Raw genomic sequence first — 144,179 nt, 5'->3', positions numbered from 1 at the left:
ATTTAAAAACAGAGCGTGATGTTGTCCAAATAATTACTGCCTTACATTTGTTTAGCACAAGCACTTATTGAGATTAGCTTCGGAACAACATAAGTGAACATAAGTACATCCACCAGTTGTGTCAGCTGCATTCTCAGAGCAGCGAGTTGATGTGCAACATCATTATAGTACTAAATGTAAGTTATACCACCCTAGAGCCATATTACAAATACAAATAATAAAACAAATATAAAATCCAAATCAAATGCATAAAGTAAATAACACATTTGCACATCTAACGTCCGCATGAAGCCATAAAGCACATCATAAAAAATATTTAACTACATAAGAAAAGGGGTTGGGATGGGAATTACTTTGAAACAAGCCCTTCCTGACTTAAAGACTTTACTGAGTATGCAATGGGCTTGCACTGAGAGATATTAGCGGTATTTGAACTGACAGGGGAGTTCGCTTGACGGTTCCTGCTGTATGTCATGACCCCGCCCACAATAATTGTAGAGGTGGTCATTAATAACTGCTATGACAACCCGACTCTTTCCCTTCTCCCTAGACACCAAGCCCTGCCACTGGAACGGTCGCTTGCAAAGAGGAATCGGCATTTGCTTGGCGGCCATTCAAAGCCACAGGAGATCTGACAAACTAAACATCACTTATGCGCCCTTCAGGCTACACAGCCACTCAGGGATGAAAGAGTGTGCCACTGCAGGTGCGTTTTGCAGGAATAATTGTGCCTGTGTGATCACATTCTGTCTTCCTGCAGGTGTCAGGTGCTAGGAGGAAGTGGACACGCTTGATAAGGCTGTCTGTTTCCTAGGAGACCCACAGCATCAGTAGCTTTGGGCACTATAGGGGTGGGGGCTGACCAGATGGAACAGAGCGACAGGGACACATACAAGGGTAAGTATGTCAAGCTATATAGCATCACTACACTGTATAGCACTCATTTTTGTGTCACTTATCCTTTAAGACATGCATATTAATGATGAGCTGGTACTCTATAGACTGGCTCTTATTGTAATAAGGTCAGAGTGGAATTGTCTGGGTTGTGAAGATGTGACAGTATGTGGTGTGCTATTCTTGCTTTTGTTCCGCTTTTTGTGGTCATTTACTTGCACAAACTCCTGAATGAGGTCAGCAGTGTTGTGTGAGCTGACTACAATATGTTCTCTTAAGTATTTTGAGTATGGAAATGATCATGGGCATCGTTTGTATTCTTTTGGCCAGAAGTGGGCCAAGCAAAAATGTTAGAACTGCACAGATAGAAAACTGCTAGTTCCCAGCATCCCTTTTGATCTGGGCAGAGATAGCAATAGTACTGAAAATTCCCACTTTAGTAAGAGCTATGCTACTGCTGGAAAAATTCAATTCAGTAAGAACAGAAGGATTGATACAGAAAACTACTCAGGTAAGAGTAAATAAATTGTTTTCTGAAAAATTATATTAGTAATTACTTTTGTTTTTTGCTCATCAACAAAAACGTATCCCTGCTAATCTGTGACAATAATATACTTACTATTCTCGGAAGGAACCAAGACAAACATACTGTATGAATGAACCAAATTCTGGCTATTTAAATCTCCAAAAACACCATGTGTCGGTCACACTTATGAAGTGTTCAAACAAATAATTTTTCCATTGGTGCATACAGTTCCTCAAAAGGGTCTAACCAGTGCCAATATAATTCAAGCACAAATTTTTATATAAGATTTTGGTTGGAAACAAAGGTACAAATGGGGCCAGATATGTTTATCTTCCGGTCTGTGCTGACTTTCCTCCGCCTCTCACATGTTGGTATAGTAACAAACTAACTAACTATTCCCTGCATTGATAAGACTGAACAGCAGCAGATAGATACAGTCAGCGAGATAGGGCGCCCTGACAAAAACATCATAACCCCTCTGAGAGGGATAACTTGGTGACCAAAATTAGGTCTACATATCTAATAATTGCTATATTCAGGATATCAAAAACCTGCAGTGTGGGTTATTGCACAGCAACTAAATCTAAAAACCCGGATTTGCACTTTTGTTCATTGGCAAATGGAGAAACAGCAATATGTTAGCCTACCCTCAAGAAAATTGGTTAGCTCACCCGCTCCCAAAGACTTGAGTGTAAGCTAACTAAAGTCGCAAGCTTGTTACAGGGCTTGTAATGCACAATTGTTACCTTGAAAATAACCATGTCAAATAGTCATATCTATGATGCATTGGCAATCTTTGTGTTTGTGCATATTTGCTCAATCTGTGCTCTTCTGCCTGTATTTCTTCCGTTTCTGGACATGAAACCCTTTTCTGTGTGGGGAGGGGTGGGGGTGGCTACAGAGCTTGTGGGTGGGATTCAGGTTTCAGCAAGCAATTGTAGCTAGCTAGCTTCTGCATTCAAGGTGTAGGTGAAGAAGCACAAATACAGAAAAAGCAAAATGACCTGCTGAAAGGGCTTGTTCAAAAACCACAGTTAAACTTGGAATTGGTTTTCATCAATGGTGACATCTATCAAAAATGTAGATATAAAAATTTAAATTTATATTTAAATTTAAAATATAAAAACGGTGGTGAATCTTTGATTGTGATCACAGTAGTATGCTTGTAAATGCTGTAACAAAAGTAGTTGTCATTACTTTCCACCTCTAGATCTAGGTACCTCTGTTTCTATAGTACATAAGATGTCTCATTCAGTAGCTAATGTGATTAAATAAATCCTTACATTTGGAGAGTTAATTTTCAATAAAAACAAAAGATAAATTAAGGAGAGTTCCGAGAAGCAGCTTGAGGGGCCTAATCCAACTTAAACCTCTGACTCACCAGTGAGAGGGTTTGTAAATAAGGACAGAGCTTAACGTGGACTACCCTTGGGGGAGGACTTGGCATCAGGGTTAGTTTATCAATTCCATTTGTGGGGGGAGGAGGGGAAGAAAAAAACCTTTCATGATGGCAGGACTTTCAAGGGGAGCAAACAAACAATCCATATTTCTGTCAGGTGGATTTCATTTTAAAGTTTTAGTGAGAGAAAAGTGTATTTTTCTTGCGTTACTCCCTTTTCTGAGAGGGCGATGGGACTCAGGTGCCTGTCTCCATAGGCAGTTGATCGACAGGTGCAGGGCTGTGTGAACTACAGAAGCAGGGGTGGGAGGGGTAAGAACTTCTGTTAAAAAAAATGGATTCGGTCTGTGGATATTATATTGCCTTGGACTGTCCAAGTATCGGCTAATTTTACACTAGTTGTCACAAACATTATTATGTTTTATTTTAGGTATTTAAAATATCCATGCAGGTTTTTAATTACCAACATTTCGGCTGCAAGCTGCCTTTATCAGGGCTGTAACACATCAATTATCTCAAAAATATATAAAGGTAACTTGAAGTTAATTCACCTGACACACACAGACAATCAAGATCATGTGATGTTATACGCAAGTATAGGTGTACACATCAAATGTTGAAAAAGGACGCACAAATACAAAATGTTATTTACAATCTATGGAAATAGATATTTTTCCATAAAGATTGGTCCATATGTGGGCACCACTGTATAGTATACTAAAAAGAACACAATAATATGACAATAGACAGAGCAGGCACTGCATGTTAAATTTGGAAATATCTTCTTTTAGGAAATTAAAAAAGATAAAATGAATAGCTTACAATAGTTTTTTGTAAACTTTTGTCAAAGTTTACAATACATTAATCTAACAGTAGTATTACCTACAATATACAGTATAAAACAAATGATATAGGTAGTAAAGAGAAACAAACTAGATTGGAAAACTGATCCAAATCCAAGACCTAAAGGTGTTATTTAACAAAACTATTTCCAAGATCAATTGAATATATATCAATAAAAAAGCCTAAGGGTCAAAGTCCAAGTGGGGGACCGAGAAAAGATTATGTAAACTCTTATCTGATGTTAAAATATACCAATGCTTACAAAGCATACTCTTTATATGTACCGAACATTTCAAATATTTGGTCATACAATTAGAGGAATACTTTGCTTTGCATTGTTTCTTTTGGAAACGATCAGGGCAGAACATCTTGTATTTGAAAGTTTGTCAACAGCAGCATTAAATTGTACATTATTATATCCTCAGGCAGTAAATTTTTCATATCAGCCATGGTTCTCTCCATATCCAATGTTTGCTTACAAATTCTTTGTAACTCTATAGAAATGTCTAAATGGCAACTATCAGCTCTTAAATGTTTATTGCGATTTGAAGGTTTTTTTTGTTGTTGTAAAGATCAGCATACAACGCGTTGTCTTCTTGAATAATAAATAGATTTTAAGTTTTACTTTAAAGTTCCTTAGTCTGCACCTCACCAAACAAAGGGTGCATTTCCTATTCTTTTTCACTTTGCATTTAGGTATTTAGCACTCAAGTGACTTGCACAGTTTATATTCTTGCACATACAAACCATTCATGTAGCTGAAAATGTTTAGTGAAGCTATTCAACTTAGTATCATGCTCGAGCACACAACAGCACTGCCCCACTTGGGAATAAAACTTACAGAATTTCAAGCCCATTTCCCTAACCATTGTGTTACACTGCTACCCATCAGTGTCCACAACAGCTCTCTCCTCGAATGAAATCAATAATGTTAAGGCACATCCACATTATATACAATAGTGTCCCATCCAAAATCCAAGAAGAGATCTCATAGTTGTTTCTTCCATTTCTCCTAAACACAAATGAGCTATTTTTAATACTAGGGTGAGACCAAAGGCTTTTTCTCCTACTTCTCAAATTCAACTTAGGAGAAACAATCACATATAATCTCATTTATGTCTTACTCTGATCAAAACAAGAGATCTCTAAATGATCTTAAATAAGTCTAATTTAAGTCTCCTGAACATGGGACCATAAGATCAGAGAAAGAGCTCAAAGAAAATTCAGCTATGACTCCTAGGATCACATGATTCTTCTCAAATATGTCTCAGTTTTCTCATAGTGGCCTCATGAGAAACAACCGCATCTCAATTCAATATCCTTTCGTCTTACTGAAGTCTCAAATTCATCCTCTCATTATCTCATCTTTTCTCCTAAGGGGGTTTTAGGAGCAACAATTCAAATTGAAGTGATCTCAAAAACATGTACAATTGAGACCTTACTACTTTCTTAAAAAGTTAAAGAAAAGACTATCCTGAGCAAAAGATTTTTCCTCTGGGGTGATGTTCAGTTGAGCAGAAAGTTGTAATAATCTCTGCCACTTCTACTGGTGGAGTGAGCACAAACACCTGGGCTGTGTTAAAGAATCTACCAAGGTGCTTAAAGGTGTGCTCCTCTCCAGGGTAAGGGGCTGAGACTGGTAGCATGCACACTGAGAGAGAAAGAGTCTGTTTGTCAGAGAGACAAAAAGAAACTAACTGCTGAAAATCTCAGCAGCTAGTCAACTGAAAGGCTGGCCAGCTAAAAAGCGGGGCGCAGGGATGGACTTAACGGTGGGGGGGGGGGGGGGGGGCAGGGGAGGCAATACATTACCCCCCCCCCCCTCCAAAAAAATAAAATTGAATTTGAATATTCACTTTTATTAATCAATTATGTTTACCCACCCTGAGAAAAAAAAATACTACATCTTTTTTCTAGTTTTAATATTTCTTACTTTGTTTTCTACTGATTCTCTGCTCAGGTCATCATGAGCCTGAACAATCAGAATAAATGAAACACACCCAAATAAACAGTTTGATACATTGTTAAGCATTATTAAGCTCAGCAGTAGCAAGCAACCTGGTAGACCACAGAAGACCACTGTAGTGGATGACAGAATACTTTCAGTTGTGAAGAAAAAACCCTTTTCACCTGTCAAACAGATCAAGAACACTCTCTAGGATGTCGGCATAGATGTGTCAAAGTCTACCATAAAGAGAAGGCCACACCAGCATAACCTCAGAGGGTGGACCGCAAGAGGCAAACCACTGGTAAGACTCAATAACAGAATGGCCAGATTAGAATTTGCTATAAAAAAAAAATGAAATAAATTGTAGCCTGGAAAAAAAGGTCTTATGGGCAGAAGAGATTATTAACCTGTACCAAAGTGATGAAAAAAAAAAGTATGGAGAAAGAAAGCGCTGAATTCTGAACTGTACAGAAACATCTACCAAGTACTACATATTCTGACTTTATTCAAGATTATGCACTGACGATGGGCTGTGAGCAGCACCAACTGGGCAGCTAGTGTGTGGGTCTTCTTCACACCGAGGTGGCGGCAGATCTCGGTGATGCACCATCACCAACGCTTCTTGTGAGGGAACCACGTTTGCCTCTGGCCACTTCCTATGTGCCTGACTGCCACATATTTTGTGACAGGCACGTAGGAAAAGCCTTCTTCAAACAGTGCCATGAGCCAGCCATCTTCACCTCTCTTTTCCCACGCAGTGTCTGACCTCCACTGACCTCCCCCCACCTTATTTCACTATTATTATTTTTTTAAAGATGAGTTTCATCTGACCGATTTTTCCACCTGGCTTATTTCACTTTCGGCGACCAGGCCTCCGAAGACACACACTTTCTGGTTTATTTGAGTTGCCATTTTTCTGGTCCTCTGTCATCAATCATGGCCTCTCTCCCGCTAGGTGGACTCCACTTTGCTTCAATTCCGGCACCTGTAAATCCAGCACAGTGCCGCAAGCAAAAAACCCCTCCTCAAACAACCCCATCGCCTCTGAAAAGCTGCTTGCTAAATTCCTTGGAGGGGCAAGGGGAATAGCTCTCATTTTCCCCCTCTAGCACCTCCTCACTGTTTAGCTTCAGTCAAAGCACTACAGTAAACAGGGAGAATTGGTTCTCTATTCTCTCTCTGTCTTTTTCTCACTTTCTCGCTTGCTGACTCCATCTTTCTAGCTGTTTCTCAGGCTGTCTTCCTCACTCGTTCTGACCTTGTCTTTCTCTGTCTTTTTCACTCTTTGTCTTCCTCTCTTTCTCTCTCTCTACCCTCCTCAGTACTTTTATTTTATACCGCATTGACTTTCTGCGCCCGCCACATTCTTGTTGTAACAGCTAAAAGGAGGTACTTGCTCTGTAACTATGGGAATGCGGAAGTGGATGCGTGATGTAAAAGCAGTGTAGTTATCCTACCTACCTGCCCAGTTGCTGAGTGGTAAAACCTTAGACACACTGATCCTCCATTAACTCATAGCCCCACAGCTCACCGCTCTACATGTGGGAGATAATGGTGTGACAGTACAAGGGCCATTCTCTGTGTGGGTATATCGGAAACCAGAGCAGTGCTTTTAGTGGTCATCCTTTATTACCAGGGTGGAATACAAAACAGTTCAGCAGTTCTTTCCTGCTTGTAGTCGTTAAGTGCTTTAATGAAGTAAACGTCTGACTTGGGTTTTTTTTTGTCTTTTTTTTCTTTCAGGGCTTGTACAATTCACCATACAATCGTGAATCATTGTCTGTACTGAACAGAAACATGTAGGTGGTCTTCCCCTACTCTCTGTATAAATTATGTATACATGTTCTGCTCCTGGCTACGATTTCCCCTCTGGAGATCAATACATTATAGCAGTACACTGTATTATCCGGGGTTACTAATACAGAGCTTTTAAGGACATCTCTCTGCAAACACAAAGTACCAAAATGCAGGTGGCTTTAAGGGTGAGGTGGTAATTAATGCAGTTCAGATTAAAATATTTATATATGCACACAGTACTTAAGAAACCCATTATTAGCACATTTGGCTTGTACTGCAGATTTAGTTTCAAATGGAACCTGGCCAGTACTGGGACTGTCTTCCTTTCAGAGTTCTTGGTCCCTTTCAAATTTCACAGGGTTACGAAATGTCCCCTGCTCTTCACCTCTGTGTGCGTGTGTGTGTGTGTGAGTGCATGAGTGTGTGAGTGTGAATAAAAATAAAGGTAAGAAAATGCACAGAAAGTTTCCATTATTTCAGAGTAAGGATTAGGATAGTATCTCTCTCTCTCTCTCTCTATCTCTCTCTCTCTCTCTCTCTCTCTCTCTCTCTCTCTCTCTCTCTCTCTCTCTCTCTCTCTCTCTCTCTCTCTCTCTCTCTCTCCCTCTCCCTCTCTCTCTCTCTCAGCAGGACCCTCGACGATGCTGTCTCAGGGAGCCTGCTAGCATCCTTATTGCCTCAACATCGCCAGACCCTGACTCCCGAGAGCTCCCCTGGAGCGTGGCACCGAGACAGCCCTGCTGGACTGCTCACTGTACCCTGCCATGGCAACGCAGCAGGACCGAACATATCCGCCGCCGTCATTATTTTTCCAGAACATGTCTCCAGAGGGGGTGCCAGAACCCCTCCGAAGACACACGTCAGAGAATCTGCTTGCGGTTTGCTTTTTGGTTGCTGAATGGTATCCATTCTCCTCATTTATTTACTCCAGAGCGCTTTGTTAGATACATTCCCTTCCCTGGGGCGTGTCAGACCTGACTCCCCTCTCTTCTGCACCCAAATAGGGCGCCGTGCGGCTGCTTAATGCATCAAGCCAATGTTCTCTCAAATTTCTGTAGTTAATTAGGCGCAGTGGTTCCTTTTTCTCCAACATTAGCCTCAATAAGCTAACAGAAAGGACTGTTGTGCTCTAATATGACCGAGGACTTTACATGCTGCACGCGTGTCCAGTTTGCCGGTTTTTGGTGGAAAGACACGTTGCGAGACTCCCCCCGGCGCGACGGCCTTCATTATTTCCACCAGCACCTCCACAAGAAAGGGGCGCCCTGACAGGTCTGTTCATCACCTGGGAAATGTGGTTTATGGCACCGAGCTTCACCTTGACTGATGTCTGCGTGACCCTGATGGCCATCTGGTTTAAATAGGGGCTGACTCACGGCTAGGATTTAGTGCAGAAGGGGCAGCCATCTCACTTCAGACCTCATTTTGCAGAAATATAATTTAAAAACTTCACTTTGAATGCCAACATATGTGCAGCGCAAATCACGTCTTAGTAGAAGGTAAAAGGAGATTATGAAGAAAAAAAAATCACCTAGGTGACTTTTAAAAGTATTACTGCACCCGCTCTATCAAAAAACTTTTCAATCTATACTCAGTGCACCTATTTTTATGATTGGACAACCGGAGCAATAGATTTGGTTTTATCAGGTTTTAAGGACTGTTCCAAACAGACCTAATTTGTGGTGCACTTAATTGAATATGACATCACTCCTGACAGAGAGAAAAATGAAATAGCCTACCTTCGCGTGATTAAGCCAGTTAGAATGTCAAGCACTCAGAGCACCTCTATAATAATTTCACACAGAATTTTTTTATTTATTAATTTTTTTTTTTTTTTGAAATGTCATGGATGGAATGAATTTGTGGAGGAACAGGATGATTATGAAAATTACAGCCTTTTAGATTACGGAACGCGTCGGCCATTAACTCGTGCTGTCGGCCGCAGCCAGGTAATGCGAAAACAGTTTTTTTTCCCGCCATGGGCTCTGTGTGTGTTACGCAATCAGTCGCAGCCGTCGCCGAGTCTCAATTAAAATAAAGCCAAACAGCGCAATGAGCGTTCAGATCACCTCAGTTCCAATTCGCCGCCGTTAAGGTGATGAGCCTCGCTATTAACTCGCATTAGCATCTCTCTCAGAAAGATATTCTCGCATCTTTGCTGCTTTCCCCTCCTATTCAGTAATTCCGAGGTATTTACTGCGGTCCTCGGTGAGTAAATGTGCTTGGCTGTGCTCTTCCGCAGTTCCTCCGGATGAGTCGGGCTGAGCAGAGTTCAGTAAGACGTCCCGTAATCGGCTGTCACTTCGCCAAGTGCGTTATTTGCGGCTCGTGCGAACGCGCTCTCTCTCTCTCTCTCTCGTCCTCATTGTGTGTCATTGCGCCCGGGCGGTAGGAACAAGATATACATGCAGATGATGCTATATGTCACCTTCCCAGCTCCCCGGTCTGTAAATCTGCTCGGCGTCTGAGGGATTCATGCTGACCTTGTCGAAACGAGACAAAAAAATAAATAAATTAAGAAATCACGGGCAATAACCCTCGAAACGTGCAATCACGAGGCCTGTAAATCTCTTTTTAATAAAAGACAGCTGCCAGGCTGTTGCCTCTCTGGGAACAGACTTTCTTTTCTCTAGCCATTATCAAACAGTGTGTATGTGTGTGTGCGTGTGTGTGTGTGTTGTCTTCTCATAAGTGCCCCTTCACATTGCAAGCACAGTAATTACTACACTACAGAGCCTACACCTGTTTATTAGGAAAATTGATTCAGAATTGCAGTGTGCATGCTTTAATTCGACATTAATTCAGTTCATAGCCTCTGGAATCATTTGCCACAGGAAGAACATACAGGCCAGCTCATCTTTTCAGGTGCCTGTTTAATGCAGTCGGGAACAAGGAGGATGGAGCAACTGGGCTGACCGTTTCTTTTGACAGCCTTCCAAACAATGTAAAATAACGTCAGCATGTCTTCATGTGACGGACAACCCCATCTAACCACCCCACCCCCCATTTTTTTCGCTAATGGGGCAATTTGCCTGATCTCTCTCCCTCTCCTGTTCAGGGCGGGTCGATAAGATAGGGATCTTTGGCCTGGATGGGGATGCTGAACCAGCGAGATCCTGGGTAGAGGTCATGCCGTAGGTGATGAAGCCACACGGTTGGAGTCCTGATCCCCCCCCCCCCCCACCCGACCACCCACACCTCCACCCCCTTTGCCACGGCAGCAGCTAACCTTCATTCTGCCTCAATCACTCTCATCAGAGCTTTCATTCAGACTCTGCTTAATTAACTCCTGCAAAACAAAAGTGCTTAGAAGAGCAAGATGCATTTTTTTTCAGTGATTATATTGGTAGGATGGAATGTCATAAAGTGCCATGCACAGGCATGTACATTACATAAATTTAAGAGTCCCAATTTTAATTAAAGTCATTCGGCAATTACCAGCCACAGTAGTAATTTTTTTATGTGTCTGTGGCATGTATAATTCATATTCTGTATGTAGAAGTGCAAGCTATTTAAATGCACGGGAAATAAGGGAATTTGAAATATGTACATTTGCAATTCATATTCAAGTGAACAGTAGGATAAATAGTAACTGAAAAGCAAAAGAAAAACAACAACGGCAGGTGTAGAATTGAGGATTTGTCTGCTTTGCCTCAAAGTTGCGATGGAATTCCTTGGTGTCCAAAAGCACAACCTTAGTTGTGATTCCCTCTTTGTCTGAACTGAGAACTAATTGTACAGGCGAGGAAGACCTCAGCTTTAAACTCTGCACCTGAAAGGAGAAGAGCTTTCTCTCCACATAGCTTCTAATGTATCTCCGCATAAGGAAAGTTATACATTTATACATGAAGCACTCAGGCTTTCTCTGGATAAAGACCTCAACATAGAGAGACAAGAGTAAGATCGGCACTCCAGGCTGATTGACATTCCATGTTTCACCGCAGGCGTCATTTATGCATCTGCAAATCTTGACTAATTAAGAGAAAAGAGAAGCTGTAATCCCAAGAAGAGGCAGGCCCTTGATACGCTTAATAAGAGCGCTCTTCCTACCTTGCGTGAGCTCATTCAAGCAGATATTTGTTCTTCTTCTTCCCCTACATCTGACAATTAAAGTGTCTTACACAGTGCTGCAGCTTTGTTAGGATATACAGGATGAATATATGATGTAGCACGTTTGAAACAAACAACAAAAAAAGCATTCCCGATGAACATTACCCTTTTTGGTATTTGTAGATTTGGTGGGATCTACCAAATGGCTTCATGCTTCAGCTGAGAGACTGCCTGTACTCCTATATCTAAATCCACAGGGCAGACACTGACATGATGAAGCCACACTACCAAGATGTCACTATTTTATTTCAAGATTCTGGGAACAGGAAAATTTCCAATGTTTTATTCAAAGGGGAGAGAGCATCTGTCTCAGTTTCCTTCTCTCTCTCCTCCAGTTATGGTACAATTATGCCAATCTGAAAGCACCAGGAATACACGCTGTACCAGATTTAATATGCATTCAATCTTAGACAAGACACAAGTTCTTTTATTTATTTATTTGTTTTCTCAAGTCAATGCTATTTTCCTCTGTAAAAACCTATTCCAGTTTGTATACTCGGTTATGATACCACGGGTCAGCAATGAGAATTCCAATATTAATCCTGGGTCTGTCTGTTTGTTCTTTCTAAGATGTTTGCACAAATGCTGCATGTGTTCATCAGTCTAATAAAATTCTAAAATCACTTGTAGGAGAGCCAACTGTGGCTCTTCTTCACTTGCATGAGCACCACTGTAATGTTACGTTGATGCGATGTTTTCAAAACAAAATCATATCACATCATGTACAATCCTAAAAAAAAACACTGCTGAAGCTCAGCCAAATTCCAGCTCCTTCATTTGCTGCAGATGCTCTACCCCGCATTTGAAAGTTAACTTCAATTTAACTTTTAATTGGCTCGTTGGTAGGTGCTCTCCACTGCGAGATGTTTGTGTATTCTTAGCGTGAATCTTCTCCGCGCTCGCATCGCGCTCGGCCGCGCAGCAGCGAGGAGCGATAAATCAGAGCTTTCTGGTTGGCTGGCGCGTCGCTGTCAGATCGTGTCCAGCGCCTCCCCCCCCCCCCAACCCCGCCCCCGTTTCGATGCGCGTGGCCGCACCTCGCCGAACCGACGTCGCCTCTTTTAAATGACTGCGGCTATGGATCGGAACGAGACGAGGATTTCGCCGAGATGAAGGCCTCGCCGCACGGCGGGTTCGCGGGTCTCCTCCTGCTCTCTGTTAAAAGTGACAGCAACCGATTCTATGCTTTATGAGCCATGTTCAGTTTCAAAGCGAGATTCGAAAGCGAGGAACAGGACGTGCTGGAATCTGGAGGGGATCTGACCCTTCTGCGGTTTCATTTTGGAAAAAGAGGACACCGCATTCTGTCTTCATCAGAAGAGGTCGTCATCATCAAATGAACGTGTTGTATTATATGGTGTATTTTCTGCGTTGGTCACCTTCCAGCTCCCTTGCTGAAGCTATATACATTTCTACCTGTCATAGAGGATTCCTCAGCACTGATCGCCTGTCCCCCCCCCAGAGCAGGAAAAGTGGTGTCTCTCACAACGAAGACACACAGGGATGTCACATTTCTCAGCTGTCACATGATTTGAGAAACATTTTCTGTCGAAAAATCCACCTCCATTCATTATAGGCCCCTATTTTCGGTCACTCCGGTAACATCGGCCTCACTACCCTTGAGCTGATGGCCAGCGTGATGGCAGCCTCCCTGGTGATTGGTTGGTGTCTTATCAAAGCTCAGCCGTCCCACAACCCCATCTCTGCCCACTTGTTCGGTTCAGATAGTCATCGTTAACACATCTAGCTCCTGATAGCTAGTGAGGAAGATCAGCAATGTCCCCTATAGTCAGGTACAAGGAACTGTGCCCCCCCCCCACCACCAACCCAATAAATGCTAAATTCTGCACCCTGTCTCACTATGAACTGCAAAGTACAGGAAATGTTTTAAATGGTGTGCAAAGTTTTAGCAGTGACAGAGGGGGAGACAGAGAGAGTAGGAGGACGGGGTTGAAGATCAGTACATTCCATTTTAATTGCTGCATATTGCGGCTTGTTTTGTGCAGGCGAGAGCAGGTAGCCGTGTGGGAGGGACGTGTATGAATCAGGGTACACAGGCCACAACTGTCTCCGGGCTAGCGTGCACTCGCTAATTCCGCAGCGGCATCCTCATCCTCCCCGTGCCTTATTATCCGCAACCGAGAGGCAGGTATCATAGGTCCAATGTGCGATGCGATGAACCCTCGATGCGTTTAGCGGTCCGAAGTCCAGAGCCGACAGAGCGGAAGCAGGCGTTTCGCTCTGACGCGCGCAACCGCACTGGCGGCCGCTGCTGCGAGGGGATGAATGCAGCCGTTTTGCCCGAATGGAGAAGCAGCACCTGCATGAGCAAGACCTGTGCCTTTACGCGACGCCTTCTGCGAAAAGGCAGAACTGTGAGTGCGGGTGGAGGTGAATCAAAGCTGTTGAGACGGAGAGAGACGGAGTTTATTTCAGTAGCGGCCGCGTAGGTGGGTGTGACAAAGCCGCTGAAGCTCGGTGACATTCGCCCTTAATGATGCCCGCAGCCCTCACTGATGCACAGAATTAATTCCATTCTGTCACCAAGAACCTGACACCAAGCGGATCTGTTGCGCAGTGCTTGGAAACTGAACTGGTCATCTGAGAGTTGTATGAGCTCTCGGTGTTGTATTTGTTAACAGGTACTGAGTAGGCTGAGTAAACATGAGTGTGTGAACGGGTACAAATTCCGAGCCTTATGTATTGCTGTGGATATGCAAATTTTTAAAGTGTAGTTCAGTGTTTGATCTCAGTCATATTACAGACTTTTTACACTGCGGGATTTTACCGGGAACGAGTTCTATAAATGTGTAGTGAGAGGTGGTGGTTTGAGACATTTGGATGCCTGTTAAAAACCCCTGTCCTGAGTCTTAAACCCTCTCAGAACAGAGAGCTTTGGTTTAGACAGATGTTTTGATCTGCACAGGTTCACAGCATGAAGGTGTGAGACCACAAAATTTGAAATATATTTCCCATAATACAGCAGTGCTACAGGGGTGCCTTTCAACCAGCCTCTGATTGACACCTGGAAGAACAGGATTCAAAATTCACATCCAATCAATGGGTCCAGTTATGTGTAAAATTCACATGACCTGTTCTCGTAGGTGTTCTCAGACCGGCTGATTCATACGATGTGAACAATCGCAAGAACGCCGCAGAGGTCTCAGACCAACAAACCTGCGGCGAATGCTACAGAGGGAGAGCCATCACGGCTGTTGACTTCCTCCACTGCAGGTGTGCTGTTTCCTCTCGCTTTTGTTGTTGTTCTGCAGTTTTTTGCGATATCTCAACAGGAGCATGCGCATATCTCCCTAACAAATGCAGAAGGGCCTGTTATTCCCCTCCTTGGAGACGGGTGAGGCCAGGGGATGCTCCTTTGGGAACAGTTGTCGCGGTTACGCCCGCGATGAAGGGATCCATGTGTGGCATCCATCTGTGGTGCTCGTCGTTAGTTGTGAGGCTTGTCACGCACCCCCCACATACCTCCCACGGGTGTGTCTATTACCAGAAATCTTTCATTCTCTGTGCGCCGTCATGCAAGTCGGTGTCCCAGAATCATCTTTGATGACACCCCCCCCACCACCCCAACCCCCCTCCCCCCTTGTGTGCCATTGCCACATATAGTTTACTTCCCACAGCTGTTCCCAACAGTGTCTGTTCATGATTAGACTGTTAAGTCCACAGTCTCCAGTCTGCTATAGAGCATTGTAGGGTTGAATGCAAAGAACCCAACATATTCAGCTCCATTACTCAACCCCCCCCCACCCCCCTTTTGATTAATGCAGAGCCGGAAGGCAGTGTGATGGCGTCCTGTTTGGCAGTCCGATGATTCCGTCACCTTAAAAAAGTAGGGGAAGAATCAAAAGAATATTGCCTCGATCGACGGGCCTTAGTTGAGATGCGTTTGATCTGCAAAAATCCATCAGGTGCCCGGCATGTCTCCAACGTGTCCAATCACAAAGGGATTACTCTAAGTAACTCTTCAGAATGCAGTCTTTTTCTCCCAATCCATCGCTCCTGGAAGCCAGCCGTCTCTGTGGGAAACGCTATTATATATCAATCACAGGGTCCACCGCCATGGCCACTGCTTCAATCTAGCGCCCATGGAGACCGCCCTGCTCCGTGATTGTTTTAAAGCAGGCTGCGACCCCCCCCCGTCTCTACCCACAGCAACCCCCTACATCTGTGTGCATGCGGTCTGTGTTCATCCGGATGGCAACATCACTGGGGCGGGGGCAGCGTATTCAGGTACCATGGAAAGTGTGAGTAGAGCCACGCCCAGTCATGGATGATCAAGGATCATCATTAGTCATCATCGTTACTACTACCCTTTAAAAGCTGTGCACACCTGTGCAGGAATGTCCGTGCACTTGTGTTTAACTAGAGGATGCTGTGTTTTCTTCAATCTGTTCCAAGTACACACCATATTGTGGCATAAAATGAGCCATATGGATGGAAGAGGTAGTATATGGATAGCGGATCCCAGGGAACAGCGGCTGTTTCCCTGCATAAAGTTGTATGCAGTGAAAGTAAATGGGAAGGTATCGGAGCTGAGGCTAAGGATTTCCATTCAGTAATAATGAATAGTGGTGTTTACAAGGGGTTTTAAATCGAAGAGGCACAGTTCAGTGATTGTAATGCACTGGCTTGAATTATTCAGTCTACATATTTCCTGCTTTTGCAGCTTCTGATTCATTCATCTATTCTCTGAACACAATTGGAAAATTTGCATGTTCTTCATAAACCCGCTAGGTGAATTATGTCATGGCCGCCTCTTTATTGCATCCATTACATTTGATGCACTTTTATACGAGAATAAAAGTTTAAACATATATTACTAATAGTTATTAGTTAATGTGCACCATACACCCACCCCTTTGTGTAATTCAGGGGTTAGCATGTGTGTGAGAGTGAGTGTGTGTACAGCATGTCATTACTATTATTTAGTATTGAATGTTTCTGGAGAGAATATGTTATTATTATTATTATTATTATTATTATTATTATTATTATTAATAATAATAATAATAGTAGTAGTAGTAGTAGTAGCAGCAGCAGCAGCAGCAGCAGTAGTAGTAGTAACAGGTCTGCAACTCCCATTGAGGATACCAAGGTCATGTCCTTGGTATTTTTTAATGTCCATTTCCAAAGCCTATATTTAATTTCATTATTTTCCAGGATAGTACATCACTCCATTTTCTGTTGTGGCAGTAAGGTCAGTAGTATGCCTACCTGTCCAGTTGCCCTAAGCTGCAGTTCTCTCTTGAGCAGTTCATCAGAAACAATTGCTTTATTGGAGGCTTCTTCCCCCTTCGATTTGGGAATTGTTCAAAATGAGTAGGTTATGTAATATTATTTTACATCACTTTTTTAATTTTTTATTGGACCTGAATAACATCCAAGGTGTCATTCATTTTAAAAAATCACTGTCTAATAATTTAATTTTCCTGCTCTTTTGGTGTATTGAAGTGTGGGTGTTTGTATGGTTTGACTTCCACTGGTTTTAAGTTGACATTGAATGCTAAGCACTTTGCACATCTGCCTTAAAGAACTAAGGAACGCATCAAGAATTCATAATTGTGGAAATATCCGTCCTATGTTATTAGGGAGCTGTTCCAGTGCTTTGCTCCAAGTTAAATTTGTGATTGGCCATAAAGAGGATTTATTGCCTTTATTTATTTCAAAGTTCCGTGCCACCATTTATTAGAGTCTATTATACCAGTAATGGCCATTAGTAAATCTCCAAGCATGTGCAGCCATCAAATCTTAATTTAGCACAAGAAGAAAATAAAAATTTGCATGGGAATATTTAGAGTCTACTCTGCATATAATAAAGCTATTTTTCATTAGGCTCGTGATTATATTAAGCCTGTGATTGTAATAACTGACCTGAGGTTGATGGGATAATTATATTAACAGCAGTGCACTCTGGCCTCATGTTGGCTCTGGAGATCACTGATCCATGCCCAGGCTCTTAAAATTAATGAAAAATTCAAAATGTTCCAAAATTTTTCTATCTGGAATAGCAGTGAGACACATTTATTCTTTGTTGCAGTTGCAAAAATGGTTTTTAATTTCCTTGAAATTGTAGAAGAGCAAAGTGGAACCGCTTTATTTTGTAGTCGTCTTTAGAGCACATTTTGTCTCATGTAAAATTAATTTGCAAGTTGCTTAGACTTCAGGAAAAACAGTTGCAGGGATATCAGTGCCATCATTCAGTCATAAATGGTTTTTAAAACAAACTGTTTCCATGTGGCTCATAAGTACCTCCTGGAAGCTCTGTAGCAGTAAGCATTTAAAAGAGCATATCATCAGAAATTAGATTTAGTAATCCAAGCAATAGTTGCCCTAGTATACATATTTTATACATGATAAGTTTTCAATTGTAGAAAGCAAGCTGAGCTTAAAGCACAAAGCAAAGAGAGAACTGACTCTGCAGTCTCTTATACACTGACTTTTGTCAAATAGCAAGAACTTGCCAATTAATATGACTCCTTCAGCCAGTCCAGGATTCCCAGTGTTAACTAGCAATTTAAAAGGCACCTTGGGTGATTCCATTTGGATGAAAAAAGATACGCAAATGGTCGAGCATGCAGATCATATCACAAGGGCTAAAATGTACAGTATGTGCTTTTGTGTGCGGCAGATCAAAGTAAATATTTTACCTGGGATTCATAATTTCAATTGTTCCTCAACCCCAAGCTCATTAGAAACTGCAAAAATACAGTTGTGGATAGGCCATTTAGTTGAACAAATCCTGGATTTCCTACTGAACCACCAGGTTTGCATTAAGACTGCTGTCTCCCCATTGCCTCTTCGGGGAGACTTACTGTTTATAATGAATTATGATTCAATGGGCTTAATTAAGTCTGTTAGAGAGCCTACAGCAATTTATCAATTGAACAGATGATCAATATTAATCACTTATGGGGAATTGGAATATGTCAAATGAATGCATTTAAGTAGCATAAATCAGCATCAGCAAGTTGTAGAAACACCTCTAATTTTGTCTTCTCCTTGGCAAAAAAACCCACCTCTAGCTACTCATTTCTTCCTGCGTGAACTTAGCAGACAACAGTCAAATCCAGAACAGCACTCAATTAACAGTTCAGTCCAACCTGCAGTGATTAAGACATCACTTGACAGGGTTGTCCTCTGGGGCCAGGAGAGGGAAGTGGTGGGTAAAGACAAGACGCTTTCTTCCGCTTCCTCATTACACGAGCAGAACCGCAGTGACCTGGGCGCTAACAGCCTTGTGCGCCATTAACCCGTGACCAAGCGGATATGCTTAGGTAAGACCGAGTCACCTTCCACTTTCTCTGCATTTGAGAGAAGGTTTGAATCCTCAGAAATGAACCACACGGGCCTGCTGAGCCTCGTGCACATTTTGTCTGAAATTAAGCCGCGTATGGTACAGCTCAATTTTGAAAAGCAGAGTGTGTTGTAAAGCACTGTTGTGACATGGGTAAAAAAAAAAAAAAACTGATGTGGTACTTTCACTTGAATATACCTCCATTATTCAACATTGTGTGCCTGTGATATCATTTTTATTCCTTTTTTGGCCACAAATTCCAGTCTAAATTATTATTTTCTTATATACAGTTGATTTGACTGCATGTGATGTGCTCATTTCCTTTGCATTATTTATATTTAATGCCATTTGATTAGATTTTTATAGCACAGCTTATGAATTCTACATATTGGTTGATATTATAATTTCTATATAAAATGAAAAAAACTACATACACCTTAAACCAAAGTGTGAAGGAGCATTATCGCACTGAATAAATCCTTTTTCCCAATAGGTGGCTTTCTACCAACTTTTCACTCGCACTCAGTGGAAAACCTCGCTCTGTTATGTGATGATTTCATAGGGTTTCCTTAAAAGAAAGCAGATAAACATGCTGTTTGTCTATGCTCCACTGAGCAATTCTATTTCCTAGACTGAGTTTTTGAAGGGTTGGACTGTTGCTTTCCATAAATATCAACAGGAATCCTTCCTGTTATAGAAAACACATTTGGAGCTATTAACTTTCCCAATAAATGTCATTATTGGGTTACCCTCAGAAAATTGTTTTTGAGATCCAATGAAGTATACCAAATATTCCAGCTGTTTACAGATTGCATTAAGCACAGAAATAATCTATTTCCAAATAATGTTATGTTGTTGTGCTACATACTTTGAATTGTAATTCAATGTAAGTTACTTTTTGCTGTTCTTTCATACAAAATGCATCTTTTGTTTACCAATTAAAATCAATGTTTAAGTGCAAATGTGACAATTGCTGTTTTCTAAAAGACAAAGCAACTTTTCTCCAGTTAATCTTCCTTTTGTCTCACAAATCCAAAGATCCTATGTGAAAAGACTTTATCTGTAAAATGACCCAATTCCTTTTTTTCATGATGCAAGATATGCTGCAACAAAATAATAAAACAATTTAATAATAAAAATTTTATTTAAAAATAAACTTCAAATGAAAATTCACAATACTCTCAGAATAGTGGAATGTGCAGTTGGTTAGCAGTCTTTGCATTTGTTTGATAATAACATGCTCCAATGGCATCACACTCATTTGTTCACATTATTTAAACAAAAAAAAAAAAAAAAAAAACACTGGAACTGCTTAATATTTGGGTGGTGAAATATACGCATTCATTCCATGAACCTCCCTTAAATAATTTTCTTTTTTGAGGAGGTTAAAAAAATGTTCTGGCATCCCCTGAGCGTATGGCATATAATGTGAGTCATATCCTAATGGTGTTCACAGTATTTTTAAAAGATCCTTTCTGTGTTGTTCTGCCCCAGTGTTATATAGACATTAAATCAGACTTTGGGGGGTCCATTTTAAAATATTCTGATGAACGGAAGTGTGGGATTTCATTTGTAGATTATCAGGATGCTCTATCAGAGCAAACGGTCCCGCAGCAGTCTTTAATGACTGATGCATCTGGGGGGATTTGATGGAAATATATCTGAATAATTTCTCCGTGGCAGCATAACTCCTGCCCCTTCCTGTGAGGAATGTTTTGTGGTATCAACAAGAATTTGAAGAAAATAGAATCCATAGAAAGTGGTTGGCTGGATGTGCCAAGGGACATCCAGTTCCTAGAGATCTACCGTCTACCTCTATTTTCTTAAGAATGTGATTGGTATGTCTATGAGGGCTTACACTCTTACATTTAGTAAGTCTATAGTGCATATTGACTTATATATACGTATATATAACGCAATTTGTCAAACGTAGCTGCTTTTGAACAGGTTATGTCGTAATTAATGCATTTGTTATATAGAAAAAAATCATTACAAATGTCTTCAAACACATTCTTGTAATTTATTTCACCATGGTTGTTGAAAAATATGATTTTCACACATTTATTTGTCAACATGAGGACCAGAGTTGTGCCAATAAATGTCAAGGAAACCATTATGAGGCAGAGAATAATTTATAAACAATCGCCAGATACATAGGCCAAACCTTAGGCTAACCAAATCAACTGGCTGGAATGTCATTGAGAAGAAGGAGAGTGCTGGTGAGTTCAGTGATGGCAAAGGGCCTGGTAGGCCAAAGGAAGATCTCTACAGTTAATGACCAATGAATTCTCACCATAATGAAGACAACAATCATTTTATAGTGAAATATATACAGTGATGAGTAGCTATATTCAGATGCATAATATTTTTTCATTCCGAATGTAATTATTCCGATTAAAGATTCCAAATAAACTGTTTACATGAACGCAGAAAACAGTGATCACAGTGAGCATGTGTTTACATGCCTTAGATGTAATCAGAATAGATTTTCTGATTTGCATAAATATCATTATATGCATTCTACGTCAATCTTTTCCATTATGGTACTTAGCCCATTTCTGCTCATGAAGCAACTGTTGCAGCTCAACCTCATCTTCTTACAAAAATGGAGCAAGCAAATACGTGTTTGGCACAATTTGTTGTTTTGAGCCTTTTTGACCATCTAGCCATTAAACAATCCTGAAATTTCTGAACAATAAAGTTTTGTCAGCAACAGAAAATCTCTGTTTGGCACTTTCCTGTGCCATGTTTCTGAAGCTCCTGGAAACTCAGCCACATCACTTATCCCATGGGAGGTACATGCGCATAATATAAAATCATAGAAAGTAATACAAATGAGCATTTACATGGTCAATATATACATTATATAAAAAATTGTATAGCCTCCTCTCAAACCAAAACAATTTCAATCCGATTGGAACAGTATATTCTGATTGAGGTGCTCACACAAGACATTTATATTCTGATTAAGCTATTATTCTGATTGATAATGGAATATTAGGCTCCGTGCCACCTACTGACAATTTATTTTTATTTCACCGTTGTTGTAGACATTTTGCATATTTTCACTCTTTAGACATGAAAATGTCTGAAAAGTGCTCCAACCCTAACCTACATTTTTACTGTAAACCTGCTCTAGAAGTCATCTTACATCATAAATGAGATGGAATAAATGCAAGAAAATGTGATAATAAAAAAGTCATTTGAAAAAAAATATATTTTCACTGAAAAATAAGAAAATGCATAATGCCATTGTCTTACCAATCAAAAGTGAAATCATTTGGGTCATCCAAGATTAAAAATAACCCTTGCACAATCATGTACCCTACTTCTAAAACATAATCTCTTTCTTGTATTTTTTTAAAAAGAACCCTAACAAAACCAATAGAGTTGCAAAAGGAAAAAGTCTGCAGCACGCAGATGCAAAATAAAACTGACGTGTCAACTTATTTTGCATCTGTGTGCTACAGACCTTTTCCTTTTGCAATCTTATTTTGTCTTTTATCTGAGAAGCACCGGATTGGCCTTTTGATTGGCTGATGCACAGTGACCTCCTTTTTGAAAAGCAATCGGGTTTCAGCACCTGTTGTGTTTAGAGCCCAAACAAAAGTAAACATATCACAGGTTTTTTCGACAGAAAAAAAAACCTCTTTGGTAAATAAAAACCCTCTGCACACATCTTCCTTGACTTGCAGCCAACTTCAGTAGAGTGCCTTTGAGTTCTTTTGATGTTACTGCTCCGTAACACTTGCAGTGGATTTTATTTCTTTCGCTTTGTTGTCTTTGCCCTCTTCTACCAGCTCATTACAATCAAAGTGAACATGGCCTTTGGGGTCTCTGTTGGGGAATATGTGTTGAGACTGAGGCATTAATTATACCACAACCTCCAGGACAGCAGGATTTATGGGCAGTTTGGCATGCCTTTGGCTTGGCACAGAAAACGATGACCTGGGGTACCTTTAATCTCTGTGACATCTTCCACAACCCACAAAACATTTTCCACCCCCCCCCCCCCCCTTCTGTCTCTCTCTTTCTCTGTTCCTGGAGATCTACAGTTTTCATTTCAACCCAAATTTGGCATACCTGATTCTGCTAATTAGCAGCTCAACAAGATCTCTAACTGTTAAATGAGGTGTGCTTGTTCGGGTAGAAGTGAAAACCTACAGGATGATGGATCTACAGGAACAGGATTGGCCAGCCCTGCACTAAGGGTTAGCAACAAAGTCGCTATCAGTATCTGTGTCTGTTCAACCAACAAAATTTGGATAAACTAGAAGTGGTTGTGTCCTAAATGGGAAGTGGCTGGAATATAATAGACAAATACACAGTAAAATGTCCAGTATTAATTAGACTTTAACAGAGCACATGTGGTCCCTCTCTGGACCATAGTGGGACAAAAGGTACTCTATTGTACTCTGTTAGAGTTGGATTAATACTGGACATTTCCCAACATAGTGTCACTCAGATTTCAATCAGAATGCAATTGTCGGCCTTTAAAAGATTCAACATGAAGCTTCAACCCTCATCCTAATCCTAATTGTAATCCTACCCCTAACCCTAATTGCAATCTTTATGCTAATTCTCACCTAGGCCCTAGCTGTAATTGCAATCCTAACCCAATTTATAGGCCTGAGAGTAATCTAAAATATTAACCAAAGAAAGCTGTTTGAAGTCATGCACTTAAAAAGGTGCATTCACTGAATATAGCATAAAAATACATAAGGTTATGTGTTAAGTCCCCAAAATGGAAAAAGAATAAATAATAATGGCTTGGTCTAGGGTCAGACCGTAACAGGAAGTATGATAAGGGAAATGAGTGAGGAATGGGTTAGGAAAATGAAACTGCAGACTGACGTGTAACTCCAGTCCCTATCTGCCTATTCAAAAACAAACTAAATCCTGGTTAGCCATCGAAGGCTTGCTGGGCACGGAGCAGTTTTGAACGCTGAGCTTCAGGCCAATTAGTCTGCAGTCTGAAACAAAGAGTCTGAATAGTGTACCCCCTACGGAGAGATAAAATTGCACCTAGACTACCTTCAAAAATAATAAAGGAAAAATAACAAAGCATAATAACAAAATAGTGTCCCGATGGAAGGATCTGTAGTCCAGCTGGGAACATTCTACCTAACCGGAGTCACTATACGGCGAGCAGAGGGCAAAACAACAGTCGGGGCTGAGAACAAGCGAATGGTCAAACACAAAATCCACACGGCAAACAAACTAGAAGGACAAGAGTCGAATGGGACGAGTCATTGGCCAAACATGAGATCAAATCACTTAACAAACCAGAAGGGCTAAAGGAGAATCGGAATTGAACAAAATAATCTCAAACATGCAAGTCAAACAAAGCAATCACTATCCACAAAACACCAAACACAAGTTCAAAGAGCTAGTCCCCATTGGTAAGTGGCAAATGTTGGCTTTTTCAGACTGTAACAGGAGTCAGAAACTCTAACCTTAAGCCTAATAATAGGCCAGGGAATCATCTCAAATACTGGACGGTCTATTAAAATGTATGAAAAACAAGCAAAACATATCTGACAATCAGTAATTACAAATACAATATACATGTAAAAGAAAAACAATCTTTGCATGAATATTTTCATTTTATGTAGAAAAATCCTGGCGCTGTGTAGTGTCTGTTCTGAACTGATAAACACGTAAAAGTGAGCACCATTTACAAAGGGTCTGACTACTTTGCTGGCCATGAAGGACAGGGCGAAGGACAAGACGCCATTGCAACAGGAACCACTCACAGTTGGTCACTCAGTGAAAGATGTCGCCATTTCTGAAGTCGTTTGCTTCCAGAGAGAGCCACAAACATTTGAGGACAAATTCCTAACACGTTGGCTGCAGTTGCAATTCATAAATTCCCTCCAGCATTCCGAGGGAGTCTGAAAGTAGACTAATCCCATCCAATCCCACATAGCACAGGAGAGTCGGAGGGGGGTTGGGGGGGCGGGGGGGTGGGGGAGGGTGGGTGCTTGGAGAGAATCAGAATGCACAGAGTATTGGAAACACTTTCAAATACTGTCTTTTCAGAGGCAATGTCCATCAAGTACGGCTGAAAATGACTACCTTGTAGACCCAGGCATTTGCTGATGGTTTTAAAAGAGACACATAAACCCCTGTTTATGCAGACCGTCCCTCTTCTTTGAGAAGCCCCTTTATCTGCCCAAACCCACTGTATGTGCTTCATTCCATCGGGATGGTAGTTTTCTGGAAGGAGCGTGGCTTACAGTTTCAATGCATGCAGATTAATCAGAAACAGAGAAATTCTTTTTTGCTTCCTTTCTTCCCCCTGAGGTAAAGTACTTGGGTCTCCAAGTTCCTCTTAAACCCACCTACTGTGCTAATAAGAGCCTGTTTTGACGTACCTGCAGTTGCAAACACCAGTAAACGGGCCCCCAAAATTCAGTGCGTCTAAGCCATTGTTCCAAACCACAATCTGGTAATTGGATCAGTTGGGAATTTGCTAATGACAGGTGGAGGAGGCCTGCCCTGAATAAGAAGGTCTTGGGTTGTGAATAAACGTAGGACTGTAGAGCTGAGTCCAATTACTCACCCTTGTGAATTGGTTCTTTCTCTGCTGTAGACTGAACAGGCTGTGTTCAACACAAAATCTTGGCTGAAGTTCTTTATATGTGCTACAAAGCCAAAGCTTTATTAAATCATCCATAAAAGAGGCAGGACTTTTTTTCTCTTTCTTAATCCAACCTTGAAATATTTTCTAGACAGCAACATAATTTCAGCAAATTGACTTTCACGCTGTGCATGAACATTTTTAAAAAGAATATTTGGGATGCTCAAAGGAGAAAATGCACTAGCTCTCAGTGCAAGAAAGCTACCCCATGGTCCAGAATTGAATCACAACTGCACAAGCACTGACTGTGACCAGATGGCAGTGCAAAATACGCATTAGAGATGCCCAGGGAGAGAGGGAATCGGTCAACAAGACACTGTGCATCCACATGCATGAACAACTCCACTGCTTAGTTGGCCCCATACAAACTGTCAAAGAAATGCAGTCCTCCAGCACAGTACTTAACTCCAGAGGGTACAGAAACTGGCAGCACATGTTTATATTCATATAGCCGACAGAAAGTAGCTACAGACTAATAAATTGTCTGCTTTGTGTGTCTAAGTTTATTGAAAAATAAGGTGGCAAGCCAAGGTGCTGCTTGGACTGTTGATCGCAATGCTTAACATTTCAATGAGAGATGTGGATATTTAAACCCTTCTGTAGCACCCTCTATTTTTACACATGCCTGAAAATGACATACCCAAAATAAAATGGTTACTGTTCTTGACTACAGGCATAATCCCGGTCTCTTCTGAAAGGTAACCCTTGGGAATTTGTTTTTTAAGAGTCCAAATTTCTCTAAATAATACTGAAACAAAGTAATAGAAGCTCAAACACAGTGGAAGTGGACGTTTTTGTCTCACCAAAAAGATTTTTCAGTGGATACAGATGCTTGTAGATGTGCCTGGTGGGCTTAGAAACACAATGGAGCCACAGTCTAAGGCATTTGTGATTTGAGATGCAGTGTTTTTTTAAGGGGTGGGGGGGGGGGGAGGGTGGTTGTTTTTACAGTGGGGTCTGGAAGAGCTGTCCTAGGAAGTCAGATTGACTTTAAAAGCTTTGTCAGTTCCACTGATTGCAGAACTAACGTAAATTGATTTTCCTCGTTATGTCGCTCAGGAGACTCACACTTCAGACAGATATGTTCAGTGAACTGATGGGATCCTGCCTCCCACTGTTTTTCTAAGGAGAAAACTCTCTGATTCCACTAGCTGGCAAATGGTTTTTCTGCATTGCTTTAGTAATGTTTGCAATCAAAACATGCAAACTGGCGAGTAAAGTCATGCTAAAAACTCAATGACATTGCTCTGAACGGGCAGCCTTAGCATTTCATACTGATGAACATGTATTGTTGATTCTAAAAGCAGTTCTGTTTGCTCCAGATCGGGGACAAAATAAAACAAATCTGAGACTTTGCAAGATTTTGGCTGTGTTCAAAACACAACTGCCTGCTTATTCTTTTGCTAGAGTTTATAGCAATGGAAGGACCAGAGAGCTGCGAGGTGCTGGCACTCCTCAGTGTCTATACCTTTTCTCCAATGTCAGATTGACATGTCATGCTCTGAGAAAGTCTAATGGTTGCTAAAACCACCGGCCCCTCTCGGTGCATATGATACCTTAGGAGCTGAGCGCTAAGCGTGTTTGTATCCGCTGGGGAAGGGCAGGGGAGGCGCTCCCTCCAGCTGTAAACCAAGGGTGCTGAATGCTCCAAAAGCAACGGTTAGGGGAGGCCGCAGGCGCCGGCTTTGCAGTTTTATCGGACAATTAAGCGAGAGAAAGCCGGAGACGGAAATTTAACGAGAGAGAAAGCTGGTTTGTTAAGGTGGAATGAGGCAGGCGTTCCTGCATGTAGGATGGGCATACAGGATGCTGTGCAAGCTATTCTGTGGCACACCTTTGGTTTCCTGTCCTGGGAACCTGGTTCTGCACCATTGAATTGTACTGCAAATGTCCCTCTTCAAATCCCATATTGCCAGAGCCAAAGCAGCAATTGAATATTGTTCCTAAAGAAAGTGTCTCCTCGTTTCCGATGATACACTCAGACATGCTTTCTGATTTCCCTTTCTCTGCCACCAAAGGGTGCTTGTGAGAGCCAGGTGGTCTTTATTATTTTTATTAAATCACACCCTAGACTCCAATAGAACAGGAATTCCTTATTTGGTCCTGCGAAAGCTTCTCTCGTTCCCCGATTGGTTTCAGTGCGTCAGTGACTGCATTCATTTCAGGGTCACGTCAGAGTAGTGGTGAAAGGAAATGGTGACTTGCACTTTTGCCTCCTGTCAGTGCTGGGTAATGTGAATATTCAAAGGGAATGTCAGCTAAACCCCCTACATACGGAGCAGATCTCCCAAGAGGGGCACAGGGGTTCTTTAGCTTCTCTTACAGTGCAAACAGAGCACATCGCAACAACTGCACTTCGTTGGATTCGCCGATACAGTGAAGCAAGAACAAGCACTCTGGATGGCAGCAAAGCAATTAACCTGCCGTCACTGTCTCATTATAAAAACAAATGTAAAACAAATGTTTAAATATAAATTTCCCCTTGCTTTTGTGCAGACACACGCATTTAGGCATCTGGCAGATACTCTCATTCACAGCGATAAGTCCATATACCGAGACAGAAAAGTCCTTATACCATTTAACATTGACCTTGAAAATAAATTAAGTCACAGATATATCCAAGTCAATTGTGGAGGCTATTGCAAGAACTAGAGACCGGTATAATAGCAATCAGAGGGAAGGGACAGCAGTGATGAGCAGTTAATATTATTTCTGCTCATTTCTGGATAATGAATGATGAAATCCCTCCCTACTCATCACCTTCTCAGGCACAATGACCTCAAATTATACACAATTTACATCTTTCTCCCCTGATTGAATTAATGGTTAAATGTATAGTTCAATTTCTGGAGAGGTTTGATATTATTTCAATTTTATAATGAGTTTTATGTTTGTGTGCGGATAAGGTTATAATAGCCACTTTGAGAAGTTTCTGATGACCTGCCAGCTTTAAAATGGAGGGTATCCGGACATCCAGGGTTTGTGGTCTAAAGCAAGAAAATATATTTTAAATAACTCCACACCAGATTGCATAGCATTGTTGTGCCTCCACAATAATAATGTCCTTGTGTATGGCTTATTATTATTCAAAACACAACATTATCATTATAATTATTTTTCTTGTTTGGAACTAATTTGGATGGCCATTCAACCTACACTCAAGGAAATTGTAGAGTGGCTTTCAATACAAAGCATTATTACATGGCAGGGGCGTGTCCAATGGCCAGGGTGGCCACCACTGGAATTTGATTGGCCACCCCAGGTGCCACCCCTATTTTTACTCCTAGCTCATTATCATTGACTAATGTCACTGTTGCCAATAGTCTGACCCTGCTGGCCACCTCTTGAAGAAAATCCTGGTAACTACCCTGTTACATGGGTCTTTGGCAGGGAAGAGCTTGTGTGGCTTGAGAACTGAAAAAGAGAAGTTCCAGCACAATATAAAAACTGATTTTTATGTTTATTATCGATAAAAATTGCTAACAAATTAAACTGTTTATATGTATAGCCTCTGGATGCATAACACCACATCAGCTAATATCTTGTAGCTTTCCTTTGTGGCACACTTGACATGATTGCCTGAATGCCCTATATTAGATATTGTAAAGTTGTCAGCTTGTCAGAAATTCTATGTGTAAAATATCTGTCAATGTACACAAAAATTATTTGGATGAATCAAAAACATACACTGAAACTTAAATAATAGAAAGGGGGAAAAAAACTCCCAAAAGTGAAGTATCCTCTAAAAGAGTCATAACTGATGGCTTACAGATGTGACCAATCATCGACGGCTCACTTAGATGCGTAGTGGATAGAATCAGGAGGGCTCAACTCTTTGAGAGATATTTCTCTGGGAACATAACCATCCTTGATTTTATGGCTGAGCTTTTGTCTGTGTGAACCACAAGGTCAATGAGATCACACTAATGGGAAGATCCAATCAGGAGGCAATTAAGAAAATACTTCTTAATAAAACCTCTATTCTCCTCCAGCATCGCTTTGCTCGCAAGGTGCTGATTAATTGAAAATGGCAAGTATTACAATGGCGGACAGAGCCTTCTTTGACAGAGCTCCTGTCTGATGTAATAACCTCCCTTTGCATGTTCAGCTTCAGACATGCTCTCTCTCTCTCTCCTTAAAGTATAGGCTCAAAACTTACCTCTTTAGGCAATCCTTTTGTTAAAGATGTCCGGGAAGGACATCCAGGACCATAGGGCTGTTACGTGAACTGAGCTGACTGTGCTGTTGCCCTGGCAAGGGAAAATACGAACGCTCAAGTCTGCTGTTCTTTGTCTTGTGGAGTTCTGCCTGTTCAGGATCACAGGTCATGGTTGTGTATACCTCCTTCCCTCATATCTTTTAGATATGCTGCCATAGCATGGCACACTGGGGCTTTTTCATATTACACTCAGTTCTCTACATATGTAGCAGTCAATTTCATAATTATAGAGTGCCTAATCATTCTTCCCTTCACTATGTACTTTCCAGAGGCTTCTGCCGTTTGCCCCGCCCTAAGTTGGCAGAGTGCTCTAGTCTCGTCCCTCTCCTGGTGCAAGCCCACGCCATGACACAACCTGAGGGCCTAGATACATCACCACGCTCCTCTGAATCGCATATTACTACACATCTCTGTTTGGACTACCTATTTTACCAGCTAATTCGACTACGTCTGATTGTTTCCTGTCCAACCCATTTTTATTGTTTGCTTTGTTAGATCCCTCATTACATTTCTGTTTCCATTCATTCCATCTTAACTATTACACCAGGCCAACAGAGGATGGGTTCCCCCTCCATAGCCAGGTTCCTCCTGAGATCTCCTCCTCGTCACTGTTTGCGTGTTTTTCTTCCCACTGTGGAGTTTTCTTTATCTCAATTGCTCACTTTTTTTGGTCCAATTGTATTTTGTATTTCCACTGTAAAAAGCACTATAGAGATAAAATTGAAATGAAACAAACTGAAAATTGCAAAATAACATCCGTTATTTTGGTTCGTCAGCATGCGGCAAACATATTTGCGCATTATATTACAACCGTGTCTAAAAAGCCAGAGTTGCCCCTTCAGCGTGTGCAATCAGAGTACAAACGTTTGAACGAAATCCAAACATTTAGAAAAGCTCTTTAGCGATAACTGCCTCGCATAAGCACAGATACACAGCCGTGATACGTTTCACAGGCTTGGTGTCACGCGTCACTCCACCTTGTTAGGGTGTAAATCGCCACGGCGAAGAGCGCACGGGAGAACACCAGCTGTGTGATGGCTTACAGGAAACTCGCCGGTGACAGGCGCGTGACAGGTGAGGTTGACAACAGCAGACTTGTGAAGCGCAGAAATCGCAGATCGAGGGGGGGAGCGGCTCTCTCCCCTGTTACTATACAGGAGCCTGGCTCTTCTCCTAATGATGTCCTCTGTGTGTGCCGTGGAGTTGTTTTGTGAAAAGCCAGTTTGTGGCACACCACGCGATCCATGGAGAAATGTGTGAGAGGACTCAAGATCTGAATGTCTACAGAGAGTAAGATAGAGTGTGTTCAGTAGCTTGTGTATTGTGCATCGATGTGCACTTCTGTTAAAACTACTTTCAGTCTCAACTAACTGCACAGAGAGAAACAGTCACCAAGCAAACAACATAATGCTGTAGCAGCACTCAAGTTATAAAAGTCTGACCCACAACACGCCTATCTATCCATCTATACATGTGTATTAATGATACATGTGCATTTGTACGTTTAATGGACAAAAGATGGACTTCGGTAAATGAAGAACAACCAGCATATGCAGAGCAGAGGCTACTGCAAAGAATGGCTCATCCACTTAAGAACCAAACGGTATCCCTGCATTCATAGGGCCATGTCTTAAAAATGGCACACAGGTCCGGTTGCCAATAATTACGGCTGGAATGGCTGTAAGATGAGGTCTGGATGACTTCGGAAGTGGCGGCACATTTAACAGGAGTGTTAGTGACCAGGACGACTCGACTTGCAAATGTTTTATGAGCAACTAAGGTGATGTAAGCTCAGAACTCAGAGGGAATGAGACATTCTGCAAAGAGCAGCAGTGGGTGAAAGAGCACAGCCCAGGATTGTGATATCCGCTCAGGAATTCAAAGTACAAGGCAAAATGGGCAATCGACCGCAGAGCAGCTGACCGGAAAACTCAACAAATGTATGAACGCATACTTGGTGCCAACCGAGAGCTGGTGGTTCGGTAATTATGTGGCTCACGTTATTCCCAGTCTAGTTTTCGTAAACTTATCCATGGAGCACAAGCAGACAGACAAAGGACACGAGGCAGACACGGCTGACGTCGTTCATACAGTGTAGGCTTCTTGGGCACCGTATTCATGCAATATCCTGGAAAGAGGCCTGCAACAGCATTTTTCATTAGCAACAACTAAGCATGAGAGAAATGCTACCAGGATATCCCATAAATACGGTGACCGAGAAGCCTGTATTGGCCATACGTGGTGGCCTAACACCATGTTAAGTGACTTTATGCAGGTGTTTCCATCTTGTCCATTATATATGTACAAAAAACATTCATACAAATCCCATAAACTGGTAAAACAAGGCACTTCATGACTGCACATACAGGCTTTTGTATGAGAGCTCCTGTGGAACATTTGTGTCGACCATTTGAGAAGAGGGCACAGACAGATCCGTACCCCTCAGGGGATTTCATGCAAGATAAACCAATACCATTGCTTTAAAGTTTAACAGTAAGATTCTCTTGTCCATTTGTCACTACCTGTCAGCTGTGTGTTAGACAGCTCAGAAGACTTAACTTTCTGATTTTGAAAGGCGTGCTATTTGACAGCATATCATCTTGTATTGGAGGTGCTTTTGTGTAAATAAAATTTGTATGAATAAATAAAAATGTTTAAGAAGTATGTAAGGTATGTGTACTTGTAATGTATGGAACATATCAAAACTGCAAAAAAGAAACAATTTTTATTGTTCCATCTGAAGGTCAAATTTCACCACACAATATATATATATATATATGAAGCCATGAAAACCTACACACACACACACACACACACACACACACACACACATATATGTGTGTGTGTATAGGTTTTCATGGCTGCGATCAAAAATATATGTTTCATTAGTATCTTACTGCCATCTAGTGGCTACTCACTCTGGGTATTATTCAGAAATGGCAGACGTGTAACAAATCAATCAAAAATCATCACTTTACTGGAATGAAATGTCTCTTATCAGCAAAGTGTTGCCAGTAAGGACTCACCTTCTACTCACCTATTTGAACTGAAGTGTGACCTAAACTGTAGAATTTTACAGTTACTTGTCATGTACAGTGAAGACATCTAATGTAGAGATGTTCCAGTTATGTAATGCCGAAGGTATTCACCATTTATTTGCTCTTCTGACTTGACTTCTATTCTCGCCCCTCGTTCTCTCTGTCATTTTCAGTTTTGCATTACTGTTATGATGAATAACAATGCGTTTCCCAAGATTAATGTGCACAACATGTAAATAAGTAACACATTTAGGACACACACACACCTTTTTGCACTAAATACAGTGGAACGTATGTGTTTGATTTGATTTATTACTCTAGCCATTGTGCATAGGGGCCGATCATGAGCAACCAGTTAAAAGTTTATTTATCAAAGGTTTGATGAAATATATGAATAAAACTTGTGGCAATGGATCCCCTAATAGACTGCTTGTGTATTACAGGCTTTTTATTGGTCCTAAGAGTTGGCTGGAAACTCATTAAGAGAATCAAGCAAACAGCCATTTAAGGTAAAGGATAACACTCGACAAGTTCGTTTGAAGTGGCTGTTCTAGTCTGGACGTTGTTTATCCGTGGGGGGTGCTTTTTCAGTGTTTGCTATTTTATGTGTGGTGCTTTGTCTGTGTTGGTTATCCGTGTGACACTTTGTTTTATAATCATAATGATGAAGTTGTGGTGCTCCAAAACAGTGTGTGGAATCCATATTCCATAAGGATCACTGCAGAAGTAGCATATTTCATTGGCCCAAATACTGGTACTATAATACACAGGCCCCTAAATACCATGCTAGGCTGAATGTTCTGTTATTTAATGTGCTTGTCAATACATTGCATCCAATAAAACTCAGTACTTGCCTTGTGTAACATAATTCTAGCTGGGAATACCAGGGGACTAACTGGCGTATCCACAAGTGGATCATACCGGATGGACCCACTGCCATTTTTCACGAAACAATCAAAGTGTCTGCCTTCAGTGCTGTTCACAACCGCGGTGCGCAACTCTGAGTGGCATATGTGCATGCTGGGACATCAGCTAGTGCTGCAGCACCATCCCGTAATAAAGCCAAAACAGATTCCCACACCTCATTTTGCACCAAAGTGACAGATCAGAAGGCAGTGGGTAAGAAATCCAATAAAAAGGAGGTCTCAGCAAACAAAACCATAGTAAATGCTATATTTTTTTGTGTAAGGTGCTCGTGTCAATGTATTAACAAGGGTAGAGGAGCTTCTGCAGGCTTTATAGAGGAAAACTGAACAGAAAAAATCAAGAGCTCTCAGCTCACCCTGTCCTCTATCAGTTGTAGAGAGCACACTGGGAAATGTATGCCCTCTAAAATGCATGCAACCAACAGGCACTCCTTTTTTTTCTACAATCCATCAGCTCTCATACCTAGATGGAAAGCACAGGCAGGGGGGCAAGCATCTAATGGACAAGAGTCTCTGGGTTAGGCAGGGAATACTTGATTCACTTCTTTGTTAAAAGTAGCTTTATTCAACCAGATAGGTCAACAACAACTGAGGACTCTTCTGCAGTGAATGCTGGGATGTGGGCAAGGATTACATGGGTTTGTTTAGCCAGTTGGATGTAGGGGGTGATTAGGTGGCCAGATGCAGAGAGCCAGTGTCATGGGAATTTAACTAGGACACTGGGGTTAAAACCCATACTATTTCAAGAAGTGCCATGGGATCCTTAATGACCAGAGTCAGGACCTTGGTTTAATGTCCAACCCGATGGGATGCTTTGGCATTTCAATGCCGGATTTCTAGCTGGTCCCACCCCCTACTGGCCCACTAAAACCTCTTCGAATAGTAATGCTTTCTCCACAATTTATGTCTCATCTAATAACAAAGCCCAGCCCTGCTTAGACTCAGTGCTATTCAAGCCCAGCCCCGCTCAAATTCAGTACTACACAAGTCAGTGCTAAACAAGCCACATTCCACTTAGCTTCAGTACTAATTAAGTCCCACCCTGTTTAGAATCAATTACTGACCAAGCCCAGCCCTGCTTAGCTTCAGTACAAACCAAGCCCAACCCTGTCTAGCTTCAGTACCACCCAAACCCAGCCCTGCTTAGCCTCAGTACAAACCACGTCAGCCCAGCCCTATGATAAACTGAAACTTTCCTTCTATCCCCCGGCAATGCTATGACTAACACATCAGCCTGCTGGAACTAGTTCACAGCATCACAATGCTATTTTTATAGCACACATTTCCGATAAACATTTTGACAAGAGGGCTTTCTTTAAGAAGACATGCTGGTGAGGTTGCAAATATCAAAAAATATGAAAACATGTACTTTTTACTGCTAATAATATGAGAACTATCTACTGAATTCCAGATCTGCCTGGTTTAAAAAAAAAAAAGAAAGAAAGAAAGAAAAAACAGTTTCCCCCGAGTTAACTGTGTGGTCTGGCTCTAGCTTAATGGGCCCTCAGGAAATTCATTTTCAAAATTCTTAGCATGTTTATTAGAAAGAACTGGGTTAGAAGACTGTAGGTTTAATTCCCATGCAGGACATGGCTGCTACACCCTTGAGAACCGTGCATAACCTACATTGCTGCAGTAAAATCTCTAGGTATATAAACGGGTAATACATAAAATCTTCAATGTGGGCTGCCCTGGAAAAGTACATCAGCTAAGCACTGATAATGATGATGCTCAGAGCATGCTGGTTAAGCACCGTGTTGAATTTTAGAACAGCACAGCTCCACCTGGAATTGGAACTTGCATATTTCTGGGTCCAAACCCAGCCGCGTTACAGTAAATCAATATTTAAATGAGAATACCGCATTGTAGATGATGGCGTGGGTAATGGTCTGCTATAAAGAAACAATGCTGAAATCAATCCAAATGTCCCTCCGATACTTGACTTTTGGGGCGATTCATCTATGTTATTACCTCAACGGCTCTTTATTAATAATATAATACCAATATCCCTGCAGTAAAATATATGTAATGCAATGAATTCTAATGAGATCATAAGCCTGTCTCAATTTTTATTAGATATATGTGGAAATGCAATTTCCCACAGACAAAGTATGTGGACTTTAACATCCATAATGAACCTGGAAATCCTGAAATCCAGGAAACATGCTGTGTCTTCCATCACAATGATCAACACACACGCACAAGCAATATTAAATAAAGTTGAAACGGGGTATAGACCCAGCACATCTAAATTGAAACGTCATACCTCGGCAAATGCATTATGCATGTTTGTAACTGAATATCGGGAAATGAGTGTTGCGTATGAAATTGTGTGCACGGCTGTCTTTTATAAAATAGGCCTTTACCTTTGTACTGAATTGCAGTACAGCTTGCCCAAAGGGGAAAACATGACACGAATGAAATGAGCACTACTGAGCGCAGAAAAGGAATGTGGGGAAAAAGGAGAAACACAACCAACGTGTCACCAACAGGGGGCGGAGGGTTACAGACGGACGTACTAATGGACCCGACTGTGAAATGAAGGAGGTCAAAGGTCACGCGTCTGAGTCCCCACAAGGTCTCGGCGGAGGGTGGTGCATTTAGACCGTGGGCGTCAGAATCAAGTCCTCGCAGGCAGTCTCTGTGGGTTTTTTTCTTCTTTTTTTTTTTTTTTGTCAGTTTCAGCAGTGGCGACTCATTCAAGCTGCTTGACTGAGGAATCCACACACCTTGTTCTGAAGGCCTTAATTGGCAGCCAGAAAAACCTGAAGGCACAGCTGCCTTCCAGGGTGAGTTTGTATCCTCCTTGATTTAGACCTCTAAAGACTCCAAAAGCCATTCCTGATGTGGAAGATGTTCAGTGAGGGGAGTGGCATCACTCAGGACAGCACAAATAAGCCCTCTGCCAATGACAGAGAGGACCAGAAGTACTGACAGCACAACACTTCCTGTGCCAACCAGCGTGTGTGATGTGCACACTAAACGCATGGGTGACCCCAGTGAGAACAAAATGAATCAGCATCAGTTCAGCCTGTGTTTTGGTACACGGTTTTATAGTCAATGCATACAGCTTTAAAATAAAGGCAGAACACTTTATCCGAAATGTCCGCCGAATCTTTCTGTATGCTGTGTATTAAATTGTGTGTAAATATTCGGTAACAAAATGCATTTCCCCAGAAAAGAAAGATGGATCAGGCTCAATTTTACATATCTTCTCAACCCAAAGGAAACATTCACAAAGATTGATTATATTAGCTATATGTGATGAGACCCTAATTTAACCTTATGTAACGGCGATGCAGAAAAACCTAATTGGTTGAGAACAACGAGCAGATGAGTGGTCTGATGCAAGCTTGCAAGGTTCTGCTAGTTTCCAGGACACTTAACAGGCTTGTGCAAATTGTTTCAGAGGCCTGCTATTGGCTGAGGAAACACAACCTTTCCTAAATTCCTAATTTAAAGAAAAACCCCTCTGCTATGTTGACTTGAGCAGTGAAGTGCCTCTCACGCACTTATCACAGCTCACAGACAGCTTTGTGGAACAGTTCTGGGAATAGACACCATTTTTTCCTTTTCCATCTTATTAGTACAGTTAATTAAAAAAAAATTAAGATGCTTGTATGAAATAACAAATTACAGCTAAAGCAAGAAAGGCATTCCACCTGGGCCCAAAGTTAGGCGCACAGCAGGAGTTCCAATTTCTCCAGTCGATAGCCTAACATTAACCAGCGTAAGTTAAAGGGCAAAACTGACCCTCGATCAGTACTCCATACACTACTCTGCAAAGTCTTATGACAGAGTATTGATTAGCATCCAGGGCTGCACCAAAAGAAACAGCAACTCTGAGATGATTAACCCATGGGTGTCAATTACATTACAACCGCAAATGCAATAAGACACAGGATTTGCATACAAAACACCAGCCAGTTAATATATCCCTATTGAAGTAAATTCAATCCATTCAGAGCAAGATGGTTCACAAATCATGCTTTTGTTAGTTTCACACAAAATAATTTGACAGATGATTTTCTCAGGTGTGCAACAGGAACATCTGTTGCACACCTGTACAAAAACAAAACAATACAGGAGACATCTAGTGGATATTCTTGGCACAGCGGCCAATTTTCAGAGCCATTAAGTAGTTCCTACACACTTTCACACCAAATCAATCCACAGGCCAACGCACTGTAAACCTTCACCTCAACCCTTGAGGAGCAACAGCCACAACCTCCGCATCTGGCTCAAACTTTTTTATAATTGCTAATTCCACACTCTGGCCATAATAACTCTAATACTTAATAATAATACATCATAAGCATTTCTACATGCAACACCAGGGACTGAGTGGATAGAATATATGCACTGACATGCACTCAAAACTTTACACCAGCATGAGTGGACTTCTGGCTATTTCCTCAAACAGACCAAAGATTTCCAGAATATCAGCAGGCAATTATCACTGCATTAACAAAAACCATTAAACACTGCCTTCAATTCTTTAAAAATGCATTTTGCCAGAACTGCTAGACAACCACGTTCCAATCCATGAGTAGAACACCGGTTCAGCCCAAATAAGACTTCTACCACACGGTGGCGACAAATATCTTTCAGGTCAACTGCAGCCATTATAGTTTAAGGAATACACTGTAATGTCAAAATAGACTGGACAGCCAGCCTTCTTACAGCTCTGTGTAAACTGAAAGTTAGGTCTGAGTATGTATGTTTGAAGTTCTAAAATAGTATGTGAAGTCCCCAGGAAAATAAGAGTTCCCATAAAAGAATTTCCAAAATATTTCATTCAAAGAATACATTCTAGTGCCACAGAGCAGACTACTAGATATGCTGTTAAATACTGGTCAGGTAACAATTTGTGGGGGGGGGGGGAGAGAAAAAATTACATTTGGGATTGAGATGTTCATTTTGAAAATTAACTACTTCAAATAAAACCCAAACAGGAATATGCAATGGATACACACTACTGCACTGACTGCCTAAAGACCCTGACATTTCAAATGGGCACAGGAACCACTTTACCAATTTAATCTATTGTGTCCAAAAGAAACAGACAAAGCAGAACCAAGTACTTTGATTCTCTTTATTTTCTTAAAAAGTCAAATTGATATTAGGGTAAAGGGGGGGGGGGGGGAGAAAAAAAAAAAAAAAAAACAATTAACCAGTGAGCTAGCACTGCATGTTAAGAAACTCATCAAAATCACATCTCCCCCAAAGCCGCTCACCAGCAGTGCCTTGATAAACTGCCGCATTATTTTTTGTACAGTTGTCAAAATGGGGGACGAGAGCAATACCTAATACTGGGTAAAAAGAAAATAAAGCAGGGCTTACTCCTTTGGCAAAAAAAGGCAATTACATTACAAAAAACATATGATAAAGTGCCTCGCTTTAACATTTGAAGAAGGCATACTCAAATCACTTGAACACCCAAGCGAACCCCAACGCATTAGAAACAGTAATTCTGAGGGTGCCAGTGGGGTTGGAATTCACATGGAATGTTTTTTTTTTTTTTTTTTTTTTGAGGGGGGTGTGAGAATAAAAAAATTAAAAAAAAAAAAAAACATTGGCCAGGGTCAATCTGTCAGGATTTCCAAATGTGAATTCATAGTCATTGGGTTCACCCACTGATGCCATTTGAAGTGTAAACTTTATTAGCTTAGAAAACGGAGTTAAAAATCACTGGGATGACCAAGCCCTTAAATTACATCTAAATGTTACGGCTGAAAATATAGGAGGTAGAATAGAAAAAAAAAAAAAGGAAAAAAAAAAAAAAATAGAAAGACAAGCACTTCTGTAACAAAACGTTCTACTGCTCCTGCTGCTACTTTATTTTAAAACACACATATTCATTTCAGCCTTCAGTCCGCTTCTTCTTCCTCAGACTCGGACTCTGAAAAACAGACACAGATGTTCAGCTCACCCACCTTTGCATCACAGACCACACCCCCCCCCCCCCCCCCCATTCATACGGAATGCTTTTGCCAACGGCATCAACGCTCAACTTAACGAAACCCTTTTGAAAATCCTTGAAAAGCATTATTTATGTGGAACTTAAAAAGCATTTTGAAAGTGAATATCTGAAGAACAAAAGGTTCGACCACACACACACACCTAAAGGCAAGCTATTCAGGGTACCCCCCAAGTAAAAACTGTCCAAAGATACGCGATTGAACTAAAGGTACTTTTAAAAACCAGCTAGATCATGGCAACGCATGCATACTAGAGAAAATCTGTAGTTTAATAGTTTAACTTGGCTTGAACACCTGACAAAGCATGAAATCAGACTGAAGAGCAGTTACCTGAATCCCTGACAGAGGGCATGCATGTCTGTCTGTGTGTGTGTGTGTGTGTGTGTGTGTGTGTGTGTGTGTGTGGGGGGGGTGGGGCTCACCTTCCTCGGCGTTTTTGAGCCACTCGACAAACTTCTTCATCTGCTCCAGGAACACACTCTTTCCCTTTGCCACATGAGCTTCGCTGTACCACTTCAGAATGGCCTCCTCGCTCAAAACGTCCGCTGCGTAAGGAGAGGAGAGTTACTCAGGGAAACAGGGCCGAGTATCTCAGTCCACACACTAAAACGTATAAAACACCGAATATCCATACAAACAGAGATCTTTCACAGGAAACTTGGGTTGCAGGCAAAAGATAATGAAGTTGGAACATTAGCCTTTTCAAGGACAATGCATGGGTGGGTGCACACTGAACCACATGCATGCAACCAGATTTATACCCCCTTCACACCATTTTCCTGGAACGGGAACACACCCTAATCACAGCTAACTACAGTTCAGCTGGCAGAAGGTCCAAATGGCTTCAAACCAAAAACAGCCAATCCACATACAGAGGTCAAGGACTTCTCAATGTTTTTAAAAAAGGAAAAATATCAATAAGCGCAACTTTAAAAAAAACAGCATGTTCCAATTTGCAGAACACATTTTAAAGTCAGTACTAGTTATGCACATTTTAGGACAGCAGTTTATGACAGTTACATTCTGAAAGTTGTTTGCAGAGGACCGTCAATTTCTGTCAAAAAAAAAGACCGTACACATCTGTACATTTCAGTTTCATTCAATAATCATTTCGCTCTCCAGTGTTTCTGTTCAGGGTTCTTTAGACCACGTGAAGAACTTCAACCCTCCGGAGCAGAAATTTCAGTTCTGGAATTTATTAACACAGGCAGAACTACTAAAACCGTTAGCGCTTGGCTTCACTGCAGTGACTTTAAACCCAGTCTCAAATGAAATCAGGATGTCAGGAGTTTGGCTTCTTACTGGACCCAACAGGTCCCTCCTCCTCTGCTGCCACTCATGACCAGGTAAGAGCACACTTCACAAGAGAACGTACCTTTATAGAGAAGCACCACGATCTTCTGGAAAGCTTTCATGAAGTGGATGTTGTCATAGCAGTATTCCTGGATTTTGAGCAGGAGGGTGAGTTCTGAGAGGCCCTGGGAGGTGAAGGCCTTCAGGAGAGGGCTGTATTGCTGAAACACAAGAAGGGCGGAGTCAGTGACACAGGAAAAACATCACAACGAAACTAATAAATGGCTGTTCACACTGTCCCAGTCAAAGAGCTTTAAAAAGCAACTTCAGATCCAGGTAAAGGATAACCAGCCTTTTACAAGGGCATTTTTTCCAAAACTTTTTCAGTTACAGCCAAACCCAAAACGATAAATGCATTACACGCCAAATTAAAACAATTATGTCATAACGCATCCCCCAAGAAAGAAATTCTCTTCATGAAGATACTCTTCACATCCAACTTGTTGCATTGTAATAGTTATTTAACCCCAAGCCCAGTCTCAAATAGCCAGTCATTAAGTCAAAGTCTCTAATGGTCAAATACAAGTTGCACAAATAGTAAGTAAGTCCTGGACAAAGCACTCAAACATGGCCAACCTTATGCTTTACCTTGGGCTCAAGATTTACAGACTCGTATTTCAAATGAAGCCAAGGCTGCAGCTCACCTTCAAATGTTTGATGGCTTGTTCAGTTACCAGTTCCTCTTTTTTATTCCACTCTACGGAGCTCATCACGCTGGTCCACACGATGCCGATCATCGTCTGCTCCGAGATGCTGGTCTTCTTCATCTCCTCCTTCACGTAGGCAATGATCTGTGGGGAGAGAGCAGAACCAACAACATAAGTTAAATCAATTTCACCTTAATTTAGGAAAACTAAGGGCATTGTTGAAGTCAAGTTTTACCAAAAGGAAGGCAACGGTTCAGACAAACTCATAATTGCCGTCACTTTACAGTGACCTCTTTACAGTCAAATGTCCACAAACATGGCCGCACTAAACAAAGGGATTTCAGTAGCTCGTGCGCATGCCGAGCTACGCTATGGCGGTGGGGCTCACGTCTTTAAACGGGTCCCCGCGTGACATCTGCTCCTGGAGCTCCTTTTGAAGCTCCTTGCGAGCGCCAATGGACTGCTGGTTCCGGGCGAAGTCAGACAACTCCTTAAGCCCGGCGTCCGTGAAGTACTTTGAGAAGTGCTCACAGCTCCGCTTGTTGGCTGGGAACAGCTCCTATAAGACAAGGACAGAAAGACAGGAACGGTTCAGTGGAACCTCAAAGAAAATTTTGAAGAACACAAAAAATGAAGTAAAAGAAAGTACATTGTCTCGATGTTATGAGGTGCACAAGCATTTGTACTACATCTAGTAAACCAAAATGTATCCATTTGGATAAACATAAAAATGTAATTGCCAACTGTGAGGTAAACAATTCAAAAAGGCACAAAAGAGGAGAGAGAGAGAGACACCCTTTGAAAGAGATGAGATCAATGTGAAATGGAAGCAGCCATTACCATCAGCCTGTTGTCCATGCCAACTTTGCGCAGACTGGCAGCGACGGAGTTAATGTCCTTCTCGTTGATCCATGATTTGAACAGCTTCACAGCAAAGGCGGCCGAAACGCCTGGAGAGGCAGAGGAGGAAGAGATATAATTCTGTTCACGAGCACATCAGGGTAACGGCAGAGACCTGAACTTGTGTATGATATGAACTGCACAACAGGCCAGGTTTGAGGACGACTGCCTACACAAGCCTGAGGACACTGTACGTTATACAAGGCTACGTTCAAAAAGTATAAGCTTGGTAGACGTGAGCTCATTCAAAGACAGATTGATTTTTTGTTCAATGAAGACTCCCCAAAATTAAATTACACCAAGATCCAGTATAAAGGCTTTCCATTCAGACTTCCATATTCATGGCACAACTGGAGTGACTACTGTGATCTACAACCAAGGGAGCAAAAACTGCTAAAGTTGGCTTGAAATGTGAACTTACTGTTCTCTTTACGGTTCACACCCTGAAGGCGGCGACAATGTTAATTCTTGCAAGTTATTTACTGGAGCCAGTTCACAGAGCAAGCAGCACTTCGACACATTTAAATAAGGGAATTAGTCTTTTTATTCCATTTTGGCTTTTTCAAGCCAACTTAGTTTGTCCTCAGACTTTTCTTTCTAGTCACCAAATTATTCATACTTGCATCTGCCTGTCGCGGGTATGCCATCGTCCCCTTTAGCTCTTCAAATATTACATTTTTGAGCCAGACTTCATACTGTTAACACCGATAGCAGAAAGGCTGGACCCAGGGAGAAACTGACCAGAACCAGAATTATGAGTCAGCCTGGTTTCAGCTCTACAGTGGAAGTGCAGAATTTAAGTGTATGCATTTTCACCTTGACGTATTAATTGTCAATCAATACTCACTTCCAAGCAACATAAATCAGACCTAAAAATTTGCATCCCTCCCCACCAAAGTCACTAGAAGCGGTGGTCACCTTCTTTGACAAGGTTCTCGTTGAAGAGACTGCTCAGAATGGAGGCAGATATGTTTCCATTGGCCAAGAGGATGCCTGTTAGCATCGCCAACTTGTTGCGCTCCGACTCAGTGAAACCCTTTAAAAACAGCAGCAACTGCAGCAAGAAGAGGGGGGGGGGGGGGGGGGGAAGACCATTAGCAGAATTAACAATTATACTACATAATTACTAAATTAATTATCCTTCTCCAGGACAGTTTATAGTGTAAACTGAAAGCAGACTCACCTTCTTGATCTCCTCTTCGAACCCTTTCTCCAGGTACTTGTAACGCCTGATTAGTTTGTTAAAAACCTACAAGGTCGAAAAATATGGGTAAGACAGTGAGTTCACAGTTCGCTGGTACAACAGAGCACTTCATCTAGATCTGGCAGACCTGAAATACTGGGGGAAAACTTAATTCATTCAGACAAATTAAAACATTTGCTATTCAAGCACATTTGAATAGAAAATATTTCTCATCTCTCAAGTTTGGTTTTAGTGAATGTCCTGAGAAGGATTTCTATTAGGCAATCACTCAAAGCGTTTAAACCAAAGTTGTGCATTTGAGCACATATTGCTACATCCATGTTCTAGAACAAAATGTTCTAAAGGGTAAATATCTTCCCAATCTTTAGCTGCCCAAGTGGACATCTGGTTGCCCTAAAAATAAGTGGACTCAAATTCCCTCGTGGAAGGTCTCACTAATAGAAGCCCACCTGAGCATACGCTTGCATGGTCTCCAGGTCCTCTTGTGCAGTGAAGAGACAGAACTCCGTTCGGGTCATGTCATCAGACAGAGTACCACCCGGGGCTACAAGAATAAAGAGCTTGCGTTAGACTTGTGAACGGACGCCTGAAAACGAAAAAACGCACGCATCGGGGGCCTCACTCACCCAGCATTCCGCCAGCCACCAGGATGTCGAAGAGGGTCTCTGCATAGCGACGGTAGTCAAGTTTGGCGCCAGAGGCATCAAGGAACTTCGCAACTGCTTCCAAATCAGTGCCAGTTTGATTCAGACCTTGAACAATACTTTCCTGAAACTGAGTAGGGTCAAATCTCTCCTTTTCATCTACAGAAGAAAGATTTACAGGACAAAAATGGGCCGTCACAAACACACTTTCTAAAATGTGACTGGATAAAACTAAATGCAACATGGTAAAAGAAAATCATAACTAATAACTTACCTCTTTTCCTAGTTTTAAAACGCTGGCCGGTTAGCGTTGGCTTTTGCTGCTTTTGATTATTCATAAAAGACACCCTGCAAACAAAAAACACAGATTAAAATAGTACAGCATGATGATACAAAGTAAATCCTTTCGGCCATCTGGATTAAATTTCAAAATGCCCCAAATATACACAGCAGAGTCTCCTTGTTAACTTAGCTAGACCGTTGAGGAATGTAATCCTCTTATCTTGGAAGAAACCAGACGACATAAAAATAAATAAAACAAAACAGATAAATAAACAGGAAGTTTTAGGAACCTCAGATCACAAATGTCGAGAGCTAGCTAGTGTGCTACCATTAAGCAGGGTGTGCTCTTTGGACTACGTTTCCCAGAAACCCATCGCTTCCGGTCGGTCACGCTCATCTACTTACGGGAAAGAAAAGAAAAGGGGGGGGGGGAAAATCAATGCTTAGCTATACTTAGTCGATGTTTAAAATTAAAGCCCTTAAGTGAATCTTGGTCATTCTTGTCCAAATCGCTGGAAATATTCTAACCAAGACATCCTGTTGGAACACACCAACACACAGAATTCGACGGTGTCGCCACGACTGCGCAGCCTCAGAGCAGGACGACTCACGGCATTGTTTCAACACGCTTCGCAGTAATGGAGTTTCGGTAAATACAACTGGAACTTTATAAGATAAGTCCCCAAAAAGCAAATGTCACAAAGCCACACATTTACGAAATTGGTGTCTACCAAGGCACCCTAGTCCAATCCCAATTTCAACAGGTTTCCCTCAGAAAAATAAAAAAATGAATCTAGCTAGCGTCATCCAATTTAATTGGGTCATATTAATGTTAGAGACTGGATAACTTGTAAACAAACTTAGCAAAAAAAATGCCCAACAATGGTCACCCTCGCCGGGTATTTAAATGACAAATACGTAATTCATAACTCACGACTGACTCCAGCTTCCAAGTTAGCCAACAAGCTAGCACACTGCTTCCGTACTTTCCTGGTCAGCATGCAAACTCCTCAAACCAGATCAGCCGAGAAGAGCAGACTATCTACCCTGCTAGCCGGCATCAGGGTGTCAAATCCCGGACACACCAAATTGAGCGCCAAGTAGCCTATTAGCTACATTAGTTGTCGGCTAACATGCGCTCCATAGGCCCATCATTACCAGGGTAACTGGTAACGTTAGCTCACGCAGAAAGACCAACGTTAAAAGCCGAAAATATTAACGTTAAAAATGCAGTAATTCGATTGGGATATTATATCCAAACGTTAGACCAAAAATAATGTTGTATGGAATGATAACGCCCCGACTACAGTCCCACGACCGGCTTTTAAATTGCCTCGTTGGCTCGCTAGGCCATAAAGTTAGCCATACATTTCCATTGGGTTGGTAGGGTGGACCTGCCGCCGGGACTAACATGGCAGTGAAGGAAAACTCAGACAAAAATTAGCAATCTCATATAAATAACCAAAAGCAAAATGCGAGAAAAATAACAAGGGACTTACCGAAATTAATTCAGATCACAAACAGTTGGAGAACCAGAAATTACTGCGACACGATTCTAAACCTCTGCTCCAACAAAAAAAATCACCTACAATAAAATATTACTTAGTGCGGCGGCGCAAGCCTGATAAAATGTGGATCCTTACACTTGCACGGGGGCACTGTGATTTTAAGAAAGACGCATGGTTAGATTTAAATGCATACATCGCAATATGGAAATGAACGTTCACAAAAATGTACTTATTTAATTCAATTGAACATTAAGATATGTGATTAAAACACTTATATTATTATCTAATAAAATCATTTTAAATAAACCCCCCCTCCTTTTTTCCCCATAGTTGCCATGTTCTCAACTGGATCTGTTTGGCTGAGGCCATTGTTCGAGGTGTGTATTGTCGAGTTTCAATCTCTACGCCTGTGTAGTTGGTATTTTTAATACACATATGAGGTTATTCTAAAATTTTCCGAATTTTGTAATAGCTTTATATTCATATCATATCATACTTTAGACTTGGGAATATAAGTAGACATGATGTCTTTTAACCCCCCTCCGATGCTTAATTTCCCCCCTGTGTTCGACACATTTTTACACGGGCTTTGATCTGTTAAAATGTTTTATAAACACTCTTCTGTGTTCACAGGTTTAGGCATCCCTGTTCAATCGGAAACGTTAGCTAACTACCGCCTGCTGTCACGTGCTTTCGCAATCCTACGCATGCGGTAGTTTACGATATCAGCCGATAATACAGAGAATGGAGACGGTAACGTTATTTATTTATTTATTGTCTGCCAGCTAGATCATTGAGACGGCGTGTGTATCCGTAAACTCACGGAAATTATTAAATTTGTCAAGAAGGTAGCAAAACAGAAAATAAAACGTGTTTTTTCCCCTTCGTTTTGGAATTGGAGGGGTCAGAACAGTATTGTTTGACTAAGTCTTCAAATATTAAAAACGTATTTGTATTATTGAATTTGTAGGTATGAATATGAAATAAATAAGTAGCCTATAACAAGGTTGGTTACTGGGTCCTCAAGAATTATTGCCATTGTCAATAGCAAAAATGCTGGATAGCATTCAACTTTTTGTTTATCAAAAGTTTTCTCTGCTCAATAATATGAGAATTATTTAACACTGAATCTTAAAATCTTTAATGAGGTGGGAGAACGCATAGGGATCTGAGACCATTTCTCCATACAAAACTTCTCCAGATCCTTCTTGGTCCTCCCTTGTGGACTCTACTCGTCGGCTTACCCCACAGGTTTTCAACGGGGTTTAGGTCAGGCGACTGGGATGACCATTATAAAAGCTCTATGGTCAGTGATCCATTTTGGTGTGGATTTGATGGTATGCTTTGGCTCATTGTCTCACTGGAAGATCCAGCCGTAACCCCGGTTTAGCCTCAAGGCAGAGGCAGCCAGATTCTTTATTTAAAATCTCCTGGTGTTTGTTGGTGCAATGTATCCTAACAAGGTTCCCAGGGCCTTTTGAAGTAAACCAGCCCCACAACATCACAGATCCACTATTGTACTTCACAGTGGAGATAAGGGTCTAATAAGGGTTTCTTTTTACACCAGACCCACCTCTGGTGTTTGTTGCCAAAAAGCTCTACTTTGTCTTATCTGAGTCTAATCACAGAACCTGGTTCGACGCAAAGTTCCCGTGACATTTAGCAGACTCCATGTGCTTACATTAGTGATTTTATGACAGCAGAGGCTTTCTTCTGGCTAGCCTTCCAACTAGCTTGTAGGCTTGGACGTGGCATCTAATCGTACTTTTGGAGATTCGGTGATCCCAGGATGCAATCATCTTCTGCAATTCTCTGAATGTTATCTGAGGAGAAAATGTTGCCTCTTGAACCATCCTCCTCACTGTGACTCCTGGCAAAATGTCAATGCATCTGTCCAGGGACTACAGTTGAAAATTGGCCACTTTGACTAAACTGGCACATTTACTAATATGTTTATCAATGTGTATTGTCTCTGTAAAATTAAACCGAATAAAGTAAAATACACTCGCGTCCTCTTCCTGGCATCACCGCTCCAGTTGTTTTTAACTTAATTATTGCCTTAACAGTGGCCATGGGTTTTTTCCAGACATTTAGCTTTTATTTATTTATGTATTTATTTATTTATGTATAGCCATTGCCTGATTTATGAAGGCCAATAAGCTTTTGTCTCATTTCAACTGTGTGTTCTCTGATCTTTCCCATGTTGTTGAATGACTAAAGGAGTGTGCCCTGCATGCCACCTCTTATTTATACCCCAGTGAAACAAGATGCCATGGATGGTTAATAGTTCATATATATATATATATATATATATATATATTTATTTATTTTAAAAACAATTTAACCTCAAAAAAGGTTTGATTTTCTCATTTTTTGAGTCTAAGCTGATAAACAACAAAACCATTTTTTCATTTTTGTTCATCTTTACTAAGGGTGTCAGTACTTATGGATGCCATGCACTGTATGTAGTAATACAGTTTTTTCTTCTTCTACTTCTTGCTGACTACATCATCAGTCCTCCTCCCATTATTATTATTATTATTGTTGGTGTTGCTATCATTCATAGCATCCATCTGCATGACAAACATACAAAAAATGACTAGTGCCCATTTCTGCCAACATAATGTTTTTTTTAAACAGTATGAATGAACATTGTTTTTCTTTTCTCCATAAAACAGCTTGTTCGCAAGCTAATAATATGAAAATTTGTCTTAATAATCCAAGTCTGGCCCCTTTCTTTATGTGAGGCTCACTAAACAAGCTGTTTTTGAATATCTAGTGGGCCATTACTTCCTCATTGCATTTATTGTTCAGATAATTTAAGGTCAGTTGGGAGGGAAGTCAGAAACACAACTTTTTGCCTGTGAGCCAGTGGGAAGGTGATACGCTTGTCAATTTGTCCTTCAAGACATTTTTTTCTGATGCTTCTTCTGTGAAACCAATTGACGAGCGCCAATTGACAAGCTTCTAGCATGTGATGAAAATCCAGCTGAGTGTTACTGTAGGAAGGTCTCAGGAATAAAGCTCTGCAAAGCCGCGAACTGTCATTAGTTTGAGATTTTTTTCCGTAATGTCCTCTCCCATCAAGTGCAGTGAGCTGATTTTCTTCGTAAATGGGAAGAAGGTAAGGGTCTTTCCTCATTTTCCAGACTGGCATAGGTCATGGCATTCACTGCAAAATTTATGTTGATGCTAAGCACAATGGGCACAAGTAGGAGCTCTGTCAGATCCCTCAAACCCTGTCACAGGACTGAATCTTACATTTGGCTGGTAGCTTTCCACTCAAATGTATGGGTTTGTCTGTGATCAGACATCTTGCTGTGTATGATTTAAATGTGACATAAATTGCTATCACTTTCACTTACTGTGTGTTTTGGAGTACAATATTTTAACACTGATTTATTTCTACATAACAGATGAACTGTTCACTCCAAGCTGTCTGCTTTTTGTTCTGGCTGTGATATACATACTAGTAACAAATGAATTTAGATGCACATTTTGATAATGCTATATATATATATATATATATATATGTGTGTGTGTGTGTGTATATAAGGTATATTAAACCCATGGGATGTAATCTTCTAATTAGCATGAAAATGTGCCAAAGGCTCTTTTTGATTTGTACAGGTTTTTAATGTCAGTGATTTAATAATGAATGGTTTTATTATTAACTAATTTAATTAACTCTTTTTGTCAGTGTTATTTGAAGCATAATGGAGAGTGAGGATTGAGACCAGGTACAGCTATGGTGACTCATAGACAAGATTCTAACTCACATAAGCTATTAGAGTCCGACTGAGGATGCAAATTATGATGCTTGCACCAATATCAAAGTACAGTATCCGACACCGACATCACGTTGTGAGACCACGTGTTTCATTGCTTGTTTTACCCATGTCATTCAGAAGTTGTTTCATGGTTTCTAGATTCAAAGTGAGGATTTAAATCTGTCACTATTATAGATAGTCTAACAAGGCATGGATAGGTAATCATTTACTAATTAAACAGAAGGGATAAAGGGAGACAAATAACCAATTAATGCAACTCAAAAAAAGGTAATACACATTTTAGTTTCTATTCACATATAATGCTCTGGCTTGTTTCCAGGGAAACCATGGTTTCCTATGAAGCAAAGCATTATGTGAGTACTGTAGCCTGGATATTGCCCGGTCTTTTGAACGGTCTAATTTTCATGTCTATTTCACTGACAACTGTGGATTTTTTCCCATACCTTAAAACAACTGTAAAATATCACAGCTTCAGGGGAATGCATGAAGGACATGCCACAGGGCAGTCTACGGAGGGATTTTAAAACTACGGGGCCACATATTTGACCTTCTTCAGCAATGGCTTCTTCATGGCCACAGTTTTTTTACACACAGCAGTCAGCTGATCACTGTTCTACACTTCTTCTCTGTAGACCTGCATTTGTCCAACAGCCCTGATCTGTCATGCATCATGCTCTGAATTGGACACGGACACAATTTTAAGGCACTGTCCTCCCCCATATTAAACATGACATAAAGCCCCTCCCCATCTTTAATGTCTCCTGATGTGCACATGCCTGTGGTTACGGTCTCCTGGAACAAAGAGGCTGTTTAACTGTTGGAAATGAACCAGTGAGTCAAGTCAGCTCCACAGACACAACCAGGTTCAGGAGACAGTTGTCACTTAAGTGCTTTATTCAAGTACAGTGAGAGACAGAGTTTTCATTTTTGTGCTTTATAAAAATGCGCAAGGAGACAAATTCTTTAGCTTTCTCCTCGCTTTCCTGAAGTCTAAGACCCATAAAAGACAGACGATAAGGTCTCAATCCTGGGAGGTCAAAAAACTTTAAATAAATGTGTGATAATTGATTCAAGAGCATTTGGCACCTGCATACACTATATGACCAAAAGTATCTGGACACCCCTTGATCTGGGGCTGTTTTTCATGGTTTGGGCTAGGGCCCTTAGTTTCATTGAAGGCAAATCTTAATGCTATAGTATACAATTCTAGACAATTCTGTGCTTCCCCAACAGTTTTGTGAAGGCCCTTTCCTGTTTCAGCATGACAATGCCCTTGGGCACACAGCAATGTCTATATAGAAATGATTGTGTCTAGAAAAGTGTGGAAGAACTTCACTGGCCTGCACAGAGCCCTGACCTCAACCCCATCCAACACCTTTGGGATCAACTGGAATGGCAACTGTGAGCCAGGCCTTATTGCCCAATCAGTGCCTGACCTTACTAGCACTCTTCTGGCTGAATGAAAGAAAATACTTGCTGCAATTCTTCAGAATTTTGGATGAGATTTTGAATGTCAGGTGTCCACAAATTTTTGGCCATGAAGTTTATATGTGTATACATAGGCACATATAGGTAAATATAGGTAAGACATACACAGCTCTGCATTAGACTCCTCTGCGTTCCTGTCTCCAGGGGGCTTCCTAGCAACCAAGCTGTGAGCTTGGGCAGTACCAATATAAATCTTCAAAGATAGTGCTTGCTTCACCCCAACATTTGCTGAAGGTTAATGCTAGCTGTTAAGAACATCAACAAATAACGGATAATAAATAATAAGAACTTTGCCGATAACAGATTTATTTTGTATTAATTATTATTTTCATAAGTGCAGACTGTTAGTTGTAGCAACATCTTTCAGCAACCATCTAGGCTCATTAAAATATGATCACTTTTTTTTTTTTTTTTAAAGTACAACTCCTTCGCAGGTAACAAGTGACTGCTATCTAGGTTTGTGACCAAAAAATAAAATAAAATTGTCTTGATTGTTTTTGAAAGAATATGTGAAACAATATTGCAACTTAATGATGACCAAATGAAAAATTGACATTAACAGCTCATTAACAATGGCCGCATTGTTAACAGTGGTCGCCAACACCAGAATATGAATTGGTTGGGTGTCTTCAAACACAGCAACACAATTCTGGTAAATGGAGCCAGTGTCTGATACAGTAACACAGCAAGCTGTGAGTAAATGATATGGCTTGTGGAAAGCAGCGGAATGCAGAACACTAGTTGTATAACCAATCGGGAGACTAATATTTCTGTGGAACATTTTTGCAGACGTGATCTTGGATGCTTCCTCTTTAATTTACAGTTAGGCCAAAGCTGTATGACACCAGCTGCACAGTTATGAATGTGGACTCTCTCGAAGGACTCAGGTCTATTTTTAGCACATTATGCAACAATCCTCACTTAAACGCGTGTACCTAACAAGGCCATGAAATTAATCTAACATTTTTCATGGGAAAGGTCAACAAATATGTAAAGGTTAACCACACTAGGAAAATGTTTGGCTTGGTACCTTACCAAGCACATACCAGGTTGCTGGCCTGACAAAACTGATTTACACATGCTAGGCATGTCCACCTAAAGACTTTCCATTTTATTGTCTGACAGGACCCCAGATAGTTTAAATGGTGAATGTTTTTGCTTTGCAGATCACTGAGAAAAATGCAGACCCTGAGGAAATGCTACTCAACTACCTCAGGAAGAAAGGTATTTACCAATAAGAAAAAAATTGCTGTCAACAGGGTTGGGATCTATTCACTCATTCAGTTCCAGTGCATTCCCCATCCTTTTGAATTTTTGAATGCAATCAATTCAGTTTCTTTAAATTCACAAGATTATGTTCCAATTCATTCATTTTCCTGAGTTAATTTCATTTTAATCCCTCACCCCAGTCAATTGAATTCTGAGGCATTTTGGAATCAATAATGATATTTATATCATATATGATCAAAAATATTGAATCAATCTATTTTTTTACACACAAAACCCTATTCAGCAATTCAATGTCTTTAAATTCCAATTAATTTGCTTATTTCCTGTTACAGGGGAATAATTAAAATTGTAAATAATGTTGAACGCGGCAGTCTTTTGTTGTTTTTATTTGTATTATCTTCAAAAGAGTTATGATATACAGAGCAGATATAAATACATTTTTCAAATTATTGTTGTGTTCCAGTGTAAAAGTAATAAATTATGGTAAAGTTAAGTGCTGTCAGAGTCCCTTACGGCAGTGTGTTTTCCTTTTTAGCCCCACCTAGTTAATGTCAGTTAGTGAGAATCCCATGGTGTAAGGTCACCAGCATGCATGGGCACATGTTTTCTTTGTACATTTTAAAGTAATATATGAAAATAATGAAATATTTTACCTTTCCTTTTATACAGAGTCACATAGAAATATTGCATTGTTTAAATTGGTGACTGTCATTACTCCCTTTAGAACAGTGCTGTCAAAAGTGTTGTTGCCAAAATATATTGCAGGTATGGAGAATCGGTAATAAATATAAAAACAGCCAAAATTAACTTCTCTTTTTAAGTGCTTGTGAATGCTGCATGCTCCAACACTGATGAAGGTCTGAATGAGATCGAAGTGTATTTGAATTTTGTCTATTTTATTTTGTTCACCCAGGCACTGTTTGTCTCTGCATTTGTTTGTTAGTTATGTGAGCTCAATACACTAATATGTATTCAGAGAAATTACATAGGTAATGTTACGGTTTATACATATCAAATAGGGTCAAAATATTTTAATAGTAATAATATAACAAATAACAGACTTATAGCAGGGTATTTTCATTTTCTTTTACATATCTGATTCACTGCATAAATGTAGCAGTAAGTACGCTGCTGCTGCATTCACGTAAAATTAAATGTATATGTTTAGTGTGGGGCCAGGTTGGCCATCAGGCCACATAAGTAAAAGAAACCTCATTAAACTGATTGGTTACAAGTGAGGAGTGTGAACCTTGGGACTTGTGTAAACATATATCTTTCAGTTACTGCAGACAAGAGATCATAAGACTTTTTATTAGGGCGTGACGAATGACGTTACGGCACATTTGAGCTGGGCGGTCTTGGCCCGTTCACATAAACGTTGGGAAACCTGTCCGTGTTGGAAATTGATTATTGGCTAGCTAATATCTGCTAATCCTTGCAGAATTGTGCACTTGGGGTGTATTGTGCTTAGAGGTGGTTAGTATGCATTCTCACACTGAAGAGACGCAAAAGGCGGGGCTGCTGGGTGGCTCGCCCTGTTAGGCACAGTTCTATTGCACGGATTGGCCCTACAGTCTGGTTCCTGGTAAGGCACTGTTCGAGTGCATGGTTTGATCCCCATGTTCTGGTATTTGTTAAGGCACTGTTCACATGCATGGATGGGGCTGCACAGTCTGCTATCTGTTAAGGTACTGTTCTAATGCAAGGATGGGCCCCATGGGTTAGTAATAAATCCGGTATGACAGCATCTCATCTTATTGCACACCCCCTTCTGGTCAGTTGGGTACCTGCAAGTCAACTTGCGAAGCTGCATGTAATGCATCTTCCTACAACTCATGTCTGTGTGACCCCGACTTGCAAAATACTGTGCAATAAGAATCAGAGGCTGACATCTCTTGCTCTGGAGGAGAGCATGTGCTTGTCGGCACTCTACCAAATCGATGGCAATGATGAGGCTGCGGAAATTAGCTCTGATGACTACGTTTTGGCATTCAACATTGGGAGAGAAAGGGGGAAATCTTTTTTTTTAAAGTTGTGATTCTGTCCCATGTCGATATTTGCAGTGCGCCTCAGTGGTACTAAGTACGGCTGTGGAAGTGGCGGTTGTGGAGCCTGCACTGTTATGGTGTCCCGGTATGACCCGATCCAGCACACGGTTCTGTATCCTCTTTCTGTTTGGCACTGGTCTTTACGGGGTTAATTCCCTGAAGCTTCATTTAAGAGGGAGCACAGATGTTTTATTCTTTCAGAACTAGTTAACATGTTAAAATAAGTATTGCTTGTATTATTAGTCCTTATTATACCTCTTCAGTGTAATTTTCTGAAGAGGAATAATAACAGAGGAGAGAGAGAGATAATTTGGGTATTGTGTTTACATTTCCGTCCCCACCACTGCAAATTGCTGCCACAGTTTAAAGTTAAACATTTTCATTTTCACATTTTCTCTGTATGAAAGATCCACTGTGAAAGGTGTATTTGAGCAATGTGAACAGAGACAGGGACACACTGTGCTTCCTTAACCAAGAGCCCAAGGCACTTCACTGTAAATGCCTGCCTCCTGCCAATCTGCTCCCTGCACGGGGCAGCTGTAGTGACGGTGGAGGGGATTGGCAGCACCAAGACCAAGCTGCATCCTGTACAGGTGAGGTGGGTTAATGTGGGGGTGTGGGCATGACTTTGCACTCTGTATAGGTGAGGTGGGTTAATGTGGGGGGTGAGCATGGCTTTGCACCCTGTACAGGTGAAGTGGGTTAATGTGAGGGTGTGGGCGTGGCTTTGCATCATGTACAGGTAAGGTGGGTTAGTGTAAGGGTGTGGGCATGGATCTGTACCCTGTACAGGTGAGGTGGGTTATTGTAAGGGTGTGGGCATGGCTCTGTACCTTGTATAGGTGAAGTGGGTTAGTGTAAGGGTGTAGGCATGGCTCTGTACCCTGTACAGGTGATGTGGGTTAGTGTGAGGGTGTGGGCGTGGCTCTGCATCCTGTGCAGGTGAGGTGGACTAAGGTGGGGGGTGTGGGTGTGACTCTGTACCCTGTACAGGTGAGGTGGAGTAAGGTGGGGCGTATGAGCATTTTGTTATGGGTGTTTCCTTGCCCCACCAGCCTCTCTTCATCTGGGACTGAAGCTTGTGTGTCTCTGTAGGAGCGCATCGCCAAGGCTCACGGGTCTCAGTGTGGGTTCTGCACCCCAGGGATGGTGATGTCCATGTACACCCTGCTGAGGAACAAGCCTCAGCCCACCCTGGAGGAAATCCGGGAGGCACTGGGTGGTACGTGTCACCCCTTCACCCACTGACGATGAGCACCAAAGCAATCCAATCACAGTACTTTACATTACATTGCATTCATTTAGCAGTTGCTGTTATATGGAGCAACCTATAGCATATGTGCATTTTAAATAATTAACAGTATAACAGAAAAAAGATGACTAACACTCTTACAATCAGTAACAGGGTAGAAGGAAGTGCCACCATCAGCAGTACTGCTAAAACAGTCCGTTATCTTGACACATTCATCTAATTGCACAGCAAATGTAGAATTAATTGTAAATGTGCTGAGATATATATATATGTATAAAAAAAGTGCTCGAAAAGGGGTTTGTGTTCGAAGAAGCCCAGCTAAATATAATAGCATGATGAGCTTTCATCCCTCCAGAAGTAAAAACATCTCACTTCACAATTCTTAAGGCTCAAACAAACAAACATTAAGAGGGTACAGGATAATTACCATAATATAATATTTAGTAAAGTTCCAGATATTTTATGATACTTCTAAATAGCTTAAAACACCCTTTAGCCAAGCCACTGTTAGTTTCCATTTCATATATTATTGGAGTCATTTCCTGTACTCACAGATGCTGTCAACTTCACTGTCAGTCTGGGAAGAGTGCCCAAATATGTGCATCTGCTGTAAAATTGACATTCTGTTTGTGGAAACTCCCATCTCCTCCTCTTGTTCCCCAAGGGAACCTTTGCCGATGCACTGGTTACCGGCCCATCGTTGATGGATTCAAGACATTCTGTGCTGTAAGTTCTCTTAAACTTTATTGTATAGTACTGATGAAAATCACATGTCTGATTTTGTGAGTATGTACAGTATTTTGGCGTGTATGTACAGTATCTCCACCCTGAATGGTCTTCCCACAGGCCTCACAGTGTTGCCAGAATGGGCAGGTAGGAAACGAGGGCTGTGTGGAGAATGGTTCCACACATCAGGATGAAGAAACTGACGTGAGTCAGTCTTTTTCAAATTTCTCAAGCTATAACGTGTAAATGAAAAGGGAAAATAGACTCTTTATGGGGTTAAATTGCTGATTTCCCCAAGACTGTCCTTCACAAAACATTCGCAAATTGTTGCATGAAGCCTGATTGACTGATTGATCGATTCTGTCATTTCCTTTCACTTAATAAAAGTGTACTGTGTCCTTGTGAACTCTTTGTTACTGTACTGTAATTAGGCCTCTCATACTCCTCGTAGATATCAGACAAGTTATTCAGAATGGACGATGTCTTGTCCCTTGACCCCTCCCAAGACCTCATCTTCCCCCCAGAGTTGATGGTGAGTGATATTCCGGAAACTTCCAATTGTGAGAGTTTTCTGAATGTCAGCTTTGTCTTGGTGACATAGTCAGAAATGTCAAAGATACCCCTCCCCCAGCATTGAGAGAACCTGACCACTATATCTATCGCTCCTCACCAGCTTATGGCACAGAAGCATGATGGCGGTCGCCTGTGTTTCCAAAGCAGTAGGACCACCTGGATCTCACCCAGGGACCTTTCTGACCTATTGGAGCTCAAAGCAGCGTACCCAGATGCACCCCTGTTGGTGGGAAACACAACTTTGGGTGGGTGAACAGTCCATAAAGTTCAGCCCAGCAGGTTATAAATCACAAATGTCTCAGCCAAATGAGTCTTTCTTTTATATAAGATGCTCAGTTTCTCCGTTGTCGCTGACTGTCATTTCAAAACTTCACACCCAAATTTGGAACCCACACTTGCAGATGAATGCAGTTGAAACTTATAATGTTATTTCATAAATCAGTTGCAATGGAGTTTCTAGAGTATTCTTAACTCTGGCAATTCTTAGTCCTGGCAAAATTCCCTAAACTGACTATCTCATTCTGGCCACTATATCATCCCCCACTTTAATTCTCTCAACAATTTACTCCTGCTCCATCTAAGCTAATGCGTGGGGGAATTATGGTAGAAAATGGCTACCATGCCCTTTGAGATCATGAGACTAAACAGAACTATTTCAGTGCAATCCATTATTATCACAACACATATATGCATGTCTATAGGCCATGGCATGCTGTGAAGTTGATTGTGACAAGTGCTTTGTAAAATGTAGGATATAAATACATTTCAATTTCATATCATGTCTGTACCCAAGGGCCTAACGTGATGCTGAAGGGTGCCTATCACCCAGTTGTCATCTCACCTGGACAAGTTTCAGAGCTGCGTGCAGTAAAGAGGGGAAAGAACGGTAGGTTTCGTGCATCATGTTATTTATATCACATACAGGTAATATAAACATTTAGAGCACATTACATAGAAGATACTACTTATAGTACATACAAGAGATCCAGACTGGATAATCAATACTCAAGAGTTGCTTTACCTACCTCTTGTCTCAAAATGTTGTAATGTTTTTTCTACATAGCCCAGTAAAGTAACTGTTTGATAAATGAACAAAACCTAAATTGATTCGGAATATATCCATCTATATAAATGGTTTGAATATAAAAAGCTACTATATGTGAGTTACAGGGGAGGTGAATCTGTTTAGTGAAAGAGTAATAAAAATATATAATAAAATAATGAAGTAATGAACATTGTGTGCCGGCAACAACTCATCAGTTCTTGCCTGCAGCTTTTCCTGGTTTGGTCTGTGAGTGAGGTTGGTTTGTACATTGCTTTGTTGACCAAGTTTTTATGCTGACGTCATTAACCCCCCACCCCCCACCCACCATCATTTATCACTGCTGTAACTTGTCCAGGTTGTGTAGGTGGAATGTGTTGGCACAGACTTCAGCCTGCTTGTTAAATGCCTGTTACACAATGTGTTTCCCCGTCTCCCCCTGCTTCTCTCTCTCTCTCTCTCTCTCTCTCTCTCTCTCTCTCACATTCTCTCTCTCTCTCTCTCTTTCTCTCTCACTTTCACTCTCACTCTCTGGCATAAATGACTTACAAACTGTTTCAGTAAAAGGAACAATAATGATGTCATTGAGAACTCACATTTCCAAGTGCATTTGCTTCGATAAACCCACAATTTAGATACTGTATTTGCCTTGTAAAGCTTATCTGATTTCAATGTAAAGAGCATACACAATGAGCAAAGGATCACAATTTAAATAATCTTGTCTGCTCATCAAATTATTGATATCAAATAGATACAACCAAACTTTCCCCAATACAAAAAAAAGGCTTGAACCCAATGTACTGTTACATAATTTATCCACAGCGATTACATTTTGTTGCATCATATTATGTTACATTACAGAACATCACATTCATTTAGCAGACACTCATCCAGAGCGACTACACTTCAATGGTTAGCTGGCTAGTCAGCTAACTCACCCCATGTTCATTGTTAGAATAGGTTAAAATCTCAGTTGACAGGTTTCATGTGAATGCACAGCTAGAAATGGCTGTAATAGCATTCATTCATAGCTACACTGAATTGGAATGTGACCGATTTGGTTTTTTGAACATGTTTGAACATGCATTGGCTTATACAGCATAAACACATTAACATCACATTAACATGTAAAATGTATATTTTATACCTGAGATGAATTGAGGTTGGCATCCAACAAACGTGACCAACAATAGTGAACTCACATTCAGTGACACTGTTCTGCCCTGTGACCTCACTGTCCCCCGATATATTGTAGGGTTGATCGTGGGTGCGGCGTGCACCATTTCCACTGTGAAGGAGGAACTAGAGAAGGCAGTGCAGGAACTGGATCAAGGGAAGAGCAAAGTATACCAGGCCCTCCTGCAGACCCTTCGCTGTCTGGCTGGGAAGCAGATTCGCAATATGGCCGTGAGTCACCATCAAACTTCCATTTCCTGTTTTACAGCTGAAAGAGCACCAACATCCTGTGTGAGGAACAGTATGAGATGTATCACAGCGGAAAAGGAAATTAGCGCTAAACAAAGCATTGCATTACTAAGGGGGACTACTGCTGTACCCTTGAGGAAAGTACTTAACCTCAATTGATGCGGTCAATATTCAGCTGTACAAAGGGATAACATGCTGAACACAAGCTAGATAAGTCACCCTGGATAAAAGGAATTTACTGAATAAATAAAGTGATGCAATTCTGTCTTGCAAACCAAATCAGTGAGTCAGGTTAATATGCATTGCCTAATGATTTCAAAATAATAGAATCTGTAAAGTTTATCAGTGTACCCTCTTGTGTGAAAAAAGGGGACAAATCTCTATCCAAGAAAAAATCAGTGTGTCAAAGAGACTGGGCCAATCGGGTCTCCACTTCAGAAATCCGATTCCTACAGCTAACCTTACTTAGTAACCAGCATCTGAGTGCTGGACATGCAATGGTTGAAAAATTCATCAGGGTGGGAGAAGACCTCATGAAATAATCATAATAACCCCATTAGTCTCATAAGTAGTTGATACCTCTCACACTGTCTTTACCAGACAATTGGAGGCAACATCCTGAGTGCCAACCCCAAGTATGATCTCAACTGCATCCTAGCCGCAGCGGACTGTAGTCTGCTGGTCATTTCCAAAGGTATCAGCCTCAGCATCGAACACACATACATTGATTCCATCTTAGTTGGGGAGTCACCCATACCCATTATACTCTTGTGTGGTCCATCACAAAAATGGTATAGTATAATGGTTAAGGACCTGGGCTTGTAACAGCTTGTTGTAGGTTCGATTCCCAGTTGGGATACTGATGTGGATACATTGCTTACACTAGCTCTGTTGGTTTGTACCACAGGTAATGTCATTGTTCAAATTTTAATAACCTCTCACAGCTTGTATGGTAATTAACTTGAGTTGCCATTTAGAAATCTACTTTGCCTCTTTGCACAGTGCTCTGAATTTCTGTATTGTTTTAACTTGTGTGTTTCGAGAAGACAGCATTCCATAGCTGTGTGCCTTGCCAGGAGCTCGTCTAAACAGGGATGGTGTCTACTGTTCTCCTTTTCCAGATGGGACAAGAGAAATCCCTCTGAATGAGGAATTCTTTACAGGCTTTGGGAAGACATCTCTCAGACCAGATGAAGTCCTTTTTTCCGTACACATCCCATACTCCAGACCAGTAAGACTAACATCATTTTAACGTTCCAAAGGTTAGGCAGTACAGTGTACCACCATCACTCATCCTACCCAGAATCCTCTCCTCACCATTCATCCTATCAGGCCAGCAATATATAGTGTGCCAGAGCACACAGTCGTCTTTAGTAACCTTTCTCATGCCGTCATGAGCTTGAACAGGATGCCTTGTAATTACCCCAAATCCCTAAAGAGGAAACCATTAATTCAAACTGTGACAAATCATTTTAAACAGTGATACTACAAAAAGAACCCTGGAGATGTTCACTAGGATAATTGTTACATTTTTATATGTATACTGTATGTAGGAGTTCAGAGATGTTAGTGCATGAACAAACAGTATAGAACATGATGTCATCCCTGGAGAAGCAGTCTGTATGATTAGTTCTCTTGCAACACACCATGGTCTTTATCTCAGTGGGCTAACTGCGTCTCTTGTTGAGCAGATTGGCTCACAACAGACCTATCCACCAGTGCTTTTTAAACACTTGAAACCAAGGACAGCTTCCTTTTGAAAGGGAAATATGTGAAATTAATTTAACAACATCTTTTTTCTTTCATGTTTCTGCAGTGGGAGTTCATTTCTGCCTTCCGTCAGGCACAGCGGCGAGAGTTTGCCTTCTCCATCGTCAACGCAGGGATGAAGGTGGTCTTTTCTGAAGACACAGACTTGGTGCAGTCTCTGAACATCTATTACGGGGGTGTGGGCCCCACACTGGTCAGAGCTGGACACACGTGTGAGGAGCTCACCGGCCGGTAAGGGCCTAGGGAATGCTCTCCATGAACATTGCTTCAGAAGGTTCTACTCCAAACATTCTCCACACACGTCACTTCGTAAACTATGCTGATTTCTAATCTGTGCATTTTCCAAATATTCTCCACACATCACTTCATGCACTATGCTGCATTCTAGACTATTCTATCCATGCTCCACGCACATCACTTCATAAACTATGACACATGATAATCCATGCATTTTCCAAATATTCCCCGCGTGTATTAATTCATAAGCTTTGCTGCATTCTACCCATTGCCTGTCAGCTCAATGGCAAAGATACTGTTATACCTCTAACATAGGAGAGAAGGGATGGGGACTTCTCATTACCATGTCTGAAAGTCGTGGAATACACTTTGTAAGATGCATTGCGACTGTAATTACTGTAAGCAGCATTGTGTTTAAATGAAGCCGCTAAAGGTACTCAGCCTCACTTGAAAAGAGACTTACAATTTGATGTGGCTATCTTAGTGGGGGAAAAATAAAATAACACGATGATATTGTTTATTTTATAAAGTGTGATATCTTGCTGTGATATCCCTTAGATAACAAAGGTAAGCAGATGAGGATATTTTTCAAACACTCATTACTTTGCTAGTTATCCCAGGGTTATGGCAAGTGAGTGGGTTCAGGGTGTTAAGTATTTTGTCCCTTAGGTCCTGGGATGAGGAGCTGTTCAGGGAGGCATGCCGGTTGCTAGGAGATGAGGTGACGCTGTCACCCTCTGCCCACGGCGGGAAGGTTGAGTTCCGCAAGACCCTGACCCTCAGTTTCCTCTACAAGTTCTACCTCCAGGTGCTGCAGGAATTACAACAGAAGGTACGGCCCACAATGCATCATTTTGTGCACATATCGCCTCCCTTCTTGCCCATGATGCAACACTCTCCAGGCATTCTAATCCTGGCATGCTCCAAGACTCTTCACACACTTCACTCCATAAGCTTTTCTTCTCAGACTGTTACTTGCCGAGACTGCTGATGTTAACTTCACCTATGGCTCCTAAATAAAAAATAAATAGTACTTTAACAGTTCAAATTGTATTGTGGCTTGATTTTCATTTAAGTTCAGAAGAAAACAGTCAGCAAGTGTCAGGAAATTAGCCTCAGGGAAAGTATTTCATTGGAGTCATAAATCAAGCTAATAGTCCTTGGAGCCTGCTAAATAAATGCTTGGTGAATTCAAACCACATACTTGCTCTGTGTTTTATTTCTACAAAGCAACACCCCCGGTGTTTTTCAACATTGGCTTTGACTTGTGACTGGGCCTACCCCAGAGAGAAGAGCAGCGCAAGAGCTTGCGGTGAATGTTGGCAACGGGAGCGCTTGTGCAGCCTACAGTTGAAGTCATTCACGTGACCGCAGCTCTACTGTCATCCTGCAGGGTGTCAGCATCAGCGATCTGCCCCAGGAGTACCTGAGTGCCCTCAAGCCTTTCAAGAATGAGGTGCCACAGGGACACCAGTCCTACCAGGTGCATTGACCCAAAAGACAGTTTCAGCATCAGCAATGTCATTTTCTCAGATATAACTTTTTTTTTGTTGCACGCTGCTGCTTAAGGTTGTGTAATTTAAGCCCACCCCCCCCACCCCCCCTTCCAAAAAAAAAAAGTAACCCATTATGTCATGTCCGCCTCCCCAGCTGGTCTCAGAGGACCAGTCCTCTGAAGACCCAGTGGGTCGTCCTGAAGTGCATCAGGCTTCCTTCAAGCAGGCAACAGGGGAGGCCAAATACTACGACGACACGCCCACTTTCCAGGAGGAACTCTTTTTGGTTATGGTGACCAGCACCCGAGCGCATGCTAAGATCATGTGAGTAAAAGGCCTGTATGTGTTCTACATATGAATGATGCAGAAGATAAAGTATGGCATCGAATATCTGGCAGAAATGCACTTTATTTTATTTATCCCATTTGAACATTATTTTTTGAATGATTTTAAATACACGGTGATGTGACTGTGAAGGTCTCCAAAAACAGCTGAGTGAGGATATAAAGGTCGCAGTTTGCTTAAATTTGTTGTTTAATTCTAAGGACAATGTGATCAGTGAACTGTGAATAGAGGCAATAAAGTCTCACCAAAACAAGCAAGCTGTTTCTTTAGAAAAGCTCCTTGAACAAGCTTTAGGTTGAAAAAAATGAGGGTGGACCTAACCTTAAAGGACCTATACAATGGCTGTGTTTTGATGTAGATTTCTCTGCACCTGTTGTTTCACTTTTTGGGATTCAAATGCTCAGATCTGTGGATGAATCAGAGGCTCTGAGCATGCCAGGCGTTGTTGCCTATGTGTCGGCCCATGACGTCCCGGGTCAGAATCAGAGACTTTGGTTCGACACCGTCGAGGAGCTCTTCGCTGATGAGGAGGTATTGCGCCAATACCCATCATCCTCTTGTGTGGTCCATCACAAAAATGCTGTAGTGTAATGATGAAGGGCCGGGGCTTGTAATGGCTTGCTGCGGGTTCAATTCCCAATCGAAGCACTGGGTACATGTGAACAATGTACTTCGCCTCAGTACGATGTAGGAACTTCCCACACAACACTTTACGAAAGAAAGAAAAAACTTCAATCACACTGACCAGCAGGAAGATCACTGAAACACAATTTGGTGCCACAGTAGCCCTCTTGTCTTCTGTCCTCGTTAAAATACTTTCAAAAGGGCCTGACATGTCTGACCTTACGCACATGTCTGACCTTATCTGGGCATATACAAGAGGGCCTGTCTTTGTGTTTAGGAATGACATATGCTTTGTTCACAAACAACACAAGCTCTTACATCTTGCACCTTACTCAATGCTTTATGGCGACTTAGTAAAGGTCTGTCTTATCTTGGCATTTGACCTCCAGTGGTACAATTTACAACCCAGGCCCCTGTGTCCATGCCACACATGTTCACACATAGATCAACCACATACACATGCACACACACGCGCACACACACACACAAACACACGCGCGCACGCACGCACGCACGCACACACACACACTTAAATACGCCAGGAAACGGAAGTTAGAGCAGAACTAGCTTCTGCAATGTATATGCTAAGGAAACAAATTGTTTGTTGGGAATTTTTAAAGGGCAGGAAGTCAATCAGATTGCCATCATATGTGGATGCACATTCAGAACTGAGATGGACTTGGACAAAACTCTAAGCTCTGGTGCAGCGGATCACTAGACTTATAGAGAGTGTATATATAGACTAGACTGGTGTACCATTTATATATGCACAATTTAGCTGTCTCCATAAATAGTTGCCTCACTGCCTAGACTCTTACTTGCTCAGCAAGTCTGCTAAGAATTCTCACCAAAATGAAGAAAAAATCCCCAACCACCTGTCCAACAGATCAGACACCCTTCAGGAGGCAGACGTGGTTGTGTCAGTGACTACTGTCTGCGGAAGACTTCATAAACAGAATTACAGAGGAGATGCAAACCTGCAAAAGCTGCAAAACAGGATGGGCAGCTTACAGTTTGCTAAGAAATACTTTAAAAATCCTGCAGAGTTATGGAAAAAGATCTTGTGGGTAGATGAGACCAAGATTCACTTGTATCAGAGTGATGGCGAGAGTAAAGTATGGAGGTCAAAGGAACTGTTGAAGATCCAAAGCAAACCCACCCCTAACCACCCCCCCACCCCCCATCTGTGAAACATGGTGGTGGGAGTGTTATGGTTTGGTGCCACAGGCATGTTTACCAGGCTATGGGTCACAAACTTCAAGCAGTCATTGCAAAGGATAGGTGACAAATTACTAAACATGACTACATTCTTTTACATAACATTAATATGTCCTGAGAATTAATGTCCTTTTGCTTAAAATGATCAAATCATAATGGTAAAAAAGGAAAGCATAGGCTCTTCTCTTTCAAACAGATCCTTGTACATCATGTTTTGCAGTTGGGATAGGTTAAATGAGGCCATTCTGCATAGACCTAGCGCTTAGAATTACTTGCATGAGATTTTACACTATCCTAGCACTTATGTTTGGAAATTTCAGAAATAGTGATGATATTTTTAGTTAGTTACAGGCCCTTGGCCTTATAAAAATCTATACATGGGATGGAAGACGGTAGGTAAGCACACTACTGCAATATCACTCAAGTAATTGTTTCGTAGGTGGCTTAGGTGCATTAACTGTCTTAACTACTGCTTGTATTTTTTCCATAGACTGCGTTGTTGCCGTTCTCGTTGTGGTAGTTTATCAGTTTAACCTTCAGGGTCCAAGTTGAACTATGCGGTTGTTCCCTGCACTTGGACCGGTACTTCTCTCTAGGGTTTTCGTCATACTTGTTCCTGGTTATGGTTATACACTTTGTTGTACGTCGCTTTGGATAAGAGCATCTTCCAAATGCCTGTAATGTAATGTAATGTAATTGACAATCATTATATGATTCAAAGAGTTGTTTTGGTACTAAATGCCAGGCCACAAAAATCCAAGGGCAGCATCGCAAATCTAAAAATACACTAGAGATCACTCACAGTTACAAGTTCTTCCTGAGACATCTGAGACATCTGCGCATGCACGCATTCACGCACACTCGGAGTACATCATTTACGCATGTGGGTGCTCTGTATTTAACAAAGTAATGCTATACACCGTGAAGCCAAAAGGGTAAATTCAGTGGGAGAGGATGACTCATGAGCTAAAATGGAACGGAGAGGACAATCTGTTCCTAGCTGTAGCTTAAACAGCTCACTTAGAAATGCTACTGGAGAGGGGTGTCATACATTATCTGTTGCATCAAGGTAAACCGTTTTGTTTCTGAAAAGAAGTTGGGGCAAAGGTGACTCCTTTGAGCTGAATAAAAGCTAGTTGAAAACGACAAACAAAATAGATACATACTAAGGCTTAAAAGATTCTGCTTTGTGTTATTGTGATTTTATACCCCAAGCATTTTCAAATCCACATAAAATATAAATGTAACTTTTCTTCAAAGAAAGTCAATTCACTGTCATGCTTCAAATAAATGACACTTGTACCTTAGCATCCTGCCCCTTTAGCATAGCATCTGGAAATGTCTGTATCTCCCTTACCAAGGCATTGGTTTCTTTCTCCACCTGTCTTATCTGCCCAGGTGATCTGCGTGGGGCAGGTAATTGGTGCAATTGTAGCCGAAACACGAGAGCAGGCCAAAAGGGCAGCGAAGAGTGTCAGAGTGACCTACGAGGACCTGTCTCCTGTCTTCTTCACAATTGAGGTGCATGCGTATCACCTGTTTACCTGAGCACAAATGTCACCTATTACATACACCACCAACCAACATAGCAATTGGCTGAAGATGGCATGACAGCCGCCTTAGTTTTGTTTGAACAAATATCTTGTTTTCAGTTTCAAATATTTGTTTATATATTTTTTCTTTTTGGTTTCAAGGTGTTTCAGTCTCAACCTTTTCATTTTCAGTTACATTTATTTCTTATTTGTATGGTAAATTATAAACCTTTTGACCCTAATCTGGCTTGGCTCCACGCAGTTCTACCAGCAATTTTTGTTGTAACAGCTGGGAATTCAACAATTCAAAAAAGTTCAAAAGTGTCCTCAAATACAGGTAAAATTGAAAATGGCCCCTATCAGGCTGCTGGATGACTCATTCAGTTAAGGTGCGCAACATTGTGGTGCAATGATGAGCCATGTGGGTTTCAAATCTAATCCAGACAATGCCACTGTCAGCTGTGGCCTGTCGCTCCATAGGGTGCTGCGGGGTAAGGCCACAACAAAAAATGGTCCCTATTGTGTTTTCTTGGCTTTACCCAGGAGGCCATCCAGCATCAGTCTTTTTTCAATCCCAAGAGGAAACTGGAGAGGGGCAACGTTGATGAGGCCTTCGAAAAAGTGGATAGAATTCTGGAGGGTAAGAAAAACGCTATCCAGCACGTTTCACAACAGACGCGCTGGACTTACTTAGTCAGGTAAAACTAATGATTATTCCCTAAATAAATACTGAATTGAACTGAAGTTCTCTCAGTTTGTGAGGTAGTGCTAAACAGATAAATAATTGCTACACATTTATTACATGGTGAAAAATGGGTAATTGTGAATAATGGTTATTAAGCAGGGTCTTTCTCAAAGAGCAAACCCAGCTGCCGTTCAGCTCTTTTCTTTTCAGGATAGTCAGGGGAATTAGCAATGACAAACAACTAGCATTATTACACATCATTTCCATATATACATAGACATATTCACATAGGTAGTCGGGTACTTACAATACAAATTTACAATAATAATCAGATTTGAACCTGCAAGCTCCCTATTAGCTTGCTGTTTTCCCCACAAATTGCTGGCACAGCTGTCTCCAGGTCCTCTTTAAGTGGGTGGCTTGCCTCTCGGCAACAGGTGAGATCTACATGGGAGGGCAGGAGCACTTTTACATGGAGACACAAGGGGTGATCGCCGTGCCCCGCGGAGAGGACGGGGAAATGGACTTGTATGCGGCCAGTCAGCATGCAGCGCTCACTCAGGTCTGAACTTGCCCAAGCTCCGACTGATCCCTGTCCAACTTCACTCGGTAGCCCTCAGACAGTATTAAGAGAATTTAATTGTAAATTAACACCAAAATTGTTGAATTGAATTGAGTTATTTTACAGTTGTTTTTTTTTCTGTTTTACAAATACGAGATAGAAATAAATATGCAGGTTTTTTTTTTTTTAATTTGATAGATATATACTATGTACAAGAAACCACAAATTGTCTTTCACTTTTGTTGGATTTGCATATTGTCATATTGTCAGGTTTTTTGGATTAGCAGTCGGTTTAAAATGAAATACTTGTATTTTAGCAGTACAGTAGAAAGTATTTCCTTATGCAAGCTTCATATTTTCAGTGAACATTGCAGGGACACCTTTTCTCTGCCTTAATCTGTTTGTTTGTCTCCAGGAAGTGGTGGCCCACGCGCTTGGTGTTGATTCTAATAAGATCACCTGTCACGTGAAGAGACTAGGTGGTGGCTTCGGAGGAAAAGTCGTGAAAAGTGGCTCTCTGGCTGCAATAACTGCCACTGCTGCCCACAAGTAAGAGTCTATACAATGAGAAGCACCTTTCTTACATGCAAAGTTATTTTTGAACGTGCATATTTGCATGTAATACACGTGTAAACAGTTATTTTCTCTGGTTCAGTGATGTGGTATGGTATGTGGTTGAGTATTTAAAGAATTTACAGTAAGGAATTCTTAAAAAATTGCTCCTGTCAATTACTGATAGCTGTTTCTACCTGTTTTAATGGCAAGTTAAACATTTGCATCACACTGACCTTTAAGTAAATTGCATTTTCTGAAAAATTATAACGTCAAATAACCTGCGGGAAAATGCAGACTTGTATTTACTGAAACACCTTGAAACCAAAAATAAAACATATATATTACCCAAACACTATTTTAATGCGCTTTTTGAAACAGGTTTTTAAGTGGTTGTAGCTCACCACTTCTTTCTGGTTCTGCTTTCTAGTAGCACCTAGAAGGTGAATTTTAACAGAAAGCTGTCTGAACACAAACGACATGAATGTACGTTCTTTGCAAAACACTGCCTCCCTGTGGAAGTACTTTACATTTCCTTAGCACACTTGTAATACTACATCATAGTACATAACCTCATGCAGGGTGATAGCTTATGTTTTACCTATTACCTATCAATTTAAACAGCGGGACATTAAGCTTAAATGAAAGTAATGTTAGTGAGGTACCATGCCCAAATTTATAAAAGCAATGTCACTCCAAACATTTGAACCTGCTTTCATTGAAAAAATAGAAAATAATTTATCACCACACAGCTGTGCTGTGGGCAACCTCTGGTAATTACTGTTTGTGTGTGTGTGTGTGTGTGTGTGTACGCTTCATTGCAGGACAGGTAGGGTGGTGCGCTGTGTTCTGGATCGAGGGGACGACATGCTGATTACCAGCGGTCGACACCCTTTCCTGGGGAAGTACAAGGTGTGTATATCACACACACACATAACATACACGTGCAGCATCACACACATGTAACTTTTAGAATATAGATTGCAAGCATTTATGCATGTTATCCAATGTGTTCAGGACACTCTATCTTTCTCAGGTGGGATTTATGAATGACGGAACAATATTGGCAGCAGACATGAGTTTCTACTGCAATGGAGGCTGCACTTTGGATCAGTCGCCATTTGTGAGTTCAAAGACAGATATAACACAAGTAGCTAACAGATGAGCTCAAAGTTGGCTCAGATAGAAAGGTAGCTACACAGACAAAAAGATACAGATACAGACAAAACAACAAGACACAAATACAGTAAAGTGATAGATAGTATTTCCTGATGTGTGTTCCTTTTTGTGTAAACATTTTTTAATTGATATTTTCATGTTTTCAACCACAGATAAGTTAAACCATAGATAAATATAGATGAAAATGACACATAAAATAACAAATTATATTCAAAAATGGGTACTGGAGAGCAGACATATCATTATAGTATCTTTGAAAAATGTAGCATTATCTTTAAAAACAATGTAGTTTTTAAAAAAATACAACATAAGCATTTCCACTTGATTGGTGGAGTCATGCTGTGGATGTCTCTGAAAGCATGTCCTTTGTGTTTAGGTAATGGAGAAAGCCCTGCTTCACATGGACAACGGCTACAGGATCCCCAACCTACGAGGGCGGGGTTTTGTCTGCATGACATACCTGCCCTCCTATACGGCCTTCCGGGGCTTTGGGGGGCCCCAGGGGCTCACCGTAATTGAGAGTGTGCTGCACGAGGTGGCAAATAAGTGCGGCCTCTCCCCTGAAAAGGTGAGGTGAGGTGGGGTGGGGTGGGGTGTGGAGTGGTGTGGTGGGGTATAGTAGGGTGAGGTAGGGTGGAGTATGGGAGGACAGGATGGGGTTGTCAGGGGTAGAGCTCAAACAAAATGCAGTGATCCTGTTTTTGGTTCACCTGTTAGGTACAAAGGCCCCTGGGCGGGCTGCTGGTTTCTGTCGTAGAACATGTGTGTAACATGTCTTTCTCCCAATCCGTGTAGGTGAGAGACATCAACATGTACAGGGATGAGGTATGCTACACCCATCACAAACAGCTCTTCTCCCCTCACGACATGATTCGCTGTTGGGAGGAGTGCCTGGAGAAGTCCGCGTACCACAACCGTCGCCTGGCCATCGCCCAATTCAATGCCAAAAACCGCTGGAAAAAGAGGGGCATCTGTGCTGTGCCCATAAAGTTTGGCATTGGATTCTCCAAAGGGTTCTATAACCAGGTGAAAATCCATCCTGTTTTCTGATTATTATTTATGTGTTTGGCAGACACTTTTACCCAGTGTGATGTTAGTGTTTGATATATGTGATCATGTAGCTCAATTCCTGATATTTACTGAATTCCTGAATACAGTTTCACAGCCTAGTGCAAATGCACAAAAAAGTTTAAGTGCCCAAAAACTGAGCACACTGCTGTTGAAAGTGACGTTTTAATGCAGCACTCATGACTATTATTTATCTGTCTGTGACCTCATTCAAAAAATTCCTTGAATGGTTTGGTTTCAATAGCTTTGCAAGCCACTTACTGTCAAGTCAATACTAGTGTGTCAGAGTCGAGGCACCTTGGGAAAGCGCTTTGTTGAACAGCTAAAGCTTTTATAAATGTTTAGGAATTCTTACTTGTGTTGGTTTGTGCTCAAGCAAACTTAGTGTGGTTCATAAAACACTTTCTCTGTTGGCTCTGTGTTTGTTGGATTACTAACTTTAAATTATTTCTAAAAAGAAAAAACTGTTAAATTATCAGCTATGGTTATTGATATTTTACTGGAAATGTTCAATGTGTCCTTTTTCTGAGTAGCATTAGGCCTTCAGTAACATTCAAGGGCATGTAACTGTAGAACCCCACCAACATAGGTCCTAACCCCTAGATAGTCAAGTCTGGCCCTCAAGGCAAGTAGTCCTGCTTTCTTTTCTACTTCACAGTTGATAAATGGGTTCATATCACTGATTGGCCTAAGATTCCACATACCTGGTGTCCTATGTAGGTCTGAATCACCTGGTGCTTCAGGTCAGGGGCAGAACTAAGGGAGTATAGCAGGGAAACCTAGGCTGGGCACTATCAGGTCAAAGGAGGCCCTCAAGGTGCATGCAGGTGTGTGTGGGTGGGTGCATATGGGTAGGGGTGCACAAATATAATTTCTAGATCCATCCCTGCCACAGGTATATATATAGTACCAGGTATCCTAGGTAGGTACTTCTAAATAAATGCATGATTAGAGGGAAATAATAAAAACCAGCAGCACTACTTGCCTTAGGTGACCAGATGGCCAAGCCAATGATACATACCCTTCTGTCCCAAAGGGTGCAGCATTGGTCAACATCTTTAAAGACGGATCTGTGTTGCTGTCCCATGGTGGAACTGAGATGGGTCAGGGCCTTAACACCAAGGCCATCCAGGTGGGTGGTGCATCCATGTCCAAATCACAGGATCCAGGATCTGAAGCCGACACTGACCATCTTTTACACATGCCATGTATAATTTTTAAGAAAATATCAGTTTTCAGCGACTGCCAACAAAAATCTGTGACAAGCAAAAGTATTCAATTTTTTAAAAATAATAAATAATCAATAGAGAACTTACACACACACACCACTTACACTGTATGTGGTGCTAGCCCACTATCCATGATACTTAAACATAGAAGGTGAGCATGTAAAATCCAAAGATGCTGCTAACTAGGTTAATATGTACTTATGTATCTATATGCATCAGTTTATAGTTGCTGATGTGAAAACAATGGTAACAGAAATTCATCCCACCAATGAGAAATTTCCTCTCCTCGGCCTACTCTGCTGTAGATTGCTAGCCGAGTCTTGAAGGTGCCCATGTCCACAATCCACATAAAGGAGACCTGCACAGGCAACGTCCCCAATGCCCCCCCGTCTGCCGCGTCCTATGGCACAGACGCTGTGGGCATGGCAGTAAAGGTAGTACTCCTAGAGAAAAACAAACTTTCTGTATACACATATCATCTGACTCACTTCCTGTTTGGAAGCAATGGCTTTATTGCTCTGTTTGCATGCCTCCTGAACCTGCCTGTAGCTGGTTTAGCACTTGGGATTTTTCAACCAATCATAGGGCAGTTGGTCATTTTCTGAAATTGTTTTGAATGGTGTCACTTTGTTTCAGGACGCCTGTGAAAAACTGATGAAACGCCTGGAGCCGATCATGCGAGAGTATCCCAAATACACCTGGCCACAGTGGGTAATTGCAGACACATTTTCCCTCGGATTTTCAATATGTCTCTCAAGGCTATGAGCCTCATCGGTTCTTGGAATCAGCCGTACTCAGTACGAAACCACTATAGACCAGCACGTCTTCATAAATACACATTTCATTTCATCATCAGCAGTATTGTTCTTTCTTTCTTTCAACAGATTCTTGAGGCCTACTGTCAACGAATAAGCCTATCAGCCACTGGCTTCTTCATGTAAGCAACCTCCCATTATCCCGTAATGGAGAATTAACCTCACAACACAACACAACACAGCACAGCACACTCTTTTTTACGGTTGTCAGGCCTTGGAGCGGAGCTGGAATTGGGATTCCATTGTGGTGTCAATTGCAGGGGCCCTTACACCAACGTGGACTGGGAGAAAAGCGAGGGGACGGCGTTCTACTACTTCACCTTTGGAGCGTGTTGCTCAGAAGTGGAAATTGACTGTCTGACAGGAGACCACAAAGTATTACAGCAGTCCGTGTTGCTGACAAGACATTTCACCTCTTCTGATTGCCCACAAACTTCCACTCACATGACCCGTCTCCCCTGTGCTGTGTGTTTCAGAACATAAGGTCTGACATCATGATGGACGTTGGGAGAAGTCTCAATCCCGCTCTTGACATAGGACAGGTGCGTCAGCTGTCACATCTGTTCAAAAGATGTGAATGCAATATTGATGTGCCTTGAATACAGAGTATCTTCTATTTAGAGGGGATTTGCTGAAATGCTCATCAGTGTTTAGACCACTATTTGCCACAGCCTGTAAAATGTAGTTTGGTCCATTAGCCACAACCACTGCTAGCACCACAACGTAAATGACAAATGAACTATGCTCCTCAGCCTATGTGCTTTACCTGATTGAATGGAACACCTTAGATGTGCGTCTATGCATCACCATTCCTCCGAATAAATCCCTTGTGTGCATTTGTAGATTGAGGGGGCATTTGTACAAGGCATTGGCCTCTACACCATCGAGGAGCTGCAGTTCTCACCCGAGGGTGTCCTTTTGACCCGAGGACCGTCCCAGTACAAGATCCCCATGATGAGTGACGTCCCACCTGAGCTCAATGTCCACCTGCTGGCCAACACCCAAAAGCCAGACACCATCTACTCCGCCAAGGCACGTCCTGACCGTAGACATGCAACAGCTGCTTCAATCGCATTCCCTTGAATTTTCTCACAAGAAAGTTTCATGGAATACAACTAGGATTCCGCATTTTAATTTGGGGAGGATAAAAAAGGGGGGAATGAAAAGTAAACTGAAAGAAAGTGTAAAACGGGCATTGACAAGCCTGACACTAACACGGGGAGTGTCCTTGCAGGGAGTCGGGGAGCCGCCCTTGTCCTTCGGCATCACCGTCTTCTTTGCCATAAAGGAGGCGATCGCCGCGGCCCGCAGAGACAGCGGGCTGAGCGGCGCCTTCACACTGAACTCCCCGGCCACTGCAGAGAGGATACGCATGGCCTGCGTGGACCAGTTCACCCAGATGGTATGCCCGCCCCCTCCTGTCCTTCGTCCAGACTGCCTGAGATATCGGTGGCATTCCTCTTCGCGTGTTTTCTAATGCCATCTCGGGTCTTGGGTGGATTTGTCTTGAGTCATTTGTTTTGCGTGGATGGTAAAACAACCCCGCTGGTGTGCGTGTGTGAATGTGCGCGCGTTTGTGTGTGTGTGTGTGTGTGTGTGTTCACTGTGTGTAAATGCAATTGCTTGTGGTGTTGCTTTGTAAAAAATTTTTTTTAACAAAATCCAAAAACATTCTCTTTTTCCAAGGTTCCATCTCCAGAGCCTGGAACATTCAAACAGTGGACCATTGATGTGTGAGTCAGAGACAGCAACTGGCACAATTACAACAGGACATTTTGCTTTTGTCAAACCTGGACTCATTAGCCTGTGGTTTGAGGCTAAATAGCATTTTTTGGGGGGGATTTTGCTATCGATATCATTTTAGGTGTTCCCTGCACGTCTCTAACTTTGGCTTGCTGCTGCACATTTTATATTTTGCCCTTTAAAAAAATAACTAAATAAACATGTATAAATCAGTCCTGAGTTCATTAACTCCACAGAATTCTAATATTTCTGGTTTATTTGCATTAATTTAAAAATGACAATAGCTGAAAAGTTCAAAATTTTAAACCTAACCACTGGACAGTGGGAAAAAAGTTGCAACAACCCAAATGTAACAGGAAAAAAAATTTATTGCACAAAGAAAAAAAAAAGACATTACAACAAAGCAAACAAAAAAACAGTATGTAGCTAACGCTTGAGAAACAAAAAGCTGAGCCTTTATCTAGTTACAAAATAAACAGAAATAAAATGTGTGCAAAAATAATAAACATAGCGGGTCGATTGCAGTGTGCCTGTAGTTTTTAGTAGCTGCGTATTAAGACCAAAGTACCATACTAACATGGGGTTAGCTGCGTATAAAATTGAAATGTCTTGATTGCAAAGTGCAATTAGATTTCCGTATCAGTGATCCTCAGCAAGTCTTCTGCTTGTACCAAAGTTCATTGTTCTGCTTGTACCAAAGTTCAGCTTTCCCCACCATTGCACCCATTCTTCTAATCAGAGTTGACAGAGATTTAAAGGTACAGCTCAACAAAAGCAAAGGATGGAAAGGTTTTAATATTTGATGTGGGATAATTTTTTAAATGTGAACACTTTGAATAAACTAGCCAGTGGCAGATACGTGACAAAAGACATGGATGAAGTAGGCTATAAAGACTACACGAACCACCCTTCGTCTCTTGTAAAACCTAGTCAGCAGCAGTTGTCCGTATTGGACAACTCAGTAGTTCTCAAACTCAGTCCTGGGACCCCCTGTGTATGCTGGATTTTGTTCCAACCACAATTGCAATCCCAGAATTTTAAAAAGCTGCACATTTTTCTTAAGATACTTTTCCATGTTTTGAGGGACTGTTTACACTCTTAAACCATTTGATGTCAGAAATAGCTAAGCATACAGAATAAAAGCCCACAATTTACATTGTGCCACATTGCAAACATGATTAAAAAAATTTTAAACAGAAGAAGAAAAAACTAATTTAATTAAAAACTAAGGCGAGTCAACAGGCTCCTAATTGGTGACATCTAAGTGTGGACATCTGGTCACTGAAACTAAGTCATTGACAATGCAAGCGATAACAAGCCAAAAAATGATGAAAGAATTTAAACATGTTCAACAACCTTGATTGAGCAGTAAATTGGCTGTAGCAAAAAACCAGCAAACACTGGGGTCCCAAGGACCCAGATTGAGAATACTGTTGGTGTTTAAAGCATGCTGCAATCTGGATTAACCTGGGACCATACTAACGACATCAAGAGTATGATGCAAACTAAGTAAATGTTGGTTTTTATCCTGATATACATTATATATGGAAATCCACTTGAATATCCTGCGCTTGTCTACGAAAAGCACGCTGCAATTGATGCAACCAGTCCTCTGCAACCTATACAACACAAACCACTGGACACTGAAAAAGCCCACACAGAAAACAAACATCCAAGTGCAACCTGAAGCTCGAAAAGAGCAGAAAAGTGTGAGCCAGCGTGTTCAGTTATTCTCTGGAATGCTAGTTAGGTGCACTTAAATCAATCAATCAAGACTCCTGACACTGGTAGACACACCCTCCAAATGAAAATGAAGAGTGTAACAACCATAATTATCACAATATTCACTCTGGACAAACAAATATAAAAATAAAAAAGTCAGTGCACAGAGCACCGTAAAGCCAACACTGCAGGTTTAGTAAGTGCGAAGGTCCAAGTTAATTTGGAATGAAAGAAAATATAATTAAAACTTAAGTAGCTTATAGCATGTATGCTTAAAATGAGAGATTTATTCTCTGTTTGGCAAGTGAAGGGGTGTCCAGTCTTATCCACAAAGTGCCAGTGAGGATACAATAAAAAAAAAAAACATTATAACACCTGATTCAATCAATTAATTAATTACTGATTGAATCATGACCTTGATTAAGTGGAATCAGTTGTCTTAGGGCTAAAAAAAAAACACATGCACCCACACCAGCCCTTTTCAGATAAGACTACATGCCCTTAGGCTAGTGCAAAAAGCAGCTATTAACACATTTGCGTACCACAAATATAAATTTCTTTACTCAACACACTCTACTCAAATGATTATGAATTCAAATATTCATATATGCCTCTACTATTCTTATATAAACTGTGTGTGCTTTAGGTTATATTGCAAGCAGGAGAGCAGAACTCTGGGTGATGGTTTTGTTACTATCAATTAGCTCAGCTCTAGTTTTCTGACAGCTCTCTAAATTATGCTGGTGCACACCCGTACTTCAACACAATAAAGTCCTTAGGACACACTAGCTGTCTGCAGTCAGTCAGATCAAGATGATTGAGGTGATTAAGGTGGTAATCTTTTTTCATATTAAAAAATGCCATATTTGATACCTTTTCACACTGGCATATGTGTTGCAATACCAATTTGCAAAAGAACATCCATGACGAATGCGAAAAGCGCAAGTGCCTAAAATCCAAAAAAAATCTTTAAAATGAGGTTTGATATTTTACCCAGTATTATTGTGTCAGCAACACTGTTAGCTTTCTTTAGGCAGTCTTCTATCTTTTAATACCCAACTGCTAGATATAAAAATAAGCACCCGAGGAATCAGTGCTGTTGGTGCAATTCCTCAATGACACCAAGGAGTTTGAAGAATCGCTACACAGTGAGCTTGTGGAATGGATTCATGTTTTTGGAACTTCTCACACGTTGATGGCCCACGGCTGGTAGGATCCAGGTTTACTTGCTGGAATCTGTATAAGACAGAGAGAATATACTTAGAATTTAGCCATTTAGCAGATATTCTTATGCAGAAGGACTCATGCAGCTAACATTTTCTTACATACAATCCATTTATACAGCTGGATATTTACTGAAGCAATTCAGGTTAAGTACCTTGCTGAATGGAACAATGGTAGCACCCCACCTGGGAATCCAATCTTCAACCTCAACCTTTGGGTCTTTGATTTGAATGATTAATTTTCCCTTATTTAGTTATATAGAATTACACTTACTTATTTACTTTTATATTCTGTTGCTAAAAATCATTTTAACCATTTATCAAGTTCATAATCAATACTCAAACAAGCTTTAAGCGGGATCACATTTTTTGTCAACACCAGCTTTCTGAAAGATGCTGTGTAATAGGTAACAAAAGTGTAATAACTTTTTGATAGTTGACAACTGCTAGCAAATTGCTACCCATCTTGGGTTCTCAAAAGCAACAATACAGTAAACTGTTATATCATAAAGAATATAGTTTATGTGTGTCAGTTACAGAGAAACTGAAATCTCTGTAGCAAGAAACGTGTTAATAAGGATACTTGTGGTAAACTCTTGAGTTAAAAAACAAGCTAGGAATGGCTCTTGCAGTGTCATAAAAACATGGCATCAAAGAGAGAATATTAAAAGGGGAGCAGTGGTCTGCAAATGCACAGGCAGCTTCTGACTACTGAGATTAAACTGTTCCTAGCAATGATTGTTTCTGTGAATAAATAAATTAATATGCCATTTAAAGCATATTTTATTTTACAGAACAAGAAACATTTTTATGCATGTCTCACAGAAACTCAAAAAATGTGTATGACAACAAAAAATGAGATTCCTTTTTTCCCAGGAATTTCCTGAAGCCAACATCAACTTCTAGGTGTTTACCATGTCTAGTCAGTGCTTAACTCTGAAGTTACAAAAGCAGTTACAGCCTCTGTACAATCCCTATTGTCACCGTTCCATGATAGCTTGTATTGTCTCTGGATACATGGGGCCTACCATCTGCGTAAAGGGAGTGGCACAGGCCATGCAGGTCCTCTCCGGAGTGGCAGGGCTGTCCAGAGAGAAGGGCCCGCTCAGCCCCGCCTCCTTGCGCGCGCCCGCCACCGCGTCTTTGATGGCGAAGAACACCGAGCTGCCCAGGGACACTGCCGGCTCTCCGATGCCCTGCGGAACAGCACATGTGGTCCCACGGTTCTGAGGGATGCTGAGGGATGGACACTGCACACCATCCCTCAGAAGAACCGGGACACTTGCTACACCAGGGGTCCCCAAACCAGTCCCTGTGGTAACCGCACTCATTTCTGTCCTCTCTGCTAAAAACAGGCATAAGCTCTGTGATTTTATGCACAAAAACAGATTTGTAATACCACGCAGGTTACACACCGCACTTTACATGCACTTTACTTTTTCTTTCCACAAATGGTTGAGCATCAATGACCAGCATTTCAGATTTTTAATCGTTTAGTGCCAGTTCCATCAATCAGTACAAAATGTAATATCTTTCCAAAGAAATAACTTGCCTCTGCATATAATTGAGAATAAGTGCATTGGTTGTACGAGAACTGGTCCGACTGATTAAATGTCCTTGAATTAATATGGAATTGGAGCAGGCACCCTTCGTAATACTTGCACAGAAAACATATCAGCCCTGACTGGAAAAGTCAGGTGGGGTCATGGACATTTAGATAAAACAGCTGTTTACTTAGGGACTGTATCATGCAGTTTCCTATCATGGCTGTTGAGTCAAAAGTACAATTCCCCACAAACTCCATAACTATGAACTTGAATGTGCTTCTATCTGTTTTAACATCTTCCAAATCACGTCAATAAAAGACCTTTGAGGAAGGCACAACAATGTAATATGATGCCGAAATTCAGTTTCTTGAACGGCTTTTCATTAGTGATGGGCATTTTAATGATTTGTAGTGTACAAGTACCAAGAAATTCTGATAGAGTATTTGAGTGTTTGTTCGCTCCGAGGAAGGGATTACTTGATTATTTTCATTTTTGGCTGTTCCGTTTCGTTTTTTCACCCCCCCCCCATTTCCACGATTTCCATGTTGTACCAAAACATACTTAAAATAAATAAAAATGAACACACGGTAGCCCAACCCTGTTTTATAATTTTAGTAGGCGTTAAGTGTGTGTTTCACGCTACTTGATGGCAAAAAAGCACGCTTTCTTTCCGTGATGGACCGAAGTGATGAAATCTGCACTGATCAACACATTTTACCGGTGTATTTGTTCATATAGTGGCAACGGCCTGCTGATTTTACATTTTGTTTTGAAACTTTAAGCACTTGTTACTGTTGCTGCAGGTGTGCATGCCATCTCAGTCGTTTCACTTGCGAGATTTATTCATTTAACAAATGAATGTTTTTTAAAACACTGGCGCTTTTTCAATTCTCCACTATTTTCAAAAGCTTTGTCATGATTGCACCATGACTTTGGCCAATAGAGTATTTTCCGTGACAAACACCCAGCATATACGGCACCAAGAGACAAGTATTTATTTTCAACTAATTTTTTCCCGAGTAGTGTATAGTGCTCGAGTAGTCCTTGTCTTTCGAGCACTCAAATCCTTGGGTACTCATGCCCATCCCTACTTATCATACAATGACATTATAAGAGAGAGAACCTGCATGAGACACAGTCTTACCTTGGAGGAGTAGATGGCTTTGGGGTTTTTGGATCCTGGTAGCAGGTAGACGTTGAATGAGAGAGGAACGTCACACACTGCAGGGATCTTATACTGTGAGGGGCCGCGGGTGTACAGCACTCCTGATGGGGAGAACTTCAGCTCCTCCAGGGTGTAAAGTCCCATCCCCTGGATGAACGCCCCCTCAATCTGACACACCGCACAAAGATGGCAACAATGCACCCACAACATATGGACAACATTATATCAACATTATCAGCCTGCAACACATTAGCACACACTATATGACAAAAAAAGTATTTTGATACCCATTGGTCTGTGGCTGTTTTTCATGGTTTGGGCTAGGCCCCTTAGTTTCATTGAAGGCAAATCTTAATGCTACAGCATACAATCACATTCTAGACGATCCTGTGTTTCCCTAACAGTTTTTGGAAGGCCCTTCCCTGTTCCCTTCCCTTCCCCTGGGCACACAGCGAGGCACATATTTTTTTTTTGTCATGAATGGTATAGAAGAACTTGACTGGCCAGTGCAGAGCCCTGACCTCAACCCCATCCAACAACTTTATGATTGTACATTCTGCAGTAGTGTCTGGCATTTAAAGAGTTAAGGTAATCAAATATTAATTTGATATAGGTCTGACAGGCCTCATGTGCTATGTCCACATTTAAATCCAGCAAAGATTTGAAGCATGTGATCGTTGCCATGTGTGACACTGTAAGATGTTATCCCAAAAAGAAAGTTTCTGAATGCAAGTAAGGAAATGCTTTAATGGCGTGCAGTCTCACCTGGCCAATGTCGATGGAGGGGTTAATACTTCGCCCAATGTCAACAACAATATCCGTCTTGATGTTCTGCACATGGAAACAAAATAGGACACCACATCACTAAGTGACCCGTAGAAAATAAGCAGTAGCATACAGTTTCATGACTGTCAGTGTTACACACCATTTTTTTGCTAAGCATATGCCCAAAACAATTAACTTGAATCATTACATTTCAATACATATTTGCAGTTGCAGCTGATTTATAAATGAACCTATTGCTTTTATTTGAGAAACTCACTCATTTTCCCCATACCCACTATTTAGTATTTAGTTAGTTGGACTAAGCAAAGATCAGACAAAGGGCCCCGTTGTAAATCATAGCCCCGTGACTGTCTCCCACCTCCCGTAGACTAGTTGCAGCTGAAAAGGGAAGACCAGCCGGAGTTCTGGTAGACATCAGCTGCACTGACAGGCTGTGCATGTACTGAACTTAGGCAATTAATTAATAAATGAATTAAATAAGTTTAAACTTAGTTTGTCTCCCATATCAAGCACCACTGGCGAATCAGGTACACGTCTACCTGTTGAAATGCACATGAAGCTTCTGCTGACTGTCCTCTGGGAGCCGGACTAGTGGACTACACTGTGTTGGCATTAAATGCTCTGAAAAACAGCACGTTTGTCTGTACATTTTTTTGAGTCCCACCAAACAGGTGGGGTATTCGATCCCCCTCCTCTTTCTAAATAAAGCAAATAAAAAAATATAACAGGAGGATTGACTGACCCACTCTCTATAAAAAAAATTAAAAAATTTTTAAAAATGTACCTTGTAGTCTCCAGTCAGGCAATCAACCTCCACCTCACTGAAGCAGGCCCCGTGGGTGAAATAGGCATAGGGATGACCCTCGTTCTTCTCCCAGTTCATGTACAGGTCATGACCCCTGCGGAGCAAAATTAAACTAAAAGACTGAACGCAAGGTCATGCAAGGTCGATCAACGTAACTTCAGAAATTAAAAAAATTTCAGTGGTGCTCGGGCTGAAACTAGCTCCTAACAGATGCTCTGCTTAAATATGTATCTGGTACCTGTAAAATCCTGTAGCAGAAAGACTGATCTTATGGAAGAAGGCCTTCTTTATCTGGAACAGAGAGAGAAGTGTATCATCAGCTGCAGTCTTAAAACATGCCCTCCCAGCCATATGCCAAAGTTACATATTCTCAGACAAATTTGCGCTGCATTTCCATCTCACAGGTCACCAACCATACCCAACTTTCCCAGGTGCCACCGCGGTTTGCTTGGACAATAGGCTCCAGTCTGTGGCGCAAAGTCTCGCATGCATCCTGCGTAGCAAAAAACAAATAAAAAAAAACAGACACAGACAGACCGGCAGACATACGCATATGCGCACACACGCAGACACACACACACACACACGGTACCTTCACTGCCATGCCGTTGGCATCAGTGCCAAAAGAGGCCGCTGTGGGACAGGCGTTGGGGACGGTGGTAGTGCTGGTCTCTGTGATATAGATCAGGGACGTGGGGACTCCCAGCTCACGGCTCACTACCTGGTAGGAAGCATTACGGTGCAGGTGTAAAGTAGGAGGAACCGACGTATACCTTCTTGAATTCACTCACAGAGCAGAAATGCTAACAGTTTCACTATGGGTCAGTGTATTTGGTTGAGCAGTACCTGCTGCATCTTGGTGTGGATTCCCTGACCCATCTCAATTCCTCCATGACTCACAAGCACTGATCCATCTGTGTAGATGTGGACCAAAGCTGCTGCCTTTAAACACACACACACACACAAACACACACACACACACACACACGCGCACACACACACACACACACACACACACCAAGATATCCCCTGTCAGTCAATACCTCTCTCCCTGGTGCCCCTCTTGGAGGGTTTTCCATTTCACATATTATATTAAGGCAAAGTATCTGCTTAGAACTTCAATTTTTGAAAGAAGCATACATTCTTTCCCTAATGCACCAGTAAACACATTTTTCTTGGTATGACCACCTTTTCAGAAGTCTGCACAGCCATGTCATATTTGCTAACCATCCCAATTTGCACAGAACAGCATTCCCAGAGATCACAGGTGGCCAGACGTACCTGGTTGAGGAAGCCCTCGGAGAAAGCTATGCCGCACTTGGTGGGTACGATGGCCACACCTCTCTTCTTCCAGCGGCTTCCCTGGTTGAACTCGGCAATGGCGTTGCGGCGGCTCTGGTAGCCTGATTTCTCCTTGCACTCCTCCCAGCAGCGCACAAGGTTCTCGGGGTCAAACTCTTGATTGTAGTGGGTCGTTGACACCCCCTTGTACATGTTTATCTCACGAATCTACAGCAGGGGAAAGGCATTGCAAGAGCCTAATGCTAGTTACTGACTTCTGAGTGTCACCTCAGCAATGGTCTTTGCTTTCCCCATACGGAGCCCCCTTACCTCTTCAGGTGTACATCCCAGTACCATGGCGACATCAGTAATCATGTTCTCTACGACCAGCATGCCTTGGGGAACACCAAAGCCACGGAAGGCTGTGTTAGAGGGCAGGTTGGTCTTGCAGGCTGTGGCCCGACCACGCAAATTTGGCACGTTGTAAGCATTGTCCAAATGGAGCAAAATCTTCTCAATGACCTGTAAACAAATACATGTGCATGGACAAATGAACAGCTGTCATGGTAAACACAGACCATTCAAGGAAAAAAACTGGCTCACAAATGAATAACCTTATAGCAAACAAAACTAAAATATGACAGCTTTGAAGAATTATCTCAAAATGTAGCAGCTTCTTCCATAAAATTTTATCTGCATTTATATTTCAATTATCGTTTTAAATATGTGCCTTCATTTTATTTTTTTTTAAATTCTGGCGAATAAATTCTAACTTTCACATTTGTTTTCACTTCCAATTAGAGGCTTAGATGAACTGGACTTGGCTGAGGTAAACTGAACCTGCATCTTGATATGCCCCATCGATGCTGCTGTGCAACTGACATGGAGAAAAAAACTATTCTAAAAAACCAAAAAACTTGACAATGAAGCAGCTTCATAAAACACCATCAGAACTGACAGGAATGTTGGACAATACTACCAAAATAAGAACTAGGTTGAAAAAAAAACTGAATTGTTTAACTGAGAAAGCAGAATGCATGGTACAGAAATGCCTGAGAATATGAAAGTGACTTGACGTATCACTTTGATCACATAAGGCACGGGTGGTGTGAGAAAGCAGATCTGATGAGAAAAGACATTCTCACCAAGACGGACTCGTCCCCAGTGTGCCCGGCATTGGCATAATACTGCAAGTCCGCAGCTATTATCCTCCCATCGTTCATGAAGCCCACCTGAACATGCACGGACACAGCAACACGTTAGCAAGAAGCTTTAACGTGAACACGCTGACCGAATGAAACACAGCATCAATACACAATGTCAAGTTCATTGGCATGGGAGTGTCCGGCAAACACCGTTGTCAAAGGGCACACAGTGAAAGTATTTGTTTGGATGTAAAACAGTATTTCGTGGGGTGACTGTTATCAAAACTGGCAAGCTTGTTAACCAAGTACCCTGGCCCATTACCAGTTGAGGTAAGTTCTCTGCCTACCCATGGGTGGCAAAAAAAACATCTACTGCTGGATGAACTGCTAAAATGATTTAAATACAAGTCTGTTGACTTTACAGCTATGATGGAAGTATTCTATGAGATGTGAGGGGTCAGTGCTGAGTTTTCATCGTGTCCCATGATGCAAACTTGCTAAATGAGGACTCACTTTGTACTTTCCCAGGACTGGATGTCGAGCCCCAGTTATCAGCATGTCATCCCCCCTTTCCAGAACAAAGCGCACTGCCTGCCCTGTTCTATGGAGGGCAGCACAGTGCATGCAGTGAACAAAAGTCGCCATGGTGAAAATGCCAGAATGATACTTAGTTTTTTCCATTCTGTAAAGAGCTTTTGGTGCTATACAACTGAATGTATTATTATTATTATTATTATTATTATTATTATTATTATTATTATTATTATTATTATTATTATAAACTATTGGAATTCTGACAGCAAAAAAAATCAAGGAGCTAAAATAATTAATCTATGTCCATAATAGCTTGAAGGCCGTTATGCGCCCAACAATCTAGATGGCACAAGCTATTACAGCTCTTCCCAGACCCATTGAATTGGTTTCCTGGGGAGACATGGTTTCACCCCATACTAATGCTCAACACAGCCCCTAAGTGCTGGCTTACTTCCAGGCTGCTAAAGCAGCGATGGCAGCCAAAGTGGCAGTCTTTGTGACTTTGCCACCAAAGCCGCCACCCATCCTCTTCACGTGGCAATATACTCGGTTGGAGGGAATGCCCAGTGTTTCAGCAACAGATTCCTACCGGGAAGGCAAAAATGGACAGATAAAACGGCAGAATGGCTAACAAAAGCTATTTCTGAAAGTCTTTGCTTTTAAACAGTAAAATATCTTATTACTTCCTCTGCACTCCAAGTATAGCTGGAGTTGTTCTCCTTGTTTACACTCCACTCTCTCACAGGTTTAAGGTCACTACACAGACCATCAGGAACACAACTGCTATAGCTCTGAGTACATTTGTCTCTTGGAAACTTCTGTGACTGCCCAGCTTATGATGTTATAATAAAAATCAAACATCTCAATGTCAGAAATGTCAGCTAAAGGCCACCCAAGTCTGAACGACCCGAAATGTTATTCTTATGTTCAAACTGTTTCCCCAAAGGAGTCTGAATACTGTCAGGATTATCATCATCAGTGTAAATGTGATGTTCTGAAAGGATGAGCTGACACCATTGTCTGGAGTAATTACCTGGGCTAAGGCGGGGTATTGAGTGGACAGGTAAACCTTCATTTCCTTCTCTTCTCCAGAGGGAACCACGAGAACACTTTGTGTCTCCATGTAGAAGTGCTCCTGGCCACCCAGATGAATCTGTCCTGAGGTCAGAAAATGAAAATACGGACAGGGTTACTACAGCGTATATCAAATGCAAATCTCAAGAACTTTTTAAAGGCTTTCACGGACAAATTTTATTCTGTTTTAGACAGCCGTATTCTTAATGACATTAAAATGAACTTCAGTAAAACAATACATTTGTTGATCAAAAGGCTTGGCCTCACTTTGTACTTTATTTAGCAACATTTGAAAAACATATTTATGTCCTTTTTTGCATGGTGTACACACTAAAATGAGGAAAGCACAGTATATCGAATAATGCAACAAAAAAGAAGCACCAATCAGCCCTACAAAATCCAAGTAATTAAATAATCTTTTCCACATCCCGCCTGTTTGACACCAAGAAGGTGGACTGTGGGAGCAGAATTCAAGATTTTTGGGGAGCTATAACTAACAGGCAGAACACCGGCCTTAAGGTTGCTGAGATGGAAGCCAATGGACCTAAGAAGATTGATTTTAAAGGGCTGGGCATAGAAAGCCAAATATTTAATCATTTTGTCTTAGAAGTGCCCCAGTTGCCTTGTGAGGACAGTGTGTGCAATGTCCTGATTAGTCAGCATTATGGCACATATGCACAAACCCTTGTGTACTTGGTCTGCCTTCCCAAAGGCCTCTGTCACACAGCCTCTCTCTATTGTCCTCAGAGGCTTAAAGAAAGACTTTTTCTCCATTGCTTCCTAGATAGAGAGAAAGAGAGAGAAAGATTGAGAGAGAGGCAGATTTCTTTCATATTTAAAGACTTTCAAATAATATGTGAATATACATTCACACCAAGGGTTATTACATATTCTTTGTTTCTGATTAATGTGCCCAGGGCTCAGTAATGATACATTAGAATCAAAATAAGGAAACTTAAGAAAGAGAACATATTTTATTGAGTACAAATGGGTTCTTATTAGAGCCAAGCCAGCTTTGATGCCTTCAATTCACTCACTTTTTTCTGAAGTGACTTGGGGTCATTTTGATACAGTCCAAAGGCAAAAGAATATCAATAAATTCCATGAGACTTATCCTGCTAAGGCATCTATCAACTGCATGGATGAGTCCCAAGACCTCGCAGTGAATCTGGACTGTGCCAGTGCCAACTATGGCTGACAGCCCTATTGGGGTGGCTCTAGACAGACATATAGTTATCGTCCCTCCACCCCGCTGACCTCCATGGTGAACACTGTGTCGGGCAGATCTTCATACGTGATCTTCACTGCTGCCGCCCCTCGCTTGGCATGCTGCTTGGTATCCGCGGCAACTGCGCATATCATCTGACCTACGCAGGTGACCTGGAGAGCAGGGGGAGGGCCTTCATTAACCTCAGCAACAGGAAATTTACTCTGTCAGGCTAGCACACAACCAGATGAATCATATGACCTTGTGAGACCACTGATGTTAGACAAATAGATTTTTAACAGAATCTATTTACAGAATACAGCTGGATATTTACTGAAACTGTTCAAGTGAAGAACCTTTTTCAAGGCTACAATGCTAGTGCCGCCCCTGGTGTGACCCCATGTAACTGAATGTGAAGTCACAGAGACCATGGATTTTCTAATTAGTTTTCCACAGGCCAAGAAAAGTGACGTTGGTAGAACTGAGGTTGGTAGAACACAGGCCACAAGATGTTTTTTAGGCAGCGGTGAGAAAATAACAGGATCCAGCTGTGGGTTGCACAACCGTTGTCAAGTAAAACAAAGATTTCTAGGATTACGAAACTAACTTGGCACAGTGTCAGACCAAAGTTACATTTTAAATACTATACCTCCTCTTCAGCCAACAGCTCCTCTTGGATGCCAGCGAAAGTGCGTAACTTCCTGCCTGGGATGTCCTTGGCCGTGATAACGTCCACCACCCCCTGCAGCTTCAGAGCTTCACTGAAATCTATCTTTCTATCAGGACAGAGAAAAGTGAAAACAGCTCTTTTTCAGTCAAGCTCATTGTCCTTTTTTAACCAAATTTAACACTTTTTAACCCATCACCAATTTTTCCTTGACATGTGCATGTCAGAAGCATGAAGATGTACTTCCTGCAGAGGGCAGCTCTTTCAAAATGACATAAACACAGACATCAGCATTGTTCCAGCACAAATGGGATATTAATCTGGGGTCACTGTAAATGGGAAAATTGGTCAGGAATGCTGTGAGGATGAGACTTTATTCCAGCCTGCACAGGCTAGAAGTTCCAATGTACAAACCAACAGTAATGAATTAACAAACTACCAAAAATAAGTTTCAAAAATATAATGCAATATAATGCAAGCCTGGTAAAGGATTTTCAGCAATGTCTGTGACTCAGTGACTTACACACACCAAAACACAGACCTACTGAACGTGATAAGACTACTGGAACAAGCAGATGAGCACTGCATAACTAAGCTGAATAAGCAAAGGGTAACTGGAGGATAAATCACTGTTGAATCTTGTTTTATTACACTATAATACTTTGTCCCATGCTCCACTCTGCCCTATTTCAGGGTCAGGTGCTCTGTAATTTATTTGCTTGACAGTTACCCATTTCCAGGTTGATTTTTCCATGAACCACTGATGTCTGTGTCCAATCGGGAGAGCTGAATTTTTATAGAGGCAATTGGGGTCAATTGTCTTGTTTAGCAAGCAAAGTAGTATTAAAACACCAAACCTAAAATCCCAGAGTGCCATGCATGAGGCAAAGCAGACTGAGCAGTCCTAACAAAGACAGTTTATTTCAAGAGAGACAATGCACTGCACTTAACTTCCTACCTCTGAAAAAACATATCCACAGCAACCATAATGCTAACCAAACACATAAAGGTCTTTTTCTCAACTTTCATAAGAAACTTTAGTAAGCATCAAAGATTTGATGGATATTCATAAACAATTTTTTAGTTTTAATGCCCAAAAGACACATTGGCCATGTCCAAAACAGCCTCCTAACTAGTGTGTCCTCAAAATATGTAGTGTCTACTGAACATATGCAAGAATTATCCTCCCTACTATTTTCCAACGGTATTGTGGAAGTGTTGTAAGATATCCTGCTCTTATAGTAAAAAGGCCCCACCTCTGTTTTTTGGGACCTCCTTTACAGTTCTGTGGGATCTAATAAAAAGTAAGGTTTACTTCCTGAAAAGAGTGCTCCTGTATATACTTAGAGAAACCCCAGAAATAAGTATATCATCCAGAGATTTTAATTCACCTGCTTAACAACGTTCTCATCCAGCGTACTTAACTTACATATAACTCAAATGTAGGCAAGTAAGCCATTTTCGACACACCCATTATTTCAGTCACTGATAATATAGTATCTCAGGCACTTACATAATCTTTGCATGGGCCCTGGTGCTAGTCACCACTGCTAGGAACAGCTCCCCCTGTGATTTGGGGATGTCATCGCAGTACACTGCCTCTCCAGTAGCGTGGCTGATGGCAGAGCGGTGCATGATGGGACGCCCCACAGGGTCCTGATCGAGCTGGCCCAGGGACACGTCCTGCAGAACAAACAGCGTGCGATCACAAATGATGTTTGCTAGTCTGGACACAGTCCACTCTAAACCAAATGTGTCCTATTTATCCGGGCTGGCAAACTCAAGAATTTGGGCATAATTAGGACATATAACCTGACTTTCGCACAGCACTTTTATCTGCACTGAACAGGAAGTGGAGACTGGTATCACATGTTTTGTTGGGTGAACACATGCCTGTTTGTACTTTCCAAGATTGATAGCACAGGATTAACGAATGCTCATATACATGACTGTATATTCAAAACTAAGTCTTCATAAATGTTTTCTCAGACCTGAAATTTTTGGAGAGAGAGCTGCAGCTCCTTGGGAAGAGGACGGACAGCGCTGGACACTTCACCCACACTATCGTCAAGCATGGCATCCTGCAAAGGATAGTAGAAACACTCAGCTGCAGCTTTGTAACATAAAACAATAAACCTGATTGTGCTGTAGTTCATTCTCACAGCAACAATCTCCTAATAAAGTGACACGGTTTCTGCCATATCCTGTGTTTCTTCAACAGTGTGAATGGTAAAGTGTTCCCATTAAGCTTTTCTTTAGCACAAGATTTCTTCAGTTCCTGTGTCCTTTCCCAAATCCACTAAACTATCTCGGAATATAAAATGGACTCAAATGCAATACTGCTAACAGTGAATCTGGCTAATTTATCTCAAAATCAGGAGTATGCACCTCTCTCTCTCACTCTCTCTTAACATACGTGCTCACAAGCAAACAATACAAACATACATGCATTAAACCTCTCTCTTTATTTACACACATACTCATGAACACACACACACCCACACACCATCTCTTGGAGCTGCTTGCGCATCTCCAGGTTGAACTTGAAGAGGAAGCTGAGAGTGAGGGACCTCCGGAACTCAACCTTCCCACCTGGAGCTGAAGGGGGCAAGGCTATCTCATCCAGGAGGAGCCTGTAGGCACGGTTCAACGTCTCCTCATTCCAGGGCCTGTTCCAGAGAGAGGAATGAGGCCGAAGGGGGTGTCAGACTCAGCTCCCGATGCACTGCAAGACATCTTACCCCACCTTAATGTTCTGGGGTATTTTGATATTATGTCAGTTTTACTGATGTTTTCGATTGACCCAGGCAGTTTCTGATGGCTTTGGCTTTACAATGGCTATCATGGGGGCATTTGGGGTTTATGATCTATAATATCAAATAATATTTTTAAAAGTAAGTGAATAACTATTCATCATAAGAACATGAAAAAGGGGAGCACTAAGTAAATCAACTTAACACGAACACTCAAGCAAGGACAGTCATGAAAAAACCTTCTCCCACAAAAATTTAAGTTTGCAGGATGAAGGCAGACTGAGAGTCATTTTGACTGTATTCTGGTATCCATCTGTGATCACCATGCTCCGCCTGTTTATGACCCTGAGTCACAATACATGAAGATGCAAGCCCCTTCCTGTTCATACCGGCCGATGACTTCCTGGCAGGTTTTGGTAGCCTCTACTGTGCAGGGTCCCACGCCGCCATAGTAAATACTGAGGTCTTCAACCTTGGTGGTATCCTTGAAGAACTTAACCCGCATTCCCGTGGTAACTGTGGCAAGGGCATTCTCCTTGCGGGGAGCCTGACGGTATGCTCTCACAAACTCCCCCTAGAGGACATGGAGCAGCTTGCAATTAATAAAAGTCAAAGAGTAAACACAAACCTATCCTAGCAAATCCTAAACACCCTCCTAATTTCAAAAATAAGAAATTTGATCAATTCATTTCTTTTATAGCTCTCACTCAACACTACTTTCCCTGTTACTTCAGGAAGCAGTACAAAAATGGACCCGTATGTCTGTCTCTCAGTATCCCTGTCTATGTGTCAGTCACTGGACTCATTCACACCCACTGAATAATGCTTTGGAGCAAAACCACAAACAACCAGCAGATGTTCACCAGCTTTACTGAACTGACTGTTGAGCTGTTGCTACAGTTTAAATCTCCCAGAGTAAATTTTCCTCACCAGCAAATAGGTCTCTCGTCCTTCTATGTCTGATTTAATTCTTTTTCATCCAGTAAGCATACAGATTTTGGTGGTAATTATGGAACAGATAACATCAAAACTCATATATTTACAGCCCCACCTTGAACAGGCCCAAATGTATTTATTAAAGTTGCAAATGATTTATGGCTTTAGCCTCTTTCTAATGAGACCAAACATAAGGAGGTAATCTAGCTCTGCTATTGAATACCTCTACAAAAACGGAAGTTTCCTTCTACTTCTAACAGCAGAGGTGATAGTTGTAGACAAATAATTGTTAAATTAAGCCAGTAGTAATCTCTGCCTTCAGGCTAAATATTTTCCTTGTAACAAAGCCAAATTGCATTGCGTTGGTTCCCTCTTGAAACCAGAACTGCTTCTAAAAATGTAAATTCCGAATGTAAGCTTCAACAACCGTTATTAGCTGCGACCGCAGCTCTACAGCTCTGTCTGTCGGTCGGTCGGTTAGTTGGTTGGTTGGTCAAACCCAAGCGACAACTGAAGACTCACCTCTTCAGGCTGTACCTCTCCCCATCCCTCCCTACCTCCCTGTAATCTCTAAATTGACTGTAAGCTTAGGGTTGTAACTAGGTAGCTGTTTCGTAGGTGACATAGTTAATGCACTCGTCTTAACTACTGCTTGTATTTTTGCATAGACTGCGTTGTTGCTGTTTTTGTTTGTGTTAGTGTTAATCAGTTTAACCTACAGGGTCCAAGTTGAACTATGCGGTTGTTCCCTGCACTTGGAATGGTACTTCTCTCTAGGGTTTTCGACACACTTGTTCCTGGTTATGGTTATACACTTTGTTGTACCTCGCTCTGGATAAGAGCGTCTGCCAATTGCCTGTAATGTAATGTAATGTAATGTCCACAAAAGTGTCCCACGCTGTAGCGGCCACATTTTTCGCCCCAGGAGGCTGAAATTTAGCATGGACGTTGGTCATGACCAGAAGGTAGATCTGAGTAACTGTCAGGCCGATTGACCAAGAGGGGGCATGGTGATGGGCGAGGCCTATAACAAAAAGGTGCATAACTCCCGAATGGATTCACAGATTTGCACAAGATTTTGTGGAAAATTTGGTCATGAGCCAAAGAAGCGGTCACGTGTTTGTGTGAGGGTGTGTGCGTGGATGCATGCACACATGGATGCATGCGCGTGTGCGATCGCAGCTATTGCAGATTTGCGCTTGTTTAAATAGAAATTAAAACTTTCTAGAAATGATTTCAATTAAATGCCACAGATTGCATTCAAACTAAAAATAAAAAAGGAACGTGATTCTTGTGGCCACGCTGGGGCCTCCGACCCCAAATAGTTCCGATGTTCTGTGCATCTACAAGAGGTAATAAAACTCCAGGATGCCTTTTGATTTGTATCCAGAGGTAACACCCTCAGCGTGACTTTATGAAGATAATCCTTTGTATGCTTGTGGAGGGGGAGGGGAGAGAAAGAAGATACAGGCACTACGGGTTGCCAAATCAAATTATATCACCTAGCTCTCGGAGGCAATAATTAAAACTTGATATCTGATGGCCTTGAGGGCAGTCTGCTGATATGAAAAGGACTGAGAGGCAAATAGATACCAACAAGATTTTAACTCAGTACCTCTGTGTGAGACCTTGCATGAACCAAGTTTTCCCTCAGACTAAGAATAGCCAAAAACAATCCTTTGATGTCCCATCTTAAAGTAACGTGACCCATTCCGTATAGTATTAAAACAAATTAATCCATGGCAGAGAGACAAAACCACCCATCTCTCAGGTTGGACACAGATGATGGTATAAAACTTCTGTTACATCAGCCTCTATTTAGGGGAAACCAGTGGTTTATAAGAGGGAACGTGCAGGTTATTTTCAACCATAGCAGTATTTTAATTGATCGGAATCTTATCTTACCTGTTTCGAAATCGGGATGAAAACGGACAGGACGACTTCATCTGGCTTCAGAGTGGTTTTGGCAAAACCAACAAAGAAATCTTTATCCAGAAGAATTTCTCTTTCACCTCCTGTATGATAGATACAGGATTTTCACCATGATTTTCACCAAAGCATTTTCACCATGATGCCAGCAGACACAGAGATTTGAACAAAGATACAGCATGACGCTACTGTACATATTCACTCACTCTCTGATATGGCACGAAGGATGCACCTCCCAGCTGCAAGGACAGGGTTCAGGTCCGAGTTTGGGTAGGCACTAACGATGTTTCCTCCAAGAGACTGAAAAACATATTAGCACCCATTCATACACACAAACACACAAACACATACACAGGCGCAAACATGTATGCATGACGAACATAAAGCCATGCATAGAAAGCAAATGCACATATGCAAATTGAACTGCACATACGCCCAGACAATGAAGTCAATGAAAAGGCAACCTCTTAGAAACAGAGCAAATTCTCAGAAACAGAGCAGACTCTCAGACGCTGAGAAACAGAAAAGACTCTTAGAAACAGACTACACTCTGAAAAACAGAGTACACTCTCAGAAACAGGGCAGACTGACTGAAACAGACTAGACTCCGAGAAACAGAGCAGTGTCTGGCCCAAAAACAGAGCATAATCTCAAAAACTGAGCATACTCCGAGAAACAGTGCAGACTCTCAGAAACAGAGCAGACTCACGGCCACATTGCGAATCTGCTGCCCTCCCAGGTTCTTCAGCTGCTGCAGCAAGGCTCTGAACACCTCCGTCTGCTCATGAGGGAGCTCCTGGACCAGCTCCTCCATCAGAGCCCTTACTGCAGACAGACTGCTGCCTGCTCCAACACACACCCCTGGGTAACAACCACACTGAATCTTACACACATGTATAAAGACCAGTGTAAGGGTAGCCTCCGTGTACTAAAGATATGTTCTGAAGCGGGTGGTTACACCACACACATTTCTTGTCTATTTTTGCCTTCAGAGCAAGTCATTTCTAATTTTCACCACCTGAGAGAATGGATTCAGTGTTACAATGAGTGAGCGCATGCATGACAAGGTTTTACTTAAGTTTTTTTAAAGCTGCTGAAGCTTTGTCGATCCGCTGTTAGATGGGAACTTGCACAATTCACAGATAATAGAGCCAGTAGCCTCCTACTAAACATATATATGTACAGGATGAGGACAGAGCATATTGGGACATAGTGAAAGAAAGTTTCGTTGAGATCTTACCCTGGGGCATTCGGGTCACCTCACAGAGCTCTGTAATCCTGCTGGGGCATATGATCATGGGGTGCAGGACACCTTTAAACTTGATGTCCAGTCCTGACAAACAACAGGAACAACAACATTTGAGGGTTTCTGAAACATTACATGACTGACTTGGATATACATTTTTTCCATCATCCCTCATTCAGCGATTAAAATTTGTCCAAGTAATACGCAAAAGTTATGCTTCTTCACCATCTTTGTTAACACACTTTTTCTAAACGAGAAGGTCACAAGTTCAATATGAATGAAAACTATGTTCTACAATATAATTACCTTATTGTTTCTGTACTGAAATCACGCCCTCCACTTCATAGGGAAGATGGAGACACTATTTTTTCACATGATTCTACTACTTGTTATGTCTGTATATTGTCTGTGTCTTGTAATTATTTTGCCAATACAAAGACTGTTTTAAACTTTTACACCCATAAGGTTTTAACTGCAAAGTAATAGCCAATCGGCTTTACAGAAACTGGCTTTAAGGGTCAGTCCTTGCCAATGTTGGTGTTTCCAATGACTATGGGGGCTCTGGGATAGCTGGACTTGAGCTTTATCAGTTCTTCCAGAGTCACGGGTGACACCCAAGTGATCCTCTCTCCAGTGAAGGTGTGAGTTATTTGTTCCCCGCTCTCCGCCATCATCTGAGAACACGAGGAGGAGCAGTCAGGCCAAAAGCAAAATGCAAAATGAGTTCAACTCTATAAAAAAAATGATATGTCCAGTTGCCATGGACACTGGGATTGTCATCAGCCAGTGATGGATTTGCAGTATTGTTGGGCTTTGCCCAAGCAGTCATGGAAACCAAATCATTGACACACTGAAGGACCTAACTGGCTTCCCCAAAGTGATGTTAAGACCTTCTCATTACCACCCAATGTTGTGACAAATTGCCCATCCGGCTCAGGATGACCTTTTTGGTGATGAAATGGTCAGATTGGTCTGTAAAACAGTGCTACCCCCCTGATCATGCTACTGTGGTTAAATTGCACAATGTAGGATAGCGTGACACAACATGTTGACAATTACATATTGATATACAATTTTTTTTGTATTCATTACCTAGACTACTGAGAAATGCTAATGCACTGAAATGAACCTAATGGAAAGATAGCGGACTTTGTTTCATTTTTTTTTTTTTTTTTTAGTAGAGAACGCTTTCTGTTTCATCATGTTAAAGAACCACAGAATTATGGACAGGAGTAACCACCTGACAGCAAGATAAATATTTTGACTGCACACATTCAGTAGGCAGGCCATCCTGAGGGGTAGAGCAGTTTGCCAAAACGCACTACTCACGTGATTCCCTGCAGTGGTACTAAAACTAAAAGTACAGTACCTTCTGTAGGTGGTTTGACAGAGAAGAATAATTAACTCACAATGAGCTCTGGGGGAAAGATGAGCTCTTGCGTGGGGTCCACAGGTGCTAGGTGCTCCTTCTCAAACAGCTCTGGATGTCCCTAAGAGACCCAAATGAGATCGAGATGTTTTTACCCAGTGAATTACATGACATTCATTTAGCGGACACCCTCAACAAAAGTGACCTACAAGGTAAGAAAAAAGTGTTCACCCCATTAATATAAACAAGATTGCCAGCCCTGGCTAAAAACATTGCCAAACCAGCGAGTAAAGACGCAATGTCACTAAAGCAGCAGTATACATTTACAATGCTAATCAAGAACCAAAGAACAAATAGACTCTGCAGCAAAGAATCTGCACCACACTACACTGATCCATGCATAGAATGCCAGATTTTTCCCCCTCATCTTTACTCTGCCATCCCTAAAAATAAAATCAATTAATAATGATATTTCTGCACTTCAACAATGCATCAGGACCAAGGCTACCAAAATTGCTTCTCTTTTAAAGTGAAAAGCTGAGCGTTTGTCTGGCCACACGCACAGCAAAGTTTTCGAGATGTTTAGTTTGTCAGCTGTGTGCAGGACCAAGTCTAATGACAGGTGTGCTATATGCTGAGGTACTACACCAAGCAATGAAAAGATATGTTTTTTATCCCTCAGTCAGCATTCAACAGATTCAACATTAAATAAAAGAAGACTACCTGGCAGAAGTCTACCCTGATCTTATACTGATCATACTGATCTCAGACACTCAACTGTCACCAGACACACAAAATATTTTTAATGAGGCAGGGCGGCAAGATTGAGGCAATCATTATGGCTGCCACATCATTTCAAACGTTAATCAATACAAATAAAAGAAACACCAAAGATTTAACACCGTTACCATTTAAAAACAGCTCCCTGATTCAGTAAAGAACGGCCAGTGAAACTACAAACAAAACAGAAAAAAGAAAAAACATCATATTAACTTACATTTTCTAATCCATTCTCTGAATCATCTCCATTCATGTGATCTTTTCCTTTACCGTTTATTTGGCAACAGTCAGGAGCCTGAGAGGTACAAGGGGGAAGAAAAGACTGTTGAGACATTCATCACTAATTTCTGATTGCAGATTTGAAAGTCAAAGCAACTGGATGATGCATGCTTATCTTCACTTAATGTTTCACACTTTAAAAGAAATGCTGAACTCCTTAGTTTGACCGATTAAAGTTTTAAAAATATTAAAAGATAAGACGATGATTGCGATTTTGTATGGGACATGGCAACATATCGGGCCTTCAGGGCCTTTGTTGTCTCTTATTTTCAAACATCTGTTCGACTAACAGACATCTGTTCCTTTGCATTATTCTAACAAAAACAGATAGCATCAAAACACATTTACACCAGAGTGAATAACTACCAAGAGATAGTGTCAATGCGCATAATGCCATATCGTCTCGCATGGTCTTGCGTTTGATCTGGTGATCCTGATTTCATTCTACCTTTGAGGAGCAGCTGACATATCTGCGGCCCAACAGCGAGCTGATTGATTTGATACCGTATACGGAAGTGCTGAATTGTATTTTTCGTGACCCATTTACCTTCAGATCGAACAGAATTGTTCAGTTCCAGCCTTGTTCTCTGCCATATTCCTAAATCAGCATCTCTTTGTGTTGCATAATAACACTACCCTTGTCTGTAACCCAGAATCTTGGAGTGGATTTCACCACCAGGTCCAAACACAAAATGCGTAGAGATGCACCACACAAAACATATTTTGGGAGAGTAAACGTTACCAACACAGAAAATGCCAAGTTTTACTTTGAGAAAACATTTCATAGCTTAGCAGCTATTGTAATTTCACAGTGATGCCCCACTTGACACTGCTGTGTACATACCCCACAGAATGTCTTGTAGCCATCGATAATGGGACGATATCCAGTGCATCGGCATAGATTACCTACAAAAGCAGAAATTTACTTTGCTGACATTAAGTAGACGCTGCTATCCAGAGCAAAGATCACAGAACGAAATGCAGTATTTCCCTCGAGAAGGAAAATATAGCAACAAGAGAAAAGTATCGACTTGATAGACAGCTTGTTGACTACCAAACATTAAACTCAATTATACAAACAAAACCACCCCAAAGAGCATTAGACAACATCATTAAAAAAACAAAAAAAATTTGAGCAAAAGAACTGCAGGCTCTGAGAAAGACGTGAGAATGTGACCCAATTAGACAAAATTTTGGGTGGGGGTGGTGGAGGAGGGAGGGGGCAAAGTACAGGCCTATGCCTGTGATGGGACGTACCCCCCAGTGCTTCAGTGATTTCCTCCAGGGTGGGCTGCGGCTTGTTCCTCAGCAGGGTGTACATGGACATCACCATCCCCGGGGTGCAGAACCCACACTGAGACCCGTGGGCCTTGGCGATGCGCTCCTGCAAATGAGATATACTTTACTAAAAAAAGGAATGCTAAATGGTGCAATCTAACCAATGGTGCAATAACAGTAAAAGAATGTTAAACAAAGGTAAAATATATGTAATAATAAAATGTGAAAGACAAAAAAAGTGTAAAATAAGTATTATAAAATTATGATAAATACAAGGAATAGTAGTACAATAGAAACTAGGACAGGACTTTGAACAACCTATTGCGTCTTCCCAAATTCTACATATTTATGCTGGATCAGGACTCAGATGTGGTTTTAGAGAAGATGTCTACCTGGACCGGGTGGATCCGGGTTTTGGAGTTTCCAATGCCCTCCACAGTTGTCACGGCAGCTCCGTGGAGCTGGCATACCGGTAGCAGGCAGGCATTAGCTGAGATGTGGCTGCTATGTAAAGGAAACTGATGCACCGGATTCAGTCCAGTCCAGTAGAGATGTAGTTCTGTCTTTAATGTCATGCCTGGCATAACATGTTCACAGACAGGGTTTGCCACAAAACTCCTCAGGGCAATTATTTGAGACATTACCGGTAGTTGACCCAACTGCTGCAATGTAATATGCATTTTTAATTGGGACCCAAAAGTAATCAAATAAATAAATAATTTAATTTCATACCCCAAAGTGTTTTTTTTTTGTTTGTTTTTTTTTTTAAGACAATGCCTTTGCTGATAAGCAGGGCTTGGAACCTATGTAGTGCTGTCAGGGTGGTAATAACGTTGTCATGAGTCAATATTGGCTAGGCCAACTCAGACATCAACAATCGCAGTTGACCTGATAACCATAACAGCTACAGAATAAAAAAGGAAAATGAATGGTCACGTCTTGGATATTTAACATCCAAGCTATAAAAGAAATGGATGCCAACCTCAGATACAAGATTAATAAGTAGCAATGCTGCTGTATACCTACATGTCCTAGATGAACTAGAATTTATTATTTAGTCAGCTATTAATGGAAATTGGGGAAAAGGTAGCAATCATGTCTGAAAAAACAAAAAACTGCCTCCAACAAGAAGAGAGGACATTTGTATATTTATTTTGATTCAGACCCTGTCTAGAGCTGCCACCCCATTGTTATCAAAGGATACGTAATGGTTTTAGTCCAAACCTGGTACCGGGACACCATCACCGTACAAGCTCCACACCCTCCACCACCACAGCCGTACTTGGTCCCAGTCAGCCTTACTGGTATGCAAGAGTCAAGGGATAAACTGCACATACTACACTGTTATTTTATGCTGCTTATCTTATGTTACAGCAATCTTCATATCAATTTGAACATTTTTTTATTTGCACAATTAAAAAAAACAAAAAAAACAAACAAAAGACACAGGAAAATCAATAATAAGTAATCAGCATATAGTGCAGGGACAAGCAGAAAACCATAAGGGTTTATGGCCTCTACCCAAATAGAAAGAAACATTATTCACAATATTAAATTGAGACAAAACGTTTAAGGAAAAATTAAATAAAAAAAATTAAAGCAAACAGCGATAAGGTTTTCCTCAACAATACCCAGGAGTAACTGCAGGACTATTCTTTAGCACTTCCATCCTACAAGATGGCCACTGCCAGGGGCTGCTGTCTTTCACTAAGCTGCTGGCATTAGTGCCCTGGGCAGCTGGTAGAGGCAGATCACAGAACAACCACTGCCCATATACACTGCCCTGAGTCAGGATTTGATTTATTCCGTCACTACACTAGCAACAAGTGCTTCAGCTGGGTGCACCGGTCTTGAGCCCACTACCCTTACAACCTTTCGTTCTGGTTGAATTCAGAGAATCTGGAGATGCCTCACCATCATTTTTCAAACCATCGAAACACACCATGCACAATCTTCTACTGCTATGTGGACTGTGTGTTTTTATGCTATTGCACAAAACTACTCTTGACTTTCTGCTCAATAATGTTGGCTTGAAGCATGATCATACTCCAGTAATGAGATTATCAGGGATCTGTTTGAGTCTAGATGAGTGCCCACTTTAGTGCCTGGCTTACATCACATTCACAGGTTCTGAACAATGGATTCCAGACAGAGGGATATTTTCACCTATTTCAACTGATACTGCCTTACAGTTAAGTGGTACATTAATTAACCAGTAGGTAAGTAAGTAAGTAAATAAATAAACATATAAATCAATACATAACGGTAGTTTCTATATATAAAATGCCCTATATGACAATGCAGCATTTGATTGGGAGTAAGTTCAATCAATGTGGATGTTACAGTGAAAAATAATATTTGGTAAAATTCAACCATCAAGCATATGATCCTACATGCAAATCTCTTATTTGCACAATGAACAAGACATACGAATCGCTTCACCCAAGAATCGCTCTATAATATTCATGCATTGTACATGTAGGCTATATAACATCTGTAACACATGCGGCCGGACACAGTAGGATACATTTTTCTCTGACGTACGACAGAAGCATAATCTCTGGATCTACATTCTTCTCTTCGATCTGTAATATCACATAAAGCAAAGTGAACAAATATTAGAAGTCATCATCGGACGTGTAAATGTGGGCAGAACAACACTTGCACTTAATAAACCGAAAGTGCACGCAGCCTACCCATACTTCACATGCACATGCTTGCTTATCACGTTGACACTTTGGACATTGAATTTTTAACTTTAAATTGAATAAGTAGTTCTAAAAACAACTTTTTAAACCCGCTAAGAAAACGTCAGAGATAAAAATAAATACATTTTAAAAATCGCATGGTTCCGTTTAATAATTCTTGTAATTGACTTTGAATTTAACTTGTGTGCTCAGTCATATATAATAAACAAGCTTAGGAGAGTTTGTTTTACCTTTTTTCCGTTAACGTAAAATAACAGATGGTCCAGGTTTTCCTTCCCAGCCATTTTCTTGCCTAGATGCACAACAAAGCTCTTCTGTCCTTGCACTGTAGTACTGCTCCCTAGAGCGCAGCAAATTTCAGCGTAGTCAGACTGCACCGTTTGTCGAGCCCATGTGTAATTTGACTTGAAATCACGCCCTCTAGAAGGCATACAAATAATTGAACTTTGTACTGTGTATGTGCCTGTATATAATTCTGACGATATTGGTTAAGCAATTCACCATAGCGTATTTTCATATGAAGAATATAACATTCACATGCGACAGTATTGCTGCAACAGTTTGTGCTTAACCGTCTGCAATGATGCAGCCACGTTTAAAGCGACGTAAACGGGTACGTAAGGAATAATGACCGAGGGGCTTGGCATTGTATTGTTTAAATGCCCGACGCGGAGGTGGTATTAAACCACGTGTGAAAGATGGCAAATTTCACTTTTTTCCCCTGAAACTTGAGTCAGCGCAGTAAACTTCGGAAATAAAAGAAGGTCATAAATTCTGCCTTAGCGCCTCAGTTGGACAGGACAAGAACATTGGAAAGACTGTTGCGACATCTTGTGGCTGTTGTTATTAAAAGCGCAGTGGTCCTCGCTTCACGAAAGCGATAGGACGATAAGCAGTGCGAAGATCTTAAATAGGAAAAAAAAATCTATATTCACATACTGGAATCTGTTCTCCTTAAACTAATTGTTGAGTGTAAAATATGTATAACCAAAATATATGCTTAGTAGAATTGGCGCCCCGTATTGTACCACCACATTTACAAAATAAAGAAGCATTCTTTTGTGATGTTTGTTAGTGTGCTGCTTAAGAAGGTCATTGTTTGGATTTGAGCTGAGATCAGGAACAAGTTCTAATAGTTTGTTACTAAGTATTCCAGGGTTGTTATTATTATTTTTTTAATTATTATTATTGTTCTTATTTTACCAAAGCTACATGGTGTGCCTTTAGATGGTAAAGGTGCACCCTGCTGAGGTACTTCTACACTTGTGATCGAATCTGAACTATGCCTGTGCATACCGTGTCCCTGAATGGCCAGTGACTGGAGGTGTAAACTACGAGTCTGAGCAGTGGACTTCTGGGGTCTCCCCATATCCCTGGGATCCCGACCATTTCCAAATAACTCACTGTCTTACCTGAAAATCACCATAAAACAACACCACAGTGGAGCAAATCATGGCACAGAATGAATTATAAATTGAAAAATGCACTGCAATACCTGTATTCATTAAACATACATTTTAATCAACAAGTTAAACATGAACATTTACATACACAGTGCCTTGCAAAGGTATTCAGACATTGGAAAATTATGCTGGATTACAAAAATCACACATTCATATTTAGATATACTTTTTTATATTCAATTTTATCCATTTAATATTTTTATTTAAAACTCACATGCTCAAAGAGAACATTTTAAAAGGGAAAATTTGTTAGAAACAAGCAAATATTTAAAAAGATAAAACTGAAATATGTTGCTTGGATAAGTAATTAGACCCCTCACATTAATATTTCATGGAAGCACTTTTTGCCACAATAACAACTTGAAGTCTTTGCTAAGTATCTACCAACTGTCCACATTGGTTGGGAATTATTTTCATCCATTTTTCTTGGCAGATCAGCTCCATTTCTTTCAAGTTTCATGGACATTGCTTCTGGGCTGTACATTTAAATTATGCAACAACTTTTGGTTGGGTTGATGTCAGGATTTTGTCTGGGTCTCTAAAGAATAGTGATCTAAATCATTTTTAAGTGCTGTGCTTTGGATTGTTATTATTCTTAAGTGTGAATTATCAAACCAGTTTTCTGCAAGCACTTGTCTATATGTTGCACTGTCCATTTTGTCCTTCAATTCTGACAAGTTTCACTGTCCCTTTTTACATTATATTACATTACAAACACTTGGTAGATGTTCTTACCAATCTATAGTGGAGAATATCAGCGTTAACTCTGAGGACTACAAAAATGCAGTATCACCAAGAAGGCACAGAGGCCGATTATTATTCTATAATTAATGTTAACCTAATAAACAACAATTTCTATTGTAAGTAAAGAAAGTACCACTAGACAGGTAACCTGTCATTACACCACTATAACTATAGCATAATCCAAAATGAAATCCAATAAATTAAAGAGAAAATGAAGGTCATCTAAATGGGGTCAGGGGAGCCATGGTTCAAAATAAACAGATGAGTCTGCAGTGTGTGTCGAAAGATTGGCAGGTTTTCTGCTAGTCTGCAGTGGGAAGTGCATTCCACCACCAAGGGCCCAGAACAAACAGGAGACATGAAGAAGTGCATGCAGGTATGTAGGGGTTGGTTGGGTGGGTGGGCATCAGTAGGTTGGCCAGGGGTTGTGGGGTGCAGACAATTGTTTGTAGAGAAGCATCCAAATAGTATGATACTGCCACCACCATGCTTCACTACAGGGATGATGTATAGGGTGTGACACCCCTGAGAGGGAGATGCAGCAGTTCAGAGAAACACCGTTGGTTGCCACTTGGAGAGAGAGAGAGAGAGTGCATCCACACAAATAACAAAATCTAATCACAGGTTCTGGGCGAAAACCTAAAATAACAAACTAAAATAATAAAGTCAAAAGAAAGCAAAAATGAACGGCAGCCTTTCGGCTCACCGCTCAAAGCTGGCCTGCTCTTCAGCAGACCCGCTTTGCAGCATTTAACTTCTTTGTTGTGCTGGGACAAACAAAACTGAAACTAAACGAAATCAAAAATCTAAACTTGCCCTCTCGGTGTGAGCTCCCAGTCTCGAACCCAAACTGTGGAGAGCAATACACCTTTAAGCACCTGGGCTGATTAGTTAATGCTGCCCAGGTGCATGTGCTCTTTTCACCAGCCGGACCAGCAGAGACCAATCCGCTTCTCCCGCTGACCGAATGGTACGTTTTTTCTTTTTTAATCCTGAAATCAAAATAATAACTCTTACGCCACTTATGCTATCAACATACAGTATCTCCAAATGCAGTTTGTAAAAAAAAGTATCCAAATACATATAATTACAGAGTAACCTTTCGGACAGTACCCATGCCTAATGACAGGAGTACGACAGGGACAGAGCCACCTGATTAGAAATAATAACTTGATTAGGGTGGACCGCTAAAGTGTTGGCAGCCACAGTCATGTCCCAGGCATCTACCAGAGCCACTTTCAGGCGCTCAAACACTTTCCTCTGAGCCAGGTTCTGTATGTAGCCATACCAGTTACTGTCTCTTATCATCTCTGACTTCAGTTCAATGGTGTTCTCCAGCTTTATAACAACAACGGCCTGGGGGATGCGGGCGTGTAACCGCAGAATCGCCCGGCGGATGCTTTGTAGCCTTCGGATAAAGACTTCTGGGGGGTAGGGCCGGAAATGCTGGCCGATTCCAATGACCACGATCACATCCTTCTGCCCACGACCAGCTTCTATACTGTCCAGTACCTCAGGAACGGTGACTGATGTCTTTATGTTGGATTCGAAATAGCTAAGCCAGGGATGAGCATGCTTAATCCATCGGACAGTGATGTTGTTACGGGCATCAACAGCCAAATATGAATGAAAACGACTCCCTTGCACAATTCTCAGACCTGAGGAAACAAAATGAATAAATGGGACAAATATTAGGAACCTTTTTTTTTTGCAAAATGGCTAACTGTGCTTTGCACTACAGAAATCCAAACCCAATCAGCAGGACTCAGTTTTTGACTAGGGGGTGGACATTGCACAAAGGATTCGTGCTTTAACTGGATGTGCCCTTCTGCCAGTCCAGTGCAAATTAGGAGCCCCCAACTTTTAATTCTTTTTAGCTCCGTGGAATAAGACCTAAACCTTACAAAATTTGACTTGTGAAGTATATTTGTAACATTTGATAAGAGCAAATCACATAACATTCAAGTGTACACTGTTGTTTATTCAAATGAATCATCAGGGGCTCATACATTGTATCTGTTGACTGTTAAACATGGCTAATGTATCACAACAGCAGGCCTGATATTTCTGACTGGTGCACACCATAGTGGCGACAGTGCACACTGACATTTCTGTCTTCAGCAAGGGTAAATCCAAGCTGTACTTTCCCTTTGAGTCATCCAAGTTATTACCTTTCAGCTTTATAACCAAATATTCTATCCACTGGCGTGCAGTGGAGTCACCCAATAGGTAGAGAATCTTTCCCTTTAAACAACTGGTAATGGCATCTTCACTGAGGAAGGGGCCTGCATGACAGGAGGAAGAGGACCACCTATTTAAATAGAAATATCCCCCAGGAAAAGGGGAGTTCATTCCTGCCACACACTTTTCAGTAGGTCTGTGCTCTGCACCTGAAAGATTGAAAAGGACAGAAATAAAAAGATATAGCTGAATGCACATCGGAAAGATATACTGTACTAATTGTCTCCACAATGTTCAATGACACTATGGCATAATTTATTCTTTTAATTTATTATTAATTTATTAATAATGTATTGCATTAATGCAGCACAATCTCAAAGCGCTTCACTGAGAAGTCAGGAAAATCACCTCAACCACCACCAATGGCAGCCTTTTTGAGACAAAAAGCTCATATCACATATTTGCTTTGACTGATGTGTTAAAGCTCATATCATACATCAGTCAAGGTAGGGAGGAGGGACCTACTTAGCAAGTTACACTCAAGGATAGTTGGTGACCAGTTTGAGAGAGCCAGATTGGGAATATAGCCAGGATACCAGGAAAAATCCCTATTCTTTGTGAAAAGTGAAGGGTGAGCTTTAATAACCACAGTGAATCAGGACTTCAATTTAACATCTCTGAAAGAATGTGACTCCTTGTCATTGCATTGATACAAATGTTTATTTACTTGGATGCAATTGTATTACCCCCTTCTGGTCAACCAATTTATGCAGGTCTTTCATTCAAGCACTAACCAAGTCCATCACTCCTTTGCTTGAGCCATTTGTTAGCAGAAAGTTACAAGGTAATATGGCTGCCAACAACAAGTACAAATGCTCTCATTTCAATTTTTTTTATTACTTGGTTTATGAAATTTGTAATTTAAGAAGGCAGTTTGAAGTATCAGGCACAAGCAAAAAGGAACATACCAGAACAACCAGCGACTGTCAGAGGGTTGAAGCTGTTTGGTATTTCTATTCCAGTATTTTCCCTAAAAAATACAATTATAAACATGACATTTAGATGGTTAAACAAACTTTCACAGCAAACTCAAGAACTTAATTTCGACTCACCCACATTGGCTATAGCGCATCTGCTCCCAATACCATTTTGGATAGAAGGGTTTATACTGTGTCACAATTCAAATTGACTTATTTATTTTTTCAACATAAATTGCTCCTGCAATGTAAAAATAAATAGAAATTTACCCATATGTCATGCTGAATCAGAATATACAGTTGAGTGCAAAAATTTGGGCACCCCTGGTCAAAATGACTTTCACAATTAATATCTAAGTGAAGAGAAGCTAACCTGCCTTCTCCTTGTTAGTGGAAGTGAACTAACTTGATTCTGACATCCTTGGACAACAGTTTAGAGACAGAACAGCCACCACAGTCGGATACTTTGAAGGCATGAAGTTACTTCAGAATAAATAGTTTAGCCCTGGAAATATATTCACCTGACTCACTGAAGCTCTAAGGAGTAAATCACCTTGGTCCGGGCCTTAGTAATTATCTTTTTAAAAAGTAAAAAAGAATTATCCAAAAGGGATCCCAAACTTTTGCACAGGGTCCTTTTCTTTTTTTATCATTTAAAAACAGTAAAAAAATTCAAATAATAAATATCTATTTTGCTATAGAATTTGCAGAAAGGTCTCAAGTTTAATGTACCATTTAGAGTTCAGGTTTGCTTTCGATCACTTAGAGAGTAATTGTAACAGACATTTAAACCAGGGGAGCCAAAATTTTGCACATCACTGTACAACCAATATACCCATTAATGTAACAGGATCAATAATAAATACTTCTGTCTTTTTGTTGTGATCCGTCCAAATCATGTACATCAAAAACAGAAGCTGCAGGATGTAATTCCTCTAACGCACCCTGAAAAATATTTCTAATTTATTCAGAAGTATGAAATAAGATATTGATAAATACCAAACATTTTCAACTCTAAACCTTTTTGAGTAGCTGGTAAGGCACAGAACTACCATATTTGGTACCATTAGACCAGAACACATACAATATTTTGAATAGCAGATGCCTTACTGGGCTAATAGGTGAACTTCCTCCTTTGTCAGATTAGGACCTGGGTGGGTGTAGGACTGCATGATGGACAGAGAGTCGCAGGGAAGGGTATGGGGCTTGTAGCAGGCGTAATATTCGCCATCCTCCTTCTTCCTGTACTGACACAGGGGTCTGTCTGAGCTCAGCCGGAGGGCACACTGAGACTTCTCCTCTTTTTTTCCATTTCTAAAGGTTCCCATGTGCATGGACTTATTGTAATTCTTCATCCAGTCTTTCTGGAGTACCTTAACTGCCTCAGAGGAGTGGATCAGAAGCACTGAGACTTGCACCTCTCCAGGCCAAAACAAGTGGAAATGCACACGATAGGAGCCATTGAGGAGGTCAGTGACATCTCCTGATGCACATGCCTGGAGCTTTGGAGAGTGGATCCGGGCCAGGATGAAGTCCCCGCCATATGCTTTTGGGTGCCCTGCATAGTCCCTAATCTCCACGAGCACATTCAATGTATCACCAACACAGTACTGAGGCCTAGGCTGCTCTAGCCTGACCACACTATGCTGAGCACTGGAAGAGCTGTTGAAAGAGGTGAAGTTGGAGGGTGAGGAAGCCCATGATAATGAGAATATTAATTCATCTACGGTCATTTCTTTGAGAGGGGTCTCAGATTGCTCCTGCAATGACAGAACATTACAAGGGGGTTTTAATTGATGAACATCTGAAATTAAAAAGTATTTTTTTTTAAATAGATTTGAAGGTGTTGGATGCTCAAAGCAGAGTCTAATGTTCAAAAGTCATCAATGCCCAGCACACCTCAAAACCTACATATACAGTCCCCTCAACAGTTTGGTGATGGTCGAGTGAAATCAGTTCTTTTTGCTATACTGCATACTTAAGTCATTTGGATTTCAGATCAAAAGAGGAATGACACAAGAATACTGACATTTGCATGCATATATTGTATGTTTTACCATTTTACAAAAACTGCTGTTTTGTTGTCAAGGCCCCCCATTTTCATCTGTGAAAAAGTAAGTTCACAAATGAACTTAAAGTAAAGTAAATTAAAGTAATAAAGTTGAATATTTGGTTGCATAGCCCTTCTGTCAAGTAGGAGGAGGCCCACATAGTCAGTCCTGGAATGGACTCCTTAACCTACAATTGGCCAAAAATGGAAGTTGTTTTATTAAAACATCAAAAAGTGCTCCTGACTCCGTCATTAGTTATCTTTATCTTCAACACCATCATTTCTGATAATAAATTCCTACTTTACGTTAAACCCATGCTATTCACTCAACAGAGGCAGCGTTTGCTTTTCAGTAGAACTTAAGCAGTAAACTGAACTGAACAGTTAAACATAGATTTCCTTTCTTTTTTTTTAGTGCCTAGCTTGCTAACGAGTAACATTATCCTGGATGCAGTCTAAGTAGTAATACCCAGCCCCGCAATTTGTATTTAGTAAGAGAGGCAACCTGTGACTGTCATTGTCTGACGCCCGTCCATAGACTGTAAGTGCCTGCCTGTTATAGTCTTTAGTAAAGCAGGTACCTGTTGCATGTCCAGTAGTTTGGGCCTACAGTATATCTATGCACTCACAGTGTTTGAGAGCTGGCTCAGAGCTCATATTAATCAGGAGGACAGCTACACTTCTACAAGTATAAGTTCATTTTATGATGGAATTCCACTTTAAGTATATAGCTAAAACAACAGATTTCACTCTACCAGTACCATAGTTTTGGAAGGCACTGTATATAACCATCAACATCCCTTTCACTCCCTCCATCTCTTTTCAAAGTAATAGTGCCAATGAGCTTCTAGCAGAATAAATAGAAGCCTCCATGTGCATTTGTCACTCCTGCATTTTGTTTAAATGCATTTTTTAATGGAAAATGTAATCTCATGTAATGCCATCATTTCAATTTAAAGCATTTTATGCAGGATTTTTAACTGGGAAATATAAATAAGAATACTAAGGCATACCTATGATGTACTGGCAATCTTTGTCTTTATAAACTTTCACCAAATTTGTGCACCTTTACATGTATCTGTAATTCTAAAATGTGTTTGGGATGTTTATGGGCATGGCACACTTTTCCATGTGGAGAGGGGTGGATGTGGCTACAGAGACAGAGGTTTGGAATCATATTTTGGCAGTGTTTGTTACTGGCTAGCTAGCGAAGAAGCCAAGATACAACGAAGCAAATAGACAAGCCAACAGGGCTCGTTCAAGAACCAGAGTTAACCTTGGAATTGCTTTTCTTTGGTGGTGTCAGCTGAAGTTCGCAAAGGGGATGAAAAGTGATGCGGAGTTGGCTTGTTTTCTGTTGGACCTGTGAGTAATATTACCTCTAGCTATCCAGCTAGCTATGTTAGGCAGCTAGATGACCGAAGTCAGGTACTAGCAGTGAGTGGTGGGTTGAAGACAGTGGAGGTGTCTTATTTGATTGTAAACACAGGACCACAGCAGTGGTAAAAAAAAGAAACCCTGCATAATATGGCTTCAAATATATTTATGCTGTACATAGTAAACAGCACCCTATTGAACAGTGGTTCCCATCCTTGGTCCTGGACTACCCCTGTGTATGCTGGTTTTCATTCCAACAATTGCAATCCCAGAATTCTAATTAATTAATTAATTAATTAATTGTTAATTTTTCTTAATTTGATGCTTTTCATATTTAGATGGATTATTTACCCTCTAAAAACCACATTGTCAGAAATAGCTAAGCATGCCACAAAGAATAAAATTCCCATGTTCATACTGTGGTTATTGTGGTACATTGCAAACAATTACATAAAAGGTTAATTTTTAAATGATCAAATTAATGACTGTAATTGTGCAATTTATTCTCTCTGCAGTATGTTTGCTCAGAGAATAACACAGTTGTACTGATAGAGACCTACAGTGGAATAGTTGGCCTTCAACTATGTTATGCACCTTCATGTTTTAGTAGCATCATGTATGACTATGAGCAAACAGTAACACTGGAAAAAATGATTTAGAAATTTTGATACTTGAATTCTGAAAAGCTTCCTGTGAGATTAAATTACTACGATAAATTAATGAGAAATGAAATTGCTATTACCCATATTGATGTCCATTTGTATAGTTTAGAACAATACATAAACAAAAAACTTAGGGCACACAGAGAAATTAACATCCATTTCTTTCTCAAATATTTGCATCCCTGTGTTCCAAAAGGATGCCAAACTGCTGATGGAAGGTCTGTTGTGCTCTGTAGGACAAAAAAGAAAAAAGTCATTGCAGCCTCAATTAATGTTATGCTCTTTATGGCCTGATGTCTGTAATTATGGTGAAGCAGCATGATGAGGATCTGTGCCTAGGCAATAAGTCAGAGCTATCTAGTTGTGTGCAAGACAAACCTAACTAAATAGAAGTGTAAGGAGACAGAGAAAAAATATATCTGCTGGCTAGCTTGGCTTATACAAAAAACTGAAAGTGCAAAAAACCAAACAGCACTGATGGACACTGAAGTATGGAGAAACATTTGTGCCAATATTAAATAAATAAATAAATAAAAGTTACATTTATTTACAATTTCAATTATACATTTGTTCCCACATTCCATTATCCATGTCCTGATTTAATGATTTATTTCCATACTCAATCATTTATTTATTTATTTATTATTTAAATAAATATTAAATTATTTCCACATTTTATTATTTCAGGATTGTTGACGTATTTTTACACTAAGAAATAATTCAACCAAATTAGTTGAATTTTATAGATCCGCCTTCAAAAACCCCTTCACCCCGGATCGATTACCAAACGTGCTGCGATGGAAACAACGATAGATTTACTCAGGAGCAACATCTGTCCAAAATGTAAACAAGTCAGGCAGTTTTCACGGTCAGGAAAAAAATTATGACGTGGTCATTTAGCTAACTTAGCTAGCTAGCCAAACAGTCACTAACACACTCACTTCCTTTGTGACATTTAGGTATAATGTCAAGGAGGAAAGGTAAAAGCCAAAAAACCTTAGATAGTTTTTTAAATGTTTAAATGTGCCCAGCATTCCAAGGCTTGTTGTAAGATTCAGTAGCCAATCAGGACTTGAATACAAGTTTTTTGTAGAGTGCAAAAACTTTGATATTATTTATTTTAATTTAATTTATTTTGTTGTTGTTGTTGAAATGTGCCCAGCATTCCAAGGCTATAAGAATCAGTAGCCAATCAGGACTTTTTTCAAGTTTTTTGTAGAGTGCAAAAACTTTGATATTATTTATTTTAATTTATTTTGTTGTTGTTATAAACACAGCATTCCAAGACTGTACGTTGTCAGATTATTTGTAAGACTCTGCTATGCTGTAAATAGTTGATTTCAAAAAAAAAATGTGTATCGAATAAATGACTTATTTATAACGGCATTCACATTACCTAGTTATATTTTCAAATCTCCAGTCAGCTTTTAGCACTGACTTAATGTAGGGCCCTGTGGAATCTGTGTTATAGCGTTTTTAAATTCTCAATTCCGCGATTCCGTCCGTGATTCTGTTATCACAGAAATTATAGGGCGGTACCTTAATGCTGCCATCAGTCTGTCGCTGGCCCGCGCCGGGCCCCCGCCAAAAGATACTTGCCACCGTGCCTAACAACTTTTCTGGGGGAAACCCTGCAATACCAAATTCGCCACCAGGTGGCAATGTCGACCATTGTATAATTTTTAGGGAAAACAATCTAATTCAATCTAATACTTTTAAAATCAATGTGTAAGTAACCTTATAGTCTTTGGTCATAATATAAGCATTTTAACTGCGCAGGGTCTAGTAAATGGCCATAAGGCTGATTTCAAGGGGCAAACCCATTTAGATCACAACATAGAGACAGGCGCCAGATCGCCAGTAGCTTTGGGCAGAACTATGTTGAATTCGCCTCAGTACCCAACCTTAAATACAGTTTTGACTTACATGCACGTTCTACTGGTAGTTTGACTGGGGCATTGTAATATTTCTCAATTGAAATGGTCTAAACATATTTCACATGGGAAACTCGGTTTCGCTTAAGTATGGCCATACGGCTGATTTCAAGGGGAAAACCCAATCCCATTTAGATCACAACATAGACAGGCGCCAGACAGCCAGTGGATTTGGGCAGGAGTATTTTGATGATAAAAATTTATTTTCAATACAGCCAAAAAGCCATCATGGCACCAGAGAAATTAGCCGCGAATAGGCTAAAATAGCTATTTACAAGCTACTTAGTTAATATTTGGTATATGTTCGAAACGTATTTCACATACACGCAAACTTGGTTCAGTTGTGTAAATGGCCATAGGTTAAGGCCGATTTTAATGGCACACACCTGGCACACACAGCACAGAGACAGGTGCCAGATAGCTAGCCATGACTGCCAGATTTGGCCCGGGGTTGCTGGCTATCTGTGACAACATACATTCTGACGATAAAAAATTAGTTTTCATTACAGCCTTTATTTTATAATACCACCATACCGCAGAAATGAGCCGCGAGTAGCAAGTTGCTGTTAGTTCAACAGCTATTTAGCTTAAAGTTACTGTTTATTTAGCACAAGTGTTGTGTGAACAAAGGCATAACCGATGTACACACTATAGGTCAGATATAAACACATGACAGACAGTAGTATAAATATGAATACACTACTGTCTATAGTGTTTATATCTGGTCTATAGTGTGTACATCGTATTCTTAGCATATCCTCAGCTGTTAGCTACTCTGCATTTCCAAATTTACTTTGTGTGCATGTTTTAGCCTATGTGAATGTCTTAACATAAGATAACATTAGGATGTGAGGAATTACGACCATAGAAGCACGAGGAAAATATTAATGCATACATACTGTAATTTACAGTATGCATTAATATTTTTCGTAACTGTTCACTACGTTATGGGAACAGTCCCCCGCCTTCCCTCCAAAATTAAACACAGAAAAACGGATTAATGCTGTCTCTCCGCCACTCCCCAGAAATAGGCTACTATTATTGAATATAAGTGTCGTCAACGTAGTAAATTGTAACGTCGGCTGATGAATAAAAGAACGCCGGAGTGTTTAACAAGTGCCGTTTACTTCAACAAGCTAACGTTAAATGTAGGCTAAAGTAAAACAATAGTCCTCAGTAGCTGGCATAGTAGTAGCATTATCGTAGCCATCTCTAACTCTGCTTTACGATATTGCCGCCTATATAAAGTAAGTAATATAATATAAATAAATGTAAATAATAATAATACAGTATCAGACATATAAATGACAGAACACAACAGTATTCAATGCTCATTATGCGTTAATATTTACCGAAAATTGCTGTAAATATAATTACTGCTGCTGTCTGTCCCGCTTAAGACCATTCAGGTTGACAGCGCGGATTTGTTGGAGCTACATGAACCACGTGATCACGTGGCGGTGAGATCAAAGAGTGTTGCAACTCTCTTTCAACGGGTCTGGTCAACAAAATCGAAATAGTGATATTCAATTGTTTTTTCTCTTTCCTGTTCAGCCTTCAAATGTTGTTTGATTAAGGGAAAATGTTAAATGTTATTGCCTGCTTCTGTTGATTACCACAATGTGAGCTTTAGGCACATAATTTGCGCTGGAGCAAGAAAAGAAAACCTCATCTGACGATTTTTTTGTGATCATACATTTCGTTATGACCAGCAGTTTGTGAAACAGTGGTTGTTTTTGTCCTGAAGTATTTGTAAAATATTAAAATGTACATACTTTATTACATATCTTTACAATCTGCTTTTCATATGAAATGTAGCAATCGTTGATTGAGTTTCAGAATTTCTATTTTTATTTTGCCTTCAAAAGTCTGATATTTCTCATTCATTTGAATTGGAATGTTTTGCCCGCAGCAAACATTTCTTATAAGCAAATCATTGTGACCAAAGTGGCAATACAAGTCAAACAAGTCTACATGTAGCACAAGGTGATATACTGGTAGATCGAATGTCACTTTATGGGCGCGGCTCCGGTGTTCGAATTACGGCGGGGATTGGGGGGCCTGACCCCCCTAATTAAGAGTTGGACCCCCCCAAAAGAGGTAAAAACAAAAGGTCGGGGGAGTCGAAACATTTATATATCCTTTACATTACATTACATTACATTCATTTGGCAGACGCTTTTATCCAAAGCGACGTACAAAAGGTGCATTTCGTGGTCATAGACAACTGCTAAACACAGGTTCAGTAAGGTACAATACTTATTTTGTACAGCTAGTTCTAGCCAAGAACACAGTTCACACAGTGAACACTATGTATAGGTATGGGGCATGCCCCCGCCAAGGCGTAACTTGGCGGGATGGCATACCTGCCATCCCAATACTGACCTAACCTCTACAAAACAAACTAGGCAGAAGAATAAGCTACAGTATTAGGACAAATACAAATTATGAAAAAGTGCTGGGATGGGGCAACATGTAACAAGTTCTTACCTGTAATCGTAAATATTACAATATATTTCCCATCAGTGGCGTCACTAGACACCAACCCCAGTGACGCCACTAATGGGAAATATATTGTAATATGTACGATATCATATACGATTAATAATACGATTAGCGCACCAGTGATTAACAATGGCATTATTGCACAGTAAGTGTAACATTTTATTGCGGCTGAGATTGACTGTATGACGACGTGACTCTGCTACCAGAAAGATGCCTTGTCACTGTAGGCAACCTGCCCAGAGAAATGATTAACATTCCGTATGGATAATATGTATGTAAAAGTTTTAGCGTTTTCCTCAATAGACCTAGTACGTAAGGAAAGGAAAACATTTCTTTATGACCAAAATGGTCATTAGGACTACTATCAGTCACTGTTATATAATGTAAGAAATATCAAACAAAAAATGCTTGCATTCAATTTTACGTTTGAATAAAAATCTATAAATTCATTTTTACGTTTTCACATGTTCACAACATAGTGAATAAACCCTAGCAGATAAACAACAATAGTAACAATTAGTTAAACGCGCTGACAGAAAATAATGATCCACACTGCATGCCAATAATATTAAGGAAATAATTAATGTTTCGGTACGGTAAGATAACAGTTTTCTGCAGTGTGCCTTTTGAACGACTTCCAATTTGTTCAAACAGAACAAAGAGCAGGCACAAAAATAAATTTACAAAAAAGCATAATATAGGAGCCACTCACCTGCTTCAGTCTTTCCATGGATTTAGTAAATTTTATCTAAAATAAAAAATGGATTGTTCCCCCAATAATAACAATAGAATTATAATTTCACTGTGAAATATGCCTACATTACATAAATCATTACATAAGCCTTATGGTAAAAAAAAGAAGAAAAAAAAACAAGAAACCAGAAGATGTAATGTGAAGCTATTCATCAAGGAACTTTTAGTCAGCCAACAGTGATTTTACCAATGTACATTGACGTTATTGGGACAGGCCGCCCGCCCACATAAACTTGATATTTTTACTGCCCCGCCCAAAAGGTTTTAAATTTATTTCCACAAGCAATATGAACAATTTTACGTTTACTGCAATGCAAATGTGATTCAAAATGAGAAAGCATATGTGCAAAAAAGGTCACTTTACTGTAGCATAGAATTAAAGGTTTTCTGATCGAATCACCTATTTGGAATTCATCAATGAAAGTGAGTAGCCATCTTGTGTAACAAAATGTATAGCTGCCTTAACAACAAATAGAAGCACAAGGTTTTATGTGGCATAGTTATTTCAAGATAGTTTTTTTCTATGCTGTGCATAGTTTATTGGAATGTTAGGAATGTCATAATGTATTATTATTATTTTACTAGTGGTGCTTTCCTTCTTATGACAGTTCATATTGGCATTATCAGCTTTAGTCAGTAGAGGGAAGTATGCTTCTTGCTGCAGGCCTTTTTGGTTTATTTTGACATTCAAAATACATGGAAGCACTGAAAATGAATATTTGTATGCTACCTCTCGCTGTTACTTGGGAAGTGCCATTTCATTTGGAAACCAGTTTGTCTGCCATTGCAGCAAGAGACATGAGCAGTTAAATTGACAGCTGGTGGCGCTTTTAGTTTTCAACATGCGTATGAAAGTTACTGTTTTGTCTTGTACACTCTAGTGTTGGTAATGACCAAAATGCAACATCATAATACTGCTGTTAACAAGTGAAAGCAATGTGCAATTACAGATTACTTTTAGAGATAAATTGGTTGATCAGTCATTCATTATGTGCAGTTTAAAACCTGCTTCAGGTATCTTTATCTGGTGTCGTGCTAATCTTCCTGTAGTCAAAAAAAAGTTTAGGTTTACAGATGCAGCTGAACTTCAGATGAAACTGATACAGCAGTGGAGGAAGACATCCTTCTTGAACTGATAGAGGCCAATCCTGACTTATGCCTGACAGTACGTGACAGCATTTCAGATGAAGGTAGGTTTCATTATTAAATCCGTTGCAATCAATGCTCAGGGTTTTTCTGCTGCACAAATATTGTCAAGGTGAGACCCCTTTATGTCCCTGACTGTCTGACTACTGTGACAAAGTAGATGAACAAAGAAACAATATTTAACCAAAAGACAGATAAGCATCCAATTGCCGAACAGTTTGAAAATGTGGGATTGGTTGTGATTGTCCCATGCTTGCATGCTTTACACAAGGTCACAGTTTTCTATGTCAAAAATGTTTGTTGATGATCATCACCATATCACAAATCATCTCTACTAGTGGCTGTGCCATCCCTGAATAGCACATTTCTAGCAGGTCACCATTGTACTGGATATATTTTCGTAATTACGTTTTTCCTTGTTTTTAAAGATTTTTCTCCTTCAGATCATTCAACACCATCTTCCCTCATGGATACCATGTCACTTTCTTCAAGTGACAATAACTTCTCCAGTTGAAGAGAATGGGGGATGCCTTCAGGTAGAAATATATCCAGCTCTGAAGTCATGAACAGAGGTTTCAGAGTCAGAAGCTGCAAAACAGGTACTTGAGAGCAGTAGATCTCGTTTGAAATTTTGAGTCATAACATCATCAATAAAGTGTCAAACTAAATTGAGATTCTCACCAATCAGAGTCTTGTGAAATTTAGAATGGTGAATGCCAGATTGAGAAAGTTAGGAAACTTCATTTAGTGAGGAAGTAAAAATGAACTCAGGGTTTGGCTATTGCGCAGCTCTGTATTGTGTAACTTTTCTTTCCATACACATTTATTAAATTAGGTTATCATTCACATACATTGAATGGTCACCTCTCTTCTGCAAGGCCAGTAGTGTAGTTGGTTGACAGGTAGTCAGTAGTTGAAACCAGACTATATTGCTTATTTCGGCTTTTAACCTGACCCATTATCAAAGAAAAGTGTTATCAATTTGTTGCTTTACCTATTTTTTTTTCATAAACAGCACTGCTGTTTTTTGACCTTTCTCTGATGCAGTGAATTACTTTTACCCTTTTTTTTAAAGTAATAATCTCGAAGATTTTCATTAAAATAAATGTCTGTTAAGTCACTATCTATCGCCAAATTAATTTATATTATTATTATTATTATTATTTATGATTAAAGAACTGGGTGTCTGTGGCGACATTCCCAGGAAAAAATCACAAGCGGCGCATAGTTAGTGACGTGTTTTCCATCACCCATCAGTGGTTGGTCCGCCAGAGAGGGTAGGCGGAGCTAACGCAACAGACGTTCAACTCACTTGTGTGTGAGCAGCGTGCTGTTTTTTCCTGTGTCTGCCAGCGTTGCAATAACAGAGGAGGGAGGGGGGAGGGGAGGGGAGGGGGGTTATGGAACCCTAAAAAGTTTTTGTGTAACATGAGAGGCCATATTATTTGTTGATGTAGATTTCATATTACATTTGATGACAATGTAACGTTACTAAATTACATAGCTATTTGCACGGCTAACGCTAGCTACCGGACCATGTCAAGAAAGGCAACATTAGTTTAGACAACGTTGCGCACAGTGTCCATCTCTCATATAAATAACACAATCTTGTCAGCTAACAATTATAAAAAAACGTTAGCTAACGCTACCGACCGTTACCGACCTCGCAAACTGTCTCTCGAATGTAATATGCTACCTTGTTGCAACGTTGCAGTGTAGCTAACTAAAGACCAGTTCAGATCAATGATTCGCAACGAGACTGGATGCAACTTGCAAAATTACAAGACGTCTGATTGTAAACGTTCTAAAACTGCACTTGGCGATTTGACAAGGTGGGTCTTTTGAGACCCCAGGCAACGGCTTTGCAGCTAACCAGTTCACACGGCTGCAATTTTCTTTGCAACATTCTAAAAACGTTTTGTCTCGTTGCGAATCATTTATCCGAACTGGATCCGAAATAATTACCGTTATTTAAATTGCCATCAAGTTTAATGATCGGAATAAAGCCGAGGTATAGGTGGAACAGAGCCGAGTCTGATTTCTGTGTAAAGATGTCAAGCCGGAGAAAACTAAATAAAAGAATACGGCAGTATGGATTAGCGTTGTTATTATTTTATTACGCTTCCTCATATGTTCCTTCAGCCCGGATGCCTTTTTTTGATGAAATCTCCTTTGTTTTTGTTTTATTCTTCTTGTTCTGATTGCTAATTTAACACCCAGCTCAGCTTTATCCTCAAACAGTTTAGCTAGCAAAACCAGAAACACCAAGGGTAACATTTTGCAAGGCAGTTGTTTCAAAAATATCACGCAACAATCATTCACCAGATACATAACTGCACGAGCCACAGCGAATCCCACAAATTCTTCTCTGCAGTGTAAAGATGTTCATACCGGGCAAAAGGTGGATAAAGAACGTTTGTGAAAATTAATCATCACTAATTCTATCCCAAGTCTGCTACAGCATTTTAACCCGGCTCAGCAATGTAAAGACAGCTTAAGTTAGCCTAATGTTAGACAATGATTGTGTATGTACATAACATTACTTTTATAGCAACCATTTTTTATTCAGTAAATAGTAACTGTTATAGTTTGTGTGGCCCAGGTGCCAACTGACTGACGTCACACAGGCGACGCTGGTTGGATCCGGTTGGATCTCTGGGAAGTGAGGTCCAAAAACACACCTGCAATTACTGCTTCTTGCCATTGGTACCGCCAAAGAGAACGAAATGGAAATCTTCCGATTGTAACTTTAAGTTTTGGTATATTTGATTTTATCCTGGAAGACTGAATTGTACAATGAAAACTTTTTTTTATTTATCTTATGTGAGTAGATGGTAGAAAATGCCTTGCTTAGGAAACCTGGAGGTGAGGATGTCCTCGAAGAGTACAAGTCAGAAAACTCGCTGAAGCACTGCACCCAGAGACAGCTTGTCAACATATTGGCTAGCCATATGACTGAGATGCATGCGTGTTTCTCAAATAAATTGTTAATTTTAAACCATTTCAGACTGAAAGGGTTTATATTAACTCTCTAAGGGTAAAATGAGGCACACTGGTGATTGTGCGATGCTCTGACATTTGTGTAAATTTCATCAACTTTATATACAGTGATTCCAAAGTGTTTCATATCTTTGTTTTCAGCACAAACTCAGCTACAACAATATGGCAGCAGTAAGTAGGTCATAATAATGTGTGGATTGTAAACTGCTCTAAAAATACACAAACTGTAAACAGTAGTTTTGAACATGCACAGGAATGTTGTAATAAAACACACTAAACATTTGTGAATAAGACTTTTGATCACTGAAATGTGTTCTTCAAGGTCTTGGGTATCAAAACATGACAAAATATTTTAGCAAATCCAATGAGAAATATAAAATAAATTGCTAAAAGTTAGTGTTGTGACTACTATTTTTCAACACCAGGTGAGAATGGGAGGGCAAATGGCCTTTCTGTAATGAATATGCATTGGGTAGGAATACCTGCCAGCTAAGTAGGCTATTCACACCTGGCCGCATGCCTCCCCACCACTAAGACAAAGACTCAGTGAGCCATTTAGAAGACAGAAACAAAGACAACTTTTGATTTAAGAACATTTATTGAAGTAAACTGCATGGAAGATGAGATGAGACTGGTGTACTCTTGCAACGTCTGCCTGGCCTCTTAGCTAGTGGTGAACTAGGCCGTGTTTCCTGATCAACATCTCTGCAAATATAATAAAAACAAAATTGTTAGGAAATGTGAAATCAAATCAAACTTTATTTATATAGCACATTTCCGTCAACAGGTGAAAATTAAATGTGCTTTACAAAAAAGGGACAAACCACTAACTAATGAAAACAAAATTTATGAAATGTGACATCATATACAAACAAAGAACCAAACAAACACAACCAGACGCAGAGAGGTAGCCTATAATTTTGAGAAGCAATGGTTAGAATCATTTGTAGTGTGGGAATTTACAAGCGTGCATATTAGTGAATATTCCTACAAACACACAGAGAATGTAATACAGCACACATTTACAAATAATGCAAGCTATCAACGAAAAAACATTAGCTTAACTAAATAAACACTGATATTCCAACTAAACTACACGCAACTCATCAATAACAATGCCTCAATCTGAACTAGGCTAGGTCTGTTTAGCTAAGTGGTTATTTTATTGCTATTTCCCGAACTTACTTAGAGTATGCTAATATCGATTGTGCAAGGACATCAGTTTTAAAATCCTAGCCACGCCACTACATGCCAGGCATGAGCTATTTATTACGAATATGATCGAAAAACATACAGTCTACCTGATACTTCTAACACAACCAGACGCAGAGAGCCTAGCCTATAATTTTGAGATGCAATAATTCGAATCGTTCGTAGTGTGGGAATTTACAAACGCGCACATTGCTGGATATTCCTACAAACACACAGATACGTTGCAATACAGTACACATATTTACCAATATGATCATAAGAAATATCCTTATGCATGAAGTTGATCCTCAGCTGGAAATGACACCACTCTTCATCAGTGTCGGCTTCCGGACGGACCATTTTCCAAAATTAAACGAAATGTTCACCTCAAAAGAAGTGAATTAGGCGACACTCTGTGACATTCTATCCCGCTTTCGCAGACTTGGCATTCCTCACATGGATCTCGCATCGCCCCTCCTTTAGTCTCCTTCTATGGAGAGTAATTATAATGTTGTTAACATGTGAATGCGATTTGGGCGGACTTCCTGCTGAGTGGAATTCACATAGTAATGAGTAAAGATTAGCGAAGCATACATGATCTAATTAATCAAATTTGGAACATTTAAAACAATGTATATTATTTGCCAATGGGCGCATTGGAAAGTCGCGATTCTAAGGTTTCTGTCAATGTTTTTGTTGCGTCTGTATGATAACAGCACGTGAAGTTAATCATCCAAATAGAAACGAAAGTTAATTTCATCTTGTCGAGCTCCGCCGGCGGAGCTCTCGACCTCAGAGGGTTAAGAAGGAATGTCATGAATTTTCAAAATGCATGGCATTGAATTAACATAGGTGGGGCCCTATAGTCATTAGTGGGGCATTTGGATTTTATGTTTTTGTATTGTCTTTGCTCTAAAGGAAGATTCCTTCCCGTAAGCAGAAGGAGAAGTATGCCCTGGGCATCAATACACTCTTTCCTTCTCTGAAGGATTCTTTTTCTCCAAAGGGCTATGTGAGTTTTAAAAAAGGATTACTTCCAGAAAGTAGAGTTTACATGATTGAGTGCACCACAATTACTTATAGAAAGTTGTAAAATTTCAACATTCTTATATTTGGTTTAATTTCTTTGATACTGACCTAAAAAAAATGGCACGCCATAGTACCACTGAACAATCACAAGGTTTTCAAAAACACTCTTAAAAACTTCAAGAACTTCACTAAATCACTTGCAAAAAAACATAAAATGTACATAGGATATAATTGGGAGACATCACCATTAAACCATATTGAGTATGGACCTTGAAATCATTTAATGTGGACAATGAGGACCATAGTGACATGTTTGCCCAAGCCCTGCATGCTGCTGTACCGAAAGACATCTTCTATACTAACTGGGTTTAAATCAGTGGGACAGAGTACAAGGCAGGACTAATCATTTGCAGTGAGATTGAACATGAAATGCCTGTGTTTTGCAGAATAAAAAAGATACTTTTAATTGACAGTGTTATCTACTTCCTAGTGAACAAGCTTGTGGTTGACCATTTCAGTGAGTATTCTCATGCCTACCAAGTATTTGAAAGTGATGAGAAACATATTTTCAAAGCAGACAGTCTTGTAATTTATAAGCCCTTGATTTACAAAGTGCTTATGCTGGAGATGAGAGCATATATATTGCACCTTTATTTTCTTTGTAAATGTGCATATATAGTTAAGTTGTGCCCAATCCCCATGGTGCTTGGAAGATTTTTTTTCTGAATAATAATAAAAAAATGATAGTTTGTTTAAATTTTTTATTATACTTGTTCACTGTTAAATCTTGTGGGTCAACACATTTAAATGTTTGTAAACACAGATAGTAAATATATTTACAGCATGATAATATTCATACTGTTTTTCTGTAGCCTTACAGGTGAGTCAAGAATCATTTTCAGATTTGGTGAAAACATTCATGGTGGGAGTGCAGTGCATACATTAATATGGTGGTAAACACTTCAAAAATACACTTTCAGATGTCATAAAACAACAGTTTCAATGTTAGAAATTAACACACCTAGTGAAAGGGAATAACACAATTTAGTGTGTGGTTCTTTTTTCGATCACTTGCAGCTGCAAGAGCAGCAGGGCTGAATTAGCTGGTCATCAGCCAGCGGTTTCAGAAATACAAATCTCTTCTGACTGAACTCGGTGTGTCATTGTATATTTGGAGCTGCGACAAGTCTGAGCTGTGGACCAATTCTGTTCCCCCAGGGTGATTGGAGAAGTTGAAATCACCGCTGGAGAAAAGGGGGAGATGACCGCCACTCTAGTTCCAATTAATGCAGAGGGAACATACAGCCGCACAAGGGTGATGTTCAAGACAAGGCGACTGCGACATGAGTGGCTGTACAGGTGCCCAGAAAATGTTTCCGTCAGGGTGTCAGACAATGGCAGGATAAATGCTGAGCTCTTTTTGGAATGTTGGTCACATGTTTGTCCAGCAACTTCCAAAGGTGATTTCTACTGAGCTGTGAATAAAGATAGTTCCGTCATCATTTTTTGCCAAATGTAAAAGCAAACTAGATCAGCCCAGCCTCCTCACTGAAAATTTTTGAACCCATGGGAAAATATGCTTCAGTCTAGCCTGAGTGATGTGCCCTGCTGAGGTGATGTGTCCCTGAATGGCCATAGTGACTGGAGGTGTAAACTACGAGTCTGAGCAGTGGACCTCTGGGGTCTCCCCATATCCCTGCGATCCCGGCCATTTACAAACAACTCACTCCGTCTTACCTGAAAATCATCATAAAACAACACCACAGTGGAGCAAATCATGGCACAGAATGAATTACAAATTTTTAAATGCACTGAAATACCTGTATTCATTAAACACATTTTAATCAATACGTTGAACATGAACATTTACACGCAGAGTGCCTTACAAAGGTATTCAGATGATTTCCATTCATTTTTCTTGGCAGATCAGCTCCATCTCTTTCAAGTTTCATGGACATTGCTTCTGGGCTGCACATTTAAATTATGCAACAGATTTTGGTGGGGTTGAGGTCAGGACTTTGTTTGCATCTCTAAAGAACAGTGACCGCTATCATTTTTTAGTTCTGTGCTTTGGATTGTTATTCTGCTGAAAGAGGAATTACCAAACCAAGTTTCTGCAAGTATTTGTCTATAATACGTTGCACTATCCATTTTTCATTCAATTCTGACAAGTTTCACTGTTCCGTTATACATTATATGACATTACAAACACTTGGTAGATGCTCTTATCAATCTATAGTGGATAATATCCGTGTTACTCTGATGACTACAAAAATGCAGTATCACCAAGAAGGCACAGAGGCCAGTTATTATTCAATAAGTAACGTTAACCTAACAAACAACAATTTGTATTGTAAGTGAAGAAAGTACCACTAGACAGGTAACCTGTCATTACACCTCTATAACTGTAGCAAAATCCAAAAAGAAATCCAATAAAAGAAAGAGAAAATGAAGGTAATCTGAATGGGGGCCAGGGGAGCCATGGTGCAATGAGTCTGCCGTGTGCGTCGGAAGGCAGGTTTTCTGTTCGTCTGACTGCAGTGGGAAGCTCATTCCATCACCAAGGGGCCAGAACAGACAGAAAATGTGAAGAAGTGCATGCAGAGTTTGGTTGGGTGGGTAGGCATCAGTAGGTGGGTGGGTTGTGGGGTGCAGACAGCATCCATGCCTAATGACAGGAGTATGACAGGGCCAGCGCCACCTGATTAGAAATAATAACTTGATTAGGGTGGACGTCTAAAGTGTTGGCAGCCACAGTCATGTCCCAGGAATCTACCAGAGCCACTTTCAGGCGCTCAAACACTTTCCTCTGAGCCAGGTTCTGTATGTAGCCATACCAGTTACTGCGTCTTATCATCTCTGAGTTCAGTTCAATGGTGTTCTCCAGCTTTATAACAACAACGGCCTGGGGGATGCGGGCGTGTAACCGCAGAATCGCCCGGCGGATGCTTTGTAGCCTTCGGATAAAGACTTCTGGGGGGTAGGGCCGGAAATGCTGGCCGATTCCAATGACCACGATCACATCCTTCTGCCCACGACCAAGTGTTATACTGTCCAGTACTTCAGGAATGGTGACTGATGTCTTTATGTTGGATGCGAAATAGCTAAGCCAGGGATGAGCATGCTTAATCCATCGGACAGTGATGTTGTTACGGGCATCAACAGCCAAATATGAATGAAAACGACTCCCTTGCACAATTCTCAGACCTGAGGAAACATAATGAATAAATGGGACAAATGTTATGACCTACATGGCCAACAGTGCTTTGCACCACATAAATCTAAACCCAAGCAGCAGGACTCAGTTTTGGACTTGGGGATGGTCACTGCAAGAAGGACTAGTACTTTAACAGGGCATACCCTTCTGTCTGCCCAGTGCAAATTAGGAACTTTTATTTATGTTTTTTTTTTTTATCTCCATGGAATGAGACAGAAACCTGTGATATTTGATAAGAAGAAATCACATGACATTCAAGTGGGCAATGCTGTGTATTCAGAAGAATCATCAGGAGCTCATACATTGTATCTGTTGACTGTTAAACATGGCTAATGTATTACAACAGCAGGCCTGATATTGCTGACTGGTGCACGCCGTAGTGGCGACAGTGCACACTGACATTTCTGTCTTCAGAAAGGGTAAATCCAAGCTGTTGTATTTTCACTTTGAATTGCCTCTCATTACCTTTCAGCTTTTTAGTCAAATACTGTATCCACTGTCGTGCTGTGGAGTCACCCAATAGGTAGAGAATCTTTTCCTTTAAACAACTGGTAATGGCACCTGCATTGAGGAAGGGGCCTATCTGACAGGAGGAAGAAGACCACCTATTTGAATAGAAATATCCCCCAGGAAAAGGGGAGTTTGTTCCTACCACACATTTTTCAGCTGGGATATGTGTTGCACCTGAAAGATTGAGAAGGACAGAGATAAAAATAGATAGTTGAATGCACATAGGAAATATTTATAAATTGCTTCCACAATGTTCAATGCCATTATTGCATACTTTTTTATTTTGACAGACTCAAAGACGTTAAGTAGGCTATGGTTCGAAAAAGATGGTGTAGTTGTCATTGAACTGAAGTTGATATACGCAATATGATCTTAGTAGTTCACACCACCAAAATCATCGTAAAAACAGCATCCCATTGTGAGTCTTAAAACATCAAATGGGCCTGTGTAGGGTGGTTTACAGAAGTGTGCCCCTTATCAGACCCCCAAAGGAAGACAGACTGTTTACTGTGCTGACAGGGAGTCAGCAGGGTGTGATAAAGAGACAGTGCTCAGTTGCAAAACCTCCAACTGGATCTGCATTATGTAAACCTTAGGTTCTCCATAATGCAGGGTAATCATGTTTGGTATTGTTGGAAACCCGACATCATGGGGAACAAGTTGGCTTCTCAGCTACAAAGGTTAACCCATTGTGGCTTACAGAGGTAGTGCAAGCAGGATCATTGATGTACTGTTTTGTTATGATTGTGTCTATTTGATCATGTGGGGTTTTTCCTTTGATCCTTAGGTATGTAAGGGTAAAAGTGCAATGGTTCGGGGAGACTGATCACCACAGACTCCTGTACATCATACACGTAAAGCCATCCAACTACGCACACATTTTGCACCATTGTATATTGACATTATTGAACACACTGTACAATAAACTGCATTACTTTAACCTGGCATTCCTCTTTGACTCTTACCACTGCTCACTTAGCAGTTTTAAGGTCCAAAGGTACACACAGAACCCTGCAGTCATTCACCTATACATTAGCAAGATCCACAATTGTATCAATGTAGGCTACACAAGTATATGATTTGTGTATATGTCACAGACTGAAATTCAATAATGGATTGCATGCAGCACAATCTCAAAGCACTGCACTGAGAAGTCAGGAAAATCACCCTTTTTGAGACATAACATACTTGCCTTGAGTGATGTGCGAAAGCTCATATCATACATCAGTCAAGGTAGGGGGAGGGACCTACTTGGCCAGAAGGTGATTCCTATAGTGTCCCTGTCTTTGCAATGGCACATATACTAGTATTTCCCCCTACTGGTCAGCCAATTTATCCAGGTCTTCCATTCAAGCACTAACCAAGTCCATCCCTCCTTTGCTTGCACCATTTGTTAGAAGAAAGGTAGTATGGCTGCCAACCATGACAGGTTTTCTTTTGGGAACCGCCAATGTGATCCAAATGCTGTCCTGACCATTTTTTTATTACGCAAATATCTGTGACTGACTGAGTGAGTGATGAAGTTACACCATTGGTTGGCCGAGTTATGAAGTCACGCCATTGGTCGGCTGGATCACATGTGTTAGGTCCAGCCGTATACTAGGTTTTAACCTGGTCTTGTTTATTTATGAAGTATGAATTTTAAGAAGGCACATTAGAGCTTCAGGCATAGGCAGAAAGGAACATACCAGTACAACCACCGACTGTCAGAGGGTTGAAGTTGATTGTTATTTCTATTCCAGTGTTTTCCCTTAAAAATAAAATAATAAACATGACATTTAGATGGTTAAACAAACTTTCACAGCAAACTCATGAGCTTCAAATCATGATCCGTCCAAATCATGAACATCAAAAACACAAGCTGCAGGATATAATTTCTCTCACGTAACCTGAAAAATATTTCTAATTTATTCAGAAGTATGAAATAAGATATTGATAAATACCAAACATTTTCAACTCTAAACCTTTTTGAGTAGCTGGTAAGGCACAGAACTACCATATTTGGTGCCATTAGACCAGAACACATACAATATTTTGAATAGCAGATGCCTTACTGGGCTAATAGGTGAACTTCCTCCTTTGTCAGATTAGGACCTGGGTGGGTGTAGGACTGCATGATGGACAGAGAGTCGCAGGGAAGGGTATGGGGCTTGTAGCAGGCGTAATATTCGCCATCCTCCTTCTTCCTGTACTGACACAGGGGTCTGTCTGAGCTCAGCCGGAGGGCACACTGAGACTTCTCCTTTTTTTTCCCATTTCTAAAGGTTCCCATGTGCATGGACTTATTGTAATTCTTCATCCAGTCTTTCTGGAGTACCTTAACTGCCTCAGACGAGTGCATCAGAAGCACTGAGACTTGCACCTCTCCAGGCCAAAACAAGTGGAAATGCACACGATAGGAGCCGTTGAGGAGGTCAGTGACATCTCCTGATGCACATGCTTGGAGCTTTGGAGAGTGGATACGGGCCAGGATGAAGTCTCCGCCATATGCTTTTGGGTGCCCTGCATAGTCCCTAATCTCCACGAGCACATTCAGTGTGTCCCCCACACAGTACTGAGTCCTAGGCTGCTCTAGGCTGACCACACTGTGCTGAGCACTGGAAGAGCTGTTGAAAGAGGTGAAGTTGGAGGGTGAGGAAGCCCATGATAATGAGAATATTAATTCATCTACGGTCATTTCTTTGAGAGGGGTCTCAGATTGCTCCTGCAATGACAGAACATTACAAGGGGGTTTTAATTCATGAACATCTGAAATTGAAAAGCCTTTTTTTCTTTATTTAACGGTGTTGGATGCTCAAAGCAGAGTCTAATGTTCAAAAGTCATCAATAACCAGCACACCCCAAAACCTACATATACAGTCCCATCAAAAGTTTGCTAATGGTAGAGGGAAATTACTTATTTTTGCTATACTGTATACTTAAGGCATTTGAATTTGAGATCAAAATATGAGTGAGACAAGAATACTGACGCCCAGTTTTTATTTCATGGCATTTGCATGCATATATTGTATGTTTTACCATTTTACAGAAACAGCTGTTTTGTTGTCAAGGCCCCCATTTTCATCTGTGCAAAAGTAAGTTAAGGAATAAACTTACAGTAAATCAAAGTAATGAAGTTGAATATTTGGTTGCATAGCCTTAAATGCAATAACTGCATCTATGACCCATTGAAATGCTTTTCATGGCTTTACTGCAGCTGCCGTCAAATGATCTTTGTTTCAGGGGTTTCTGTCTTCAGTCTCCCCTTCAGCAAGTGTAATTTCACTCACTCGTTTAGGTTTAAATCAGGTGATTGACTTGGCCAAAACTTTCAACCCTTTCCCACTGATTAATGCTTTGGCTGTATAAGCAGTGTGGGGTCATTGTTTTGCTGCAGAATTAAGTGCCAACCAATGAGGTTGGATGAATGTCTTTGAACATAGCCAGACAAGATCTTTTTGCAGACTTCCAAATTCATCTTACTGCTGCCATCCTCCATTACATCATCAATAGAGATGAATGAATCTGTTCTAGAAGAATCCATATATGATAAAGCCATGACACTACCTTCTCCAAATTTCACATATCAGGTGTTATGCTTTGGATCATGGTCTGTTACTTCCTTTCTCCACATGTACAGCTTTCCATTGCTTTGGTAAAGCTTAATTTTGGTCTCATCAGTCCATAACTTAGTTCCAAAACTCTTCTGGCTCATCTCTTATTTTGGGCCAAATTATAATCTGGCCTTTCAATTCTTACTGTTGATCAGGTACTATTATTAATTATTATAAATATTCCAACATTTATTGGGGGCACAAGTGGTTATGTATGAACATAATTTAATTTGCTGAAATCGCCGCCCCATGCTGTCTGTTATAAAACTAAATTTCCCTTGCACGTAGGCTTACGGTCTCTAGGTGAGATTCTTAAGTATTCATATAATGTAATTAATAATAGTACATGACTTCAGTTTGATCAATTAGTGCAATTAAACCACTACAATAGAAACATAAAAAGCACTTTAAATGTAACACATTACTACCAGTAATAAATAAATTGTTTATTACTAGCAGTAATATCAACATTAGTCTACATGTGGCTATAGAAAGTTTTTATGGTAGGTGGCACAGTTGGTTTGTTCAAGAATTAGAGTTAACCTTGGAATTGGTTTTCTTCTGTGGTGTCAGCTGAAGTTCACCAAGGGGATGAAAAGCGATGCGAAGTTAGCTTGTTTTCTGTTGGACCAGTGAGTAATATTACCTCTAGCGCATCCAGCTAGCTACGTTAGGTAGCTAGATGACCAAAGACAGGTACTCGGTCTTAGTGGGTGGGATTGAAGATGGAGGAGACTTCTTTGATTGTAAACACAGGACCACAGCAAGGCTAAAAAGTCCTGCATATTCTGCGTTTTCATCAATTTATGGTATATGTAGTAAACATCACCCTCTGGGAGCACTGCACCATTTACGATTCTGGCCTCTTTCCTTCCTTCACATGTACAGTGTGTGGATCAGCTGAAATTTCCCCCCCATGATCAGCTAAGAAACCATTTAAATTAAATATATTTTCTTGAAAATTAATTACATTGATCGAACAATCACAAGACATTAATTCATTGTGAGGCAATTCAATCAAGTGGTTTGACATTATCCGTTTTTTTTTAATTATTCACATTTATGACATGTACATCTTTATGCATCATACCTACCTGTGTAGGTATGGTGCATAAAGGTATCAACATTTCAAAAACATTTTTGCTATGTATTTTTTGTCATGGTTTGTGTAAAATTGCATGATGTTACAAAAATCATGAAGATGCACAATGAAGATGTATAACATGGATAAAGGCCAACTATTCCAATGTAGGCCCCTTTCAGTACAATTTTGTTATTCTCTCAGCATAAATAACACAATTGTACTGATAAGGACCTACATTAGAATACCTTCATCACCTTCATGACTTGTAGCATCATGCATGACCATAATGCAAACAGGAAGACTGGCAAAAATGTTTTTATTTTTTATTTTATTTATTTATTTTTTAATTCTAATACTGGAATTCTGAAAAGCTTACTGTGAGATTAAACTACTACCATAAATTATTGAGAAATTAAATTGCTATTACCCATATTGATGTCCATTTGTATAGTTTGGAAAAATACATAGAGAAAAAACTTAGGGCACACAGAGAAATTAATATCAATTTCTTTCTCGAATATTTGCATCCCCATGATCCAAAAGGATGCCCAACTGGTGATTGGAAGTCTGTTGTTGTGCTCTGTAGGACAAATAAATAAAAATACATTGTAGATTCAATCAGTGCTGGAAATATGTATGTCTTTATATATGTCTTTATGGCCTGATAAACTCTCTCTGTAATTATGGTGAACCGGCATGATGAGGATCTGTGCCTAGGCAATAAGTCAAGACCAACTAAATTAAACATATTATAAAAAATGTATAATCAATATATCTGAGTTTGCTGGCAGACTTGGCTTAAACAAAAACCTGAATGTGTAAAATACTAAACAGCCCTGAAGGGCACTGAAGTAGAGAGGAAAATTTCAATAAATGAATGAATGAATGAATAAATAAATAAATAAAGTGTAATGTGATCATGGACATTTGTTTCCACATTTAATTATTTACATCCTCATTTATTTATGTATTTCCATAATCAATTAATAAATAATTGAGTTATTATTTAAATAAATATTATTATTAGAGTAGTTATTTCCACATTGAATTATTTGAGGATTGTTGGGTTATGAGTGCTCTAGAAAATAATGAAATCTGTCAACATCACCCATCAAAGCAACCAAATCAGCCAAGCTACCTCTTGGCTGTCTAAATCTTAACACAAAGTACCACAGTTCACTTCACCGGGCAGCTAGTCTTGCGGGTGTCAGTGGTGGTTTTAGTGGCAGCTGGTGGAGTGGCAGATAGTATGGCGGGTGTCAGTGGTGGTTTTTAGTGGCAGCTGGTGAAGTGGCAGCTAGTCTGGCGGGTGTCAGTGGTGGTTTTAGTGGCAGCTAGTCTGGCGGGTGTCAGTGGTGGTTTTAGTGGCAGCTGGCGAAGTGGCAGCTAATCTGGCAGGTGTCAGTGGTGATTTTAGTGGCAGCTGGCGGAGTGGCGGCTTTTAGACCCTGTACACACGGAGACCCGGAGCTTTTTCAAAACGTTAGAACATGCACACGTTCTAATGACGTAATAACACTACAAGCTAAAACGTTTTGGGTGGACACACACAACTCGATATGCATTATACATTACCTCCTGAATGTGTTTTTGCCACAACGATTCTGTAAAAAGTTTGAGGCGTACACATGCATACTTAAATTCCGTTGTACCACAACTGTTGTGTAGAATTTGTTGTACAACGGATTTGAAAGCTCCGTGTGCTTGCTGGTCATTGAATTCAATGTAGAAAACCAAGGTGATTTACAGTAACTAAAGAAAACCTCATTGGTCAATTTTTTGTGATCATAAATTGCATTATGTGTAGCAGGTTGTGAAACAATGGTTGTTTTGGTCCTGAAGTCTTGGGAAAATATTTAATATTCTTCATGAAACCACTGCTTTTTCTGAATACAAATTTTTCATTTTCTTTGTTTTATTTGTTTGCCTTCAAAAGTTTTAAATTCCCCATTCATTTTAATGGAAGCTGCTAAGTTTTTCCTTCAGCAAATGTAGTAGCTTGCTTCCGGGACTTCAGAAGCTTAGTTAAGCTGAAAGCATGCTTTCCTGTCTACTTAAATATGCATGTCTGTGATTTTGACGGATTTAATTATTTATCTGTGCATACATATGCCAACAGTCCTGAAATAATTACATGTGGAAATAAATTAATAAAAAATTAATTGTACAAACAAGTAATTAAATGAGGATACAAATGATTTAATTAAACAAATTTAGCATTTAATTAAAGTTGCCATTTTACTTTATTTATCAATTTAATTGATTGATTTAATTAATTAATTTTGGCACTGATTTCCCTCCATACTGAAGCTTCCAGTGCACAAAAAATAAAAAATGAAGATGACATTATAGCACAATAAGTCTAATGTGTAACATTTTATTTTGGCTGGCATTGACTGTATGACAATGTGAATCTGCTACCAGACATAGACACTGTCACTGCCCAGCGAAATAATTAACATTACTTATGGATAAGTCACTTTTTCACCTTTATTGACCATGTACATACATACAGCTTAGGCTGTAGTAAGGGAAATATTCTTTATGACCAAATTGGTCATTAGGATTACTTTCAGTCACTGTTATATAATGTAAGAGATATCAAACAAAAATGTTTGCATTCAATTTTATGTTTCAATAAAAATGTATGAATTAAATTTTATGTTTTCACATGTTATGGATATGTAATCCTAGCAGATACACCACAATAGTAACAATTGGTTGAACATACTGACAATAAAATTATGATCCCCATTACATGCCAATAATATTTAGGATATAAGAAACATTTTGGTACGGTAAGATCAAACATTTCTGCAGTATGCCTTTTGAACCAATTCAGATATCTTTAAACAGATGGAAGACTTTTAAAACTTTTCTTTTGTATTCTTCCCAAGAGAAACAAGTACTAAATTATCTCTGTGAAAATTAAGAAAAGAAAGAGCAGGCACAAAAATAAATTCACAAAAAAGCATGAAACAGGAGTCACTCACCCACTCCAATCTTTCCATGGATTTAATACATTCCATCTTAAATCAAATGGATTGCTGATAATAATCAAATAATTATAATATCACTGTGAAATAAACCAACATTACATAATTCTATACAGTATTATAGTAAAAAAACGAATGTGTGCAGTCTAGAGAGAACAATGTTTTTACCAACAGTGTTTCCCATACACTGCCTTTATTTTGACGCCCTGCCAAAACAGATGAGGTACCTCCCCCTCCCTGATGCACAACAAGTCAAGCAAGTCTACAGTATATATATAACTCAAAGGGCAGAATTCTGAAGGCAAGGAATTGGCGTGTGCCAGTGAGGAATGACAATGCAAAGCTGGCAATCCCTTTTTGCATGGTGAATGTCATTACCTGCTAACTTTTTTCTTTCAATGATTAGGTTGATATATCAAAAGAAAGAAAGAAACAAATATCTAGAAGTAAGGTTTTCGTGATCAATGTCTTGATGGTATCTATCAGAAAAATGATTATATTTTCTAAAATAAACTTAATTTTTTATATGTAGGTTACCGGCCGAGGCCCATGGCGGAGGAGGAGGCACTGCTCGTTTGGTCACGTGAGCAAGCCGAGATGGCGGCTACACGTAAATTATCCTTATTGCATTAACCTGTGGTTATTACATTAAACAGAAAGTTATTACATTAAGCATTCAAGATTTTTTTTTACAGTAACTGGCAGTTATTACATTATAAAGGACAAAGTTAGTACATTAACCATTTTTATTACATTAACCATTGTTGCACAGCCATTTTTTGCAGTTTGATGAAGGGTGCCATAGATTACTATTGAACCTTCTATATGTATGTAATGACCCTTGCCTTCAGAATTCCGGTTCCGGTGCGCCGTGGGAAGGCTGCACTGACAATGGCTCCGCAATCAATTCGTAGCTCTTTGTTTATTATCTTGTTTATTATTATTTTTATTGTTTTTATCTTTGCACATACTGCACTGTCGCTCATACAGTATGATCGACAAGCACTTTTGGGAGTTCATTCGGCACTGGACACAAACTTTTTTTCAACTTACCAGAGTACGTGCTGCGACCCCTTTGTCCTGCCGCCGCTGTGTTTACCAATACGCCGACGAAGGAGAAAGAAAAGAGGCAAACGTGCCGGTATCCTATGCAGATCTCGGACAAGACACTGCAATCCGCCGTTACCGAGCATTTTACTGGCAAATGTTCAATCCCTAGACAACAAAATGGACGAACTACACGCACGAATTAACTTCCAGCGGGACATTGCAAACTGCTGCGTGCTGGTGTTTACTGAGACCTGGCTAGACCCTACGGTGCCTGACTCGGCTGCTACCCCGGCTGGATTTTCCATCCATCGGCAGGACAGAACTACGGAGTCAGGTAAACGCAGAGGCGGAGGGGTCTGCATTATGGTTAACTCTCGCTGGGGTACAGATGTAGCAGTACTCGCTAAACACTGCCCACCAGACCTGGAGCTCTTAACTATAAAAGTCCGTCCCTTCTACCTCCCTCGGGAATTCAGCTCCGCTATAATCACAGCCATCTATATACCCCCGCAGGCGGATAAAACGCACGTGCTAGAAGACCTTTACGGAGTAATCAATGGACTAGAGAACACTCACCCTGAGGCAGATTCTATTGTTGTTGGCGATTTCAATAGGGCTAATATGAGGAAAGTTTTGCCTAAATATCACCAGCACATTAACTTTCCTACCCGTGGTGACCAGACTCTTGACCATTGTTATTCTCAAATACGGGACAGCTATAAACCCCTCCCCCGCTCTGCCTTTGGCAAGGCGGATCACACCTCCATTCTTCTCCTCCCAACCTACAGACAACGCCTAAAATAGGAAAAACCGGTTTTTCGGGCAGTTCAAAGCTGGAGTGAGGAATCCATTGCCACCCTCCAGGACTGTTTTGAAACCACAGACTGGCAGATGTTCTGTGTTGCAGCTGATGGGGACATTGATGAATACACAGACTCTGTCTCAGCCTACATCTCCAAGTGCATTGATGATGTCATCCCGAAAGTCAATGTCAGGACCTTCCCCAATCAGAAGCCCTGGGTTAATGGTGATGTCCGTGCTAAGCTAAGAGCATGGTCCTCTGCCCATAGCTCTGGGGACCTGGAGGCCTTGAGGAAGTCCAGATGTGACCTACGGAAAGCCATCAGAGATGCCAAAAGAGCCTACAGGGACAAGTTGGAGTCTGATTACCACAGTTCCGACCCAAGAAGCATGTGGTGTGGACTGCGTTCCATCACAGACTACAAAAGGAGAAATAGCAGTGATGCCCAGCCCGCCGCCTCTCTTCCGGACGAGCTCAACACCTTCTACGCACGGTTTGAGGCAAGCAACGCCATCCCTACTGTAAGGCTAGATGAGGACCAGGACGACTGCACTCTGTCCCTATCTACGGCTGACGTGAGGAGAACTTTTAAAAGAGTAAACCCTCGGAAGTCACCAGGGCCAGATGGCATTCCAGGCCGTGTTCTCAGCGCGTGCGCCGACCAGCTAGCGGAGGTATTCACCTCTATATTCAACCTCTCCCTGAACCAGTCTGCAGTCCCCACCTGCTTCAAACAGACTATCATTGTTCCTGTACCAAAGAAACCAGCCATCTCCTGCTGGAATGACTACCGCCCTGTAGCACTGACCTCCATCATCATGAAGTGCTTTGAGCGGCTAGTCAGGACCCACATCTGCTCCCTTCTTCCTGACACCTTGGACCCCCTTCAATTCGCATACCGCCCCAACAGATCTACAGACGACGCCATCGCCCTGACAGTGCACACCGCCCTCTCCCACCTGGATAAGGGAGATACTTACGTGAGGATGCTGTTTATAGACTACAGCTCAGCATTCAACACAATTGTGCCTGCTAAGCTCGTTCCCAAGCTCAGGAACCTGGGTCTTAACACCTCCCTCTGCAACTGGATCCTGGACTTCCTGACGGGCAGACCCCAGGTGGTGAGAATGGGTAACCTCACCTCTTCTGCACTGACCCTGAGCACCGGAGCCCCTCAGGGCTGCGTACTCAGTCCTGTACACCCTGTTCACGCACGACTGTGTGGCCACACGCAGCTCCAATGCCATCTTCAAGTTTGCAGAAGACACCACCATCCTGGGTCTCATCTCCAACAACGATGAGACCGCCTACAGAGAGGAGGTCAGCGTCTTGGCAACATGGTGCCAGGACAATAACCTCTCTCTCAACGTCTGCAAGACTAAGGAGATGATCGTGGACTTCAGGAAGCGACGGGGGGGGGGTCACGCCCCCATTCACATCGACGGAGCTGAAGTGGAGAGAGTCTCCTGCTTCAAGTTCCTTGTGTGGTCATAAATGATAACCTCACCTGGTCCAGGCAATCAGACGCAGCAGTGAAAACTGCCCAAAAGCGCCTATACTTCCTGAGGAGACTCAAGAAGTTTGGCATGTCTGCCAAAACCCTCATCAATTTCTACAGGTGCACCATTGAGAGCATCCTCACTGGCTGCATTACTGCCTGGTACGGCAGCTGCTCCGCTGCTGACCGTAAAGCCCTCCAGAGGGTGGTGAAGACAGCGGAGCGCATCATTGGCTGCCACCTCCCCTCTGTGCAAGGCATCTACCACACACGATGCCTTAGGAAAGCACAGAAAATCATAAAAGACTTCAGCCACCCAGGCTATGGTCTGTTCTCACTGCTGTCGTCTGGTAGACGCTACCGGAGCATCCGGGCACGGATGACCAGACTCACAAACAGTTTTTTCCCTCAGGCCATCAGGCTTCTCAACCAGCAACATTAATCTCTGGGATCACATTGATCACATGACATCCTGTGTATGCTATGTACGTTCAATGTACATTATCACAATCTTATGCACATATTCATCAGCACTCCTGCACTTTATATGGTTAATATTTAAATATTTAATACTCCTATTCTCACTGTCCATATCCCCCATCTGTACAGGCTGGTACTTATTTGCTGCTAATATTTAATACTATGTTTAATATTATGTATATTTTAGATATTTTTTGATATATTTTAGATATTTTTTGATATTTTTGCTCTTGCTCCTACGTAGTTGCTGCCTGCCATGTCATAAGAATTTCTTTGCTCAGAATGACCTGTGTTATACTGTGCACTTGACAAATAAAAACACTTTGACTTTGACTTAATTACTAGGAGGATTGGAGTGACATTGCTGAGTTGATTTCATCAGCAGTGGAACCTTCCAAACTGTGTGGGCTCCATAGATGGGAAACTCTCAAATTTAGCCCACAAATTTAGCTTGGAATGGTGAACTGACCATAGGCAGCCAAAAGCCAAAACGTGGTCGCCTGGACTGGTCAGCTCGACTTTCATATAGGCATTTCATTTACTCCTGTGCAGAAGCCAATTTTTCCTTCGCCAACTCTGTAGCGGAGTAGAGTCGCCGTCTGAAACCATTGACATCAAATTCTTAGGTGGCTCAGGCTCTTTCCAGTCATTTTGCAGAACAGCTAATGGCTGCACGATTTTTCACCTCATCTGCTGGAAGGACAAAATGGAACAGCTCCTTCAGCGTAGGATCGGCTCTGTGCTCACTCACCAACTCACTATGCGAGACAGACAAGGGAGTGTTAGACAAGGACAATACAAACAATCCTGTGGCACCATCCCCTGCCTTTGCACGCTCCAAGGAATCTGCACCGTGACTGGCCATATTCATGGTGCGGGTCATAGCGCACGCCTTAAACGCTTAAGGAAACAGTTTTTTTGTTTTCATCAGGGCCATTACTACCAAGCGGTGCTACCGGTTGTGCTGGCTGATCAGCCCAGACACATCACATCAGGGCTCACCCTGAACGGAGTACAAGTTTATGTACTGGCACATGAAAAACAGACATGTCCCTGCCCAACACAGGTATAAAGGATCCTGTGTCCGTTTCCTCAGTAAAAAAAAAAGGCAGAGCAGAAGCCAGGATAAACGAGTCAAACGCTCCCGTGTCATGTAATATGGTCACTGGCGCCTTCCCATCACTACCATCTAGAGACACGTCCTTTTGAAATAAAAGGCTAGTAGGAATTTAAATCAGGCTTCGACATGACAGATGGTAATTCACAACTCGGCTGGTCAGTAATAACTAACTTGGAAATCGGTGCAGCTAATGCAGCCGGCTTCACATGTGCTTCGTTGTACTTGTTCCGTGACTTGAGCACAGCAAAGTCCTTTTTGCAGTGACATTTTTTATGGCAGAAATGACAAACTGTTTCGGAGTCACGGACACCACAATCAACTCTCTGCTCCGAAAGAAAACTACCACCGGAACTCCCAGAGAAATACATCTCCCCAGCAGGGCCATTTTCTCTACCACCAGTAAAGGCATAAGTGCGGGGGTCTCCACCACTACCTGCATGAGTCAAAAAATAATCATCTGCCAGCGCAGCAGCCTCCGCTGCCATCTTTACTTCTTGTTCACTTATGTACATTGCAATTCGCTCTGGAACTGAGTTTTTAAACTGTTCAAGCACCATAAAGTTACACAAATCATCAAAATCTTTCACATCGAACACCAGCGACTAAAGTGAGTCACCAAATCACGGGCAAACTCAAGTTATGGTTTGGCCCCATTTTTCCAATTCCTAAACCTAAAATGCCTCAGGGACTAATTCATACGCATTCAGTATAACAGCTTTAACCTTTGCATACTGTCTTCTGCGATCAACAAGGAAAAAGCCTCCTGAGCACTGCAGCAAAACTGTGCAGTCCGAATCAACCCAGCCCCTCGCGTCTGCAACGCGTTCAAACAAAGTTTCAACCTCTTTCTCATGAAATTTAGGCACCAAGCGTAAATTACTAAAGTATCGCGTGAATTATCACTTCCCCGAGCCGACTCTTCATTCCTTGACATGTCACAAAATTTACCTTCTTTAATTAAACTCAGTCTCTCGCTTTCTAAATCCATTTTTAGCCCTTTCTGTTTGCTGCCTCACTTTTTCCAGTGCCAATGCTTTGTCAAATTCTGCTTGCTGTCATACCCTTTCCAATTCCAACTCCTTCTCTTTCTCCAATTACATTCGCAATCTCAACAATTCTTTCTGCTGTTCAAAATTTAAGGCCAAATCAGGATGCGAATCCTGAGAAAAAAAGAGCCCAACCAGATTAGTAGAAGTAGGTGACGTTTGTGGGGGTGTCAAAACTTTCATCTCATACAAATTTGCCTTTACAATAGCCCTAACATTTTCCTTTAGTATTTTGTCACCAACACATATTTTATAATGATCGGATATCTTTATCAATTGATCTCTAGTACACTGCTCTAAAAACGCCTCTGACGGAGCATCAATGAAATCATCTACTCCTGCCATGATTGATTTCATCAGCAGTGGAACCTTCCAAACTGTGTGGGCTCCATAGATGGGAAACTCTCAAATTTAGCCCACAAATTTAGCTTGGAATGGTGAACTGACTATAGGCAGCCAAAAGCCAAAACGTGGTCGCCTGGACTGGTCAGCTCGACTTTCATATAGGCATTTCATTTACTCCTGTGCAGAAGCCAATTTTTCCTTCGCCAACTCTGTAGCGGAGTAGAGTCGCCGTCTGAAACCATTGACATAGTCGATCAAATTCTTAGGTGGCTCAGGCTCTTTCCAGTCATTTTGCAGAACAGCTAATGGCTGCACGATTTTTCACCTCATCTGCTGGAAGGACAAAATGGAACAGCTCCTTCAGCGTAGGATCGGCTCTGTGCTTACTCACCAACTCACTATGCGAGACAGACAAGGGAGTGTTAGACAAGGACAATACAAACAATCCTGTGGCACCATCCCCTGCCTTTGCATGCTCCAAGGAATCTGCACCGTGACTGACCATATTCATGGTGCGGGTCATAGCGCACGCCTTAAACGCTTAAGGAAACAGTTTTTTTTGTTTTCATCAGGGCCATTACTACCAAGCGGTGCTACCGGTTGTGCTGGCTGATCAGCCCAGACACATCACATCAGGGCTCACCCTGAACGGAGTACAAGTTTATGTACTGGCACATGAAAAACAGACATGTCCCTGCCCAACACAGGTATAAAGGATCCTGTGTCCGTTTCCTCAGTAAAAAAAAAAGGCAGAGCAGAAGCCAGGATAAACAAGTCAAACGCTCCCGTGTCATGTAATATGGTCACTGGCGCCTTCCCATCACTACCATCTAGAGACACGTCCTTTTGAAATAAAAGGCTAGTAGGAATTTAAATCAGGCTTCGACATGACAGATGGTAATTCACAACTCGGCTGGTCAGTAATAACTAACTTGGAAATCGGTGCAGCTAATGCAGCCGGCTTCACATGTGCTTCGTTGTACTTGTTCCGTGACTTGAGCACAGCAAAGTCCTTTTTGCAGTGACATTTTTTATGGCAGAAATGACAAACTGTTTCGGAGTCACGGACACCACAATCAACTCTCTGCTCCGAAAGAAAACTACCACCGGAACTCCCAGAGAAATACATCTCCCCAGCAGGGCCATTTTCTCTACCACCAGTAAAGGCATAAGTGCGGGGGTCTCCACCACTACCTGCATGAGTCAAAAAATAATCATCTGCCAGCGCAGCAGCCTCCGCTGCCATCTTTACTTCTTGTTCACTTATGTACATTGCAATTCGCTCTGGAACTGAGTTTTTAAACTGTTCAAGCACCATAAAGTTACACAAATCATCAAAATCTTTCACATCGAACACCAGCGACTAAAGTGAGTCACCAAATCACGGGCAAACTCAAGTTATGGTTTGGCCCCATTTTTCCAATTCCTAAACCTAAAATGCCTCAGGGACTAATTCATACGCATTCAGTATAACAGCTTTAACCTTTGCATACTGTCTTCTGCGATCAACAAGGAAAAAGCCTCCTGAGCACTGCAGCAAAACTGTGCAGTCCGAATCAACCCAGCCCCTCGCGTCTGCAACGCGTTCAAACAAAGTTTCAACCTCTTTCTCATGAAATTTAGGCACCAAGCGTAAATTACTAAAGTATCGCGTGAATTATCACTTCCCCGAGCCGACTCTTCATTCCTTGACATGTCACAAAATGTACCTTCTTTAATTAAACTCAGTCTCTCGCTTTCTAAATCCATTTTTAGCCCTTTCTGTTTGCTGCCTCACTTTTTCCAGTGCCAATGCTTTGTCAAATTCTGCTTGCTGTCATACCCTTTCCAATTCCAACTCCTTCTCTTTCTCCAATTACATTCGCAATCTCAACAATTCTTTCTGCTGTTCAAAATTTAAGGCCAAATCAGGATGCGAATCCTGAGAAAAAAAGAGCCCAACCAGATTAGTAGAAGTAGGTGACGTTTGTGGGGGTGTCAAAACTTTCATCTCATACAAATTTGCCTTTACAATAGCCCTAACATTTTCCTTTAGTATTTTGTCACCAACACATATTTTATAATGATCGGATATCTTTATCAATTGATCTCTAGTACACTGCTCTAAAAACGCCTCTGACGGAGCATCAATGAAATCATCTACTCCTGCCATGATTGATTTCATCAGCAGTGGAACCTTCCAAACTGTGTGGGCTCCATAGATGGGAAACTCTCAAATTTAGCCCACAAATTTAGCTTGGAATGGTGAACTGACTATAGGCAGCCAAAAGCCAAAACGTGGTCGCCTGGACTGGTCAGCTCGACTTTCATATAGGCATTTCATTTACTCCTGTGCAGAAGCCAATTTTTCCTTCGCCAACTCTGTAGCGGAGTAGAGTCGCCGTCTGAAACCATTGACATAGTCGATCAAATTCTTAGGTGGCTCAGGCTCTTTCCAGTCATTTTGCAGAACAGCTAATGGCTGCACGATTTTTCACCTCATCTGCTGGAAGGACAAAATGGAACAGCTCCTTCAGCGTAGGATCGGCTCTGTGCTTACTCACCAACTCACTATGCGAGACAGACAAGGGAGTGTTAGACAAGGACAATACAAACAATCCTGTGGCACCATCCCCTGCCTTTGCATGCTCCAAGGAATCTGCACCGTGACTGACCATATTCATGGTGCGGGTCATAGCGCACGCCTTAAACGCTTAAGGAAACAGTTTTTTTGTTTTCATCAGGGCCATTACTACCAAGCGGTGCTACCGGTTGTGCTGGCTGATCAGCCCAGACACATCACATCAGGGCTCACCCTGAACGGAGTACAAGTTTATGTACTGGCACATGAAAAACAGACATGTCCCTGCCCAACACAGGTATAAAGGATCCTGTGTCCGTTTCCTCAGTAAAAAAAAAAGGCAGAGCAGAAGCCAGGATAAACAAGTCAAACGCTCCCGTGTCATGTAATATGGTCACTGGCGCCTTCCCATCACTACCATCTAGAGACACGTCCTTTTGAAATAAAAGGCTAGTAGGAATTTAAATCAGGCTTCGACATGACAGATGGTAATTCACAACTCGGCTGGTCAGTAATAACTAACTTGGAAATCGGTGCAGCTAATGCAGCCGGCTTCACATGTGCTTCGTTGTACTTGTTCCGTGACTTGAGCACAGCAAAGTCCTTTTTGCAGTGACATTTTTTATGGCAGAAATGACAAACTGTTTCGGAGTCACGGACACCACAATCAACTCTCTGCTCCGAAAGAAAACTACCACCGGAACTCCCAGAGAAATACATCTCCCCAGCAGGGCCATTTTCTCTACCACCAGTAAAGGCATAAGTGCGGGGGTCTCCACCACTACCTGCATGAGTCAAAAAATAATCATCTGCCAGCGCAGCAGCCTCCGCTGCCATCTTTACTTCTTGTTCACTTATGTACATTGCAATTCGCTCTGGAACTGAGTTTTTAAACTGTTCAAGCACCATAAAGTTACACAAATCATCAAAATCTTTCACATCGAACACCAGCGACTAAAGTGAGTCACCAAATCACGGGCAAACTCAAGTTATGGTTTGGCCCCATTTTTCCAATTCCTAAACCTAAAATGCCTCAGGGACTAATTCATACGCATTCAGTATAACAGCTTTAACCTTTGCATACTGTCTTCTGCGATCAACAAGGAAAAAGCCTCCTGAGCACTGCAGCAAAACTGTGCAGTCCGAATCAACCCAGCCCCTCGCGTCTGCAACGCGTTCAAACAAAGTTTCAACCTCTTTCTCATGAAATTTAGGCACCAAGCGTAAATTACTAAAGTATCGCGTGAATTATCACTTCCCCGAGCCGACTCTTCATTCCTTGACATGTCACAAAATGTACCTTCTTTAATTAAACTCAGTCTCTCGCTTTCTAAATCCATTTTTAGCCCTTTCTGTTTGCTGCCTCACTTTTTCCAGTGCCAATGCTTTGTCAAATTCTGCTTGCTGTCATACCCTTTCCAATTCCAACTCCTTCTCTTTCTCCAATTACATTCGCAATCTCAACAATTCTTTCTGCTGTTCAAAATTTAAGGCCAAATCAGGATGCGAATCCTGAGAAAAAAAGAGCCCAACCAGATTAGTAGAAGTAGGTGACGTTTGTGGGGGTGTCAAAACTTTCATCTCATACAAATTTGCCTTTACAATAGCCCTAACATTTTCCTTTAGTA

General features: G+C 40.9%; 4 protein-coding genes across 6 annotated transcripts; 1 reads left to right on the top strand and 3 right to left on the bottom strand.

Moving 5' to 3' along the window:
* Positions 1-39,165: 39,165 nt before the first annotated feature.
* Positions 39,166-46,278, bottom strand: bzw1a (basic leucine zipper and W2 domains 1a). 3 transcript variants are annotated; one of them, XM_035411435.1, is made up of 12 exons: positions 46,166-46,278; positions 44,659-44,732; positions 44,367-44,543; positions 44,190-44,284; positions 43,720-43,785; positions 43,455-43,590; positions 42,477-42,586; positions 42,025-42,195; positions 41,634-41,780; positions 41,012-41,150; positions 40,059-40,181; positions 39,166-39,557 (listed from the first exon to the last, which is right to left on the bottom strand). In XM_035411435.1, exons 2-12 carry the CDS (start codon positions 44,720-44,722, stop codon positions 39,526-39,528), a joined length of 1,260 nt encoding a protein of 419 aa, XP_035267326.1. In that variant the 5' UTR covers positions 44,723-44,732; positions 46,166-46,278; the 3' UTR covers positions 39,166-39,525. The 3 variants fall into 3 exon arrangements, with proteins under 3 accessions (XP_035267326.1, XP_035267327.1, XP_035267328.1); XM_035411436.1 differs by lacking the exon at positions 46,166-46,278 and adding an exon at positions 44,995-45,017; XM_035411437.1 differs by lacking the exons at positions 44,659-44,732; positions 46,166-46,278 and having other exon boundaries at positions 44,279-44,284; positions 44,367-44,444.
* A 2,634-nt stretch (positions 46,279-48,912) lies between these two features.
* aox5 (aldehyde oxidase 5) lies at positions 48,913-75,195 on the top strand. The gene is made up of 35 exons (XM_035410372.1): positions 48,913-49,298; positions 52,620-52,677; positions 54,747-54,843; positions 55,216-55,324; positions 55,827-55,953; positions 56,648-56,709; positions 56,830-56,913; positions 57,161-57,241; positions 57,383-57,527; positions 58,076-58,168; positions 59,580-59,731; positions 60,350-60,443; positions 60,871-60,980; positions 61,566-61,750; positions 62,426-62,588; positions 63,150-63,239; positions 63,407-63,576; positions 64,002-64,128; positions 66,838-66,960; positions 67,515-67,611; positions 68,094-68,218; positions 68,634-68,767; positions 69,595-69,682; positions 69,807-69,893; positions 70,326-70,517; positions 70,745-70,975; positions 72,054-72,149; positions 72,552-72,680; positions 72,883-72,957; positions 73,131-73,183; positions 73,322-73,436; positions 73,538-73,603; positions 73,905-74,093; positions 74,296-74,463; positions 74,748-75,195. The coding sequence occupies exons 1-35, from the start codon at positions 49,245-49,247 to the stop codon at positions 74,796-74,798; spliced, it is 4,020 nt and encodes a 1,339-aa protein (XP_035266263.1). The 5' UTR covers positions 48,913-49,244; the 3' UTR covers positions 74,799-75,195.
* A 384-nt stretch (positions 75,196-75,579) lies between these two features.
* Positions 75,580-101,816, bottom strand: aox6 (aldehyde oxidase 6). Its single transcript, XM_035410371.1, has 35 exons — positions 101,469-101,816; positions 101,058-101,115; positions 99,735-99,831; positions 98,923-99,031; positions 98,510-98,636; positions 98,097-98,158; positions 97,191-97,268; positions 96,234-96,314; positions 95,354-95,498; positions 94,819-94,911; positions 94,288-94,439; positions 93,785-93,878; positions 93,555-93,664; positions 91,103-91,287; positions 90,467-90,629; positions 89,952-90,041; positions 89,474-89,643; positions 87,943-88,069; positions 87,344-87,466; positions 86,770-86,866; positions 86,046-86,170; positions 85,464-85,597; positions 84,992-85,079; positions 84,479-84,565; positions 83,664-83,855; positions 83,334-83,561; positions 82,899-82,994; positions 82,645-82,773; positions 82,471-82,545; positions 82,291-82,343; positions 82,032-82,146; positions 81,227-81,292; positions 80,441-80,629; positions 78,778-78,945; positions 75,580-77,762 (listed from the first exon to the last, which is right to left on the bottom strand). The coding sequence occupies exons 1-35, from the start codon at positions 101,667-101,669 to the stop codon at positions 77,712-77,714; spliced, it is 4,158 nt and encodes a 1,385-aa protein (XP_035266262.1). The 5' UTR covers positions 101,670-101,816; the 3' UTR covers positions 75,580-77,711.
* Positions 101,817-102,996: 1,180 nt separating this feature from the next.
* LOC118222631 (NXPE family member 1-like) lies at positions 102,997-115,920 on the bottom strand. The gene is made up of 6 exons (XM_035408360.1): positions 115,844-115,920; positions 110,773-110,922; positions 107,714-108,363; positions 106,595-106,656; positions 105,617-105,730; positions 102,997-105,103 (listed from the first exon to the last, which is right to left on the bottom strand). Exons 1-6 carry the CDS (start codon positions 115,859-115,861, stop codon positions 104,565-104,567), a joined length of 1,533 nt encoding a protein of 510 aa, XP_035264251.1. The 5' UTR covers positions 115,862-115,920; the 3' UTR covers positions 102,997-104,564.
* Between the last annotated feature and the right edge of the window lie 28,259 nt (positions 115,921-144,179).

The sequence above is a fragment of the Anguilla anguilla genome, chromosome 3 (genome assembly GCF_013347855.1).
Source record: "Anguilla anguilla isolate fAngAng1 chromosome 3, fAngAng1.pri, whole genome shotgun sequence".
Classification (NCBI taxonomy): Eukaryota; Metazoa; Chordata; class Actinopteri; order Anguilliformes; family Anguillidae; genus Anguilla; species Anguilla anguilla.
The sequence above is the reverse complement of the archived record's forward strand: the minus strand, read 5'-3'. Positions and strand labels throughout refer to the sequence as shown.

Bases quoted from the DNA above. Each gene is read 5' to 3' on its own strand.
- bzw1a (XM_035411435.1), bottom strand. From the start codon at position 44,722: ATGAATAATCAAAAGCAGCAAAAGCCAACGCTAACCGGCCAGCGTTTT. The intron at 44,544-44,658 runs GTAAGTTATTAG...TTTCTTCTGTAG, and splicing joins TTTTAAAACTAGGAAAAGAG to ATGAAAAGGAGAGATTTGAC. The intron at 41,781-42,024 runs GTGAGCCCCACC...CTCTCCCCACAG, and splicing joins GCGGGGACCCGTTTAAAGAC to ATCATTGCCTACGTGAAGGA.
- aox5 (XM_035410372.1), top strand. From the start codon at position 49,245: ATGTCCTCTCCCATCAAGTGCAGTGAGCTGATTTTCTTCGTAAATGGG. The intron at 68,219-68,633 runs GTCTGAACTTGC...GTTTGTCTCCAG, and splicing joins AGCATGCAGCGCTCACTCAG to GAAGTGGTGGCCCACGCGCT. The intron at 68,768-69,594 runs GTAAGAGTCTAT...GCTTCATTGCAG, and splicing joins ACTGCCACTGCTGCCCACAA to GACAGGTAGGGTGGTGCGCT.
- aox6 (XM_035410371.1), bottom strand. From the start codon at position 101,669: ATGCCTTCTAGAGGGCGTGATTTCAAGTCAAATTACACATGGGCTCGA. The intron at 85,080-85,463 runs GTAAGCCAGCAC...TGCCCTCCATAG, and splicing joins GCTGCTTTAGCAGCCTGGAA to AACAGGGCAGGCAGTGCGCT. The intron at 84,566-84,991 runs GTGAGTCCTCAT...GTGCATGTTCAG, and splicing joins CAGTCCTGGGAAAGTACAAA to GTGGGCTTCATGAACGATGG.
- LOC118222631 (XM_035408360.1), bottom strand. The intron at 108,364-110,772 runs GTAATAGCAATT...CTGTCATTGCAG, and splicing joins ACAAATGGACATCAATATGG to GAGCAATCTGAGACCCCTCT. The intron at 105,731-106,594 runs GTATGTTCCTTT...CCTGTCATGCAG, and splicing joins GACAGTCGCTGGTTGTTCTG to GCCCCTTCCTCAGTGAAGAT.